At 41.7% G+C, this 144179-nt stretch overlaps 1 protein-coding gene across 1 annotated transcript; it reads left to right on the top strand.

Annotated features, from left to right (window-relative positions):
* The first annotated feature begins 44857 nt into the window (after positions 1 to 44857).
* LOC147614964 (uncharacterized) lies at positions 44858 to 75803 on the top strand. Its single transcript, XM_086780260.1, has 5 exons — positions 44858 to 45081; positions 45779 to 45880; positions 46598 to 46736; positions 46818 to 46852; positions 75280 to 75803. The coding sequence occupies exons 1-5, from the start codon at positions 44989 to 44991 to the stop codon at positions 75508 to 75510; spliced, it is 600 nt and encodes a 199-aa protein (XP_086636386.1). The 5' UTR covers positions 44858 to 44988; the 3' UTR covers positions 75511 to 75803.
* Positions 75804 to 144179: the final 68376 nt, after the last annotated feature.

Raw genomic sequence — 144179 nt, 5'->3', positions numbered from 1 at the left:
AGAGTTAATTAGGGTTACATGTGGGAGACATACACAGAGAAGCAGGGAGAGAGAGAGAAAGAGAGTTGTGGGGATAAGTCAACTCATCAAGTGTGAGTGTGTGACTCCCCTATCACACATGTATATTGCACTAGTACACATAGTGCACTTAGTACATTAAAAGTACGAAGTGTACTATGTACTATAACTTATGGGCTTGTACACACTACAAGGGTGGGCATAGTGCCTTTACCCCAACAACCTCCCACTTAAAGGCAAAGTGCCCTTAAGTAAAGGAAAAGAAAAAATCAGCATGTACATGATAATATACAAGGCCATATCAAGGCTGAAACTGGCCTCATCCAAGTGTCTGCAATGAGCAAACCGCTCCGGAGGTAAACTCTTTGTCAACAGATCAGCCGGGTTGTCATCCGTATGAATTTTAACAAGCTGAATTTGCTTGTTCTCTATCACCTCTCTGATGAAGTGATACTTCACATCCACATGCTTTGTCTTTGCATGAAAGACAGGGTTCTTTGCCAATTGGATGGCAAGCTATGCACTTTTGCATCCTGGATATCCATGACACAGCACCTCCTGTGAATGTAAACACATAACCGGTAGTAGACTTCCAGTTATCTGGATGACCGGCATAATCCGAATCCGTGTAACCATGCACTAATGCATCCTGTTTGCCAAAACAAATGCACATATCCTGTGTGCCCTTCAGGTATCTCATGACACCTTTCACTGCTTCCCAATGCTTCTTGCCAGGGTTGGCCATGTATCTAGAAACCACTCCCACTGCAAATGCAATGTCCGGCCTAGTAGCAACCATGGCATACATGAGACTACCACAAGCTGAAGCATACGGAATCTTGGCCATATCAGCCCTGACTGTGGGCTATCCATAGCACTGAGTTTCACATGGAGGCAAAGGAGTACTAGTCTTCTTCCCCCCATCCATATTGAACCTCTGCAAAACTTTGCCAATGTATTCCTTCTGAGACAAATACAACACATGCTGATTTCTGTCCCGAAGTATCCGCATACCCAAAATGTGATTTGCATCACCCAAATCCTTCATATCAAAGGTCTGATGCAGCCTCTTCTTCAAGGCATCCATCTCTTTACAAGATTTCCCAGCAATCAACATATCATCAACATACAAGATGAGGATCAATAGACTACCATCCAAAGCTTTCTTGGTGTATAAGCAGTGATCTATGTCACTTCTTCTGAAATCGTGGGATTTCATGAATGTATCAAATTTATGATACCATTCCCTTGGTGCCTGTTTGAGCCCATAAAGACTCTTTTTCAGCTTGCATACAAGCTTCTCCTTTCCACTCACTGCATAACCCTCTGGTTGTTGCATATATATCTCCTCATGGAGATCACCGTGAAGAAAAGCTGTCTTCACATCCATCTGAATCAAATCCAGATCACCATGAGCAACCAAAGCCAACACAGCTCTAAGTGTGGTCATTTTGACCACTGGAGAGAAGATTTCATCAAAGTCCACACCATATTCCTGCTTGAAGCCCTTAGCCACTAACCTGGCTTTGTATCATCAGGTGTAACTTTGAGCCTGTAAACCCACTTGCATGGCAAAACCTTCTTGCCTGCAGGCAAATGCACCAACTTCCATGTTCTATTTTTGTGCAGAGAATCCATCTCTGACTTCATGGCACGCTCCCAAAGAGCCTTGTCTGCCCTCTGTAAAGCCTCCTTGTAACATGAGGGCTCCCCACAGTCAGTGAGCATCAAGTAGTCAACCCCTGGAACAAACCTATCAGGGGTTCTCGAGGGTCTTGTGGACCTCCGTACCCAATGACCATCATTTGCAGGTTTCTATCCAGCCTGCATATCATTTATTGGTGGCTCCTGTTCCATGCCATAAGGCTGAAATATCATGCCCGATATCTCCTCTAACTGTGGCATATCCATAGGGATATCTTCTGCCATCTCTAGCTGTCCATTTGGACCATTTTCAGCACCATTTAAGGGCTAGTTTTGCTGCTGTAATGGCTGATTTACAGCCCTTGGTTGTTGTCCATGATGTCCATCATCATCAAAGATGACTCTTCCAGGCTCTTCTTGCCTTGCAGGCTCCTTATACATGCATGTTTCATCAAAAATGACATCATTGCTGCGTATAATCTTTCTATTCACGGGATCCCAAAGTCTATACCCCATTTCACCTCTGTCACCATATCCTAGGAATATGCATTTGTGAGACTTAGGATCAAGTTTGGTGTGCATTTCCCTGCGTATGTGCACGTACGCAATGCAACCAAACACTCTCAAGTGCTTGTATGATGGAGGCTTCCCTGTCAATACTTCCTCTGGCACTTTCCCACCAAGCCTCGTATTAGGTGACCTGTTTATAAGATGAACGGCTGTCATAACAGCTTCAGCCCAAAAACCATGAGGTAATGTAGCATGTGACAACATAGAACGGACCTTCTCCTGAATGGTCCTGTTCATCCTCTCTGCTGTCCCGTTTTGTGGAGGATCATAAGGAGTAGAGAGCTCCCTCTTGATGCCTTTAGCATCACAAAAGTCCTGAAACTGTTTGGACATATACTCTCCACCATTGTCGGAACGCAAAGCCTTCAGTGTTTTGCTAGTTTGATTCTCAACAAGAGCAACAAACTTCTCAAACACTAAGAATGTATCACTCTTCAAACGAAGAGGATAAACCCACACCTTGCGTGTGGCATCATCAATAAAAGACACAAAATATTTTGCCCCTCCCAAAGAAAGCTGAGGCATCTCATATACATCCGTATGCACAAGCTCTAACTGAGCATCTTTCTGTCCAAGAGCTTTCTTGTGGGGGCACTGGAGTTGCCTGCCATATATACAATGCTCACAAAACTGAAAACTTGAAAACTTTAGAGAAGGCAAGTAACCAAAACGAGACAATTGTTCCATTCCTTTGACACTCATGTGTCAAACGAGACAATTGCTCCATTCCTTTGACACTCATGTGTCCCAACCGGCTATGCCACATAGAGATTTCCTTCAGCTTGATTGCATTTACATTAGCATGGTGACAAACACCTGCATGCATGAAGTAAAGAGTGTCCACCTTAGAGCCTCTAGCAACAACCAGTGAGCCCTTACTAATTTTCCACTTTCCACGACCAAATGTGGTGACATAATCAGCATCATCAAGCTGTCCAGTAGAAAGCAGATTCTTCTTGATCTCAGGCACATGCCTGACATCATGGAGCATAAGCTGTGAGCCATCTGAAAACACAAGCCTCACATCACCTCTACCAAGAATCTTGCATGCATGGTTATCACCCAAATAAACTACTCCTTCATTGCCAGCAGTATACCTGACAAACAAGTCTCTGCAACCTGTGACATGAAAGGAGGCACCTGAATCAATGATCCATGAGTGCATACCATGTCCATCTCTTGCAAGTAGTGAATGGGCATCAAGTGAAGACGTGAATAGGACCTCATCCTCATTGTCACCTGCATGTGACACATTGATTTCTTCAATCTTGACTCCACTTTTGCTCTTTGGCTTTACATCTTTGTCTTTGTCTTTGCCTTTTCCCATTTCCTTTTGATCAATTTTTCATTTGTAGCATTGCTTTTTGATGTGTCCCTTCTTACCACAATAATGGCATTCCAAGTCCTTTTTGGAGCGGGACTTGCTCCTTCCCCGTTCTTGGCTTTTACCCCTTTGTTGGGATCTCCCACGTGCATTCATTGCATTGGACTTTCCAACAGAGTTGTTTTTCCTGTTCATCTCTTCTTGAAGAAGAGCACCCTCAACATCTACATATGATAGCATAGCATTCGAATTGCTAGTGGCTGTCCTGAATGTGTCCCAGCTCTCTGGCAAAGTGCATAAGAGAAAGGTGGCTTTGAACTCATTGTCCATTGCCAACTTTTGATTTATAACTTGGCTGACAATACCATTAAACTCATTGAGATGGGCTGTCATAGACGCCCCTTCCTTCATCTGAAGACCTTTGAGTTTCTTCAACCAATACACTTTGCTTGAGGCACTTTGCTAGGCATACAAGTCCTGCAATCTTTTCGACATTCCCCAAGCTGTCTTCTCTTCACGAATGCTGAAAAGTAAAGAGTCTAACATAGACAACATGATAGTAGATCTTGCCAACTCATCCATATCTTCCCACTCTTCAGCAGTAAGAGAAGCGGGCTTTACACCCCTTTCTATGATGGGCTTGTGCTGCTTCTTCTGGAGCAACACATTATAGCACTGGGTTTGCCAAATATCATAGTTATGTGAGCCTTCAAGCTTCTTGATGTGAAGCAATGAAGAGCTCTCACCTGTGGTTGCCATAGCAATATGCAACCTGTCAATGCCTGACTCCTTGCAAAATGTGCAAACACTGCACCAAAAGCACACAAAGTGCTCACAGTTGTTCTCCCAAAGTTTATCTCCCACTGCGGAAGCACAAATGCAACTCTACTCCCACTGTATGTGATGAAATCACCAAAATCTGGTTGCTGCAGATTTAGGCCAGCACCTTAAATGTGCTCTGTTGCCCTTCCAAAGTATTGTACATCAGTACTAAGTGCTCACCTGTGATGCACCAAACCTGTATCGGCAAGTACAGTAGTTGAAAATGAACCTATCAATGTGTAGCCATGCCAAAACTTGTACAAAGCTATACCAAATCTGTACCAGTAGGTACAGTAGCAATAAATGCTCTCCTGGCTATCCAAATGAGTGAAAATTAGACTTTTACAGTCCCGAACACTGCATACAACCGTCCCAAACAAAAATTGGGCAAAAGCCCCTTCACTGCAAGCTGATTTCTGAGGATTCAAGGCATAAAAGTCTTGCCTGCTGCTTTGCCAAGCTTAACAAACATAAAATCTTGAAAAGCCCCTTGATTTAAGATCAATTGCTGATCATACATGGTACATTGACGCACATGAAGGCATCCACAGAGTCTTCACAGTGCTTCCCCCTGGCCACATATACATCCAATACATGAAAGTCCCTTGATTTATAGGCACATTGAGTGCTTGACAGGCATCAACACATTGCCCAAAGTATCAAATACGAGTGCCTGCATGCAAATCAATCCAATCGGCACAAAAGCCCCTTGATTTACATCGAATTTGCTGTAATTTTGCCCGAATGTGCGATTTCTCACATCATACACCATGTATGAATGCTTAATTGCACAATTACATCAAAAACCCCAAATTTCGACATCCAATTTCTTGCAAATTGATCCTGATTGTGACCAATGTCACCCAATTTTGCCAATTTTGCTCAAAAATTGAGCAATTCGGCACCTGACCTGCTCAATTGATGATTGTACATGCTCAATTGCAAATGGGACATGCAAATTCCAAAAATTGCAAATTGGACATGCAAATACCTCAGGTAATTTTTTGATTTTTTGTTGCAGGAAAGGGGGGTTTGCTGATGCTGCTGAATCGGATGATGCTGCTGCTGAAAAAGGGTGAGCTTCTTCTGTCGTATTGAACAATGAAGGCACCAAAACCGTGGAAATGGAGGAGGCGCCCGTGGGTTTCTGCCCGTTTGCAAGGATTCGACGGTTCGATTTGACCGGAACCTCTCCCATACGGCGCCCGACTCCTCCAGCTGTGCGTGCTGGCCTTCTCGCTACCCCAGCTTCTGCAGGTTACTACAGTGCTTACGCTCCTTATCGCTACCAGCCATCCTATGCTGTCGACCGACGGAGCTCTTACGCCTTGCCTGCACCGGGGAACCGCACGCTAGGGTTCCGGTAGACCCTTATGTTGGCTATGGCGCTCCTATCGCGTATCAGCCCGAGCTTCTTTCTCGTCCCAGATATGCCACCACGGACTCTGCGCCTGCGGCAACACCGGCCTTCCGGCCCCGCCAACGAGCAAGCTCTAAGAAGAAGCCCACGCCTGGGCAAAACCTCGGGCCTAAGAAAAAGGCCGTACAGAAGAAGTCTTTGCAAGGGGGAAGAGGGAGAGGATCAAGATAGCTCTGATACCAGTTGAATGGGAGAGTCAATTAGGGTTACATGTGGGAGACATACACAGAGAAGCAGGGAGAGAGAGAGAAAGAGAGTTGTGGGGATAAGTCAACTCATCAAGTGTGAGTGTGTGACTCCCCTATCACACATGTATATTGCACTAGTACACATAGTGCACTTAGTACATTAAAAGTACTAAGTGTACTATGTACTATAACTTATGGGCTTGTACACACTACAAGGGTGGGCATAGTGCCTTTACCCCAACATGCCACGCCCATACCAACCTCTTGCCACCCACGGTTGTGTCCTTCTGAAAACTATATATATGGGCCCCACCCTCTCATTTCCTCACTTTTTGCTTTAAGCCTACCCGAAATGTTATCAAATTTTTTATCTCGAGCTTTCCCTTTTTTACCATCCTCCATCACCATGGTCGACACATCTGGAGGTCTTCAAGCACACTACTATCAAGAAGCACCTGGTGGGGGGATGCTTCAAGGAGTATGGCCGCCACCCAACCCAATTATCACACCTGGGGGAGCAAGTTATGAAGTAAGTCAGCGGTCACACAGTCGACGTCTTTATGAAAAAAAATTATAAAGTGGAGTATAAACTATTATATTTCACTGGACCGTGCTATAGGACCATTGCTAGTAATCCAGCCATCTCGCAGCCTGCTGCTTGGAGCATCTTGGGGCTGGAGGCCTACCCAGTATGGAGCCCTAGGGATCTCACCTGTACAACTGCCTATAGTTTACAGAGACTTATGATGCAAAATAGGGGACAAGTCAAGCGTTGGACAATGAAGGACAACTGCAGACAGTCCATCTCAGTGTTGACCTGATCCCAAGAAGCTCTCCACCTCCCCAGACTAGACCAACCATACGTGTGGCTCACCAATTCCCCACGGTTGACTAAGGGAACTTTTAGGGGAAGCACCACCAATGAGACGGAGTAGAGTGGAACAATATCACTCATGAGCAACTCGTGATGTGCAAGCCCGTGCACTATCTTTTTTATTGACCACATGGTGGACAGACTGCTTTAGCAGATGCAACCTATCGACATTAGCCAAAGTCCACCAGGGAACACCCATCAACTGGGCTGAATATTTGCATAAGGACCTGCATATTTGCATAAGGAGCTGCATGCAGTTTGTTTAAACCCCCACCAATGCAAGTTGTGTGGTTGCCACCCTCCTCACAAAAGTCATCTACCATGCCGCTAGGACAGGAGGAGCTTCCTAGGGCGGTGCGGCTCAATCCTCTCCCAATTCACCACCACCAAAGCATCATCAACCACACCCCAAAGTGAAAGAGCCCATTCCCCCCCCCCCAATCTAGGGCCCCACCCCCAAAGAGTAGGAAGCCGAAGAAGCCAAACATAAGGCTACTGAGGAGGAGGCACAAAGGCACACCTTTTTGAAACAGAATCTTTATGATACACCACCACCCCTGCAGGATATTCTCCTTACAACTCTCATCAGTTAGAAGCCATCCCCTCATCTCTTCAATCATCCCACCTCAATATCGTGGAAATCCTCCGTTGGTCAGGCACTCGCAGCTTTAAATCTAGCAAAGCTTATGCAGAAAGTGTCCATGCATCACATGGGGAAGTACCAAACTTTCCCAAGGCTTCTCACACATGGCCCACGAGCTAATCACACAAATGATGGATTGCATCTACTGCCAATAGGAGATTACTTCATTGGCACATCATTTCTTGCAAAGGCTCAGGAGGAGCAGTAAAATGCAGAGGTCATGTACACATCTACCCTCAACAACATCCATCTAGAGCAGGTCCTTGAGACAAAAAGGAGAAGTAGTTGGTCAATGCCCTCTCCTCTATTTTAGAACTTCAACACCAGCTCCAAGCAGCACAGGAGGCCACACAACGGGCTACCCACAACCTATCTCTCGCCCAAGCTGCAGCCAAGGACTTCCAGCCAAGAGCCATAACCACGGAAGAGGACCTGAATAGAACAAATCTAAACTTCCAACGCTACCATGATATAATAAAGGAGATGCTCTACCAAAAAGAGGTGCAACTAACAGAAGAAAAAGCTGCACATCCACCACCAACACCCTCTAGCCCCTCCTCCAGTGCCATCGAGAAGAAGGTGGACCTTAATGGACATTTCAACCAAACTCCCTATCTTGGCCATCCCTCTTGAGAGCTTGTACCAGCTCCTTGACCTCCATTTCGAGACCATCCACCTCGATTTGCTGCAACACAACATCTTCATCGACAAACCCCTCTCTCAAATCACATATTCATATATCCTCACTAGGCTCCCACTCCACACAGCATCGCCCTCCTAGCTCAGTTCTATTTGTAGGGCCTCATTTCCTTCACTCACAACACATCTTCTTTGACCTTCCTACCCACCCTCTCTAGGAAAACCTTATCAGCCAACAGCTGGTTGCACCTCCTCCGCTTCGGAATGCCCAGGGACTTGACCGATGTCATTGACCTCTCTGTCCCAAATGGGCTCTATCCTTACCCATACCTCCAGCGCCCTCCGCTACCTCCACCGCAAAGGATGGGAGATTGTACATGCAGCTTACCGCTCCCTCATGCGAGATGAGCTCCTGCTAGTAGCTGGCCTCTTGATTCGTTATTACTGATGTCATATCCAGATGGAGTTCATGAAATCCATGGGCATCATGCAATTTGATGACTCACATGTGGCATTTCCAATGGATTTTACCCCCAGGGAAGTTGTGGAGGCCAAAGTCTTCTTCAGAGCCCACGGCCCCAAATACTTAGATGAACAAGACAACGATGATGACAAAAACCACGAGGGTGGTGGTGTTGAAGCCCCAGGAGACCAACCCCCTCAACCACCACCACCCTCATTTCCCCCTATCAAACTCCACCCCCCATCTCCTCTCACCCAAGCACAATGACACACCCACCTCCACCCCCTCCTAGAACCACAACACTCCCCCTCTTCTCCTCACAATCCTCTACACCCATCCATTTTCCCACTCCACCTCCCTCACCAACCTCCCCTCACCTTCCACCTTAACAATGAGCTTAGGTCTTTCCAACGCCCTTACAACATTACCCTCAATAAACCCCCCGAGAAGAAACCCCTCCCCCACCCTTTGGAGTAAGGCGAGATCCCACCGCTGCCACCACGTGAGCACGAGGAAGTCGACCCTCAACGCCCTTAATTGGTGTGATCGGTTAGATTGAATGGCGTTTGAGCAAACAATTCGGATCCTGCTTCGTCGACAACTCTAAGTGGAGCCGCTCACCAAGGTCATGGATCCCATGGACATCCATGTCCTGTGTCCCTACATGGTTGCAAAGCATCGCGAAAGAGCTGGAAGCACGAGCATCCCCCTCGACAATGTGGCAACTACCATCGACCTCCTGCTATTGCTCGTCCCATCATGTTTGATCTCATGGTTGAGCATAAGGCCTAGCGGTGACCTTTCTAGCTCGAATATAGTATCTATGATAAATTTTCAAGCTAACTCATAATGTTCTTGAGATGCCTAGCTACAGTCTTGCGCCTCTTCTTGCTAAGTGGAAGGGTCCCCGACAATATGGCATTGACGACACAATCTGGGTCCTTCTCACCAATACTCTCCGCAAATGCAGTGTGTGTGTGAGCACTTTAGAATTATAACCACCTTGGAAGGTAGCATACGTTGCAGCCTTGTTGATGAGCACTATCTTGTCAGCGTTTCTTGGAATCGTACAAGCATAGGACCTTGCTAAGTACTTTGAGGGCTAACACGTAGAAGCTTACCATGGAGCTGAATGCATTTTGCACCACAACAAGGTGTTAAGTTGCAATACGACCCATGTAATGGGCCAACGTAGCATCTCTTCCAAAACCCTTACATGTGCCACCTTTACGCGCTGAGCCCAAGCATCCACAGAGACTATATGCTACACACAAGAACGATGATTAGTGGAATTCTAGTAATATTATCAATTATATTTATTAGATTCATACATAATTTATCTTATCGTGTGTTTGAAGTCAGAGCTAACCACCTCAGGCTTGCAAATGTCAATGGAGGATTTGTGTTTCTCCAATGACACTAATGTAGCGTCGTCAGACTCTCTGGTCGGCAACAATTGTTCCTGAGCTTTTCTAAACTCCTCCTCAGTCACCACAAGGCTTTGATCAGCCTCTGTAATTGCTGATTTTAGGATCATCACTGACTCATGCACACCACCCTGCACCAGAACAAGCCCTTATTGCAAAGCCTCCGCCCTTGTTGTTGTCGATGGGAAATTCATCATTCGCAGAGCTAACAAGGAGAGGCACTCGGCTTGGTTGAGCTTGTAGACCTTTTCTAGGTCATGTAAAAAGAGGAATTCCTCCCCTTCAATCACCACAAAGCTGAGCTTACTAAGATCAAGCTCTGGCATCTCATGTTTAGCCTCCTTTCCCTTGCCCACATCTGGTACATCTAGGGTACCCTCTATAGGACCCTCCCCCACCTCTTCTCCACCCTCTGTTGTGGCTGAGGCACTTGTCTCTCCAGAGTATGGCACCAATGCCTTTGACGAGGATGCTTCACCAGATTGAGGTGCCTCAATTTGGAGGAGGAGATCTTTGGCCATAACAGCCTCAACAAGCTGGTTGAGGACCTCAGGTTTAGGATCCTCCTCCTTGCCTTGTACCATGCCTCCAATTGAGACATCCTCCACCTCTACCTCTTCATCAGAGTCTTGCTCACCACCAAAAAGGTATATGAAGGTGGCAACCCAAGAGAGGAAATCAAGGCCAATCTTCCCCCTCTGAAGTGCAAGCATCTCCTCCTTGGTGATCTCCTTGTAGTGACCATCAAGGAGCACAATATCTTGGAATTTTTGCAACCTCCTGGGGGCATTCGTGTCATTCTTGTTGATATATCATAGGAGATCGCATGGCACCCGATCACCATCCTCTTGTGGTAGCTTGACAGTCTAGGGCTTCATGTACTCCTCCATGTAGTCAAGAGTACCTCTGTAGTCCTCTTCTGCCAAGAGGATGGTTGTTCCAAAGTCATCGAACTCGAGAAACCTCTTGTATGCTATGTTTGGGTCCATGCTGGAAGGGAGTGACGAATGCTAGAAATGGAGAGATGAGTGGTGAAAGAGAGAGGAACTTCAAAACAAAAAGTTAGAAAATGAGAGAGGTCCTATATTTATAGACCTCAAAATTAAACATTGAGCATTTCAGACTATAATATAAGTGACCAGTAATATAACCCCAAATTTATGTAAAAATATAAATTAAATCGACAAGACATAACACAAGTGGTCATTCACAAGGAACCATCATTTTATAATAGGTTTGATACAAAACCATCTAATTTTTTTTTAAAAAAAGACAAATAGCCAATTGACGACTTGCGACACCAATTTTGAAGTTGAAATTTGCATCCATTGTTACTCCAGTCTTTGCAAACCGTTAAGCTCTTCTCCAAACGTCTTCCAATCTAAACAAGGAAATTCAAGTGTAATAAATAAAACAACATATTTAAAAAACACAAAGCAATGCAAATTTACAAATATCAAAGCTCACCTTTCGTCGACCAACCTTGATGCTTGCTTCTTGGACATCTTGAAATCCTAGAATCAGCAAATGCTCTCGAACATCTCCTAAGCTCCATTCATTGCTTGCATTCACCACCTCAATTAAACCATCAGGAAGAGTCACAGATAAATCTATGGGTGTATCCACACCCTCACTTGATTGTGAGGAAACCCACTCGCCATTCTGATTGTGAGGAAACCCACTCCCCATTCTTCTTCATCCATCGTTCATAGAAAAATCAAATAAATAAGCTCTGGCGAGTCTTCAAGTATCGAAAGGTCACACTTGAAGAAGGCACCACTTTACACGAGTAGATGTCCCCTTTGTGAAACCCCTCCACAATATTCCATCCAATTCCCAAGACATTGTTAATTTGTTCAATTTGCAATTTCTTGCAAATGAACATTGTTGGGGGGTGGGTTGTGGAGAAAGCTTAGAGAACATAAATACAAATAGATGGATTGGGGCAAACCATCCAAGCCCCACAGACTTAGAGGCCTTAGAGAATTTTAAGGAGGAGTATGTCAGAATACATCTTGTTTTTAAAAGCATTAACACTCCACCTATCCGGAACTGGCCACTTTACACTATGTAAAGAGTCCATAGAGATCTCCTCAAGGCTACCATATTCTATAGGCCGAGAAGGGACTTTGTAAGAGTGTGTAAAAGAATATATTTTTGTTGAAGAGGGCTCTATGATTCTCACCTCGAAACATAAGCTCACCTATTGTACTATGAAAATCACTAAACACACCAATGAGGCTTCTCAAAGGTTGTTCTTCAATATAGCTTGATGGAAAAATGTCTGTAACCCACATACCATAATTAGTAAAACAAAACAAGCCATTTCCAAAAAAAATTACGACATACTTACAGTTGCAAGGGAGCCTATTCCTCTCCATGGAAGGAGGAAGTTACATGTCTACAGCTATGTAGACATGTTGTATTATTGCCTTGATTTCTCCATTCTTATCCTTCTTGAAATGAAGAATCCTTCCCTTCCAATGGTGTTCCAAAACACCACGGTTAAAACTCGATGTGGACCTATGGCACTTGGTTACATATAAACCCAATCTTTCACCCTAAATGGATGCCTGATCCACTCACCTTTATCATATGTAGTATTGTAGAGAAGGTATTCAAAGATGAAATCACTTGGTCTCTTACTAGAGGTAGGCATAATGAGATGTATGGGTGAAGAAGAGTGAGGAAAAGAGAGGGCACAACAGCTTAATAAATGATTAAAGAAATAGAAGATTAAAGTTTGGTATGGGTGAACAAGAGAAAGCAAGATGAGACTAGGGAGAGTACAGTAGCTTTAGAGATGATAATGCAATAATAGAAGATTAAAAAAGCTTGTGGACGAGGATTCAAGAGAGATTAAGAGCTTAGAGAGCTGAAATGAGCTTGAAAAATGGGTTTCCCACCATAGAATATGATTAGATAGTCTTTTTTGAGGTAAAAACGCCTTTTTGGAGGGAAAACCAAAATTTTACTTTTTTAGGGTTTTTTTTGGCCGAGCTGCACTTTTTTATTTAAAAATGTTGGCCCATGTCATTTCAAAAAGGAGATTTGACCCTTGCCTTGAACTTTGGTGTGACCTCTAGAGAGGGGTGAAAGATAGGGGGACAAGGCTAAGAAATGTAATAACTACCCTATATTTTATAGCTAAAGCTAGTGGATAGAATGTGCACTTCCCCCCCCCTTCCCATTAGTGGATATCTTGATTAGCACTAATTTTTTTGATTAATAAAGGGCCCATTTTATAGTCCATTTTCTCCCTAATGGTTTAGCTTAACAGGCCTTCGTATGCTACTTCTCCACCCCAAATTAAATTTTGAATTTGAATTTCAAAATACAACTTCTTTTTCCCATCACCTAAAGTCTATCTTGCCTACATCTTGAGCCTCATTGTTGCAAGCACGTGATCATCATCATAACCGGCATGTAGAATGGACTAGGGGCCATGCTAGAATGACTCCTAGGGCTATTGTTAACATTCTAAAGCATGTTAGAATGGCCCTAGGACCATTCTTGATGCTTCATTATTCCTACCCATCTCACTTAAATCCTTCCTATGCTATGTCTCCACCCCAAATCAAACTTTGAATTTGAATTTCGAAATACAACTTTTCTTGTTCATCTCACCTAACATCTATTCTACATAATGTTTCAACCTCAAATTAAATTTCTAATTTGAGATCCAAATCACTCCTAACAGCTTCATCCTTATTGCAAGCACATGATCATCATTGTGATGGAATTGTGTAAATGGTAGAATGGGCCTAGGTCCATTCTAGACCCCTTGTGCTAGACTAGAAAAACATTTTGCATGGTAGAATGGTCCTGGAGGAATTCTTTACTTCTTGAGATATACTAGAAAAACATTGTGCATGATAAAATGGCCCGAGGGCCATTCTAAACCCCTTGTGCAAAACTAAAACATTTGAATGCTGGTGATAATTTTTCAATCTTACGCATTGGCATAATGACGATTGTGACAATTTTTCATGATAATTCTAAAAATTATGGAGGTTCAACTTGGAGAAAAGGTATTGATGATTCTAGCAAGTGAATGTGTTGGTATTGGCTAAGTTTGTAGAACAGACCCAAATTCTTAGTGTAGTGGTTCATAGATTGGGCAAGGAAATGTGTATGTGTTGGTGGAGGAGTGTGTGGATGATTTGGGCCTTCCTTTCCCTATAATGGATACAAAAGAGCTTAGAAGTGCAATCTAGAGTACCATCCTTGGATCCTCGCGTTAGATGTAATGCCGATAGCATCTTTGGAGATTGACATCCACATTAGAGCATAATGGAATAACAAAGTGGTTCTCTTATCGGATGAGAGAAGGTTGCTGATAGTCAATGAGGGGTTGGTCTTGTATGTGTTTCCATATGAATCTATGAACTTTGAGCAACTTGGTGATGATTGCATAGGCATAGCTATTAAAAGAACACATGAGACCACATCAAGTTAAAATATGTCCCAGGTTGATAGCATCAACTTAGTGAAGTGGCCCATTAAATAGATGAGAATTCTAGATAGGATCCCATTGCAATGCTATGTTCCCTCTAAAAAGGACATGCATGGCAATGAAGAATAGATAAAGAATGAGGTTTCAAAGGTTGTTAATGATAGCCCAACTTCACAAAAAAGGAGCTACACTTTCTTACCTAGGATTCTAAAGTCGAGAGCACCACCAACTTCCAATCTCTATGTGTTCAAAGAGTTTCTAGTGAATCTCTATGTGTCACTTGAATCAGTGCAAAGGGTTTGTAGTGATTATCATGCAAAACTTTGTTGTCATCTTGTTGATCATAAGATAGCAACAAAGATACGCTCGGATTTTTAGGGTCAGCCTCAAGAATCTCGTACAAATTATGTATATGATGTGCTTCTGTATATATTGGCATCATGAATCAAGTCACAAGATGCGACATGATTTTAGGCTATGTGGGACCATTTTCTATTGTAGATCATGGTATGAGGTGCATGGAATCCCAAACAAATCATTGTGCATATACTAGGAGGCTAATCCACCCTAGGCATGTGAGCATGGGAGCATGGGAATATGCTCTAGTAGGATAAGGGTTAGACCTAACCTTGGGTTGGGGTTAGGGTCAAGCAACCAAGAGTCACATATGAAAATGGAAAATCATGAAAATGAAGATTTTTTTAAAGGCTTTGATTTAAAGCTTTTAAAACTAAATTTACAGAAATGTAGGGGGGCATAGACTGCCGCCGGCTAGAAAAAGAAAGTCCCCCCCTCCCCCTGGGTTATGCGCAATTCGGTGAGGGAGAGGGGAGAAGCATAAGCTTCTCTTTCTATTCCCCTTCTCCGCCTCAACAACCTCCTCCACCACTTCTCTCATCTCCTTCTTCTCTTCCACTGTTAATCAGGGCTATTAACTATTAATCATGTTATTAATGATTGATTAATCCCACCTACATAAGGGGTGTTCTCATGCGCAAGAGTTAGAAAATATGCCGCGCACATGGGAGAGAACCTGATGCATTAACATGCTATTGCCACTGATTTTTAGTAGTAGAAAATCGACAAAAATTCGCTAACACACCCACGGGAAACGCACAAAATGCATTAAAAATGCCTATTTTACCATATAAATGCTCTAAAAAAGTCATAAATAATACGAAAATTTTCCTAAAAATTATAGAGATGTAGGAAATCCTTTCTACCAAAAAATACATGTAATAGCATGTGTGGTATTTTGGTAAAAAAATCTATAAAATGCTTATTTTAACCATAAAATTAGAGAAAAAATAGCATTTTCACTCACGAAATTTCCTCGCATCTTCAATACGTCCATCCAAGTCGAGTAGCATTACGTTCTCACCATATTGATGTTGCCAATGCATAAGACACCGAAACAAACCAAAAAATAACATTGTTTTGCTTAGTAAACGTTAAACATTATTTTAAAAATGCTAAAATTTTGGTATAATAAGAGAATTAAGAGGAGACAACATCAAAAATTAACTAGAGACCACTTTAATACCACTGTTAAAACCATATATATATCTCTAGCTAATCACTATGAATAAACACACATAATCCAGGCATACTCATCCACCCGACCACCCCAAGCCCAAAGGTGCACACATCAAAGTAATGAAGAGCCACATACCTAACTTTGGTTTCCCATACCACCAACTAGCACATAGCTCTAGTATGAAATGGTAAGAGAGTGGATACTATGCTCTACACAAGAGAACCTTCCTTGAGAGTGCCCCATGCCCTTATCATATAGAAGAGCTCTCAAGTGACTCTTGACTGTCCATTTCCATGTGTGACCCTAACCCCAACCCAAGGTTAGGTCTAACCCTTATCCCACTAGAGCATGTTCCCATGCTCACATGCCTAGGGTGGGTTAGCCTTCTAGTATATGCACATAATATGATGTGCAAATAACAGGATGTCTAACAAGAGTAGAAATATGTTGGATGGTTTAAGGGAGACTCAGCCTTGGTGATTCCAGAAACATATAAACAAGTGGACATATTAGATGAGATCAATATAACACTTGATCAATTGGGATATGAGAAAAAGCTATTTGTGTCTTTTTTGGGAGCATTTGGAATAAGGAGTACCCACATGTGGCCTTGATGAAAACAAGCGAGTTCTCCAAGTGCAGCGTATGTAGTTCACTCAAGGCTAGTCTTGAATTCAAGAAGCTGAGTCTAAAAGAAAGAAAAAGGATCAACGCACAAAGGAAAATTCGCATGGATCATCAAAGTTGTAGAAACTTATACTATGCATGGGACACATTTTTAGAACTACCACCACAGAAATATTTATGTATCATCAACAATGACAAGATGATGGACCAAAAGAAGACAGCTATTCCTAGACTTGCGGATGGAAATTATAAGTGAAGTTGGTCGGTATGATCACTCATATAAACACCTTATATTGAATGGTTTATGGCCATCTAACCCTAATCTCACAATTTTCTCCATTGCAAGTTGTTTACGTAACTTGGAGAGGAGGGATAAGCATGCTTTTGGTGATCTAGCAACATATAGGCTTCCAAGGAGCAACATTTCACTTCTTCGTACTTTGAACTCAAGAGAAGATTTAAACCACCACAATATCTGTGATGGCAAAGAGCCTATTATTAAACAAGTGTCATGTGATAACGCTCCTTATACTTTCAACACAGGGCTAGTAGGTGGCCAACTATCTACAAATGAAGATGCCATGGCGACCTCATCATTCCGCTCTACATGTTTTCGAAAAACTCCACGAGGGTGAGATTCATAAACTTCTTCCTAAAAGTCACCATTCATAAAACCACTTTTGACATCCAACTGATGTAAATTCCAACCTCTATGCACACCCAATGCAACAAGAGTGTGTATAGTCATCATACATGAAGTAGAACAAACATCTCATCATAGCCAATGTGAACGTTCTCTTTGAGCATACCCTTTGGTGACTAAATGAGCCTTATGACAATCAATGGAGCCATCAAGCTTCCACTTCAGTTTATACACTCACTTTGGGCCGATAGCATGCTTGTCGGCAAGCAAGTCACGTAACTCCCATGTAGCATTTTTTTCAATGGAGTCCAACTCCAAATGCATGGTTGAAGCCCAATTTTCATCCTCCAATGCATCAAAATGAGAAAGCGCTTCCTCATTACATGTGGTAGCAACAAGGGCTGTGTCAAGAAAATGAGATACATGTCAAGAGGCAACTCTTGTCTAACTTGGCATAAGTGGAGTCAGCTTGTTGTCATGCAAGGTGGCATGGAGCCAATGAGAAACTCTCTGTGAGTAACGATTAGCTACATCCTCTTCAACGAGAAACTCTCTATGAGTAACGATTAGCTACATCCTCTTCAACTAATGCATCACCCAAGGCATTTAGTTCAAAGTGTGGCTGATTGGAGCAATATGGGGAATGTCAGATTACTGAATTTGTTGATTGTCAGTAGTAGTAGAAGGTGAATTCAAAGCCAAAGCAAGATCAGTTGATTCAGCACCTGTATCAAATAATGGCAATAATGTATCAAAAACGTATGGGGAATCAATTAGTGATGGCTATAGCTGACATGAAAGCATAGGTTGGGATGTGTATTCATCAAAGATGACACTTCTAGATACAATAAGCTACCGAGTGGATGGAACATAGATCATGTATCCCTTTGTTTCACTGCTATATCCCACAAAAATACATTTCATTGCCTTTTGCTTCAACTTTATGTATGTGTTGTGTTGGTACATGCACATAAGATAGACATCCGAAAACACACATATGAGTGTTGGGATTCTACCATTCCAAGCCTCATAAGCTATCATAGATTTCAAAATTTTAATCGGATAATAGTTCAACACATAGTTGGCGCACATGACCACTTCAAGCCAAAATCTAGAAGATTTTTTTTCTTTTAAGCATATATCTCACCATTTCCATAAGTGTTTGATTTTGGCGTTAAGCCACACCATTTTGCTGTGGTGTATAGGGAGTAGTACACTTGTGAGAAATGCCATGGGACTACAAAAAAGCTGTAAGTTCATTGTGAATTTGTAATGTCCATACCTTATATTAAAGGCGATCTTTGGAATATCTTTCTCCTAATATGATAATACCCATATTTGTGATCAATATTTGTGAATATCTAAGCACCAAAAAGACAATCCAAAATCTCTTCTATCATAGGAATTGGATACTTTTTTTAAATTACTAGGTTGATTTAATCCTAGATCATCAATACATAACCTTAAGGTACCATTGTTCTTCTATCCTAGGAATTAAATACTTATTTTTAATTGATTTGGGAGCTCCAGAAGATCTATAAAAGGATGTACTTGGATTAATTCTAATACAAGATGATTATTTTGTCATTTGTCTTCAATTAATTTGTTGTTAATTACATCATTTATCAAGCCTTCTAATTCTCTTAATCACTTAACTATGGGGTTAATTAGTTTTGATCCTCCATAGCCTAGCCTAGATCCATGTTTTTCAATATGACATCAGAGCCATGGTGGCTAGGATGTGGTGGATCTACTAGTTTAGTCTCTATGATAGTTTAGGGAATGCTTTGCTTAGATATTGAGAGAGAACTCTTGTGAGAAAGTTAACAATACATGAGTCTAGCTTGTTGTGTGAGATACTATTTCAAGGCAAAAGATAAGAAGAAGATAAAGAAGTTGTGGGGTTAACCACTAGGGTGAACTAGCAACAGTGCTATAGCATTTTGACCAGGCTCTCATTTAACATGGGTAGAAAAGAGAGAAAAAGTATAATTGTAGTGCTCCTTGTGTAGGAAACATACTCCTCAGGCTGGCATCCACACAAGAAACATCTTGGCATGCTCATCATGGTGGTGAAGAATAAAAGTTTATTTTGTAAACTCTGTTAAAGCCCTTAGTACAAAAAAAACAACTAGTGTAAAGAGTACTAAGGGTTGAAACCCTTAGTACATAAAAATGATGTGGGCTTTATCAAGGGAGTCATCACCAAGATTGGTAACAAAGTCATCAAGAAAGTCTTCATCATCAAATTGGTAAAAACTTGGCTTTCTACAACATCATCAATAAATATTTTCATCAAAAATTTGTGACTTTTTAAATGCCGCCAATATGAGTGGGCAAAGCCTCAACCATGAGCCAAAAAAGGATGTAATCTAATGCAACCAAATGAGTAGGCATACAGTAAGTGTGTGTATGTTAGAGCAAAGAAAGAGTTCTCAGGAAAAGCTAAGATCATAGCCACACTAATTCATTTGCAAACAAGAAAACCAAGCACAAAGCCTCTGAGTCTAAGTAAAGAATAAGCTAATTAACCTAGGAATTGAAATTTTATAAAGGTAGTGAAGAGCATGAGTAACATGGCTTCTCACCCTTGGTTAAAACCCCATCCTCCCATATATAAACTGTCAAGTCAAGTCCAACATTGTAGCCCACATATAGGGCAAGCTGCGCGACAGACTACTCCGGCATATGACTAGGAGTGTAGGTCTAGTGTAGCATGTTAGGCACATTAAGGGCAAGTGTTGAAGTAGCAATGTGTGAGGGCGCAACAAGTGTAGAGAAAGGGGGAGAGCATGCACATTAAAAAGGGAAGAAGAAAGACAGACCACTCCAGCATATGACTAGGAGAGTAGGTCTAGGGTAGCATGTTAGGCACATTAAGGGTGAGTGTTGACATAGCAATGTGTGAGGGTGCAACAAGTGTAGAGAAAGGGGAGAGCATGCACATTAAAAAGGGAAGAATAAAGACTAAAAGATCATATCAGGGAGTTTCAAAAAATCCCATTATTTTGGAAATTTCTTTTCAATCTACTTTTTGGTGTATCTTTAGCATACTAATTCTAAATTTCTCGGAGAATGTGGATTTAGAACCTACTCTTCACAGGAGCTTTCCAATGATATTTCCCATGATATGTTGGTACATGAGGGGGTTTTCACAAAATCTTAAAAGGATTTAACATGCCCCCCATTTTTTGATCTTGCAAAATGGGAATTGGGATTTTCCCAAACTCCATAATATGGTCTTCTAAGGGTCCTAGCTCAAAGGTTGATTTATGCACATTTTTATGGTCAATTATAAAAGGGAAAATCAATGGTCAAAAAGATAGCACATGGAAAGTGCATGGAGGCACACATGTAGTGTGAGCATTTATGGATGGCACAAGTGTACACATAGCTTATTATTTGGGAGCTCCATAAGAGCTATAAAAGGATGTACTTGGATCAATTCTAATGCAAGCTAATTATTATATCTTTTGCCTTTAGTTAATTCATTGTTAATAATATCATTTATTATAAAGACTTCTAGTTCTCTTAATCACTTAACTAAGACATTAATTAGTTTTGATCCTCCATAGCCTAGCCTAAATCCACGTTTTCCAACATACATAACCTTAACGTACCATATTTCTTATTCACTAAAAAGCATAGGAGAACCCCAAGGAAATACACTGGGTTGGTGTTCCAAGGTTTGCCTCCATTGTTCCTTAAGATCAATGGCTTCTAAAAGAACAAACATCTTGTAGGCCCTCTTTGTAGTAGGTTGCGCTCCTAGTATCAACTCAATTTTGTGATCCATTTCATGAATTAGGGGCATTTCTATCAAATCCTCTGAAAAATATATTAACATATTCATTCAATCACTTATGCTCTTTAGAATTAGACTCTTTGCCAATTAGATTAAGCTTGAGAATGTAATTTTTTTTCTTCTTTTTCAAGCCCTTAGGCATTCTATGTGCCTTCACAAGTTGTAAGGTAAAAGCTCTAGTCACTCTGATCCCTTGCACCTTGTTCTAGTGGATATCCATAAAGGTAATGATCCCTTTGTGGCAAATATCAGCCTAATTTTGGTTGAGCCAATCCATTCCTAGAATGCCATCATATAATCCAAGAGGCAATACTTAAAATCTATATTCGATTACATTCCCATGTTTAAAGAACCACAGGGTGTCAAATGCATCACATTTTACTGGAAGTATGCTAAAGGTACCAACAACTAGAGAGGAGTGTAGCAATGCGTCTGGGAAGCTCCTTCGCCACCATTACTGCTCAGTTCCAGCAATGTGCATTGCTACATGCACTTGCTACATCTATTATGTAATGCCCTCCGACGAGACGACGAGCAGATTAATGATACACATCGACACCCATCAACATAATGTACGTGCAGGCACATCAAAGGCACTAACTGATTGGACTAGGAAAATGGTGTCCAGGGTGCCAGGGGTGGATCGCAATGCTGGGGCAAGGAAGGTTCAAATGTATGTGGCAAAAGAAATTGTCATGGCAGTACTAGTGCAAGAAGGTGGTTCCTCTCATTTCATTGGGGAACAAGAGTTCATCAACATTGCAGAGGAGATGGGACCACTAGTGGAAGACAACTGGTAGGCTAATCTGGTTGGTAAATTTGGTAGGTGTTAAATAGTTATTAAAATCTTGATAAGATGCATTGTAATATTTGAAAATTTTATTTTTTAGGTTTCGGAGGTCAGCCCGGCAAGGCCCTTCAAAGGAGAGTTTTGTCTTGGATGCAATTTTGAAGCTAAAGTGAGAGTGCACTTACGACTTCTTCCATGGAAACAGGTTCCCAGGTCTTGGTGCTCAGGTGAGAAGTGCTATGTTTTCAAGATGTCCACCATTGGACCCGCTTCAAGGTTGGATTTGGTGAATAGAATGCCATGGACCTGCTCTAGCAACCTGCGACATGCGTGGATACAGCTCGATCACACTCGACGAACATCAAATTGGGTGACCATGGTTTTCATGTATATTATCCAAGGCAGAAAATTACCAATGTATAGTATTTAGGTGGTTAGAGCAAGCTAATTGTATAACCTCTTAAATGACTATCATTTTCATGCAGCATGTAGGATCTTCTCACCATTGAGACATGTGAAATGAAAGAGGAGGATATGGATGCCCAATGTCTGTTCTGGGAATGCATTAATGAAGTGATGGACAACCATGGTTGTGAGAGGGAAGATTTCTATGGTTTCATGGGGGCAAACGAGGCTTAGGCAAACTAGAATGCAGTTTTGACATGTGTTCAATGGTGGAAAAAACGACGTCTTAACAGATAGGGAGAGGTCTTGCCTATTTCATTAGCAGTAAAGCATGGTTTCCCACACAACAAAGTATGTGTGTGTTACGTCTCAAGAAGAGCACAAAGCAATGTGTGAGAAGTGGCGCATGGCTCCTACTACTAGTGAAGCTGCATCAGTGGAGGCTTGATTGTGATACGTCAATGGTGGCGCAATGGTCATGTGGATGGACAAGAATTTATTAACAATGGACTCTTGGTTGAGCTCGTGGGAAGTGCACATAGCACATTGGGGTTTAGTCATGACAATGATAGAAGTAATGATGGTTCGAATACCCCAAGAACAAACCTAGCAGAAAGCAAGCATGGAAGTTGGTTGGCAGGGGAAGGATATAGACACAAGATGTATGTTTACGATGCATGTACTACTAATATGGCAAATGCAATTTTGCAAAAAGCACAAAGATAGTCTCTTACACTCAAGGCAAGCACATAGGGAGAGGCCCAAGCTTGGAGAAACTAAAGAAGGTGCTCTACAAGCCCTGCCCGTGGTCTGAATAATTAATCAGGCAACTGAAGGAACACCCATGTACATGGTGCTTGCCACTCTCACTGGTGACAAAGAGAGTGCATGTCACAAGAGACCGTCAAAGGTGGTAATTAATATTGATGATAAGGCCACGTATATCGACTAGAGCACAACACAAATGTAAGAGACCACAAGTATTCTGGGAGGCCACGGAAGATTAATTTCAAAGAACATGATACAAGAAAAACTCAAGAAAGAACTATAAAAGTCACAGAGGGCAATGTCATTGAGCGCAAGGTGAATGAAGCAATGTGGGCAATCCAAAGGACATGCATTGCCAGCAAGCTCACATGTAGCGAAATGCCTCATGGGGGTAAGAGGTGTGGGCAACACATAGTCAAATCTATTAAGGGTGTGCCTGCACCTTCCTTTGAAGGCTATCTGCAAGCACCCGAATGGTCTCATTATACAATGGATGTGGTTCTGCCCTGACCACGTGCTTCATTGCTATATAGTGGACAACAACATAAACCCAAAGCCTAGTACACCACCCAAGATATGGCTAGTTGCTAGTTGCTCACAAATGAGGAGGTATATTCATTGTGGGAAGGTGGATACAAGGTGAAGTTCAAGAATGTAGAAGGTGTTGTGCCCACCCCATCATGTAGCAGTGGGGCTTCAAGGTTCTTTATTACAACTACAACTTCAAAAGATCTGCCACCCATATGGGTCCACTACTAACATAGAGGTTGGTGGGGTCAAGCATCCGAAATGGCATAAGAGTCAAGTACCGCACGTCAATATCAGAGGAAGCAGCCAAGAAAATAAAGCCTACTTTGAAAATGAAAGCTATGGTGGTAGAAGAAGTGCAGAGAGTGGAGCACAAGTATGAAGTTTTCAAGATTGAATCGCATGGGGATGATGCACACGTGAGAAAATATGATGTGCATGTGAAAGATGAATCGTCTTGTACATGTCCAAATTTTATAGATAGAGATGCCAAGAAGAAGCCATACCTTGCACGCAAGCACTGGTACTTCATTTATTTACATGTGCTAGGCTTAAGCTAGAGTGAATATATTCATCCACCAACCTATTCTATCTGACCTTCAGCTTTACAATGCCTTGTCTCATAGGAGAGCATACCCTAATTTAGAAATTTTAATGCAAGGATAATCAGTTGAGCTTAACCTTGGTGGATGTCACCTCATTGTAGAGGGTTCTATTATGCAATGTCTATCTCCTTCAAATACATACTCGCTCTTTCCCAAACAAGTTCAAAATATGAATTTTTTATTTTGGTACAAAATTTGAGAAAATAAACCTTTATAAATAACATTAAAAAAATAAATATAGTTTTTAATTTTGAGTGTTGAACCTCTCCCACTACTATAAATATAGAGGCAAGCTCCGAAGAAATTTGTTATACAGCATTGCCACCAAGCCTTGTTAAAAGAGAAAAACAACCTAAACCCTCCTTCTTTTTATTTGTGATGGCCTCATCAAATGTTAGCATTGAAGTTGTTGTTGTTGCACGTATCGATAGGGAGGCCACCGATGTGGAGATCAAGCACAAGACCATAGATGGTGCATAAGCATGGAAAGGTCTCACATCCTTTCCACTTCTTGAAAATGATGAAAAAATTTCTCAAGTTAAGGACAAAGTGGTGGGCTTAATTGCAATTTGGCGAGTCCATGAATCGTCTAAGCATGTCTTGCTAGAGTAAGTATGGAAGGGTACGAACACCATTCGCTCACTTTGTGCCTACACCCCGGAGAACAAGCGAGGCCCATAGTAGTAAAGATGTTGGTTTTCGCATTTCTGTATTTAGAAGGTGTAAGTGAATGAACTTGGTTTTATTTTTAGTTTGAACCAATAACCCCAATGTAGAGGATGTGATGTTGGTTTTTACATTTTTGTATTTGGAAGGTGTACATGAATGAACTTGGTTTGTAGAGGATGTGATGTTGACAAGTGTTTATGTGTTTACTCCCGTGCCAAAGTAATTATGTCATGTTGCTCTCTCTAACTTGCTTCGCCCTTCTCTCTTCATGGAGGGGGGCTTGGAATTTCTGTAATTGGAAGATGTACATGGTTTTATTCTCAGTTCAAACCGATAACCTCAATTATAGGCCCTCGTCTTGGGGGAGGGGGAATCTTTTTGGAGTCCGCTCGCCCGATTCCCAAAAACTGCTCGCTCAAAAATGATCGCCAAAAAAATATCCCCCTCCCAATCTTTTCATGGTATCAAAGCCAAGTTTTGGCTCTGAGCGATAAGAAAAGGAAGCTACAAAGGCTGAAGCGATACGTAGTAAGAGCATCATAATTTCTTCCCTTTCTTGTTTTGGTACAATACCCCCTTTTAGTAGCTCTAAGAGCTACATGTCTTCGATTGAGGAGCTATCTTTGCCAAGGTAGGTGTAGAGGTACCTATATTGTGCTAAATATTGCACTATAATTATTTGGCTGCATTTTCCTTTCAAGCGCATTTTGACCTCGATGTATTTGGGTACTTTTGGTTTTGTTTTGGATTATCTCTGTCTGAACTCTGGTTATCGCAGTGTAGCAGTGCATTTTGGGTGTGCAAATAGTGAAATCTTACACATGTATTGTTGATTGTAGGTGTAGATATGTGTACTATGGTCACGTGTTGTGACATATAGATGATGTAGAAGTATCACTAGAGGAGTTACAACATATACTGGTTGTATAAAAAAATTATTTGTTTGTTGCAAGCAAAGATGTCTAACAACATTAACTAGATTGTCAATGAGAAGCTTGCCAAGAACAACTTCCATGTATGGAAGTTTAGAATGATCAATTTCCAGATTAGGAAAAGGATTTTGGGACAGATGACATGAGAAGCCTCCAGAATTTACTGAATAGAATGCTACTTTAGCAGATTCAAAGATCGGAACCAAGGTGAAGAGAATGTTGAAGGAGATTGGAATCAATTTCTAGGTTAGAAAAAGGATTTTAGGACTATTTTGATGGAGACAATGAGAAGCCTTTAGAATTTACTGAAGAGAATGCTACTCGAGTAGAGATAAAGGCATTTAAAGATTGGAACCAAGGTGCAAGGAAAATCATGTATTGGATAGGGAATATATAAGATGTCAACACTCCAACAGAAGTTGCATGCAAAACACTTCAAACTACCTAAACAATGGCTTCATTGACATACTCCAAGGAAGGCAATGTTAGAGGTTTGTGGCTTTGACCAACCAGTGTGAGGATCATAATTATGCTCCATGGAGTCCATTCCTGGGTATGTTCCCATGGTCGGTGGGAACTCAAATGCAATATCACCATTGTAATGTCTAGGAATCTCCACGGCCTTGATAACATCTTTGACATTTAGCAAAATATTTGTTAATGTGTTTCCCTTATTCATGCTAAAAAGGTATTCTAAAATGCTCTTACCTTGTCCTCTTACAACACTGGATGAGCCTGATGCATCGGTATCCTTGTTATCTTGAAAGGGACTGCATAAATCTATCACATTCTTCACATTTGGAAAACCAATGGGTGGGCTGTCTAAGATGGCTATTGGTTCTGGGTTTGACTTCAATGAAGAATCAACTATTACCGAGAGTAATTGGCTGATAGAGAGTCCTCAAGTATGTAGAACTCCTCTCCCTCGTGATTAGAGGTTGCGTCAAGAGAGGAATATGCAACTCTTGGGTCCCAATACTTACTAAGGCTTGCAATCCCCACAAAATGAGCACGAAGCTACTTGCTCATGTAAAAACTTTGCACTCACCACAACCTGTCCATTGATGAAACTCAGTTCTTTCTTAGAAGATGGGAATGTGGTTGTGCAACTCATTGTAAAGAGGAGCAAAAATGAAGTACACAAGAATAAAAAAGAATGGTATGGAGTACACAAGTACTGAATGGTGATTAAGACCCTTAAGCAAGTTGGCCATTTTTAATTAAATCGTTATAATTTAATTATATTTTTATTATTTTAAAAAATAATTTTTTAAAAAAATCTAAAAATAAATATATATTAACTTCTTCTTTTTTTCGAAATTAGCATCCACTCATCTCTCTCCCTCATCTCTCTCCTATTTCTCTCCGTACTCTCCTTCAACATGGTTTATAAGATGAACATCAAAAAACAAAACCATCTAAAAAACTCGACAAATACATTAAAGAAGCTAGCACTATAAAGTTGCATTATGAAGTTTCTACATCAAAGGAACCTCCTGGCCACTTGCATCCTCTAGAATATAGGTGTTATTTTTGAACTTTTGCTTTATCCTGAAGGGGCCTTCCCAGCATCAAAGAAGCTTCTTATCTAGCTGTTTCTCCACACGGCCATCATACCTCATGTGACTAAGCTTCCTTGCTTGAGTTCTGGCTTCTTCTTCTTCTTCGTGAGAGTGTCGTGCCTTGCCTTGCACTGTTGTTGTGTAGCCTCCAAATTTTGAAGTGCTTGAAGTCACCTCTCATCCAAGGTCTCCAGTTGTACTAGGCGTTGGGCATGTGTTTCTTCTTCATTATTCAAGCGTGCAAAAGATGTCCGAAGGCTTGTGATTTCCAATTCTATTGGCAAAATAGCCTCCATTCCATAAACTAACTGAAAAGGTGTGAAACCAAGAGAGAGTTTGTGAGTTGTCCTATAGGCCCATAGGGCCTCTGGCAAATGCACATCCCACTTTCTCTTCATAGTATCCACTAGCTTAGACAAAGATCCACAAAGCAGTCCATTAGTTTTTTCTACTGCACATCCCACTTTCTCTTCATAGTATCCACTAGCTTACATTGGGGATAATAGGGAGTTGACATAGCATGCTTTATTTTTAATTTTTGCACCAAATCTTCAATCAAGTCATTCCTGAAAGACCTCCCCCCATCCGTAAGGATTTCTAATGGGCACCCAAATCGGGCACATATGTATTCCCTGAGAAAGGATGCCACAGCCACTACTTTATTATTGACCATGGCCTTTGCTTCTGCCCACCTTGTCGCATAATCTGTGGCCACTAATATGTAGTACATTCCATGTGAGGAACGAGGAAGTGGGCCCACAAAATCTAATCCCCACCTTCCAAATGGACCATATGCTGGGATAGGGTTTAAGGGTCCGGGAACCAATTGCTTATGCCCATATGCCTGGCATGCTTCACAACTTCTGCACCACTCATAGACATCCTTGCTGAGTCGAGGCCAATAATAACTTGTGTTAAGGATCCTCCGGGTTGTGCTAACTGAGGCAAAGTGACCTAAACATTCATGACATAATTCCATAATCCTTTTAGATTCTTCCAGGCTCTCTGTATCTAAATAGTGTTGAACATCTTGGAGCTCAGGCCAACCTGTATCCATTAATGCAAGAATAGCTACTTTGAAAGAAGCCAAAGTTTTAGTAGCCAATTCATCAGCCTTTTAATTATCCTTCCTATTAACATGCACAAATTTACAAAACTCAAAAGCTTCTTTTAACTCCATTGCCCTTTTATACAATTCTTGGAGATTAGGACTCCTTGCCTTATATTCTCCTTTCATTTGTTGGATGACCAATTGCGAATCCCCTTTAACCTCTACCTCTTTAATTCCATCTTTTATGCAATCTTCTAATCCCCAAATTAATGCATTGTACTCAACCACATTATTTGATATAGCCTTTGGAAATTCCCTACCCTTGGCCCATACCTCTTTTCCTTCTGGATCAAATAAAACGAATGAAGCATTGAAAAGTTGCTGGTGCATTGGTCAAACCAAATGGCATCACCCTATAGGCATACACTCCCCACGTTGTGAGATAAATGAGGTTTTCCTTTGATCTTCTTCACAAATCCGGATTTGAAAGTATCCAGAGTATCCATCACACACTGAATACAACTCATGACCTGCAACTTGATCCAAAATCTCATCCTGAAAGGGTAGAGGATAATAATCTCTCTTTGTGCATGCATTCAGAGGGCGAAAGTCCACACACACACACATGCCATTTTCCACCCTTTTTGGGAGTGACTACAACTGGGAAAATCCACTTTGAATTCTCTACTGGAAAAATAAATCCAGCTTTAAGCAAATTAGTTACCTCATTCTTAAGCACCTCCGCTTGCACTACTTCCAAATGCCTTAGCCGCTGTACCACTGGCTTACTTTGGGGCTTGAGATCAATCTTGTGCTGTACTAGGGTAACTTAGCGTACTTGTGAGTAGCTATTTGTAAAAAGGTTAGGAAATCCATCCAACATTTTTAAGTAATTCTCCCTTTCAATACCTGCTTATGGACTTATCAAGAAGAAGTTCATTCTGTTGGTGAAGACTAGTGAGGTCCACATCTCCTTTCTTGAACATGGTTAAAGAAGCTTCCCCGATGGAATCCTCGGAGCTACCACTTGTCTCCTCTTCATCGGATGACTCTGACTCTGAACTTTCAGAAGTTAAAGGTTCACCTCATACCACTTTCTTGCGACGACTCTTGATGTTGTAGTGGACCTTCTTATTCTCACCTTGTAGAATAAGATCACCTATCTCCCACTTTTGAATTGCCTTCACTTGGCGAAGCCATGGCCTACCCAATATCAATGGATAAGCCCTAGCATCAGGATTTGTAGGAATGACCTGGAAAGTTGTAGGCACAAAAATACCACATACATCCACTCCCAAATTCATGACAATTCTTAAGGTTTTCACCCTAGTATTATCAGCAAGTTTGATGCGATAGGGAGAGTTAGTAGAAGACAACTTTAAATCAACATCTTTCATTGTTTTTTCACTCATGACATTGATTGACACACCTCCATCAATGTATGCATTAGAAATTGTTTGCCCCTCAATGATGACATCAATCCTCACAGGCACATCATCTTCTACATCAATATCCACCTTTTGAGCCATAAGAGTCCCACTCTCCCTCTTCTTCTTTTTCTTAGATTCCCTTGTGCTAGCCAGCTTACCCCATTCCTTTCTGAGCTTTGGAGAGAGTGCCAAAACTGCCCAAAATATGATTTGTGCCGTTTTCTCCCTAAGATCTATTAAGATGTCATAACTAAGAGATCCTTGTCCAAGAGGAAATTCAGATTGTCCAATTTTTCTCCTAGACGACTTCCTCTTCTTCTTATTTTTCTCCTCTTCTTCAGATTTATCTTCTTGTTCTTCTTCTTCTTGGCTTCTAGTTTTACGACCCCTTTTTGCCATTAATGGCATCAATGTTTCCTCTTCTTCTTCTGAGCATGTTTCCTCTAAAAGTGCTAAACTTTTATCCTCTCTTTTCCTCAATTTTGGACACTCAGTGCGATAGTGCCCCTTCTCTTGACATTCATAGCATGTGACACTACTTCTATCCCTAGGTTTATCCTCAACTCGTGGAACCCTAGGTGGCCTTGCACTGACTAAGTGTAACTTCAAATCAGCAAATTCTGCCATAAGTTGTGCAATGTTATGATCCAAGGATGGAGCTTGTACCTGAGATGTTGAGGCTATCTCTACTTGTGGTGGGGTCGGCACACTCGGAGAAGATTGGAATGTGGACTCAATATGAAGAGTGGCCTCCTTCTTCAAAGCAATACGAAGAGCCTCTTTAAAATTAGTGGGATCTTTGCTAAGAACTTTTCCATGCAAGCGGGGATCCAAAGCCATGATAAACTTACTCATCTTAAGGTGCTCCATTGCTAAAGAACTCTTTGAATCTCCCATAGAAGGTGAAAAAGAAGAAGCAACAACATGTAAAGCAACTTGTTGATATGAACAAGGCTTCAAACCTCATTGAAAAGGCAAAAATTGACTCTCCTTCCTTTTGGAAAATCTGATCCAATTGCAATAGTAAAGCATTTGGTGACTCCACTGTCCCAAATCTCTCCTTCATTGCTTTGGTCAACCTTTCCCAATCATTCTTGGACTCCTCTGGCAAAGCCTCATACCAAGTTAAGGCCACACCCTCCAAGAAATCTGGAAGTATTTTTGCCCTCTCCTTCATAGACCAACCTGTCAAGTGGCATGCTCGGTTAAACTCTCAGGGATAACTCTCTGGGTCTTCTCTTTCTGATCCTTGGAACACCGGAATGTTGAACATCTTGCACCAAAAGATGAGTAGCAACAAGGGAAACTTACTTATTTCAAAATAACTTTTCTTTAATCATGCAGGACCTTGAGGTTAAAATAGAATAATTCTAAGTAAAACCTGCCCGCCAACTCCACCAAAAGATGTGACACAAAGTTGGGGTTTTGACTTCGGTCATTTCTTAGAATCAAAACACACTTGTATGAAACCTCACAACCTACTCACCTCTCTTTCTCTCCCTAGGTTAAGATAAAGATAAACACATCAAAGGTGAGATCATAATTCATGGAAGGAAAGATGAAAGGCTCAGGAGAAGCAAGAATTTCTACCAGTCTTGTAGCTCCAAACAAGAGGGCAATTCTTTGTTGTTGGAAGAAAATCTTTCGACTCAGGATTATGTGAACGAAAACATATACGGGGAATGTTGGTAAGGTTCATCCGTTCGAATTGGGCGATTTGGATAGAACATCTTAAAGTAAACGAATATAGCAATCACTTACAAGAGGATAAGATACATGGGATTTGCTTTTTAATAAGAGATTAAGAGAAATTAATCATTATTAAGAAGAAATAATGGCCAAAAGTCTATAAAAATAGAGATACACAGAGAATTACAGTTTTAAATCCATATAGACTGTACAAAAGAGGATTATATAGGTACGTAGAGCTTTAAGAGAGTTTCGCGCCTATATAACGGGTGACCGAGCGAAAAGTTATGAGCATTTTACTACCAGACTACTATAAAACTGCCAAAATTTGCCTAAAAGTTAGCAACTTTGGGAGAAATTCTGATCATCAATGAAGTAAAGGATTAAGAAATTAGTTACATGAGTGGAAAGAGCATATAAAGAGCTTCCTAGCCATATGATCAATTTTAGAAACCAATACCCGAATGATGAGTAATTACCGGTTGAAATTTGGGTATTAGACCACAAAAACTGCACTTCCCTCTCTTTGCATGAAACCTCAATTTTCACATAGCCTCTTGCCTTTCATTTCCTTCATGATTCAAGCTAGAGGGTAAGGGTTAACATTGCTCAACAGACAATCATAAAGATTTACCTATGGTCCCCAAAGTCTTTCCACATGTTCATTACCGTTGAAACCATTGGTACCTCCAAAGGAGGGTGGCCATAAGGCAAGGGCTACCTTGAGAAGTCACAGGCCCACCAAGATAATAACTCCTTATCCCACTTATCATGAATCATCAAAGAGGTCTAAAATTGGGTTAAGCATGAGGAGCTAATGCTAAATGAGACATTCACATGTAAAGAGAGTGTTTGAATAAGGGTTTGAAGATAAGAGAATGGCAATGCCACAAAATGCTCAATTGAGGAGGCTTCATTCATTGATTTGAAAGGGAGAGGAGGGATCCTTTTATAGGTGGAGAATCGCCCTCTCTTCCATTGTTACAAATTACAACATAAAAATCTTCAACCCTTCAGTGACATAAGGGTAGATGTCACCATCAATTGTCCTCTTAGGCTAAGTCTTCTATTGATTATTAAATTGAAGACTTTTTGACTTTGAAAGTGTGATGAGATAATAGCCAAGTCTAAGTGGCATGTAGGTGGAGATCCCACTTACACATGGCAGAATTCTCCTCTTCCATGTAGGCGTTCTAGAAGAATCTTTCCCAATTATGCACCTACACACACTCCTCCACATGCCTTCCACACTCCCCAACTTGTAGCCTTATGGTGATTACTATATTAATAATACAATTAAAATCCATGTGAGGCCAACTGCAGATCCATCTCACTCCTCATCTAGGTGAGAGGGTTTGAGAGGCAAAATAGAATCCCCAAAAAGCTTTTATGGGTCATTCTAAATGGAAAAGTAGATGATTGGTTTGACATCATTAGCAAGGATATCGAAACATACATGAAGAACCATAAGCAAGTTGTTCATACATTATAGATGACATGCTCCGCATCAAACTACAGAGCCATCTCACTTCTCATCTAGGTGAGAGGGTTTGAGAGGCAAAATAGGATCCCCAAAAAGATTTTTTGGGTCATTCTAAATGGAGAAGTATATGATTGGTTGGCTATCATTAGCAAGGAGATCGAATCATACATGAAGAACCACAAGCAAGTTGTTCATATCCCATACATCCTCAACAACCTATTGGTCATAGCAATAACTCTCCTTGATATAGCTCATCAAAATGTGGATTTAGTCTTGGTGTTGGAAACACCGTCCTTGGTAGCCTTGCCACCACCACCTGCTGTCAACCTCACTCCCCCTCTTCATCAAAATCCTTAACACTTCCAACGATAATTTCCACACCACCCTCCTCCTCAACCGCACCTACCACTACTCTGTCTAGTTCTACTATCTTGCCCTTACCTATCTCTTCTACCACCCATTCCCCACAACCCACATCTTCTACCATTCCATCTCCTCCCACCACAAAGGCACTTGTCCGAAAGAGAAGGTGGCCAAAATTCAGCTCTACAGAGGAGGAACCTTAGCTGGACATGCCTATCCTTAAGTTACACAAGCTATATTCCCCCATGCCCCACAAAGAATCTCTTTCCCAATTGAGAAGAAATCTTCTAGTTAGGAATCCACTTTTACTTTAAAGCCTGAAGACTCACTACCTATGGAAGAAAGTGTGGCATTATCATATGCCTTGATGAGGTACAGCCTCTCTAAGCTTCAAAACCACATTAGAGGATCCATGGGAAACTTAGATTTGTAAAGGTAGAATGAGGGCCAAAAATAGTGCCAACACCCTACAAAGAAATCCAAACAAGATGAAGGAAGCAACTAGCAGATCAAGAAGGTTTGCTAACTCACATGGGGATTGAGAAGGATTACTTGAAAGATGAGCTAGTGAAAACTCAACAGGATCTAGAGGACAAAGAAAGGATATACCAAGATAAAATCAAAAGGGTAATAAAAAGGGCTGATAAGAAACTACAAAAAGTAGAAGAAAAATATTAGGAGTTTGAAAGGAGGTCATTCATTTAGCAAAATGCAAGGTACAATCTGCCACAAGTGATTGAGGAAATAGACAAGTGCAAAACAACATGTAACAAACTAGAAAAAGTGTTAGGAGTTTGAAAGGAGGTCATTCATTTAGCACACCATAAAATGCAAGGCACAATCCGCCACAACTGATTGAGGAAATAGACAAGTGCAAAACAACATGTGACAAACTAGAAAAAGAGAACACAAAGCTCAAGTAAGGGTGACCTGAAGAAACAACATACCAAATACAAAATAGGTAGATGGGAGATCTAGCAATAGCTGATATCCGCATAATGCAGCCCCTCTTCCAGAATTGGTCTCTAGTCCTTGTACCACCCCAACCACCTCTTGGATGATTATGATCTTAGCTTTGTGACTATCTCTCATCCAATAGAAGGTTGATCGCCAAAACATAGTTTCTTTCTACCATCTTGAAAGACTAACCAATGTGCTGACTCGGTATGCTCACCCTACCTTGATTTATGGGTGTCCTACATGATGATATAGTCTTGGAAATCCCACAAGATTTGGTGCAAACCTTGATCATAGTGCTAAATTTATGAGCATGGTCTCTACTCCTTATTATGAAGTCAAAGGTATTGTCAGATGATGAAGAAATGCATGAGCTCATAGTGCTCGATGAAGAAATGCATGAGCTCATAGTGCTCGATGCACTAAATGAAGCGGTGGACTACCCTCAATGCACATTACAAAATAGTTTACTGTGGATGTTGACATGAGGACTCTAAAAGGAGCAAGCAACATACCATAATCTTGTCTCAGGTCATTCACCACCATATACTCCATTTTGAATTCTAAAGCTTCACTCCATTATCATTCTGCATCTACTACACCTAGCATAAGGCTCGGGATCCAAGGAACACTTCACTAAAGAACATGTCAATTATCCATAAGTCACAAAAGAAGAGGAAGAACATTGGAAAACCTATCTCTTAAGACAACCCCATGAATGGCCAAAAGATTGGGACATGATCAAGTTACAAAACAAGTTAAATCAATTCACTTATCCTTATCAAACTTGGCTTTTAGTGTTTCATAAGGCACTGAAGAAGGATGTAGAGGATCTCTATAAAAATTATAAGATGATGAATATTACCAAGGTGAGGATGATGGAACTGATGATACTTGGGAGGACACTCATGATGTTCTTACACCATTGCTTTTAGTGCCAGATCCCCTATTTGTAGAAGTAGAGCTTGAACCCTTGAGCCACAAAAACATATGGAAAAGGTGAAAATCAGTGCTTTGTCACAATAATGATGATATCTTTGATAACATCAAATCTTGGAAATATGACTTCATCATCAAGGGTGATATCCACCAATGACCAGATCTTTTTTACATGTATGTAAAGAAAATTCTCTTGTTTAATCCCCAAACCAAACACATTTTGCCAAATGATGATGTCCAGCGAGGACATATACTACCGACTTATGCACCATGATCTACAAACTCCAAAACAAGGACCCCAACAAAATTTACAACTTTTCACACTTCCAATCACTCCTCTTTCAAGGATTTCTATGCTTACATACTCTCACTACTTCTTTTGTGGAGGAAAGATATATTCGACCCGAATTTTGTTTTTGCAATCTAGGTGCTTTCTTAACCTCACCATCATCCTGATGCACTTTAGCTCGCCTATAGCATGGGGGAACTCAGACTTCATTGTTTATCTCAATGAAGGCCTCGACATAGATCATATCATCTTCTACTATTATCATTTGTAGTACCTACCAGGACACTATCATACCATGTTTGAAGATATGATCCAAACACACTTTTGGCAAACACCCCAGCAAACACCCCAGCACCTACATATCATCGCCATACTCATATCTTTAGTCGACGGTAGTGTTTGGTAAATAACCAAAAATCATTCTTACCACCATAGCCAAATCCCATATAGAATCCACTCAAATCCCAAAAAAAGTGGAGAGCTATTTGTTCCATTATCTAATTTTTTCTTTTGTTGTCCGAATTGTGTGTGCTGGAGAGACGCATAAGAGTCTAAGTCAAGTTACTTGTGTCAGATGGGAAAGCATAAAATATCAGAAATCATCTTTGTCAAGAGGAGGTCAAAGATCATTATTGGAACTCGTTTTTCATCATGCTACATACCTCACACACCGTGCACTCAACAATAAACACTTTAGCTAGAGCCTCAACATTAAAAACCCTCCCCTGCAAATACTCTTACTTTCACTGCATGCTTTTCTATTTTTGAAAGCATATAAGTAGGTAGGTGCTTGCACAAATTAGGCACCCTTACTTGTTTTTTCCATGCACATGCATTTTCACTGATATCTGTATCCTCAACATTGCACACCAGCGACTTGCCTTTGCCAACACACATGTTTTGTACCTTCACTATCACAAACCTCTCAAGCTAATTTCCTCTCAAGCCTTGCCAAACCAACATTCATTACCTAGGCCCAAGGATGGACCTGGGGGATCCTACCTCAAGGTTAACACGAACCACCAACATGCATCAATAATGCACACACCTAAATCTATAACAAGCTTACACCCTTATTACGGAAGTGTGCATTGGTCATAAGAAGTGAAGATGGGCCATCTACAACAAGATTACACCCTTATTATGGAAGTGTGCATTGGTCATAAGAAGTGAAGATGGGCCATCTACAACAAGCCAAGAGCATGCATAAGCAGTGCAAAGTCACTAAAGGATGTACACACATGATGGACGTAGTGCCTTAAAGATCCTTGACCACCCTCACTTATGTGTTGTGAGTGTGTTATCCACTCAAGCGAGAATTAATAACTTATTCCAGTCATTATATTTCCCATATAATTGTACTTAATGATGTACTCAAGGGATTATGAAGCCAAGTGAAAGAGCCGACATCCACCCAATGTGTGATGAGACTAGCCTATATAAGGTTAGTAGTTATTAGGTGTGGATGCCTAAGCTTATAACTCCCTTGTATATAAGTGAATTTCTCTATGAGAAAGGGACATTCCTTTGAGTGTTGATAGAGAGTGTGCTCTTGCTCCTCCTTGTGCTTTAGCTCTCTACCCTATCCACTTGCACTCTCTTAGTAGTGCTTGTGTTAGAGTGTGTGTGTGTGAGAGAGACTTCCCCTCTTGCCCTCTTGGTCTTGCCACTATGACTTGCTAGTGAGTGTATGCATGTGTGTGTGTGTGTGTGTGTGTGTGTGAGAGAGAGAGAGAGAGAGAGAGAGAGCATTATTTTCTTTGCATAGTGGAGCATGGTCTTAGAATAGTGGGCCAAGCTTTATGTAGACAACTCTTCTCGTGACAATGGGAGGTGAGTCTTCTTACGTGCTAGCTAGCATTTGTGCGGTTGCGCGGTTGCCTCTTCTCGTGACAATGGGAGGTGAGTCTTCTTACGTGCTAGCTAGCATTTGTGCAGTTGCCTCTTCTATGCGATGGCGGGTAAGCAATCAAGTTTTCGACCACATGTGAAAGGTGAGCTCTCTTCACTTGGTTAGCTTTGTACTAGTGAGTGCGGTGAGTTTGGGCTTTCCACCTACGTAGAGGTACCCCACTAAAGTTTTGAAGACTATCACTCCTTATGAGACTTGGTTCAATAAAAAACCTAAGGTTGAACACATGCGTGTTTTTGGTTAAACACATAAAATCATAAACCTAAGGTTGAATAAATGTGTGTTTTTGGTTGTTTGACATATGCACATGTGCCAGCACAAATCAAAACTAAGCTTGATAAAAAGGTGGTGAAATGCTTTTTTTTTGTTATAGTGCTGAAAGCAAAGGTTATCATCTCTACAATCCTCTCACAAAAAACATTATTGTCAATGTGCTAGTCAACAGATTTTTCCTAGTGATCCTTGTTTTTACAAGGAAGAATGCTCAAGGAGTTTGATGCAACAACTTTAGATTAGCTGGACGATGAGTGGATGATGCAGTAAATTCTAAAAGATCAACAATCAATGAATCTATACTTATGTCTAGATGGGTTAGAAGCACCTTGCATGATAGCAAATTGTTTGCTCCTTTGTAGAGTAGAACCCCAAATCCACTCTCAAACCTCTTCTTCAGCATATATTGTTGAGTTTGCATTTCTTAGTTCTCTACATAATGTAGATGAACCTAAGTCTTTTGAAGAGGCTAAAGAAGATCCAAATTGGGTGAAATCATACAAGACAAAATCCATTTAGAAAAATGGTACTTGGGATTTAGTGGATATACTACTTAGCAAAGCTATATGATACTAAGTGGGTTTTCAAAATCAAGAGAAAGACAGATGGATTTGTTGATATATTCGAGGTCAAACTTGTTGCAAAAGGTTATGCCTAGCAAAAAGGGATTGATTATGATGAAAATTTTCTCCTAGTTTTCATATAACCACTATCCGATTTTGGCAACCCATCATGGATGGAAAGGGCACCAATTGGACATCAAACAATGTTCTTGAATGGTGACTTACAAGAAGAAGTTTATGTGAGTTAACCAAATGGATTTACCCAACCAGGTCAAGAACAAAAGATATGCAAGCTTAATAAAGCTTTATATGGTTTAAAACAAGCTCTAGAGCTTGGTACCAGAAGATTCATGCCTTTTTTGACTAGACAAGGATTTCAAAACACTCTTACAAAACCACTTAGGACTTGAGATCGGTGCTTGTACTTTTCTATAATAGACAATCAAGATTAATCACTCAATTTCACCTTTTCTATCATGCAATTCTTCTTTTCCAATTGTTTGATCAATGATTTTATAATTAGCCAATCGTACTTCTCTAATCGTCTATTTTAGCAAACAATCGTATGATTTCACCTTCTCCAATCAGTGATCCAAGAGTCTAATTGGCGATCCCTGCTTGATTTCTCTTGTAGGGCAATTCTTCATCTCTAATTGTCCGATCAGAAACTCCAATCACGATCCGACTGATAATTTCTAGTAGCTTGGCAAAGTGTTCAATAATAGTCTGCTAATATGAGGTCAAGCTTTCTTTTAGCATCTCTTCTCACAGTTAAGTATGGCCAACAACTCGTCAAATTATTTTTTGGTATTCTTTGCAAAGAGGATAAATTAGATGGGTCAAATTACTCCCTATGGTGTTTTATGGTCAAAAAATGTCCTTGTTACAAAGGTCTTATGGAGTCATGTTAGTGGTTGACGAGCCTTGGCACAATTTCTCATGCCACTCCTCAAAGGAGTCATGGTGGCCAATAGATCTAACATCAAACTCCTCAAATTAATGATGACCAAAGAAAATGGGATTCATGTGTGATGCTCAAGCTTAGTTCTCTACAGGATGTAAATGAACTTTTGCCTTTTGAAGAGGCTCAAGAATATCCAAATTGGGTGAAAGCCATGCAAGATGAAATTTATCCAATTTAGAAAGCCATGCAAGATGAAATTCATCCCAAGTACCATTTAGAAAAATGGTACTTGGAATTTCGTGGATCTATTACTTAGCAAGAAAGCTATTGGTACTAAGTGGTAATTGGGATTTAGTAGATCTATTACTTGGCATAAGAAAACTATTAGTAGTAAGTGGGTTTTCAAAATCAAGAGAAAGGAAAATGGATCTATTGAGAAATTCAAGGCCAAACTTGCTGCAAAAGGTTATGCCTAGTAGAAAGAGATTGTTTAATGAAACTTTTACTCCCACTTCCCATATTCTTGAATAGTGACTTACATGAAGAAGTCATGTAAGTCAACCACCTAGATTTTCCCAACCTGGTCAAAAACATAAGGTATGCAAGTTTAATAAAGCTTTATATGGTTTGAAGCAAGCTCCTAGAGCTTGGTACCAAAAGATTGCTCAAGCTCGGTTGAGCTAGCCAAGCTCCACGATACCACATGTTTCAGCGATGAAGAGAAATCCACTCTTAAAATTTTGTTAACATATGTTTGTTGGGATAGCCAGTAAGCTTCATTTCCCAAGCCCGGTGTTAATTAGTGGAATTTCTAAAACACATAGTTTAAAGTCCCTAGTGGTGTCTTAATTGACTTGAAATAAAGGTTCTTTTTCTTTGTTTTAGGAGCCATTTAAAGAGTGACTAATCAAAGAAAATAAAACATTTTGCTTTAAGAAAAAGTTTTTTAGTGTGATTATATTCTTGGAAGGTGGTTAGGCTACCACATCATGTAGGAAATGTGCATTGAATCTTCCCTAGGAGGTGATGCCTCTAAAGGGGATGAAATGCAGTCATTGCCAATCACCTCAAAGAAATTATTAAAGGCCAAATTTTTCCTCCCATTGAGTCCTCTCTCACTGCATCTAGAAATGGGGGATATGGTTAAATTGGTTCAAGAGGTAAAAGCTCCAAAATTAGCTCTTTCTGAGGCCCATGTTTGATGAAAGCCTTTGGGAGGATTTAAGGTTCCCTTATTAGTTCTATGATTGGCTTTGATATAGGGTCTAGGATATGCTCAAGCAGGGCCAATGGTTTGTACTCAGCCACTTGCTCAAGGATAAGCTCTAGTTTAGAATGCACCTTCCTTACAAGCTCTTGGGATTTCTTCATTTGAGCTCCTTCTCCAACATGGGGTTAGGGTACTCTTTAAGATTCTTGGGAAGGTTATCATAGTCAATGGGATTCTTTTCTTTGTGAAGAGTTGGTTTGAGTAGGAGATCCTGCAAGGGAGGTAGCTTCAAAGCTCTCTCTGAAACAGTTTTAATGGTTACATCATTATCTTTAATAAATGATCGTGTTTTATGGTTCTATATGGTGCTTTTTGATGTTTTTGTTGAGAAAATGCATAATATGAGATGGCTATGGAATGCGTGAGAATTGCAAGAGAGAGCTATGTTGGATAATAGATGAAAGAAGACATCACTAGAGTATGATATTAACACTAATTGAGATGATTAAGGTATGAGGAAAGACTAATCAAAGCATCACATTTTTGCATTAAGAGAATGAGTTTGTTGCATCCATTTATAGCTCTCATCCACATGCGCCATGCACCATTAATGTGTTCATAAATGCCCACATGCCTTGTGCACCCTTGCACTTTCCGTGTGCCTACTTTTTGACCATTGACCATCTTTCACATTCGTCCATTCATATCCTTTAATAACCTTAGCCTTCATCCATTCCAATTCATATCATCCCAAGCTTCATCTACCTTACTCCCACATACATGTGCCCCATACATAACATGACGGGCATGATATTTCAACACCCCCCCTTGGTGCCCAAATGGGTCTCATCCCAAGAAGGTAATGTGAAATACATAGACATGACATTTGCCCCCCCTTAATGGATACACATACATACATCACTTAGCCTACATCATCGGTGGCTAGAGGTGATTACATCATCATAACTGCCCATTTCCAACTTGTCTCACTTACATTGAGCTCAGAGGTTGGCATAACATAAATGACATCATCATAGGACATGACATAAAACATCATCACATCCTCATACATATGGGCACATCTTGACTAAGGGTTGCCCAATCCCAAGGTTGATCATACATTGGCAGAAACATTGTTAACATCCATCGTAGCATCATGGCATCAACATCCTTTTGTGACACCACCATCATCTACATAGACATATACACAGCCTACATCTTGGCATAGGCTTTTATGGAAACATACATTGGAGCATTACATACATTGCTTCACCATAACATAGGGAACTATCATCCTTGAACCATATGAGCATTGTATAACCTCTTCATCCATGGCTTCATTGGAAAGCATCCATTGAGCATAGCACAAAATTGAGGCACAACATCCATAAGGTAGGCATACCATAAGCATAGAAATCATCGTGTTGGAGTAGAACATTGGGTTTTCATCATCATTATATCCCCCATCTTCATTAGTCTTCATGGCATCACCATTGTTAAGGCAACATCCACAGATTTCATATAACATTCTTCATCGGCATACATAGTTCCCCATCATCACATGAAATGGGCATAGCATCAACATTCTCATGACCACTATCCTCATCATGCTTTGACATAGCATCACCATCATTCCATAGCATGACAAGTGGGATACATGAACCCCTTGATCATTACATCATAACATATTGTGGCATTGCATTTAGAGGCCATAGCATACATGAGATTTGAGGTTCTTATTGAGATTTCACAACGTCTAAATCCAATCATAAGATGCTCATAATAACTCTGATAATTAGCACTAATCAAGGTATTAGTGATACTAATTTCCTGTTAATTATATAGAAAATTAGACAGCCTTGTATGATAATTTTGAATAGATTTGGCAATGAATAAGCAAGAAAAACTTTATAGTCCTCAATAGCAGTGAGTATGCTTGAGATTTAAGCCCATAAACACATGATTAACCATTTTAATTAAGCCTTAATCATTGCATTACCAAAGTTGCTTTTGGTAGAAGGCAACGGTTTTAGCTCAATCTGAAGCTACAAATCGATTTGCAAATGTCGAAAACCTCTAGGGCTCAACGGATTCGGTCTAATTTTGTCTAATTTTTGCGCGAGCTTGCTTATTTTTCATTTTTTTCCCAAAAAATCAAGCATTGGTTACAACCCCTCCTATTCGCAAACAACACCGAATTGAGCTGATTCCTTCAGGTTACGTGGTCATCCAAAGCTTCTCTACATCGTCCTAAAGGGGCTTGGCAAATGCTTAAGGGAGTGAGAAGATCCAAGCACTTCAATGGTAGCCACTTAGTTATGCAGAGGATAAAGTTAATTAAAAATAATGTTAAAAGCACTAATTATAGTTAATGTGGCTTCTAATTAGTGCTAATACAAGATTCTAAATAAAGAATGGTGACTAGGCCCTGATACCATGTTGAGAAAATGCATAATATGAGATGTCTATGGAGTGTGTGAGAGTTGCAAGAGAGAACTATGGTGGATAATAGATAAAAGAAGACATCATTAGAGTATGATATCAACACTAATTGAGATGATTAAGGTATGAGGCAAGACTAATCAAAGCATCACGATTTTTGCATTAAGAGAATGAGTTTTTTACATCCATTTATAGCTCTTATCCACATGCTCTCCATGTACCCCTTGTGCCATCCATGTGTTTATAAATGCCCACATGCCTTGTGCACCCTTGCACTTTCCATGTGCCTACTTTTTGACCATTGACCACCTTTTACATTCATCCATTCACATCCTCTAATAACCTTAGCCTTCATTTATTCTATTTTCATATCATCTTAGGTTTCGTCTACCTTACTTCCATAGACATGCGCCCCATACATAACATGACAAGCACCATATTTCAATAGTTTTGTTCTTTTGGACCACTAGTTCCAATCCACCAACCCTTTCAGGGCCTACTTTAGCCTTTTGGGCTTGTGCCTTAGACCCTTTATTTTCTTGCTTCAAGGTTGAAAGCTTGAGCTTTCTACTTATTAGTAGCCTTGGATGTTCCCTTGGTTGGTGCCCTCATCTTGGCTTAGATCCTTGTGATGGCATTAAGAGGGACTATATGAGTAAGTCCTCTTTGTACATTCAACAAGTTAAGGTTGGTCAAAGTGGCTGATGCTTCCACTGGGGTGAGTGTTAAAAGGATCGTGATGATGAGGATACACTACTATATGGTGTAGGCCTTTACATCAGAAGCATTGCATCGGTTCCCTACGTACCATATTGTTGAGGTCTTTTGCTCTTTGTTGCACCATGGCTTTGAACAAGGAGGCATAGTCTATCATGTTGGAGCGTGTACTAGGTATCCATTGTAAGGGGATGGTTGCGCAAAACTAGATGTCTCTAGTTTTAGAGTTTTGTGTCCCATCTAGTTAGGGGCTGTGCAATTTTCCAATGGTACTAGTCCTTATGCCTTCATGGCTCTGAGGTTATAGGCTTTTGAGATGATTGAGGCCACATTTGTGGATTGCCCTTGTGGAACACCTGAGTTTGGACCCTATAACTAGTTCTTTACCTTTCCCATATTCCATGTTCCTCGTCTAAAGAACGGAGAGGAATTGGAACATGGTTCCATGGTGAAGAAGCCCAAATGGGCTCCTTTATGATGAGGTGGTACATCCTCTCACTATGCAAAGTTGACATGAATGATTCTCATATACATAAGTTGTGGGCCCTGCTTAGATGGTGAATGACTCTCATATGCATAAGTTGTGGGCTTGCTTAGATGGTGATGATATGCCGAAACACATGAAGATAAGATTTAATTCTCGATATATACCTAGTATAATTCTCATAGACATAAGCTGTGGGGTTGCTCAAATGGTGATGTTATACTGAAACACATGAAGATAAGATTTAATTCTCTATATATAACTAGTATAACTGTAAGTAATTATCGATATATAGCTCGTATAATTCTCTATATATTAACGTGTATAATTGTAAGTAATTTGTTATAACTAGTTTAATGACTGCATTCACTAAAATATGGCTTCATCATTCACAAATACCAACCAATGGCATAAGGCCAATGCAAGCCAATATGAAACATAATCATGTTTGTTTTGAGAAAAACAACCTTATGTTGGTGTTTTGTGAGTTTTAATGCTAGTGGTGGATCTCCTTGACCCTATTCCCACTATTTTGCCCACAGCTAAAAGCATGTAGACGAGAATAGCCGATCGGTAGTGTTGACCCATGGAGGTGTGCTCACCAAATGGTGGGTGCTATCTTGGTTCACATTTTTCTGTATTTATTTATTGTGTTGTGGTCATCCTTGCCTTTTAGATGTTGATAATAAGCTAAAGTTGATTCATCCCTTATATAATATATAGTAGAATAATAAACAATAAATGGGAATATAACTGGATTAATAACTTCATAACCTCAAACTGCCTCTTTCCCTTGGTTTCCTCGATCAGTTCACTGTCTTCTGTTTCTACATCACCCGCCCCGCCCTGCCCTGCCCTGCCCCGCCCTCTTCTTCTTCTCTCTCTTTCGTGTGGGTGAGAGAGTAAAGCAAGGGGAGGCAGCCATGGGGAAAAACCAGGGCTACAAGGCTATGCAGAGGGCGAAGATGGCCACCCAGTCGGCTGCAGGAGGTGTGGAAGAAGTCGAAGATGGAATGGTACGCCTCCTTCTCTGCAAGTCTGCAGGATTTTATTTAATCCTCCCTCTGCCTTTCTCTCTCTGATTTCCGTGGTGACATGTTTTTTTAAAGGTTTTCACTAGTGTTTTTTAAAAAAGTAAGTATTTATCTTCCCTTTTGGGGTTTTCAGTCAAGTAAATTTTGATTGAAATTATGGATAATTAATCTCAGTCATCAATTTTGTTTTTGTTTGTTTGTTCTTTTTAAAGGGGGTGTGTGTTTTTAGTGAAGTAAAATTTCTGTGTGTCTGATCAGAATTATGAGCAATTAATCATGTTATATCTGGGGAATTATCCATAATCATTAAATATCTGATGTATGTGGTATAAGATCTTCAAGGTTTTCTGTCATCCATTAATGGGATTAATATAAAAAATGGGGTAAAATAATCAAGCATGTACCTATGGTTCAATGTCTGGGAAAGATGCTTAGGTTTTGAAGTAAGCTTCATTGTTAAATGGAAGCTGGATATGTTGTTTTATGGATTAATAAAGTTTTATGTCTTAGGAGGTTGTCTAGGGTGTGATGTCGGGGCTCTAAGGTGTCCGATAACAATAAAGTGGTTCCTCTTAAGTTTTTCCTTTCAAGCTTATGGTTGAAGTGCTTGCTTTAAACATGAAGATTAGGAGTGTAGTGTGCGCGTTTCATGAACCGTTTTTAACAAGGCCCATCACAGATGGATGGATCTTTTCATTCACCAGAGTGGCATGCAGCTCGGTTGGCCAGCCTTCAAACATCTCATACTATCACATGGGAGGAGTACAAAAGGAGACAAAAGGCAAGTTCTCTCTCTCTCTCTCTCTCTCTCTCTCTCTCTCTCTCCGTAAAGAAAAAAAAAACACGAGAGAAATCTTGAGGGCAGATTAAGAGCATGACACATTAAAATGGGGTATTTTACGCAATGTTAGAGTAAGTGTATGATGCATTAATATGGGTATTCTACTACTAAGTGTATCAGCATTGTTTCCTTGATATGGGTAGTTTACACAAGGTCAGACCAAGTGTATGATGCCTTCAAATGGGCATTGTACATAAGGTTAGTGTATGATGCCTTCATATGGGCATTCTATGTAAGGTTAGTGTATGATGTATTAATATGCATGATCTACACAAGGTTAGCGTAAGTGCATGACGCCTTGAATGGTATTGTACAGTGTACACAAGGTTGGACTAAGTGTATGATTACTTAATATGGGTATTCTTCACAAGGTTTGTTACTTTACACACGGACATACTAAGTGTGTAATGCCTTGAGAATGGTGTTTTACGCAAGGATATATTGAGTTTTAATATGGGTATTTTAAACAAGGGTTAGATCAAGTGAATGATGCACTCTACACAAGGATAGACTAAGAGGATGACCCTATGATATGGTATTTAGACTAAGTGTGTGATTCATTGATATGGTATTGTACACAAGGTTAGTGAATGTGTACAATGCATTCATATGGGTATTTTACACATTTTAAAGCATGAATGTGATGTTTCATGGCAGGATGAAGCCAAGAGGAAAGAGGAAGAAGAAGATGGTGAAGTTCGCCTTATGAAGGAATATAGAGCACAGCTTGATGCAGAGCGGGCACGCAAGCTTGCCCGCGGCATCAATCATGTTGATAAAAAACTACCTTCTAAAGGTCAACGAGATGAGATGAAATTTTGATAGTTTTTTCTCACTTGTTGGTTTCAAAGGTGCTTACTATTTCACAAATTGGCAGGAAAGAAGGACAAGGATAAACATAAGAAAAAAAAGGTACCAGGGTCTTTCGATTCTTCTATGCTGTCATTGGAGACTTTTTGTGCTGCAATAAATTGTTTGATTTGAATGATTGATGCCTTGGTGATTTGGTTTTGACTGTGCATGAAGAATAGTGTTTTTGTTTATTTGCATCTACCTAGTTTTAATAAATGCTACAAATTGTAGGATATGGCACCTACTTGTAAGGTAAATAATCTATGAAAATTCATTTTGCATTTTAATGTTCCAAACTTTCCACGGATGTATGTATGCAAGTGAGTTTGAAGTTTTCTTGGAAATGGAAAATGTTTGAACTGTTTATTCATGTATTCATTGATGAGGTTCTCAGCTTAACGATGAAGCAAAGTAGCTTTGGATCTTTTCCTAGAGTGAAAAGATTTTCCCCCGACACATCACGTCAGGTGTAGGCGATAGTTTTGTTGGTCAATGGCAGAGAAGACCTTACGTGGCTCCAAGTGAAGGACCATAAACCCGGAGTGCACGCAAAACAAAAGTAAAAGGATGCCCCAAGAGAGCTTTTCCCAAGGGTTTGATAGAGTGTGCACAGAGCAGAAGCAAAGGGAGCACTAGAATGTGTTGAATTGAGAGTGCAAGAGAGAGAGAGAGATATGAATCCCAAAGGCTGAATATACTGCAGTGAATACAATGCCGAGCAAGAGACCTAATAGTCTCATAAGTGAGGGACACAAAAGGGAGCAAGTGTGTCAACACAACTCAAGAAGATATAGAATGGGAGAGGCAAGCCCACCTATTTATAGGTAAGGAGCTGGCCGGCCGACTGGACATGAGCACCCGACTGGGAAAAATGCCAAGAAAAATAGGAGAAAAATAAGGGTGGCCAGCCCACAATCAAGGGCCATAAAAGGGAACAAATATGGGCAACATATGGGGATGAAATGCTAACACCCTCTCTCAGCACTGGATGCTAAACAAACTTCAAGAAGCCGAAAATGAGGAGCCAAGGAAGCTTGAGACGCCGGCTTGGTGAACAAATGTGCTGCATTCTCTGTTGAAGGACAATACTCTAAACACAAATCTCTAGCAAGAACCCATTCATGAACTTGTCCGAGTTGCGGCCAGTTGATATTGTGCTTATTCTTTCTATCTTTAGCGGTGCATTTGCCCTATCAACTACTTATTTGCTACACTCATTCTTTCTATTTGCTACTTCCCTTAGTGCTAGGCTTCATTATGGCTGAGTCTGCCCTGCATCTCCGGAGGTTTGACAGAAACTTAGTACGAATGGCTTTGTGTGAATATATGCTCTTGTGTGTGTGTGTGTGTGTGTGTGTGTGTGTGTGTGTGTGTGTGTGTGTTGAGTGCGTGTGTGAGAGCATATCTTGATACATAGTTCTACACCCACTATTGGGCACTGATGACGTTAGTGGGGATGTCGTAGTATCTAGTCCATACTATGCATAATGGAGTTGATAGTTATATAGTCTTGTGGGTTGACTACCATGAGTATTTAACATGCACGTTCCTAAAAGGTGAATTTGGGCATGTTCTTGGATTCATCTAGGTATATATATAGTGATACTAGATCTCAGTGTGTTTAGTACGAGCATGAAACACATGGATCTCGGCGATGGTGATGCAACTCTGATTGTCACACCAAAGAAGAGTAGATCCGGTAGAAGGAAAGCCAACTTCTCCCAATAATCTTTGCAACCAAATTGCCTCACATGTAGCACTATAAGCTGCCCGAGACTCCGTATCTAAAGAGGAAAGCACAACACTAGGCTGCTTTTTACTGCCCCATGAAATGGCTCTCGACTTAGTGAGAAAACACAACAAGTGGTCAAACGCCGAGTATGGTGATCTCTAGCCTAATCTGAATCAGTCCATCCAAGAAGAGTGCACCCTTGGCCATAAAAGATGCCAAAGTTCAAAGTACCACTCAAGTAGCAAAGCACCCTGAGAGCACACTGCCAATGTTGTTGACGGGGCTTGGATGTTAAAGAACTCAATAAGCTGACTGTGAAACAAATGTCTAATCAAGAGTAGGTCAACCACACCAAACAACTGACGAGAACCCAATACTATCCCAAATCAATCCTTGGAGAAGCATTGAGAAGAGAGAGCTTCTCACTAGTATCCATAGGAGAAGATACTGGTCTGCACCTAGTCATTTGAAACCTGTCAAGAATCTCTTGTGTGTATTGCTGTTAAGAAAAGAAAATTCCCTGAGGGGTCTCCCAAATCTCAAAGCCTAGAAAGTAATGGAGAAGGCCAAGAACTGTCATCTTGAACTCTTTCTCCAAACCATCCATAATTGAACGGATCCTCACAAAATAAGAACCTGCAAAAATGAGGTCATCAACGTAGACCACAATTATGACAACTAAACCCTCTCAAGGAGGATATAAAGGTTTGAATATGCATGAGAGCGGTGCACGCCAAGCTTCTGAAAGAACTCATCAATCCACTGGTACCAAGCCCAAGGAGCTTGCTTCATACCAGACAAGGCTTTCTTCAGCCGATACACCTGGTCCTGTTTGCCATGAATCTCAAATGTCCATGGCTGATCAACATACACTTCTTGTGTAAGCTCTCCATTCAGGAAAGCTGACTTGACGTCCATCTGGAATACTGGCCATCTATGATGTTGTGCAAGATTATGAGCGGTGTGAATGGTAGTAATCTGAGCTGTCGGAGTGAAGGTCCCATCGAAGTCGACCCCAGGGCGCTAAACATAGCCCTTCGCAACCAACCTCGCCTTTTACTTGTCTAAGGTGCCATCAGCTTTGTACTTTGTTTTGAAGATCCACCGCTTACCAATAACCTTATGTTGTTGTGGCCTAGGCACCAAAATCCAAGTGCCATTCCGTTCTACAACATTCATCTCTGCTTGCATAGTAGGACGCTAGGGCTCATGTGAAAGAGCCTTGTACACAGAAGTGGGATCAGAAGGACCATGAATAATAGAGGACATAAGAGCATAGTTAACAAAAACGTTGTCCTTATAAATTTGTTTTCTTGTAACTCTGGAAGATCGCTTGAGAGTACCAAGCGGAGGAGCAAAAGGAAAGCTCTCTCAACCCAGAATCACGAATTGTTTGATAATACCATTCAGGTACTCGCTTGCTTGAGCTCGCTGGAGGAGGAGCAAAATCATCATCATCATCCGAATGAGAATCCATAGCTGGAGGTGTAACAGAAGCAGGAGGAGGAGGAGGAGGAGGTGGCGGAGGAAGAGCAGCTCACAACTCCCCTTTGAAGATGTAGGAGTCTCGTCGAACACCACATCGCGGCTTACAACTCCTTTGCCAGCTTGCTGATCATAAAGACGTGTTAGAACTAGTGCATCTCAGTGTATTTGGGCAATATCTATTTTTGGGTATTATATGTATTTTTTCCTTGTGGTCGGCCTGTACTAAAGGCAGTCGGCGAGGTCACATCCTCACTATATAAGGCTGGTCCTCAGATTCACTTTCTCATCCATTCCTTTGCACAAGTTCAACATCTCTTGCTGGCTAATTGCCATTGTAAAGCTTATTGCTAATATAAAAGGTGATCTTGTCCACAAGCTCTCTCTACTCTCTCTCGTCTCTTCTTGGTTGCGTTTTCTTCTACAGAGGCAAGCTGTTCTTCTACAGAGGCAAGCGTTGGAGTTTTGGCTGCATTTTCTGCTCTTGCATCGGTTGATTGGTGAGCTTCTTGCATGTGGTGTTGCTGCCAGACAAGTGGCACTACTTTTCTACGTCCTCCACGAGTCCCTGCCCTTACGGTAGGAGGTTCCTGGTGGTTTCTCGGACTGTTTTGCTGCTGTCCAGCCTACTTCTCTCTCAGGTTTGAGAGGGGGCTGATTGTTCTTGGTGCCTTGCTTCGTTGGACAGCCACTCGAGAAGGTTTTTTTTCTTGGAGAGCTGAGATTTGTGTACTTTGTTGCTATGGATATGGGTTCCCTCTTGGAGGAGGCATCTATCCTTGTTTCTCAAGAGCAGGTAAGGTTCCCTCCTAGTGGACAAGATCAGGTACTTGTTACAGTGCAACAGACAGGATGGTGTCATTGCTCCTCCCTTGGACAACATGCTCATTTGGCCAAGGATTGCAAACCCAAAGGTATAGCAAGACCAAGTTTTCAAATACGGGCAATGATCATATACAAGATAATGATATAGATTCTTCTAGTACCACTTCTAGAGCTCCTAGGGCACTTCCGGCTCAGGAGGACCCAAATGGTGTACTTCTCTAGTATACATGCAGTTGCCCCCATGTGATTCTAGCCAGAGGGTGGGAGATGGAGCTGATTACAGCTCCACTTACGGGTGCATGGGAACCATGATTCGGAGTTCCAAGCATTAGACATCTGGCAGGACATGGTTATGTTTTGTGTGGTAGAGATTATGAGCTTGATCTGTTCCGAGTTCATTGTTCGAGGCTTTTGGGACATGATGTGTTTTCCGTCCACTGTTGGGGATTATGGATGTGGTGTATCCATCAGCTCATCATCTAATCTTGGAGTTCACCACACACTTGTGTGGGAATTTGTAGCCAAGCAAAGTTCCTTGCTGTTCGTGGTGGCGTTTTGTTTCGAGGAAACAAGTTGGCGGGTGCTCTCTTCGAGGTGATTCCAGTATTTGCGGTGCTGGAGGCATAGTCACATGGGACGGGAAACGGGGACGGGGAACGGCAAAAGGCAGGGAACGGGGACGGGGACGGCATATGGAATATGTAATTTATTGACTACAAAGCACACTAAATAAAAGAACATTTATGTTTTTACACTTTGAACTTTCAAGGCATCACTTTAAATGTACAATACGTGGTGCAAACACTGAACAGGCGCTAATAAGTACACCGACAAAGTTCAAACCAATATATAAGCATGGAATAATGATCACTATCAAATAACAAAAGACTAGTGTCTACAATGCACATAAAGTGCTGAGTCAAGACTCAAAAGTAAAAACAATGAAACATAGCTAAATGATAAATCATAGAGCCTGCAATGCTCAATTGGAGGCTGGAGCGTGAGAAGTATTGGTGTCATGATCATGGCTGCCTACATGACCAGTCTGAAAGGTAGTGGCATCGTCCTCTGGGCTCTGTTGTTTCGCCACTTACTCATTTCCCTCCTCCTGCTCCATCTCCCACTAGGTAAAGGGATCTGCCTTTGCAGGCGCACCCTTGCAAAGCATTCGCAAGTTTGCGCTTACAAAGACAAGATCATTGGCCTTTTCTACACCAAGGCGGTGTCAGAATATGCAGCGGAGATGATGACCAAATCTGGGAACACAAGAGCAAAAACAAAAACACAGGCAGAAAAACAGCACAAGAGAGAGACAGATGTAGGCGTGTAACTCTGCTCTATATACACAAGAAGATCCTGAGGAATGATACAAATAAGGCATGGGGGCTGGGGTCCTATATATGTTAGAAGTCATCTCCTGTCTATTTGTATACACCAGGGCCTCTGTTGTGGGTGTGCCCGCCCGTATATCATTTTTCCACACTCCTTGTATTTTTTCCCTATTTTTCCCATTTTTTTCTAGTGGCTGGAGGGCTGCCAGTTGATGCCAGGAGCACTCTGAACCTGGCCGACTGCATTTGTATCAGTCGTGGGCTGTAGGAGTGCTGGCCGACTTGTTCTGTCCAGGCGTGGGGCATCAGATGCTGGCCGACTGCTATATTCAGCAGTCGTGGGATTTTGTCCAGTCGTGGGCCTCTTTTAGAGCTGGCCGACTGCCCTCATGGGCTTGTATATATTGCCCCCCATCCTCCTCCACTTTCTCATTCAGTATCTTCGGGATCTTGTGTATAGAGAAGAGTTTACACACATCTCTCTGTGTTTCTTGTGCTGATTATTTTCTGCAGTCTACTTGCTCTTGTCTACCCAAGTTTGGATATCATTTCCGCTGCATATTCTGACATGGTATCAGAGCCCTAGGCTCTAGGAGATCTTGGGCGTTTTTTTGAGCAAGAGGGGGAGCAACAGGTTGCTGATCGGTGGACTGTTTCGGGCTGAACGGGAAGTGAAGGTGCAAGAGGAAGGCGGGCAAAGGGGCTGGACAGCCACTTGCATATATTCTGATTTTCAGATTTTTCCCACCCACCCACCCACCCTTTCAGGTTACTCTCCGAGATGGCAGATTTACTCGAGATGGCTGAGAAGCATGTGAAGATTCCGACTCTCCCCACGTTCCCAGTGGATTGGCAGTTGGACGGGTCCAATTACGGCATCTGGAAGGTCATGATGGAGTCAGTTTTGGAGTCATATGATCTTGCTGATTTTATTATCAAAGGGGTGCCAAGGCCGGAAGCTGAGGAAGGGGAGTTATTATCGACGAGGAAGGACCGAGAGGCACAGGCACAAATGTGGGACCGTGTCAACGCCAGGGTCCGGTCATTTATATTCCTCAATTGCACACCACAGGTGATCAACCATGTGAAGCACATGACGCTGGCGAGAGGCATATGGGAGCACTTGGCTTCTTTGTACAACAGGGTGTCACCCATGAAGCGGATATCCTTGGAAGTGCAGATGCGGGTTATGAACCCTGCAAGGTCTTCGACGATGCGGGAACACATTAACAAGCTGCAGGCCCTTCAGCAGGAAGTCCTTCAAGCTGGGAAAGAGATATCATCTGAAGATATGGCCATCACGTTACTTTCCCACTTGCCTGGCCAGTATTCCGCTTTCTATTCCTCGTTGATCACTAGTGGCAGGCTCAGCACCATTACTTGGGAGGAGCTTGTGCCAATGGTCCTGGACCAGGAGGAACGTTTCACGAACCCTCCTCACGGCGGAGGTTCGGAGGCCTTAACTGGCCAACGGTCGAAAGGCCGTAATACCAACAAGGGCAAAGGGAAGGCTTCACCAGATAAGTCTTCCGAGAAGAAGCTTGATCCAGAACGAGAGAAGCTGAAGGCCGAAAGATCGTGTAATGATTGTGGCGAGAAAGGCCACTACTGGAGGAAGTGCCCTAAGCGGACAGGGAAGAGTGCTGAGTCCTCAGCCTCAGCTGCGAAGACTCCGGCATTTGTGCACTTGGAGATGGTGGACTCCGATGATTCATCGTCTTCGAGCGAGGAGGCAGTTGGCTTCACCGCAAAGGATACTCGGGAATGGATTCTCGACAGTGGTGCTTCCAGGCACATGACTCCATCCCGTGACTTCTTCCTGGATCTGAAACGGCAGTCAGGTCGTATCTTTATTGGCGATAACTCCACTATTCCGATTCATAGTGAGGGCCGGATGGAGATCATTCCCGACGGCAAGGGGGGCAAGCATGCTTCCCGTGTTCTTTATGTCCCTGCTCTGGGCTTTCATCTTTTGTAAGTGCATGAGGTATGCAAGACTGGCTTTCGGGTGGAATTTGAGGAGCATTCAGTTGCTCTAAGGGACCGTGAGACAGGCAAAGTTGTTTGGGAAGGCGGTGTGGAGAACGGCATCTACAAGCTCTCTGCACTCTCCTCACTGACAGGCTCTCAGGTCGGAGATTTGTGGCACTTTCGTTTTGGCCACTTAAATGTGGATGCTTTGCGGCGCGCCTTCCGGGACCAGATGGTGGTTGGCTTGCCAGATGTTGGTAGTAGGCAAGGACGTTGCAGTTCTTGCATACGTGGTAAGCAGCACAGGGAATCCTTTCCGAAGCAGGCTTCCAGGCGGGCTTCGAAACCTTTGGAGTTGATTCACACTGACTTGTGTGGACCACAGCAGATACCATCCTTGGGAGGATCTCTCTACTTCATGCTGCTTGTTGATGATTGTACCAGATTCACGTGGGTCTACTTTCTTTCACAGAAGGACCAGGCTTTTGCTCGGTTCAAGGATTGGCACGTGATGGTGGAGAAAGAGTCTGGATTTCAGGTCAAGACTCTCAGGGCTGACAAAGGAGGGGAATTCTCCTCGACTGTATTCTTTCGGTTTTGTGCAGATCATGGCATCAAGAGGGAATTGGCCAATACCGGATCGCCTTTGGAGAATGGAGTTGTTGAACGTAAGAACAGGACTGTGGTTGAGATGGCGAGGACCATGCTGGAGCATCGAGATCTTCCTCGTCCACTTTGGGGTGAGGCTGTGGCAACAGCTGTCCATACCATAAACCGCTCTCCGACGTCTTCTGTACCCCATATGACTCCATTTGAGGCATATTTTGGCAGGAAACCCGATGTCTCGCACTTCCGTGTCTCTGGGAGTGACGCGTATGTACATATTCCGAAGAAGCAGAGGGGGAAGCTTGACTCCAAGTCCCGCAAGCTGGTATTTGTGGGGTATAACTCTCTTTCCAAGGGATACAGGTTGTATGATCCAGAGAGGAACGAGATTATTGTCAGCCGGGATGTGGTCTTTGACGAGCATGTTCCAGCATCCACTGTCGATGAGCCGCCACTTCTTGGAGATCCAGAGTCTGATGATGATTCCCAGTCTACCACTCCAGTTGATCCACCTCAGTCATCACAGGAGGTTGAGCCCCCGCGACCACAGGAGGCTCCACGATCTGTTCGAGTACCTAGGTGGTTGATGGACACCCTTCGGGAGTCAGGTGTCACGGAGCTACCCTCCGAGTGGACCACAGAGGACGGCCCTCGAAGATCACATCGAGTTCGAGATAAAAGCAACACGGCGGAGCTTCTTCAGGTGAACTATGCTCTTATGTCTCGTATCGCGGGATAAAGAGCCCACTTCCGTAAAGGAAGCCCTTTCACAGGATACTTGGAGGGAAGCCATGCAGGTGGAACTTGACGCCATCGAGAAGAACGACACTTGGGAGTTGGTACCGAGGCCGTCGAAGCGGTCAGTCATTGGTGTCAAATGGGTCTTTAAGACCAAGTACGCGGCTGATGGGTCGGTGGACAAACACAAAGCCAGGCTCGTGGCTAAGGGTTATGCTCAGCGGCCAGGCATCGACTACGAGGATACCTTTTTGCACCGACAGCGCGGATGACCACGATTCAGACCGTTCTTGCCCTTGCTTCTTCGCAGAGGTGGCCCGTGTACCAGATGGATGTAAAATCGGCGTTCCTTAATGGTGACCTGCAGGAGGAGGTGTACGTTGAGCAGCCTCCAGGCTTCATTGTTCCAGGATCGGAAGGGATGGTTTACAGGTTATGTAAGGCCTTGTATGGTCTTAAGCAGGCTCCGCGGGCTTGGAATCAGAAGATTGATTCCTTCTTTATTCGGACTGGATTCCAGAGATCGGTTGCAGATCCGAACCTGTATCTCTTTCGGGAACGCGGCATGGTCACACTCATCATCCTTTATGTGGATGATCTCATCCTCACCGGCGGTCATGTGGAGCACATTGGAGTGACGAAGGTTGCCTTGTCAAAGGAGTTTGAGATGACCGACTTAGGCTTACTCCACTTCTTCTTGGGATTGGAGATCTGGCAGACCCAGAGGGGGTTTTTCGTCTCTCAGAAGCGGTATGTTCATGAGTTGCTTGAGGCCTTTGGGATGGAGAACTGCAAGCCTATTACTTCGCCGATGGACCCGAACACAAAGTTAACCGTTACAGATCCTTGTGAGCCAGTTGATGCCTCGCAGTACCGGAAGCTGGTTGGTTCATTGATCTGGTTGCTGAACACCAGATTGGACTTGAGCTTCTCCGTGGGGCTGTTGAGCTCTTTTATGCAGACGCCATTGAAGACTCATTGGGACGCAGGATTGCGGATCTTGCGGTATCTGCAGAGTACGAAGGATCTGGGACTCTTTTACACAGGAGGGAATGGAGTCAAGCTCCAAGGTTGGAGTGACTCAGATTGGGGAGGAGATCCAGACACGAGGAGATCTACTTCAGGATACACTTTTACCCTCGGCTCAGGAGCGGTTTCTTGGAGCAGCAAGAAGCAGCCAACTATTGCCCTTTCTTCGACAGAGGCAGAGTATCGGGCTGCTTGTGGTGCTGCTTGTGAGGTTGTATGGCTGCGGAGGCTGCTAGGCGAGATGGGGTTTCCACAGAGGGAGCCCACAGTCATCCAGTGTGATAACCAGAGTTGTATAGCTATTGCTCGGAACCCGGTTTTCCATGCCCGGACCAAGCATATAGAGATACAGTATCACTTTGTTCGTGAGAAGATCTTGGCGGGTGACATCTTGCTACTTTATTGTTCGACGGAGGACAATGCGGCGGACCTCTTCACGAAGTCTCTACCTCAGGCTACGCTCAGGCGGCACTCCAGCTCCCTGGGGTTGGTTACACAGCCAGGAGCTGAGAGGGGGTGTTAGAAGTCATCTCCTGTCTATTTGTATACACCAGGGCCTCTGTTTTGTGGGTGTGCCCGCCCGTATATCATTTTTCCACACTCCCCGTATTTTTTCCCTATTTTTTCCATTTTTTTCTAGTGGCTGGAGGGCTGCAAGTTAATGCCAGGAGCACTCTGAAGCTGGCCGACTACATCTGTATCAGTCGTGGGCTGTAGGAGTGCTGGCCGACTTGTTCTGTCCAGGCGTGGGGCATCAGATGCTGGCCGACTGCTATATTCAGCAGTCGTGGGATTTTGTCCAGTCGTGGGCCTCTTTTAGAGCTGGCCGACTGCCCTCATGGGCTTGTATATATTGCCCCCCATCCTCCTCCAGTTTCTCATTCAGTATCTTCGGGATCTTGTGTATAGAGAAGAGTTTACACACATCTCTCTGTGTTTCTTGTGCTGATTATTTTCTGCAGTCTACTTGCTCTTGTCTACCCAAGTTTGGATATCATTTCCGCTGCATATTCTGACAATATATACCCCCCTAGAGGGCAGTCGGCCAGCATCAAGAGTGCCCACGACTGATAAAAAAGACCCACGACTGCATAAATGCAGTCGGCCAGCAAAACAGGTGCCCACGACTGATCAAATCGAGTCGGCCAGCAGCCCTGAAGCCCACGACTGATGTAGATCCAGTCGGCCAGCAATAGGGTGCTCCTGGCATCACCTGGCAGCCCTCCCAAGCCTCATAAAAATGGGAAAAAATAGGGGAAAAATACGGAGAGTGGGAAAAAATGGGAAAACACCTCATAAGGGCGGGCACACCCACAACAAAGGCCCTGGTGTATAAAACTGGACAGGAGATGACTTCTAACACCCCCTCTCAGCTCCTGGCTGTGTAACCAACCACTGGGAGCTGGGGTGCCGCATGAGCAAATCCTGAGAGCGACTTCGTGAAGAGGTCCACCGTACTGTCCTCCGTCGAACAGAACTCCAGCAAGATGTCATCAGCAACGATTTGTTCACGAACAAAGTGCCTCGGGATGACCATGGGTTCCTCCAGTGGAAGCCCAAACCTGCAATGTAACCTCCTCCTGCTCCGTAAAACTGCTCCTGGGCCATAAGTAGATCTCCTCGTGTCCGGATCTCCTCCCCAAACCGAGTCACTCCAACCGCGGAGTCGAACTCCATCCAACAACCCCCCTCCTGTGTACAAGAGTCCATGATCCTTCGCATGCCGCAGAAACCACAGGAAACGCAATCCTGCCTCCCAAAGAGACATCTGCAACTAAGAGCTCAACTGCCTCATCAGGAAGCTCTCGTCCAATCTGGTGTCCATCAACCAGATCAATGAACCATACAGCTTCTGAGTCACAGAGACATCACACTGCTCACAAGGATCAACACCTGTTACGGTGCACAAGCAAGTCCTGGAAACCTGATGAAACCTGTCAACCACCCCCTCGGAATCCGGAACCACAAAGCCTGGAGAAACCACCTCCTTCTGCAAGTAAGCACCTGTCACCTGCCTGGCTTTCCGAAAGGTCCCCGTGGAAAGAACATCCTCAACTACTGGAAGTTCTATGTCCCGAACACGATGAGACATCAGAGCATAAGTGACCTGTTCAGCTTCCTCTGACTCACGAACACAAGAACTACCAACCTCAGTACTGGAAAGTTCCTGCCAACTGCTGCCAACTACTGGTAAGCTATCCACCATCTGGTCTCGGAAAGCCTGTACCTGCAGCGTATCCACACTTGAGTAGCCATTACCAGACTGCCACTCATCACAGTCCTGAGGACCTGGGAGAGAGAGTGCTGAAAGCCTGTAAACTCCATTCTCCACTCCGCCTTCCCAAACCACTTGGCCTGTTGCTTTGTCCCGGAGAGCAACAAATTGCTCATCAAACTCCACCCGTACGCCAGTCTTGCAAACCTGATGCACTGACAACAGATGAAAACCAAGTGCCGGAACATACAACACCTGGGAGGAATGCTTCCCCCCTCTGCCATCGGGAACTATCTCCATCCTGCCCTCACTGTGAACTGGGATAGTGGACGTATCCCCAGTAAGAATATGACCAGAAAGCCTGCAGAGATCCTGTAAACCGGAACGGGAAGGAGTCATGTGCCTGGAAGCACCACTATCGAGAATCCACTCCCGAGTATCCGTTGCGGAGAATCCTCCAATCTCCTCCCTGCCTGAAGAAAATGGAACATCGGTGTCCATCACCTCCAGGTGCACAAAAGCCGGAGTCTTCATGATTGCTGAGGAGTCTTCACCCTTCTCGGTCTTCCGCTTGGGACACTGTCTCTAGTAGTGGCCTTTCTCGCCACAATCATTACAGGTCCTCTCTGCCTTCAGTTTCTCGCGGTCACTAACGGACATCTTCTCAGAAGACTTCTCCGACGAAGCCTTCCCCTTGCCCGTGTTACGGCCTTTCGACCGTTGGCCAGTTAAGGCCTCCGAACCTCCACCCTGAGGAGGGTTCGTAAATCGTTCCTCCTGGTCCAAGACCATAGGCACAAGCTCCTCCCACGTGATGGTGCTGAGCCTGCCCCACTGGTAATCAACGACGAGTAAAATGCTGAGTACGAAGAGGGCAAATGTGACAGCAACGTTATGGCCATGTCCTCTGACGATATCTCCTTCCCAGCCTGAAGAACTTCCTGCTGAAGAGCCTGCAGCTTGTTAATATGCTCCCGCATCGTCGATGACTTTGCAGGGCTCATAACCCGCATCTGTACTTCCAAGGAAATCCTCTTCATGGGCGATATCCTGTTGTAAAGTGAGGCCAAATGTTGCCATATACCTTTGGCCAGCGTCATGTGCTTTACATGATTAATTACCTGTGGTGTGCAATTGAGGAAAATAAACGAACGGACCCTGGCGTTGACGCGATCCCACATCTGCGTCTGGGCCTCCCGGTCCTTTCGGGTTGACGGTAACTCCCCTTCCTCTACTTCCGGCCGTGGAACACCAACAACGACGAAATCGGCGAGGTCGTAAGACTCCAAAACGGATTCCATCATCACCTTCTATATGCCGTAGTTGCTCCCATCCAACTGACGGTCCACCGGGACCGTGGGGAGTCAGCCCCAACCTTCAACCTATCCTCATGTGCATCCGCACAACCGAAAGCACCACGAAAGGACTTGTATGCAACAAGCTGGTCTCTGATTTTGCGCCTAGACGATCCAAGATGCGCCTCCAGTCATTACTGACCTCTCTGTCACTCTTTTGTTCATTACCTTGAAACTCAAGGTCTACCATATATGCAGTTGCATGTAAGGCAGAGGCATAGGAGTTCCACCTTGTCACACATAAGGAACGAATCTCCTCGTATCTGTCCTCATTGGGCTCTAACTCTTGCAACTTCTCTATCATTCTATCCATCGCCTCATATACACCTTCCCGATGCATGGTTGCATAGCATCTAAGCCTCAACAAGTGGACGATAGGCCTCACCATAGCATCAATGCGTTTCACATCCTCCCAAAAGGAAGTGCTCTCTGCATAATATGCCTATGGCTGTCGAAGCCAATGTAGAAGTGGTGAACTAGTCGTTGATGAAGAGCTGCCTCAATGTACCACTGCACTCCCTCAAGAGGGACATCATCAAGAAGTTGAAGGCAAATCGGGTGTGAGTATTTGAGAAGTGAGAGCCTTGATTTCTTGGAGAACTCGTGGCGGAGGAACTGATGGTTGAAGACAAAAGTTACCATTTGATTGGCCTCCTGAACGATAAGCTCAATCCATGACATCGTTCCAATATTCTTTAAAAGATTGTTCAAACAATGTGCCATACAATATGACACAGTCATGTGTGGATACATGCCCTCAATAATAGCTCCAGCTGTCCTATTTGGAGCCTCACTATCTGCAACAAAACCCACCACACATTCCGGACCCATGAGCTCAATGCCACTTGCCCACTCTACTGCAAGCACGTCTGCACTCTTCCTTGTCCCTGAGGCATAACGTGAAGCAATAAAGTACATCTCGCCACGGGAATATGCAATGAAACCATGGATGGACCGCTTTCGTGTGTCACTCCATCCATCTGCAATGAGTGACTCCATTCTTTGCCCATACCCTGTTCTCTATAGCTTGCTCGACAAGGCGCTTCTCCTTGTCGAGCAATGATGATGGAGGAGTGTAGTTTGGACCATACTCCCCAATCCTCTTCACCATAGCCTTGAAGTACTCGGATGTGATTACAAAAAGAAACAAGTGAACTTTCAAGAATGAAACTTAGAAAAATCATGTCAAGAGGGAAGAGTCAAGGCTTACCTAGCAGTATGGAAAGCAATATGGTCATGGAAGAAGAAGCGAGCCATAACTATACCAACCTCTTTCTGCTTCTTAGGATCCCAACTTCCCTCAAGTGTACTCTGTTGCCGCGCGGGTGTGGGCATCATAAAGGAACCTACACCATGTGGCCGTGGTGTAGATGCACCCCCTGACCCTGAAACAGACCCCTCGAGTGGTGTCACAAATGCTGCAGGAACCACAACCACACGTGCCGGCCTTGCAGCCCTCAAAGCCTCATACCCGGCAATGCACTCAAGAAGCTTCCTTCTCTTCTTCGATGTGATTCCCGTGCAAAATCGAACCTCGTGTCCGAACTCATGCATAAGGTGGATTCTCACTTGTCCGCCTATAGGAGTAAAGCTTGCAAGACCACGGGTGTGAACCTCCTCCACTTCTAGGGCGGTTGGTAATAACCTCTTTCCACCATGACCAACTGTTGGTTCTTCTAGCACCACCACGACGTGCGGAGCCGAAGGCTGCTTGTGAAGAAGATGCCATGAGAGAGAGAGAGAGAGAGAGAGAGAGAGAGAGAGAGAGAGAGGGGATTGGGAGAGAGGGAGAGAGAGCGCTTACTGCTTAAGCCTTATAGGGCCTAGGCGGCTGACCAAGAGTGAGAGAGTGGGGGAGAGAGAGAGGAGGGAGCTCAAGCCTTATAGGCGGCTCTAAGCACAGTCCCCACAAGTGTCGGCAGGCCACAATATCAGACAAATGCCAACGGGTAGTGCCAACGTGAGAAAACGGGCCGAAAAAAAGCGAAAAAAGCGATGAATGAAAATGTTTTATGTGTTTATTTTACAGAAATTTTTACATAGCTCCACTGCTATTACCGATAATTCTCAATTTAATTGAAAGAATGAAGTTTAATATTATTGATATGATTAGAATGACCACTAATTGGATCATTATCCAGTTATGGATTGATTCATAATTTCTCTATGAAATAAATATCATAAAAGCATTAAAAAGGTATTATTTTGGCCTTCAATTAGACAAGCATAGAAATTACTTTTGGATTAGAGAAATGCTTCATGAGAAGCTTCATTTGGATTGAGAATAGATCATAGGAATGACCTTTCTTTGGGGGGAGAGAGAGAAATGCTTAAAAACCATTAAAATTAAGCATAAATGAAAATTTATGTGTTTCTTTATTACAATTCATAAAAGAACTTCAATAGTAATCAAAAGCCATTCAAATTAAAGCTTCTCAAGCTTGAGAGGGGTTGAGAAGAGAAGCATTTGGAGTTTTAATAAGAAAAAGACAATAATCCACACTTTACCTTCTAATTTACTTTATTCTTTGATCACAGTAGAGGTCCCCAACCAATCAATTGGTTTGGTATGTTGTAAGAGTCACCAAGGAACATTGAAGAGAGAGAGAAGCTCCAATCTCTTTAATTTTGTAGAGGTTTTTAGAGGATAATAGAAATTAAGCTTAGTTTAGAGTAATACCGGCATAGTTTAATTCACAGATAATAATACAAAGGAATGAGGGTCTATTTATAGGAGAGGGAAGCCACTAACTGAGTCCAACTGAGTTCTAGAATTTTTCAGCTTCAGTTTGGCTGAATTTGGACAAGATTTGGACCAGTTTGGCTCCCTTTTTGATTTGGTTTGATCTAGGAGAGAGGAGAGATAAAAATATCCTATTATTTTTGAGTTTTAAACTCATCCAAGCATGTGAAGTAGGCGCCTCCTTGAAGGTCTCTCTTTTCCTTACACGTGTCAAAAATGAATGATTACTCCAAAATATCTCATTTTTTTATTAATACTTCATAATTTTTAACTAATAAACCTAGTACTTGGTCAACTCTTCATCTTATGTGGGCATTTACTCATTTTTTGGTATTTTCTTTTATTCTTTGGATTTATCTTGTCCCAATACTTGGATTAATCTTATTGGTCCATAGGAACCTTAATTGGACCATAATCAATTTTTTTTCGAAAATCTGGACCCTTAGGCTAAGGTCTTTTGAATCAATTTTAATTGATTTCAATTGCACCTTGAAAAATCTATTTTGATTTTCCGTTTCAGGAAAATATTTTTTTGATATTTGTAGAATTTATTTATCCAAAAATATCCCAATATTGATTTACCACTCCCTAGAAGTTTTTATCTCACTAGGCAAAACAAGAAAAAATGATATTTTCTTGTATTCAGAAACATAGAATGATTACAAGGGATTGAAGTAGAGGCTTATTTGATATTCAGGCTGAGCGGGAATCTTACAACCTCATTGGACCACCTCTCAAGTGGCCACACCTCTTCCGTAAGTGGGAAGGGTGCCAAAGTAGGTGCTAGGTGCCCACACAAGTGTCTGTCAGAATATGCAGCGGAAATGATAACAAAACTTGGGTAGACAAGAGCAAGTAGACTGCAGAAAATAAACAGCACAAGAAACACAGAGAGATAGGTGTGTAAACTCTTCTCTATACACAAGATCCCGAGAAAACTGAATCAATGAGTGGTGGGGGCAAGGGGCCTATATATACACCCCTGGAAGAGCAGTCGGTCAGCATAAAAAGTGCCCAACCACGACTGCTGAAAATGTGTCCACGATTGCATAAATGCAGTCGGTCAGCAAAGAAGTGCCCACGACTGAGAAACTGCAGTCGGCCAACAGTCCAGTAGCCCACGACTCATGTGTATGCAGTCGGCCAGCACTGGAGTGCTCCTGGCATCCTCTGGCAACCCTCCCCACCACTAGAAAAAATGGAAAAAAATAGGAAAAAATACGAGGAGTGTGGAAAAATGATAAAACACCTTATACAGGCGAGCACACCCACAACAGAGGCTGTGGTGTATAAATATAGACAGGAGATGACTTCTAACACCCCCTCTTAGCTCCTGGCTGTGAAACCAACCCAAGGGAGCTGGAGTGCCGCCTGAGCGTAGCCTGAGGTAGAGACTTCGTGAAGAGGTCCGTCGCATTGTCCTCCGTCGAACAATAAAGTAGCAAGATGTCACCAGCCAAGATCTTCTCACGTACAAAGTGAAACTGTATCTCTATATGCTTGGTCCGGGCATGGAAAACCGGGTTCCGAGCAATAGCTATACAACTCTGGTTATCGCACTGGATGACTGTGGGCTTCCTCTGTGGAAACCCCATCTCGCCTAGCAGCCTCCGCAGCCATACAACCTCACAAGCAGCACCACAAGCAGCCCTATACTCTGCCTCTGTCGAAGAAAGGGCAATAGTTGGCTGCCTCTTGCTGCTCCAAGAAACTGCTCCTGAGCCGAGGGTAAAACTATATCCTGAAGTAGATCTCCTCGTGTCTGGATCTCCTCCCCAATCTGAGTCACTCCAACCTTGGAGCTTGACTCCATTCCCTCCTGTGTAAAAGAGTCCCAGATCCTTCGTACTCTACAGATACCGCAAGATCCGCAATCCTGCGTCCCAATGAGACTTCAATGGCGTCTGCATAAAAGAGCTCAACAGTCCCACGGAGAAGCTCAAGTACAATCTGGTGTTCAGCAACCAGATCAATGAACCAACCAACTTCCGGTACTGCGAGGCATCAACTGGCTCACAAGGATCTGTAACGGTTAACTTTGTGTTCGGGTCCATCGGTGAAGTAATAGGCTTGCAGTTCTCCATCCCAAAGGCCTCAAGCAACTCATGAACATACCGCTGCTGAGAGACGAAAAACCCCCTTTGGGTCTGCCAGGTCTCCAATCCCAAGAAGAAGTGGAGTAAGCCTAAGTCGGTCATCTCAAACTCCTTTGACAAGGCAGCCTTCGTCACTCCAATGTGCTCCACATGACCGCCGGTGAGAATGAGATCATCCACATAAAGGATGATAAGTGTGACCATGCCGCGTTCCCGAAAGAGATACAGGTTCAGATCTGCAACCGATCTCTGAAATCCAGTCCGAATAAAGAAGGAATCAATCTTCTGATTCCAAGCCCTGGGAGCGTGCTTAAGACCATACAAGGCCTTACGTAACCTGGAAACCATTCCTTTCGATCCTGGAACAATAAAGCCTGGAGGCTGCTCAACGTACACCTCCTCCTGCAGGTCACCATTAAGGAACGCAGATTTTACATCCATTTGATACACGGGCCACCTTTGAGAAGAAGCAAGGGCAAGAACGGTCCGAATCGTGGACATCCGCGCTGTCGGTGCAATGTATCCTCGTAGTCGATGCCTGGCCGCTGAGCATAATCTTTAGCCACAAGCCTGGCTTTGTGTTTGTCCACCAACCCATCAGACGCGTATTTGGTCTTAAAGACCCATTTGACACCAATGACTGACCGCTTCGGCGGCCTCGGTACCAACTCCCAAGTGTTGTTCTTCTTGATGGCATCAAGTTTCACCTGCATGGCTTTCCTCCAAGTATCCTGTGAAAGGGCTTCCTTTACGGAAGTGGGCTCTTTATCCCGCATGATACGAGACATCAAAGCATAGTTCACCTGAAGAAGCTCCGCTGTGTTGCTTTTATCTCGGACTCTATGTGATCTTCGAGGACCGTCCTCTGTGGTCCACTCGGAGGGTAGCTCCGCGACACCTGACTCCCGAAGGGTGTCTAACAACCACCTAGGTACTCGAACAGATTGTGGAGCCTCTTGTGGTCGCGGGGGCTCTACTCCAGCTGCGGGCTCAACCTCCTGTGATGACTGAGGTGGATCAACTGGAATAATAGACTGGGAATCATCATTAGACTCCTCTGGATCTCCAAGAAGTGGCGGCTCCTCGACAGTGGATGCTGGAACATGCTCGTCAAAGACCACATCCCGGCTGACAACAATCTCATTCCTATCTGGATCATACAACCTGTATCCCTTGGAAAGAGAGTTATACCCCACAAATACCAGCTTGCGGGACTTGGAGTCAAGCTTCTCCCTCTACTTCTTCGGAATATGTACATACGCATCACTCCCATAGACACGGAAGTGCGAGACATCGGGTTTCCTGCCAAAATATGCCTCAAATGGAGTCATATGGGGTACTGAAGTCGTCGGAGAGCGGTTGATGGTATGGACAGCCGTTGCCACAGCCTCACCCCAAAGTGGACGAAGAAGATCACGATGCTCCAACATGGTCCTCGCCATTTTCACCACAGTCTTGTTCTTGCGTTCAACAACTCCATTCTCCGAAGGCGATCCGGTATTGGCCAATTCCCTTTTGATGCCATGATCTGCACAAAACTTGAAAAATACAGTCGAGGAGAATTCACCTCCTTTATCAGCCCTGAGAGTCTTAACCTGATATCCAGACTCTTTCTTCACCATCACGTGCCAATCCTTGAACCGAGCAAAAGCTTGGTCCATCTGGGAAAGAAAGTAGACCCACGTGAATCTGGTACAATCATCAACAAGCAGCATGAAATAGAGAGATCCTCCCAAGGATAGTATCTGCTGTGGTCCACACAAGTCAGTGTGAATCAACTCCAATGGTTTCGAAGCCTGCCTGGAAGCCTGCTTCGGAAAGGATTCCCTGTGCTGCTTACCACGTATGCAAGAACTGCAGCGTCCTTGCCTACTACCAACATCTGGCAAGCCAACCACCATCTGGTCCTGGAAGGCGTGCCTCAAAGCATCCACATTTAAGTGGCCAAAACGAAAGTGCCACAGATCTCTGACCTGAGAACCTGTCAATGAGGAGAGTGCAGAGAGCTTGTAGATGCCATTCTCCACACCGCCTTCCCAAACAACTTGGCCAATCTCACGGTCCCTTAGAGCAACTGAATGCTCCTCAAATTCCACCCGAAAGCCAGTCTTGCATACCTCATGCACTGACAGAAGATGAAAACCCAGAGCAGGGACATAAAGAACACGGGAAGCATGCTTGCCCCCCTTGCCGTCGGGAATAATCTCCATCCGGCCCTCACTATGTATCGGAATAGTGGAGTTATCGCCAATAAAGATACGACCTGACTGCCGTTTCAGATCCAGAAAGAAGTCACGGGATGGAGTCATGTGCTTGGAAGCACCACTGTCGAGAATCCATTCCCGGGTATCCTTTGCGGTAAAGCCAACTGCCTCCTCGCTCGAAGATGATGAAGCATTGGAGTCCACCATCTCTAAGTGCACAAATGCCGGAGTCTTTGCAGTTGAGGCTGAGGTATCAGCACTCTTCCCTGTCCGCTTAGGGCACTTCCTCCAGTAGTGGCCTTTCTCGCCACAGTCATTACAAGATCTTTCGGCATTCAGCTTCTCTCGTTCTGGTTCAGGCTTCTTCTCAGAAGACTTCTCCGGTGAAGCCTTCCCTTTGCCCTTGTTGTTATTCCGGCCTTTCGACCGTTGGCCAGTTAAGGCTTCCGAACCTCCGCCGTGAGGAGGGTTCGTGAAACGTTCCTCCTGGTCCAAGACCATTGGCACAAGCTCCTCCCAAGTAATGGTGCTGAGCCTGCCACTCGTGATCACGAGGAATAGAAAGCAGAATACTGACCAGGCAAGTGGGAAAGCAAAGTGATGGCCATATCTTCAGATGATATCTCTTTCCCAGCTTGAAGGACTTCCTACTGAAGGGCCTGCAGCTTGTTGATGTGTTCCCGCATCGTCGAAGACTTTGCAGGGTTCATAACCCGCATCTGCACTTCCAAGGAGATCCTTTTCATGGGGGATACCCTATTATACAAAGAAGCCAAGTGCTCCCATATGCCTCTCGCCAGCGTCATGTGCTTCACATGATTGATCACTTGTGGTGTGCAATTGAGGAAAATAAACGACCGGACCCTGGCGTTGACACGATCCCACATGTGTGCCTGTGCCTCGCGGTCCTTCCTCGTCGACAGTAGCTCCCCTTCCTCAGCTTCCGGCCGTGGAACCCCGACGATGATAAAATCAGCAAGGTCATATGACTCCAGCACCGACTCCATCATGACCGTAATTGGACCCGTCCAACTGACGATCCCACTGGGAACGTGGGGAGAGTCGGAATCTTCACGTGCTGCTCAGCCATCTCTAGTAAATCTGCCATGGCGGAGAGTAACCTGAAAGGGTAGGTGGGTGGGAAAAAAATCTGAAAACCTGCAAGTGGCTGACCAGCACCTTAGCCCGCCTTCCTCTTGCACCTTCTCTTCCCGTTCAGCCCAAAACAGTCCACCAATCAGCAGCCTAACGCTCCCCCTCTTGCTCAGAAAAAACTCCCAAGATCTATCTCGAGCCTAGGGCTCTGATACCATGTCAGAATATGCAGCGGAAATGATAACCAAACTTGGGTAGACAAGAGCAAGTAGACTGCAGAAAATAAACAGCACAAGAAACACAGAGAGATAGGTGTGTAAACTCTTCTCTATACACAAGATCCCGAGAAAATTGAATGAATGAGTGGTGGGGGCAAGGGGCCTATATATACACCCCTGGGAGAGCAGTCGGCCAGCATAAAAAGTGCCCACGACTGCTGAAAATGTGTCCACGACTGCATAAATGCAGTCGGCCAGCAGAGAAGTGCCCACGATTGAGAAACTGCAGTCGGCCAGCAGTCCAGTAGCCCACGACTCATGTGTATGCAGTCGGCCAGCACTGGAGTGCTCCTGGCATCCTCTGGCAACCCTCCCCACCACTAGAAAAAATGGGAAAAAATAGGGAAAAATACGGGGAGTGTGGAAAAATGATAAAACACCTTATACAGGGCGGGCACACCCACAACAGAGGCCCTGGTGTATAAATATAGATAGGAGATGACTTCTAATAGTGTCCATGCACACATTCATTAAAAAGGGACGCTTGAATTCTTGCGTGACTGACCGGAGTCCCAAACTCTCTAATAATTGTTCACCCACAGTTTAATAAAGTGGGAGTCAAAGTGACTTATAACTTGTTTGCCCAGATTTTAATGAAGTGTGAACGTGCAAAAAATAAAAATAAGCCACAACTCTTGTATGCATAAACAAAGATTTTAGAGGCACACTTACCTCTTGTCTACAGACCACAAGCAAGGTCAGAATATAGATTCACGTGCACCGTTTATGGGAGGGTGTCCCTTGCCATAAACAAAGATTTTAGAGGCACACTTACCTCTATGCATAAACAAAGATTTGAGGCACGCTTACCTCTTGTCTACAGACCACAAGCAAGGTTAGAATATAGATTCACGTGCACCGTTTATGGGAGGGCGTCCCCTGCCCGTAAACTACACATACACATCTTTGTAGGTAGTAAAATAGATTGCATGAAAACAGTTTCCAGGCATGCACACATGTATTCCTTAGTCATGCTCATGGAGGAGCAGATGGCAGATTTCACACATATGCTGTTGGAGCGGATAGAATTGAACAACGCCTTGCTCTGCGAAGTAAAAAGTAGAGCAGTTGGCAGCACTCTGACACGAGGTAAATGCTTGGGGGCAAGTATTATAGTCCACTGGAATAGTTCCAAGGCAAGTACGCAATGCCAATGGGTGAAGCTCGCAGATTGCGGGGGAGTCATATTGGAAGTTCATAACATGAGGGAATTTTGCAAGATTCCATGCCATTGTCGTGAATTTTTTTCCATGCGTTGTCATGACTGCCATTGTTCTCCAAAATGGTTTCCCAAGTTCAGAATTATATTCGGTAGCAGCATTGCTGTCATGGCCCTGTGAAAATGGAACAGTACAAGTGTGGGCATGGTGGTTGCAGAGTCAGAATATTTTATGATTCACATGGAGGGTGCCCGGACAGAGTTTAGACATCCCTAGGTGTGAAGGGGGGAACTAGAAACATTAAACTTTAATGTTTATTAAAGTTTGCCCCTAGGCCTTAGTGGCCCTAGGGAACTTTTAAAGTTTGGGGCCCTAGGGATTATTTTGGGGAGGAGGGCCACTTTTGGAGTGTTTCTCTCTCCTCTCTCTCTCTCTCTCTTCCCTTTTGGGAGTCGTGGAGCAAAAGTGGTACACATGCGTGGAAAAGCACAGAAAGAAGGAGGCGGCTGCTGTATCTGTGCTGTAGCTGCTGTTTTCTGTGAGCTGTGTGCTGAAGAAGGCCGTACAACAGCCGTACAACCCTGTACAACCACAGGTATTGCTGTGGACAGAGAGGCGCAGAGCTGTGGGACAGAGATAGGCGGCTGCGTCTGCTGAATCCAGGCTGTACAGTGCTGTACGATTGCAAGTACAGCTCTGTACTTTCTGCAGGTACACTGTACGGCCAGTTCTGGGGCAAGTACAAGTGCTGGACAATACTGTAGCAGACAGCGCAGGCGACCAGTAGCAGAATTCAGCAGGCGGCTACTCCTGGTTCTCTGCAGAAACAGCCTGTACCGTCAAGTACAAGCAAGTACCGTCAAGTACAAGCAAGTACAATTAAGTACAGTGCTGTTTTTCAGATCTGTTCTTTCAAAGACAGCATAGAAGTGAACACCAGGAGGAGGGTACAGACAAGTACAAGCACGTGTGAAGCAGGGTTGTGGATACAAGTGCCTGCAAGTACAGATTGGTACCGTTGCTTCCTCCAGTGCTGTTTCACGAGCTGAATTTGGTAAGCTCCGTTTCTGTTCATCTATCTCTCTTTCTACTGCTTGATGTCTGTTGCAGAAATGAGAAATGGTCCCTTGTGAGAGGAGGGGTATGGCAGATTGACAAGGGTTGAGACAGAGTTTGGACAACATATGTATGTATGAGCTGAGATGATGTATCATGCACTTGAGTTATGCCAGATGTATGCTCATGGCTGCCCTGCTTATTGGTCTTGGCTGATCAGAGGGAGGCACAGTGTGTTATTTGGAGACACAGATCTGTGTGCATAGATCCTCTGTGCTAAGAAGGATTTGTGGGCCGTCAGATTGGACATACAGGTGTAATCTCTTGGCTGATTTTTGTTGTACTCAGCCATTCATATTATTTTAATTGAATAAAGAAATACCGCAAGGGGCGCCAAGCTTTGGGGCCAACAGGTGTCGCTTTGTTTTCAGATTTGGGCACTCTAGCTCCAATCTGCTTTGTTTTCTCATCTAGACTACAAGTGGACGGGTGACTGCTAGTCTACCGCACTCTGGTTTCTATCAGAGGCCGGTTTCAATTGCTATGACTATGGTCTAGAGAGGTGTTCCTAGAGTAAACGTCGCCATGACTATTGGGAGGAATGTCACAAGAGCAGACATTGTCATTCTTGGGACATCCATCACCAACCCCATAGGGGCAAGGATATTTCCATGCAAGGAGTGTTACGACCCTGTGTTTCAGGTGGGCACAGGCATGGGATGGACAGTGTGAACAAGCATCAGTTGGATATGAAAAGGAAAACCCATGTGTGTGTGGCCAGCCCAAGTGTGAAAGGGGACAAAAGGGACTTTAAAATTTATAAGGTTTTTGAACATTTGATTATTTAAAAGCATTATTATTTTTGAGGCATGCGTTTTTGCCATCTGCTTTTGGCGTTTTTGAGAAAAGCGAATCGTATCTTTATAAGGTGAAGGGTGGCGCATGGAATATACAGGGCGCTTCCCCTTGAGGTGGTCGCCGTGTGGGGTCGGGTGCTGCTGTGTGTATGGCTTGTTGTAGCTCCATTGTCTGGTTCCAAAACTGGTTCTTTATCTGCTGCCCTTCAGGAAATAGCTGTTGTAGCTCCATTGTCTGATTCCACAGTCTTCCTGCCTAGCTGTTGTAGCTCCATTGTCTGGTTCCAAAACTGGTTCTTTATCTGCTGCCCTTCAGGAAATAGCCCTGGGAATGAGCCTGCACATGTCTTGCACATGACATGAAGCTGTCGGCCAGCTTTTATGGAGGCATATCTGTGTCAGCTGCAGCAAGTGGGGGATTTGTCCCAAGGGACCTGGCCGACAGCAGGTCGGCCAGCCCACAAGTTTTTTCGGCCTAGCTGCTGTAGCTCCAGAGTCTAACCTGCTGGGCCAAGTACTTGAAGAAGGTAATGGGCCATGGCACAGGGTGCATTTCTTGGAGTATGTTCCATAGAAGGGTGCCCATTGGGAGGATCAAGTGTACATATAACACGGAGTTAGTGGACATTGGTCTTAGTGTACAAGGCCAAGGAGGTGTTAAAATATTGCATCTTATTATGCTGTTGTGGAGGTCTTGTCGGCCTGTTTCTACAGCCGACCTAGTTCATGCACAAGTATATAAGAGTTGCTCTCTTTTATTCATTAAATCATCTTACACTGCCCTATTTGCTGGCTCTTGTACTCTGTAACCTCAAGCTAATAAAGCTCTTGTTTTTGCTTGCAATCTTTCTCTCTCTCATGTTTATTTGCTTCCGCTTGTGCACATTCTTTCATGGTATCATACGCTTAGGCTCTGGCTGTTGCACAATCTGCTTCTCTCGGTTTTCTGCTTCCCTAGATTCTCCAAGCTGTAGATCCTTCAAAGAGTGGCTGCGTTTTCTTCCTTAGCTGCGTTTTTTGAACTACAAGCCCTCCTACTGCTGTCGGCCAGCCCCTAGGCTGTTTTTTCTTCTAAAGAGGCAAGTGGAGGAGTTCTAGTTGCAAATTCAGTAAGTGCATCAGACAAGTGGCACATCAGCTCTTCTCCCTCCAAGATCCCCTCCCCCTTCCGGTAGGAGGTTCCCGGTGGTGTCCAGCCTGCATCTTCAAAGGGGGCTACTAGTCCCTAGTTGGATCCTGTGGAAAGGTGCTTTTGAGAGAGCACGTGGATTGCTTAGCTACAGAGGTTGTTTGAGACATAGCTTCTTTGAGGCAGACATGGGTCCCCCTTGCACGAACAAGGAGGACAAGCTCAGTGGTTCAAACTATGATCACTGGAAACTACAGATGAAGGTCTGGTTCACACACAAGGGACTCTGGGAGATTGTTTAGGGCCACGAACGAAAGCCCGAACGCCCTACCAGCTCTAGGAAGTGGACTCAGGACCAGGAGGATGCCTTTCTCGCAGAACTTTCAGCTTAGGAGAATCAAGACTCAAAAGCTCACTCTGCACTTGTACGAGCCATCTCACCCGAGGTCTCCCCCGCCGTGCAAACATTGGAATGTGCTGCTTCTGTTTGGAGAAAGCTGACAGATCTATATGCACAGGACTCTACAATGTGGTCTGTCAACCTATTGGGTCAGCTCTTTTCTCTGGAGTTTACAGCAGGGACTTCCATGCAGTCGTTTGTGATGAAGGTTAAGGTAATCCATGACCAATTAGTGGCAATGGGCACTGACCTCTTCTCAGTTAGTTGCTCTCCTCCTCATCAGGCTTCCTGCAGATTATGACAGTTTCCCGAGCTTTGCGGGTTTAGATCACAACACGTTCCCTCGAGTTTGGTGATCTGTGTACTCTCCTCTTGGAAGAGGAATCCATCCTAGTTTCACAGGGGAAATTGAAAGCTTCATCGTCTATTGGACGTGATCAGGCACTTGCGACGGTGTAGAAGAAAGTTTGGAGTCGGTGTTACAAGTGTGGGAAGAAAGGCCACCTGTCAAAGGATTGTCAGTCAAAGGACAAAGGCAAAGCGAAGGACAAGGGCAAGTCTTCAAAGAAGGGCAAAGACAAGTCACAGGACATTGACACAGACTCGTCTAGGTGATAACCCCAGCTCTTCCAAGGCCTTACAGACTGGAGAGAACATGACTGGTGTCCTGCTCTGATCCTAAGGGCATCCCCCCGCATGTTGTCTTCCAGAAACGGCTTGTGGGCAGGAGAGGGGGCTTTCAAAAGCTCTCTTATATTAAATCTGGAGCATGGGACCCGTATGTTGGAGTTTGTGTGTTGATGGAATAAGTGAATGGGCTTAGATTGGGGTTTTAAGTGGGGGTGCCCTCCTAAGCAAGAAGTGAGAGTGGTGCTAACGACTCAACCACAAATCCTCTCACCAGCAGTCAAGCATGGGCTGATGAATGCAGCATCAGTTGAGCTTCAACTGGAAGAAATGTCTACAAGAGTGTTAATGTGATATGAAAGGCCCAGGAAGTGGCTTTAGTTGGAGTATCTGTGGATAGAACTCTCATTCCTTTTTGGTTAGTCATGCAAGGCAACTCGTCTTTTGAGTTGCTAGGCTATGTTGGAGAAATAATCGAGGTGCTTTGCTTGTGGCTAGCCATGGAGGAGAGTCGAGACCTTGCATGATTTGCTGAATGACAATGCATTGTGAGAAAGTATGAGGTTCAGCTTGCTCATTGCTTCATAGCAGACACAGAAACATGCATGGTGATTGTTTGAACCTTCTTATCCTAATTATATGGCATATAGATTGATGCACAAGTACACATGGATGGTGGTATGTGATTGACCATGGCGATGACTGTACATAGACTGATGAGGTCTCTTTGACTAAATTGCCTTTTCGGACCAGATTAGACCAATTTTCACAAAAGTTGACCGGTGTTGACCAGCATTACCCTGCACTTTTCTCTTCATCCACAATCTTCTTGACTTTGCTAAGTGGAAGGGGCACATTGGGGGAGCGTGACCAGGGTGGCCAGCCTTTGAGTTGGGTTGGACTCTGGTGGAATGGTCTATCCACATTTGACCATCAAGGACGTTGTTTTTGACTATTTTGGGGACTACTCTTGAGCTAAAGACACCAATGATCAAAACAATGGTGAGAGGAGTTATACCCTAGATTATTTTACAAAGAAAAAAGAATGCAGTGGTGCTTTTCAAGAAGTGCAAGATGTACTTTTGTGAGAACCAAATTGAAGAGTTAATTCTTCTTGGATTTGATTGATTGATTGGACTGGCCATCTGTGTGACTTGGTACCTGTGTGCAGTCTTTGCCTGGTCACTCTTGGGTCAAGCAGAGGTGTCAAAACAAAGGGAGGAGACTTGCCTTGCTTTCTGGCCCATGACATGTTGTACATGTGTCCTTGGACAATACATTCCTGACAGGCCCACAACAATACATTAACTGATACCAAAACTGATTATCCCCGGTAGTCATGATTCCCTCATGACACATGCATGCCTGTCTGGAGATGAGCACATGACATCCTACATCATGATAAGAGTTCCAATCTTACATTGCCGCAATCTGGCAGTTTTGATTTGCAGATATGAAGGCATAGGACTTCTGTTGGTCCTTTGTTCCCGCTGTAACTGGAAAGTCTCCCTCAAATCTTTCATTTACTAACCAAGCTTCACTTGTCTCCATGCAGAAGTCGAAGAAGAGGAAGCATGCCAGCGAGAGCGAATCTGAATCAGACTTCTCGACCGAGGATGAGAAGCATAGGTCAAGAAGAAAAGAAAGGGAGAAGTTCAAGAGGGACAAAAAGGAGAGGGGGCATAAATCATACAGGAAAGCATCTGGATCAGCCAGTGAGACTTCCAGTGATGAGGAGTATGGTCCCCTGCCTCTATCTTCTTTTTTTGAAGGTTGTAAGTCATAGTTTCAAGCAAAGCCTGCTGGACAAAGCAATTCCGTGCAGGTGAGAGATTTCAGAAAAAGCTTGTCATTGGCATACACGCTAATCACCAGTCCTTGCGCTCTGATCCTTTGAAAAATTTGTATCCTAGGTTTCTTTCTCAACAGATTCCATAGCCATATCATTCTTGGGAAAATTGTAGGTGGTTTTCTCATGTACATTTCTGCAAATTGGTTGGGTTTCTCATTAATACAGAGATTTGTGTGAGGGATGGTTGAGCTTTTCATGACACAATACATTCTCTTTGGTTGGTATTATGTGGTTTTGTTGTCTATGGAGATTGTTGCAAAACAGATGCGTTTCTTAGCTCACCTGTTGGTATGTTATTTAATATATCCTTTGACCAGAAGTTTGGTCAAGCATTTGCCATGGGAATGGAAGCTTTGTGTTTCAGGCCCACTGGCATAGTAATCTGGCATATAGCAAGCAGTCTCTGGCCTCTAGCATATGACCTGCATATGGATGCCCAAGGCCAAAGGTGCCTTTATTATCAAGTGATAAATTCTTTGATCATATTCTAAATAAGGCTGCAGTTCCATGGCTAGTTTACACTGATATGAATGGATTTTTTTTTGTATAATAAAGCAGGACCTATTTCCATTGGTGTCTTGAGATAATCAAGGCCAATTCTTTTTAAATCTTTTGTTAAAGTCTTGAATGATTTCATGCAAGTTGTGTATTAAACAATTATCATGCTATCTCAGAAGTCCTTGGATGCTGGCATTAAGAATGCTTCATGCCCTCTCTCTTGCTACCCTTCTTAAAGACATCCACCACCATCCCCTCTAACAATGGTTAGGCAACCACAGGCACACGATAGCCAACACTGTTGGTTCCCAAGCAAACACTAAAAGTTCAAGGCTTCTATGATAGCAACGGATCATCTAGTTTTCAAGCACAAAACCCATTCATTACACACACGTCATACGAATGTGCCCCATCAACTCAGCTAGTATGGTGACCAAAAAAGATTCAAGCAAACCATAAGAACCTCCTCTTGTAAGGGAGACACGAGAGCCTACTGTGACCAAAAAAGATTCAAGCAAACCATAAGAACCTCCTCTTGTAAGGGAGACACGAGAGCCTACTGTGATTTGCAAGGCAAAATACAAATGTATCCTTTACTTCTAAAAGTGGAGCACATCTCTACAAAAAGCTCTCACCACCCCTTACACGAGTGGAACCACAAGAACCTGCCCTAAACACAAGTTCTAGCGCCACAAGAATCCATTTTTTGCATGAGGGCTGCATTTCAGCCTTCCCTGTGACCAAATTTGTTGTGCGTACCCATCAAAAGAGCTTTGAGGTACATCAATGGTTGCAATGCAAGAGGCATGGAACTCCTCGGTATATCTCAGTGACCTATGGAGGACATTAAAGGTAGTCTCTCAAGCTTCAATGAGGCCACACAACTCTCATGGCCATCAACACTAGAGTACCAAAGCTATAACACATCAAGGCTTGGCCACATAATTTTTTTAGACTCCTAGACACAACAACTAAGCACATGGCCTCAAATGTGAAAGCAAGTAAATGCTAAAGAAATTAGGAGTGTTTGAGGAAATATAGAAAGCCAAAGTGCCAGGAGTAAAAGCCTAAACATTAGTCTAAACCTCTTGACAGTAAACCCAATACTCTTTGTCCAAAAAGAGCAGCACCACCAAAGATTTCCTGAGCCCAGAATTATCTCACAACATCATCATAAAACAAGGTTCAATTGACCATGATCCTTATTGCATGGTGGCTTCTCTTAACACCGAGTCCCTACTCGTTCACAAAAAGGTAGTATGGTTCAAAATGTTAATTTGCTCTTCCATTCATCTTTAAATAAAAACCTTGTGTGTCAATCGTTATCATGGGTGTGACAACCCTAGTAACCTCCTCCTTCAAATCTATCACCATGTGATATGGTACCATTCACCCTGAGTATCATTTGGTAATCTCTACTACAAAGTCAGTAGCCTAAGCTCACACTTTGAGCAGTCATCCTAGTCTATTTACCATTGTTGCTTCACCACAGGATCCTCACCACTCGACAACCAACAAAAAATCCACCTCATGCAACAAATCCTTTCATCAACTTGAACGCTACCTAATGCAACAACACCCAAGTGAAGAGAGGAGCATACACTTCAATATGCTGGTAGTATCCTTGTTTCTTTGGACCCCTGTCTCACTAGAGATTCGTTTTCTAGTTAGTTCCAAGAGCTTGTTTTTGTGCTTGATCACATTGTTGGTCGAATATGGGTAAGAATCTTCGTAAACCTATCAACCCACAAAAGTGAGAATGAGAAAAGGAAAAGGAACTATAAAGTTATTACCTCACATTGTGCTTAAATGCTTGAATTGGAAGTCACTTGACTTTGTTGTATTTCAAAAAAGGAGCCAGTAGTTCTATTTTAATGAAACCAGAGAGTTTCGGTTATATTCTAGTGTCCTTGATATAATAGATAGCACCTGAATCACACGAGCCACAATGAAAGAAGTTGTCAATGTGTAAATGCCACTTGTACATAAATCAATAAAGAGAGAACGAAGGAATAACAATCTCATAAAGAGCAAAAGATGCTACACATAAGTTATCTTTAACAACCAATATGGAAGCCAATCAATGTCATTATCTTTGATACCCCCAATGAGGTAAGTTTGTGAGATCTCTTTCTCTCACTTTCTACTCTCCCTCTCTCAATCTCTTGTTGCAAGTTGGCCTTGGTTGCATGTGTAACAATGGTGACCCACAAGCATAATAAGTGGTCATGTACATGCTAGTTTAGGTGATAGTATAAGCTTGGGCATGTCAGCGTGAAAGGAGGGCCAAGTATATAAGACAATTATTGGGTCTAATCAAGGGTTAATCATTGCACTGATCATTTACTAATACATCTTTTTGGAGTGCTTATGCAAGCTTGCATGGAACCTTGGTTGTGTAGAAGCAGGCTTTCTTCTATCTTGTGCCCACTTAAGCTCAAATGGGACCTCCTCTCTTGTCTTGGTATTAGAGCTTATGTTGTGATCTTTCTCTTTGCTAAAAAAATTCAAGAACAAGAATTTCTATTTTGTGAAAATTTTTTGAAGTTTTTTCCCCCCAAAAAACCCTAGGGCTGTGATGAGCGCCTCTTGCCTTGTGAGCTATAGTGTGGGAGTTGTGAGTTTGATTAGGTTTCTTTAGAAAACCATTTACAATAAGCAAAGAAACGAGCTCTCATTAGATATCGGGTACCTTGCAACGTGGCACCTCATTCGACCGGCACGTCACCAGTCGCGCCGGTCGCATTGGTGACGTGGCTCTTTTTCAATAAATATGTGTTTAAACATTACTGTTTGCACAATTTGTTCAAATGAGAAAAGCTGTACGGGATGGTTAGCACACTCCCCTTCCAGGGGGTCATGGGTTTAAAACTTGGGTATGCTCACAAGGTTCAAACTTTTGTTTAAACACTAAACATGGTATTTAAACATTGAGTTCAAGGGGCTACCCGTTGGCTGCAGGATGCCACATGTACAGGCACCTCGAGATTTAACGAAAATCAAAGAACAAGAACAAGGTGGCGGCAGTGCAGATCTGAGGCGGCCGGTTGGATAATGCGGATCCGAGGGCTGCCTCAGAGGCCTCCTGAACCAGACCATTTAAGTGTCATTGGAAGCAAGTATAGAGCTTATGCTGGTGCACACAACAGCACGTATATCAGAGGCAGCGTTTTCTTTAAGCTTCCGTTTTCATGCCTGGCTGCGGTAGGGTATCTCAGAGCAGCATTTTCATTATGCACCCACAACCATGGTGAAGGCCATTAATGGCTGGGAATTGGCTACTGTGAGTGCCATGGTGAATGCTTAAGTTTTCTTCTTCCTGGAACTTTCTCATCAAGATTTGAAGTTTTTCTCTTCCATTAGTTGTAAACCCCCCTCATCTTACAAAAATCCTGGTGATGGAGCTTGATTGCAAGCATTGAGAGAGGGCTTTTTGCTTCATTCATCATTTCTTTAGGCGTTCGTGAGGCCTTTTCATTAACCCATGCAAAAGAACACTTGGTTATGTGCAAAAAAGTGTCAATAGCATAAAAGGCAAATGATATCATGTCAAGGATGGAAATCTCAAAACATCTCTCAAATATATATCAATGAGTTGAGATTTCTACCATCTTAGTCATCTCGCATGAACCCACCAACATGGATGAGTGTGGGTTGGCGAAGAATTGACTTTCATTGAGCAAATACATGGAAATAGAATTAAAGGATTGATTTATGGTTAATGGTTACCAAGAGAATTTCCCAACCCAATGGAAGAAAAGGAACACCTTAAGGCAAGTACAAATTTGGTTAAACAAACTTAATTGGAGTTAGAGAGTGTGTTTGGGCCAGTGAAGACACCCAAATCTTGTCCTCCCACACCACTCTTGGTAATATCAGAGATGGATGATGAAGTCTTGATGTCCGAGTTTGGATAAATCAAGACTGAGAAAGAAGCGAGAACGATGAATGAACATCTAACGAAGGACATTGAAGTGCAAAGGAATCTTCCATGTAGAATCACTCTTCAAGAGGAGCAAGAATCCCTTGCGTCAGATTTCCTTGAACAACCTGACCAAGATCTCAACAAGGATCTTTAGCAACATACAATTCCTAGATCTCCTCAAAGATCTAATTTGCCTTCAATCATTGATGCAAACTCTCTTCCAGGATTTTGGAAATATGGATTTGACCTTGATTCCCTTGTCGGATCTTTGGGAACTCTTCCTCAGTATCTTGGAAGTGAGGGTCAGGAAACAGAAAAGAAGTCTAATAATGGCCTCTTTACTCCAAGGTCTATACGTTTTCCTAAAGGCAACTTTGTCCAAAGACAAAATCATCATTCTAGGAATGTAGAATTGTTGTAGACAATCTTGTCTGCAACAATCTTGTCTACTCCAATCATTCTAGGAATGTACAATTGTTGCAGACAATCTTGTCTACTCCAATCACTATTTCTTTAGGCCAACTCTTACAATGTAATCCTGCCTTGCAAAATGATGTACAAAAATGGCTAAGTGGATGCCTTAGGGCTAAGATAGACAAGATGGATGATGAGGACAACGAAAATTCATATTCAGATCGAGAAGGAAGTTCCTATTAATAAATTGGGAGAATGCCAATATTATGAAAGCAAAGACATGAATGCTACACTTCCGATCTCATATAAGGGATACAAAATTCCAGCCATACTTGATGGTAGAGCTGGGGTGAGCATAGCCACTAAAACACGGTGAGAGAAGTGGGGAAAGACAAAACTTGAGCCCACTAGTGTGTGAGTTAAAATGGTGGATGGTTCTCTTGAACGGCCATTTGGCAAGGTTAGTCGAGTACGCATGGAAACATGTGGCATAAATTTTGAGCATAGTTTTGTTATCATGGATTTCCCAAGGCCAACTAACTATGATGTTATTTTAGGAAGGCCATTCATAAGACATTTGTTGATGATTCATGACTAGGGAACTAATAACATTTATATTTGAAAAGAAGAGCAATTGATCAAAGTCAATTTGGCTAATCACAATGCTCATCCAGTCACTAGATCTCTAATAGATATGGATTCTGATATGACTTCTCACTCAAGAGAATCCACTGTAACTAGTGTATGTCTTATGTGCAAAGAAAAGATTAATCGTCCTCGAGAAGAAGATTTATGCTGAAAAAGAACATGTTATAAATGGAGACCTAGATATTAATCTTAACCAAATAACAAAGGAAATCAGTAAACATAACCATGAGATAGCATCTATTCCTAATCTAACTTACTGTGAAAATTGGATGTAATCATTGGCGACTATTGATGTAGTATACCAGAAAATTGGAACCAAATTCTAGAAGGATGAAAACATGGAAGCTAATTTGTTTATGGTGAATCCCATATCAATAAAGGAAATATCTAGTGATGAGGCGTCAAGCAGAAGTGATTGCAATGATATCCTTTATAACAAAATAAGAAAAGCAAAAAAGAAACTGTGTAAAATTAGGAACAAACCTTTGAGGAGTAGGCCAAGCCCTCACCCCGATCTTGAAAGTGAGAATCATTTCTTACAATATGTGGGCGCTATGCAATCCTATGATAAGTTAGTTCAAACTCTTGGAGAAGATTTGAATCGCTAACTCCTATTCAAATCCTTGAGTCAGTCAGAGGAGCCAAAGATAAATCTAAAACATCTTTAGAAGAGATCTTCTTTGAAAAGATGACTCAAAGTGCTAAAAAGAAGAAGAATAAGCTTATGATAGAAGTTGAAAAAAAAGCAAAACAAAAAAGAATCAGAACATATTTAAATAAAGCTGGGCACTAGACACACAATCTCGATGATGATGAGGAGTATGTTGCTCTTGGCCAACTTTGGTTGGGTTCTCCAATACAAAGTAAGTTTTTCCTAGCACTGGGTCTTTTAGATTCAGAAGCTGATAAAAACCTTTTGTCCTACGAAACATGGGAAAGAATGGAAAAACCACAACTTAAATAAATAAATCTTGTTTCGAGTTCATTTAATGGTTATGATTCTAAATGCCTCGGTGTATTAACAACTTCCTACCATGTTGCAAAGTTATGAACGCAGGTGAGATGTCAGAAGAGATCATAATGAGTGGGAACTAGATGGCCAAGTACAAATGCTACCCTAACTGGAAAGATCATACTATGAGCATGATGCTCCCCTCTGGGAGTAAACACTATATATTTGACTAATGACTTGCTGACAGTTTGGTCCAGCTCAGAAGGGAACCAAAGCACTACATGTTAGATATAGAAGGGAACATTATAATAAGCATAGTAGAACCTGAGCCGGATTTGGCCTAAATCTGAAACCTTGCTACAAAACTGATTTTAGGCATGTTTGTTTTGCTTTGCTTAACCCACAAAACTATATTTTTTCATAAATTTTTATGAGTTTAAAGATTCTTTGATTTCTTGATTTTTTTAAGAGGTTCACGTATGTTGACTCACGTCTCTACATCTGTAGGCTTATGTATCCAAGTTCACACCTCTAGACTCATATCTCTGAGCTCATGCATCCAAGCTCACGTATTCAGATTCATGTCTGTAGTAGGCGCACGTGGGCTTAAGTGTCTAGGCTCACATCTTTAGGCCAAATTCATGCTTCTAGACTCACATCTCTAGGCTTACGTGTCCAAGTTCACGTATTGAGGTTCATATATTTAATTTCATGTATTCAAGCTTACATCTTAACATCTTTAGGCTTAGTAATCTATGTTCATGTCTCTAGACTCACGTCTCTAGGTTTACATGTTTAAGTGCACATATTGAGGTTCTCATCTTCAAGCTCCATCTTTTTTGTGTGAACACGGCTCACATAATTTATTTTTATGAAATAGGCTACTTAGGGAATTTCCTAGGCCTACAAAAGGGCTACAATAAGGTTGGTGTGCAATTATTGGATAATAATTATAATTAAATAGGCCTACTTGGAGCATAAAATTTTATGTACTAGGCCTATGAAAGGGCTATGATACAGTTGGTGTGAAAATCACCAATGAACCAAGGTTTTGCCTTTCCAATAGATGAAACTAGAATGCCCTAGTGCAAGTAAACTTCAAATCAAAATCAAATACATAACTAAACACATCCAATGACTCTAAAATCTTTTTTTTTTGAGTTTGGACTGTGACCCCCTAATAAAAAACCGAGCAAAATTGGGTGATCCCAATGGCTTAGAATAGATAGATAAGCATATAAATGGAGCTAAGTCCTAGGCTAGTCTGGCAATGCCAAATAGCTTAGAATAGATAGATAAGCATACAAATGGAGCTAAGTCCTAGGCTAGTCTCTGCTAGCAATGCCAAATATGTTCAAGAGATTACCTTAGCCTTGCTGAAGCTTGTGTCATTAAGTCTTGCCTAAGAGTCGCAAAACTGTAACTTCCCTATGTAGGTGTACTACTTATCATCACATCCTCACTCCGTTGTGACACTAAAATATTCTCTTTTTGCTAAAGGGGTAAAGAGAGCTCTCTATGCCTGTATAGAGGAAACAAGAGATGGTCCTTCATGATGGTTCTCTCTCACAAAAGGAAGGGAAAGAAGAAGCTAATGGAAGAGGAAAACCTACAATTAAACCTTTTCAAACAAGCACCCATCTAGCATGTAAGAATTTAATAGCATGCAAGCAAGAAGAAGAGGGAAGAAGGGGAGCTAACAAGTAAATCCAATAGCATGATAGCAAGAAAGAAGAGGAAAGAAGGGGATATCACAAGTAAACTATTACAGAGGAATGATAATGTATTGCTTATTATTAAAAAATGGCTTATATACAAGTGACTAGTTTTTACATTAGTAGGTCGGTCAAACTTAAAAATGGTACAACCTCTATTACTACTTTTAAGCAAGTATGTACACAAAGACCTTTTAGACTTTCCCTATTTGACATTAAGGACATGGTAAGGCTACTTTAAGCACATGGTAAGGCTACTTTATATGTTCCAATTTGTCCATTCAAGCACATAAGGATACGTATCCATTCGAGCAGGTAAGATGATAAAGCTTCCAAGTGGTTGAATGTTGCCACCCCCCGAAGGAACCTCCTCTCATGGGAAAGCTTTCCTCCTCCCTTCTTCTAGGTTGTCAAGCTAGAGGAGCTTCAATGGGTGTTGGTGCTCCACAAGCCATGCTCCTTGACAAAGTTAAGGCTGTGTGACACACTCTCTCACTCCTCACACTCTCAATGCTAGATTCACTTGCATACACACTCACTATCAAAAGAGGAAAATAAGAGAGCCATTACCTAATCTTACACAAGAGTAATAACATTAACGGGAGTCTTTGTATTATGAGAAAAAATGTCATTTATACATATCGTGGGTGCTCATAATTCACTTAAGTGTGTCCATTTGCAAAGACTAGACATTGACTCTTAATTTACCTCATACACTTACAGGCTAGCTTTCTCATAATATAATGCTTGAAATTCGTTGTTGCTAGAGAATCGCCTATAACTTTGTATAGGTGGCTTGATCACTTATGGATTTGAAGACCACCATTAGATATGCTAGACATAGGTGCCTAAAGCACATTTATTGATACATTGTGACCTTGTTGATGTTGATATGTGAGCCAAATGGACAAAAAAATATTAATAGCTACATTCTTATAATCCCCTTTCTAATTAAGATCACGTCTCTTTATGAAGATGTGATACAAGGGCAATGGTCTGACATTGATGAACAGAGTAGTGGTGATGAAATATTTATCATGATGAAGATTATCATTGAAGAGAGTAGTGGTGATGAAATATTTAACATGGTGACACATGGTAGAAAACATTTCTATTGAAGGTTTCTAGTTCCTCTCAGAGGATGGGAAGACTAGTGAAGAGTAATAATGATTACTCACTAGTGTACTAGCTTATCATCACATGGTAAGGCTACTTTATATGTTCTAATTTGTCCATTCAAGCACATAAGGATACGTATCCATTCGAGTAGGTAAGATGGTAAAGCGTCGTGCACGATAGGTTGGGCAAGTGAAACCATGTTAACCTACGAAATGGTTAAATGTTCCACATGAGACATTTTATAAAAGATACATGCCTATTTAAGCAGGCTAGATGGTAAAGCACCTTGCAAGTAGGTTGGGTAGGTGAAACCATGTTAACCTATCGATTGGTTAATATACATCTAGGTAGGCTTTTTTATATTTTAAGATTTTCATTACCTTCTTAGAGAAGGTACGTTTGAAAAAGAAGATTTTAGCCCTTTGATTTTATACTCAAGCTGGTTTACTTTTCTTTCTCATGATGATTGGGTAAGCCTTGAAAAATCATATTAAAATCACGTGTCTTTAAATTTATCTAGAGTATAATGTAGAAATTGGAGTTAAAACAAAGGTCCACCAAAATTTTAAAGGAAAAATCAATTTTATATTTGAAGAATGATAATTTATAACTTGTTTTATATGCAAGGGTGGATAAGGTGTTCAGAAGGAGAGAAGGTAAATATTGTTAAAAATTGATTATTTTCTTTGATCTCAATGCACGTTATGGAGAAACTAAAGGAGCATTCAGCACGTAATAATATGACAAAAAATGTAACACCCTATCACATGTATAGTGGATGACTTGCATGTACTAGAGATACCATGTGTAAAAAGGTAGTTGAATGAACAACATAGTTGTTTGCAAAATCAAAGTGATAAAAAGGGGTTTTCCCATGCGAACATGTTACACAAACAATAAAGAGAATGTGGGGGAGAGGGAGAGCTTCAAACCCTAGCAAGCAAACACACACACAGAGATCATGACACAAGAGAGAGATGGATAGCTGAATTTTCTTCTATCTTCTTCTTCTCTACTCAACCAACATAACATAAAGATAAGAGTACACACTATATGGGTTAGTACTCAACTACTACAACATACAAGGGTAGGTCCATAATGTGAACCCAACTAAATGAGCTAGCGCTATAACTATGCTAGTCTCTAGTAATTCAAAATGGCTATCACACAGCTTGTCATCCCACTGGCCGCATATCACCCATAATCTCACCAACCATGCCAGTGGTGTAGGTGTGGAAGCTATCACCCAGGTGGGTCATCAATGTCCGCTCGTAGCACTAGTTAAACTTGATATCTCAACACTCCCTCTCAAGCTCAACTCCACACACTGCACTCCAAGTAAGCTCCTAAACTTGTGGAGCTTCTCTGTGCCCAATGCCTTCGTGAAGATGTCAGCTACTTGTTGATCCTCTTTGCTGACATATATCAGATCTACATCTCTTGCTAGAACCTTCTCCCTCACAAAGTGATAATGCACCTCAATGTTCTTCATTCTAGCATGATATACTGGGTTATTGGCCAACTGTATGCTGCTCATGTTATCACAATATATGGCAACTACCCTATCCACGGGCTCTCCCATGTCACCAAGTAGCTTTTGAAACCAAGCTACCTCACAAGATGCCATAGCAACACCCTTGTACTTTGCCTCTGTACTCGACAAGGAAAATGTTGGCTACTTCTTACTACTCCAACTCATAGTAGTACTCCCAAATGAGAACATAAAACCATTGGTAGATCTCTTGTCTGCAATACTACTAGCCCAATCAACATCTGTATACCCATGCAACTGTATCTCTTGTACCAGCCTCATAGAAAAGTCCATAATCAACTATGGACTTTATGTACCTAAGGATCCATCTAGCCACATCCAAGTGTGGCTTCCTAGGGGCCTGCATAAACTAACTCACAAGTCCAACATCATAGCTCAAGTCTGGCCTTGTAATGGTCATGTAGATAAAGCTACCCACTATGCACCTGTATGTAGTGGGGTCCTCCAAAAGCTCACTTGTATCCACGGAAAGCCTTGTGTTATGCTCCAATGGCAGTGAAATAGGCTTACAGCTTGCCATACCATACTTGGACAACATGTCCAAGCCATACTACCTCTGCAATAGCCAAATTCCATGAGGTGATCTCACCAACTCTATGCCCAAGAAATACCACAGCTCACCCAAATCCTTCATCTCAAACTTCTGCTTCAAAAGTATCCTGACATAATGTATGTCTGCATCACTATCACCAGTGATAATCAAGTCATCCACATAGATGACTAATAGCATGATCCCTATATCTATCTTTTTCACATATAGTGAAAAATCTTCATTGGATATCTGAAATCCAATGGTAACAAGATACTCCCCGATCTTGTTTGACCATGCTCTGGGTGCTTGCTCTAAGCCATACAAGGCTTTACGTAACCTACACACAAAATCTAGATGTGCATCACTCTCATAACTTGGTGACTGTATCATGTTTACTTCTTCTTTTACAAATCACCATACACGAAAGCATTTTTTACATCCATTTGATGTAAAGACCAACCCTTCGCTATAGCCATAGCAATGACAGCTCTCACGGTTGCCATTCTTGCAACCAGGTTAAATGTCTCCTCATAGTCTATGCCATAAGTCTGCGCATAGCCCTTGGCAACCAATCTTGCCTTGTACACCTGCTCACTGAACCATCAGCATTGTGCTTGACTTTATACACCCACTTACATCCAATTGCCTTCTTTTTCTTAGGCGAAGGCACTAACTCCCACGTTGCATTTGTATCCAATGCTACCATCTCCTCATCCATGGCATCTTCCCATTTCTTATTTCCAATTGCCTGCTCAAAAAGTGGGCTCAACCTCTTGTATTGCTTTTACCATGTAAGCATAATGATGGGCTGTATATCCATCATATCTCAACCTATCAACAGGGTATCTAACCCTCGTAGACCTGCATACAGCTGGATCACTTCCAGGTGTCCTCAAAACAGCCCTAGTTCTCCTTACACTAGGAGTAACCACAGATGGAATTCCAAGCTCCTCATCAAGGTTTGCTCAAAGCCATTAGAGTCACCATCCACATATGAGTGACCTGCTGACAGATCAGGCACAAAAGTGACCTACTGACAGATCAGGCACAAAATTGACCTACTCACAGATTAGGCACAAAAGTGACATACTGACAGATCAGGCACAAAAGGTTGATCTACCTTTTCCTTCCCTTTCCGTGATACATGTGTACCTGCATCATTTCTCAACCTGCTTATTGACCATGGGCTAACATTGGAACACTCAGCACACCTGTGATTGCTGCTCTACATGTGGTGCAACATCAGCACTTCTTACATCTGCATCTTCTGTTGCCTTCACTACTGGTGCATACCAGCTACCCATCTCATCGAAAGACAACATCTCTGCTTACTCAAATCTCACGAGTGGTAGGGTTATAGCATCTATAACCTTTTTGCTCCATAGCATAACCAATGAAGATGGATTTCTCTACCTTTGGGTCCAACTTTGTTCTCACTTCATCAAGAATGTGTACATATGCAATACACCCAAACACTTTCAAGTGAGACACATCCGGTCTTATGCCTGTAAACTTCTGTTCAGGAGTCATACCATGAACAAGTGCAGTGAGTGTCCTGTTCATAATGTACATATCAGTTTTGCTACTGCTTCTACCCAAAAGTAATGTGGCATATTATTTTCAGACATCAAGGCAGGTGCCACTTTTGCAATGTGCCTTTTTTTCCTTTCTGCAACACCATTCTGTTCCGGAGTGTACCTGCATGTGCAAACTACCTCTCGATTCCCTGCTTTTTCTCAGGAAATTGCTAAACTCATGTTGGAGAAATATTCTCCCCCACCATCTGATCTTAGGCATTTTGTTTGCATGCCTTTTTCCTTCTCGACCAAGGCTTTAAATCTCTGAAAGTGAGCAAACACCTCACTTTTCTCCTTCATGAAATAAACCCACACTTTCCTAGTGTGGTCATCAATGAATGTAACATAGTACCTGCAACCTACAATTGTTGCAGTCTTGGTCGGTCCCCATACATCTAAATGTATGACATCCAATGGCCTTGCACTGACATGCTTTTCATGTGGAAAAGCTTGTTTGGCCTGCTTACCAAGTTGGCATGCTTCACATACCTTATGCATACCGTCAACCTTAAACTTTGGCAAACTTGCAACAATATTTTGGGCCTGTATAGACTTCAATCATTGTATATTCACATGACCAATGCGCTTGTGCCATATGTCAATATCTGCAATGAAACCTGTTTCATGTGCAAACATGGATACCTTTATCTCAGGCATGTTCACATCCAAAGTAAACATTCTGCCATTTTGTTTACCCTTTGCAACCAAGCAACACTTATTTTTGAAGTCTTCCACAAAACATCCTTGAGGATTAAACCTCACTTGCAGACCCTGCTCAACCATCTATCCAACAGAAACCAGGTTCTTTGTAATATTCAAAACATGAAGTACATTAGCCAAGTACTTCATTTTGCCATCCTGCATAGACAATGGTACTTTACCAACATGTGCAATGGATGCGTAGTATCATCACCTGTTTTTACATAACCTGGTTTTTTCATTTTTTGCATATCTCTAAACCACTCGGCATGACTGGCCATGCCGAGTGGTTAGAGGCGCCAGAATCCACATACCATATCTCTAAACCACTGGTCATGACTGGTCATGTGGTTAGAGGTGCCATAATCCACATACCATATATCTTGAGATCCTGACACATCCCCTGTTTTATGGAACTAAGCATGTGCTGTATCACAAACAGCTACTCACTTCTGTCATCACCTTCATGTTTGCTAGATGATGCATAGCTGCCTTACTGCAACTTCCCACTTTTCATGTCATTTTTCTTTTTTGTAGCAGTCCTTTGCCATGTGTCCTGGGGTTTGCCACAGTAATAGCACTCTATGCTGTTTGCATTTTGATTTCTTTGCCAACCACCTCGGCCTCTTTGGCTCCCCTTGCCTCTAGACTGGCCTCTTTCACCTATGTATGATTGCTGCTTGAATCATTGGGTCCAAAATTCTGATTTCCTTGTCGGCCACCACCTTGGCCTCGACCACAGCCTCTACCTGAATTAGAGTAGAAGGCCTATTCCGATGTGTTCTTGCTTTGTGAAGAATAAAGCCTTTTCTTCTATGATCAGCATAGATATCAAGTCCCGAAAGTTGGGAATTTTCTCCCTAACTGCAATGGAGGTCTTGAATGGCTTGTACTCTTTGCCAAGTCCATTCAGACAGACACTCACCAAATCATCATCCTCTACTAATACATTGATAGACCCAAGGGGTTCAACAATGCCCTTGATCTTTAAGGCATATTCATTGATGGACATGCTTTTCTTTTCCATAGTATGCAACTCTTGCTTTAATTGTAACTTCCTTGCCTTTTAGTCTGGAACATTTGAACCAGATTTTGCCATCATGCAACTACTAGAGTGTTTGTATCTTGTATGTGTTTTATCATAGTGTCTGTGACACTAATTGAAAGCCAGTACCTGACTTTTCTTGCACCCTAATTCTAATCCTTAAATGCCTTTATATCTGTAGGAGTGGCATTCTCCTTAGATTACTATGGAGGCTCCTCATTGTCTCCTTCTACATAATCCCGAAATCCTTTACCCATTAGGAAATTGGTCATTCTGAACTTCCAGGCATGGAAGTTATTCGTATCCAGCTTCTCACTAACAATCTGATTAATTCTGTTAGACATGTTTTCCTGTAGCAATCAAATAAGCTGCAAACAAACAACTTCTGTATGCAACCTGTAATATAGCAGTATCTCCTGTAAACTGCTATAAGCAGCGGTACTTCAGCATAGCGTGTGTGTCACCAAATGTGACCAGAGTACATGTACATACACCTAGTATCAACAATACATGTGCAAACCCTCTCTACACTTCCAAAATGCACTACTGCACTACAATAACTAGATTTCGAGTAGAAACAGTTCTCTACTAGAACTTCCAAAAAACTACCGAAAATACCATGTAGTGACAAAACGAGGCCCGTAATAACGCACCCAAAACGCAAATCTGGCAGAAAAATGTTATCTAACAAGACTATATAGCTCCCCTGTAGCTCTGCTCCCATGAAGACAGCTCCTCAATCGGAGATGTATAGCTCCTAGAGCTACTGAGGGGGGTGTTGTACCTAAACCAAGAAGGGGAAAGAGATAATGGTGCTCTTACCTGGGTAGTACCACTTCTTCCTTTCCTTGCTTGTTCTTGCCTCTTGCTTGCCTCTTTATCTCTCACATGAACCAGGCTCTCATACCATAAAGATAATGTGGGGGAGAGGGAGAGCTTCAAACCTTAGCAAGCAAACACACACACACAAGAGAGAGCAAGACACAAGAGAGAGATGGATAGCAGAATTTTCTTCTATCTTCTACTTCTCTACTTAACCAACATAACATAAAGATAAGAGTACACACTATATGGGTTAGTACTCAACTACTACAACATATACAAGGGTTGGTCCATAATGTGAACTCGACTAAATGAGCTGCGCTATAACTATGCCAGTCTCTAGTAATCCAAAATGGCTGTCACATAGCCTGTCATCCCATTGGGGGCCGCATATCACCCATAATCTCACCAACCATGCCAGTGGTGTAGATGCAGAAGCTATCACCCAGGCATGCCATTAATGTCCGCCGGTATAGCACTAGTTGAGCTCGGTATCTTAACACACAACTAGCCCTTTCAGATGTTTTGTATGCCAAAAAATTTAAAAGATATGATTTTAAGTAACCCAACATATTCTTTGGCTCTTGAATTTGACCTAGCCTTGCTTACCATCCAAATGGTATTTTGGGCATTTAATTGTTGTTTTCCTCATTTCTTGCAACTTGGTGTTTTCTCATCATTGGTGGCATGCAACATGATTCAAAGTCTTTTTCTAAATGTCCTCTACTTTGTGGATTCAAGTTATCTCTAGAAATATCCTTCTATTTTTATGATGTACTCTTGTTCTTTCCTTTTAGATTATGAAGCATGTTTTTTCAATTGAAGGATGCTATTAAAAATCAAGTGAGAGATTCAACTAAGGTCATGAGTTGCCTTGATAGATAGCTTTCTATCTTGGTAAAGCTAGGTTTATTCTTTAATTGGTACACTAGTGATGATCTAGTTGCCATTCATAATATTGAGGTTGTGTTCTTGTTTAAAGGCTTTGTTGGGCCACATTTAGCCATTTAAATTGCTTCTCTCTTTTAGTCTAAGGTCTTATCTCTTTTCATTCTTGTCCCACATCCTACGTGGATAGGATATATTGATTAAGATTTTTTTGGGAAATATAAAATCTTGTCCCATATCCTATCCTATGTGGATAGGATATATTGATTAAGAATTTTTTGGGAAATATAAAATCTTGATTCTTTACACAAAAAATCCTATTACAATCATGTGCTAAATGCCATTTCAATGGCATGATGTTAAGAGTTATCTCATATAAAAAGCAAATCAAAAAACTTTATATCAGTTGAAATTCAAAAAAAACTCATTAAATTTTGGCCTTGGTTGTGAATGGAGTAGGTTGCCCATTTTGTCAATTGGGTCAAAGTGTGTGAAAAGAGGGGTGTAGCGTATTTTGCACCTGTGATATCTAAAAAATACTTCCAAATTTTATAGTTAAAGGTTTCAAAATTCCTTGATTTTCAAAGATTTTAGTTGTTAAATTATTCAAAATTAGTAAAGATACCTCCAATTTTGAGAGGTGAAAGATGCCTCTAGTTTTGAGATGAAAGTTCTTGTTATGAGTCTAACAGGTAACACTAAAAGGTAAGACTAGGAAATATTATTTATGTGAAAGGTTGCATATAAAATAAGGTTCAAGGTATTTCAAATAGGAAATACCTAAGCAATGGTTACTATGCATTATTAAAGTTAAGGTAAAAAGGGTAGCAGATGGTGCACAATGGAAGCCCAAGGGACACAGGGGTAGTTGTAGAGGCATTGGACAAGGAAAAGGCAATGTCTAGCCAATGAAAGGTCAAGGGGCTGAATTTGGAAGGTCATGCACCACTTAGGCCTATATAACCATGAGTGAAGGGACTATTTAGGAGATGGTTGGGTGGGGAATCAAAGTTCTAGTCTTACAAGTCCTTAAGCTTATAATGCAAGGAGAATTACATTGGTATCAGAGCTAGCGTTCAATCTCAAGGGACTCCATGTTTCTTATTATTATGAACACAAAGAATGGATAAGTTATCTTTTGCTCTTTTTACTAAGAGGATAAGGTGCTCTCCTTCATCTTTTTGCTATACTATTTTGATTGAAAGCTTGAATAGTCATAGCCATATTTTTGGCAATTATGATATGTTTTCTCTTTGGAAAAACAAAAGAAAGTTTAAAGTTTTGATTATCAAACTTTGAGTAGTCTCTTGGGTAAAAGATGGAAGAAATTTTGCTTTTCAATGGCGATCTCTCTCACGTGCCTTAGCATGTTAAAGGTTTATGCCTTTTAAAACATGGTAACCATGATGCTAGATCCTAGACTCTCTTAATTGCTCTACAATTACTGATTTTACTAATCATGGCATGCATGGAAGTGGATCGATTGTCTTAGGTGGTGATCTCAAGTGATATTTAGTGTGCTTATGTGAGAGGTTGCGCTAGAGGGTATGGCAACATAAATTATAGACATGGAGAAACTTGTAAGGAAATTTGGCCCTTGTAGAGAAAAAAAGAGAGGAGGATGAGGAGGTTGCTTGTGGGCTTTGCTGTCGAGAACAAGATCATATGCATGCTCGGTCACCACTCGCGTGATGTTGCAACATTAGGAACTCAATGGAGTCTTCTTGGGCCCTTTAATTTGGACGTTCACAAAAATAAAAAAAAATAAAAAAAAGGAGATATTCTTAGATCTGGCCACCTAGGTGACTTTAAAGCTTTGTAATGGGCTGTCAGTCAGTAATCATAGCCTGCAGCAACCTTTTCGAACTCCAAACATTCTAAAAATTTGTCACTTTCTTCCCCCCTTTTTTGTGTGTACACCAGATCTCTTTCTCTCTCTAAATCTTCTCTCTAAAATGCCCTGCACTCCTTCTCCATGGAAAAAAGCGTCTTTCTCTACTCCAAAAGCCATAGCTAATAGATCTGTACTCCTAAATGAGCCTTCTCTCTCCAAACCCACAGTAGTAGCCATGGCTTGCAGGGAAGAAGCTTACCATGAGCATTCTCTCTACAGTACTTGGTCCTCTCTCCATAGCTAGCAGGTCTGTACTCCTAAATGAGCCTTCTCTCTCCAAACCCACAGTAGTAGCCATGGCTTGCAAGGAAGAAGCTTACCAGGAGCATTCTTTCTACAATACTTGGTTCTCTCTCCAAACCCACAGTAGTAGCACAGAAGAACCTTTTCATGAAGTATTCTCTCTCTATATTGCTTAGCAGCCATAGCTTGCACTAAAGAAGCTTCCCATGATGCATTGTCTCCTTTGCATTTTCGTCTCACCATTGCCAACCCTCTCTATGTTTCTTTGGCTCCCTTTCTGGCTTCTTTCTCTATCCACAATGCAGCTCTAGAGAAGCAACCCTCATCTCCATTCTTCCCATTATTTTTTGATACCATATCCTGCTCCTTCCACTCCTATTCAACCCAAGCTTACAAGCCTACTTTCTTGTAGATGGCACTACAACCAAGACATCACCAATAAGCCTTCTAAGATCCGCCTTCAGGTTGATTTGGAGACAGAATACGCAACCCTACGCAGTAGGCATGTTGCACCCAATATTTCATACGATCAGCTTCGCGAATGCAAGGAGCAAAGGCCATTGATCTTTGGATTGATGGAAATCTTTATCCACCAGATCCAATATCTGGTGCCCCTCCACCATTCAAAAGCATTACAAGTTTTCTTAAGTTTGTTGGTGATGGTTTCAATGGGCTTCTTGGCTATTGTAGGAGATTACACATGTTGTGGCTAGATGAGGCAGCTGAAAAGAGGCAAACACAATTTGCCTTCGATCAGCTTCAAGCGGCATCGACTAAGCAGATCAATAGTTTGATGCAGAGGATTAAAGAGCTCTCAGAGGAGCTTGAGGTGCAGAAGAATAATCTAGCGGATCGTGTGCGCACAATAAATCAATTTACCGATAATTATGTTCGTCTTCAACACTCCACTCGTAATCTTCGGCGTCGTGTTCACCATTTCACTCACCTTCCCATGGGATATCACGCAAGGCAAAGAAAACGTAAAGCTGTTGGGTTGCTTTCTAAGATAGCAGGCGCATGCAAGAGGCGTAAACAAACAACCAGGTAAAAATTTTTGTAGGAATTATAGCAGCTTTGAGAAGCAATTAATGAATAAAGCATCTCTCATGGGTGACTCTTGCGATTGTAGGGCTTGTGCAACAGCTATACTAGGATGTAACAACGCTGAGGACAATGTTAATGCCTCCCTTCTTCAGCATGTCCTTCAGGAGAAGGATATTATGGAAATGATAACAGGTTCTGGTAATGATAAGCTGTGGGAGATCCTTCGTCAACATTTCTTGAAGGAAATCAAAGAAATTGTCACACCCAAAGAGATGCTTGCTATATGTGACTCAGCAGGTATTAGCCAGAAAGGTTACAGAGCAATGTATAGGTCAATCACTTTAGGGTTGCAAGCAAAGGGAGTTATGCAATCCTTGCTTCCAACACTTTATAGCTTACAGATGGCAAAGAAGTGTGCTAATGTTGATATTGCATCCATGTTCGAGGGTGGGTACAAGTGGGTGGAGGATATTATGCCAATGCCAACAATCAAACCCTTTGAATACAATGCATATAACAATGTCTACATTGACATGGAAGTGCTACAAAAAGCAATGATTCAGTACTATGGCCTCACACTTGAAGAGACAGGTGGAAATGCCGTGTTTGTCTTGAAGCTGGATGAATGTCAAGTGGTTAAAGGTCAAAGACTGGAGCATGTTAGTTTAACCTTGATGAGCCGAGCACTTAGAGGAAAGCCTTCAGAGACCCAAGAGTTGGATGCAACTGAAGACAGCAACAATAGGGGTCAAGGGCATAAGCAAGACTACTACGGCATTCAATTAGAGAAGAACATCTGGTGGCAAGCAGCATGGGTCCTCCCAAAAGAGAACCATGATACCTTGAGGTGGTATTTTGAACGGTCTGGCATTCAACATGTCGTCTCTTGTCAGGTCAATCGTCAGAAGCTTGATGTTCCCGGAATAGGCTGCTTTAACGTTGAATGGCACTTGGGTGGCGATCTAAAAACCTTAAAGTGTATGTTGGGTTGTAAAACAGGTGCGAATACTATATTCTCATGTGTTTACTGTTGTCATTCCAAGACAGCAGTAGACTCAAGAGTAAAAGGGAAACAACCTAGCAAAGGCAAAAGTCAAAAATAGGTGGGTGCAAAAAAAGCAATCGTTTTTGATGCTGAACAGAGGAAAGGATCAAAGGTATGGCATAATGGCATATTAAATTGTGACCAGAGCAAGCCACCTAGTCGTGACCAGGAGGACAATGCTTGGAACCCAATCTTGGAAATTCCACTATGTCAAGTGCATGTGTGCACATTACATACAAGACTCAGGATTTTGGATAAGCTATTGATGCTCCACATAAACTATGTCTGGAACATGGAGCCCGAAGATCAACGAGAAGAGTCAATACGTGCACTAGAGGGTGTACTTTCCTCTATGGGATTACATGCTGGAGCAGTGGTCTTGACAAAAGACAGAAAATCAAACCCTACACAAGACAACCCTAATAAAATTTGCATGGGTGGATCAAAGGCAAGACACTTGCTATCAAACCACTTGGGTTATCATAGCCACACTCACTTTGAAATTTGGAAGAAGATATGTGATGTCACAACATATCGAGGAAATGATGCCAGGCTTGGCCTAAAGCGTGCACATGTATGGGAGGTGTGTAATAAAATGGTCGATCTTCTAGAGCGACCTCACCTGGATGACCATGGTATTGAGGCACTTAAACAAGCCACTTGTAGATTCACAGAAGAAATGGTCGAGGCATGGGGAGAAACACACATTACTCACTACATGGTAATGTTGTATTTCTTGTGTCCTTGTAGTATGTTCTTCATACTGTTTGTTGACTTTTTGTAATTTTCTATGCAGCATATATTGTATGCACATGGGCCATACTTTCTCGATAGATATGGCTCTTTAGCACTTTGGAGCAATCAAGGCATGGAGAAATCACATTACCAAGCAAAGGCCGTGTATTTTAAGGGCACTCGCCATGGTGGTGGCAAAGTCAAGAGTAATGCACTCCATGAAATGTTCAACTGGTTCTATCGTGTTCTGGTTGGCAAAAAAAGCAGAAAAGTCGCGGTAATTTGTCTCTTAGGCGTCAAATAATGAAAACTGTTAATGCAAGAAGAACTGAAGGATACAACAGATCAAATGCTAGGGAGAGACTACGACAGTGGGTAGCAAGCAAGCGTCGGTGTGGTTCCTCATGGGCTTAAACTCTCTGATTATAATCTTTTTGTGTTTTTAAATTTTCTAAAAGTTTTAAAAAATTATATTTATAGACATATTTAAGTCATTTTTCATTTATAGCCACCACATTTCAATTTCTTCTTTGTGCTCTACTCTCTCTTGCCCTCCCACTATCTCTTGCACTCGTACATACCTAGGCCATGCCAGAAGAACAGGAGCAAGACTTGCGGTTTTTCGATCAACTCGGCCCACTACCTGCCTACAGCAAAAAGGACAAGTCTACCTATCGTAACAGAGCAAGAGGCAAAGGAGATGAGAGAAGAAGAGCGCAGGAAGGAGGCCGAAGAAGCGCAACGCAGGAAGGAAGCTGAAGAAGCAGAGCCTAGTAGAGAAGCAGAAGAAGAGCGGCGTCGAAAAGAAGCCGAGGAAGGTCAAGGGCAACCACCGGAGATTGTTATTGAGGCCGACACCCTAGAACAGCTAGAGGTTATCTTACAAAACAGGGAGGTTGAGCTCTTGTCCTACGGCATCACGAAAGATACCATTGACAAAGAGTTTGCTCTTGTGAGGGCAGCTTGGGAGATAGAAATGCAAAAGAGATAGCAGCCCAACGAAGGACGCAAGGAGGGCAAGCCAAGCACAGCCCCACAGGCAGCCCACAACATCCAGACGGCCAGTCAAGAAGTGTGGTAAAAGAATGGAGGACAAGTTTCGGGACCAACAAGAAGAGGAAGAGCGTGCACAAAAGAAAAAGAAGTTCAGGTCTGAACGACCACCGTGGGAGAATCAAAGACCACCACCGCCTCCACCAGTTACAAAGAAGAAGAGAAAATGGAGGCCAGGAACAAAAGCACTACGAGAGATTAGGAAATATCAAAAAAGCACAGATCTTCTCATCCCCAAGGCACCATTCTCTCGACTGGTGAGAGAAACAATGGAAAAATATTCTGACAGGGTTGACCGCATACAGAGCACAGCTCTTGAAGCTCTTCAAGAAGCTGCTGAAGATATTGTAGTTTCTATTTTTGAAGACTCAGTGCTGGCTATAGTACATGCCAAGAGAGTTACTTTGAAGCCTGTAGATATGTCCCTAGTCCTACGTCTACATTTAGAGCGTAGCCTTCTACCTCAATAGGCTAACCCACTTTGTAATTCTCCCTACAAAATTTTGTAATGTTCCCAAATTCCTTTGTAGCTTTTTCACACATTAATGAAAGCTTTGTGAGTTGTGTTACATTCTTTGTTGAGTCCATTTTTTTTGTATGCTCAGTGCCAATAAACATTTCATTTAAAAAATATAAAAGCATTATACACACAGGAAAAAACACACACACACACACACACACACACACACACACACACACACATATATACACACACAAACATATATACACACACATATATATACATATACAAATATATATACATATGCACACACACATATATATATATGTACACACACACACACACACACACATATATGAATATTTATATATACAAAAAATGTAGATCCTATAAAGTCAACTAGAGACCCTTATAGAGTGCCTTATGAGCCTCAAGGCAAAAAAAATAAAAAAAATGCCATGTGCGCTACGGCGCGTTAATCGCTAGTTTGACCAGGTCAAAATGGCGATTTACGCGTCGTAGCGCACATGGTATTTTTTTATTTTTTTTTGATATCTTTGGTCTGGTGAGGCTCATAAGACCCTTTAGGTGCCCTAACAGCCCCAAATCTTATATATTTATATAAGATATTATTTATATTTATATATATCTTATAATAGCCTTAAAATCTTATAATATCTTATGTCTTATGTATATATATCCTATATATCTTTTATATATATATATATATATATATATATATATATATATATATTATATATATCTTTCAATAGCCCCAGAATCTTATATATATATATAGGTGCACACACACACACACATATATATATATACACACACAAACATATATACACACATATATATACATATGCAAATATATATACATATACACATATATATATATGTTTATTTATATATACAAAAAAGGTAGATCCTATAAATGCACCTAGAGACCCTTATAGAGTGCCTTATGAGCCTCAAGGCCAAAAAAATTAAAAAAAATTAAAAAAAATGCCATGTGCGCTACGGCGCGTTAATCGGTACTTTGACCAGGTCAAAATGTCGATTTACGCGCCGTAGCGCACATGGTATTTTTTTATTTTTTTTGATGTCTTTGGTCTGGTGAGGCTCATAAGACCCTTTAGGTGCCCTAACAGCCCCAAAATCTTATATATTTATATAAGATATTATATATATTTATATATATCTTATAATGGCCTTAAAATCTTATAATATCTTATGTCTTATATATATATATATCCTATACATCTTTTATATATATATATATGTATATATATGTATATATATATCATTCAATAGCCCCAGAATCTTATATATATATATAGGTACACACACACACACACATATATATATGTATATATATACATATATGTACATATATATATACATATATGTGAGTGTGTTTACATCTATAAATACAATATTTTTTCATACCGCTCTAACCCAATCTCGATTACTTTTTTTAATCACGATCTCAATTAAAATAAATCCTAAACAATATTTTCTATCAACACATGAACAAAATCTTAAAATTGCGAGGCTTGAAATGGTATATCACAAGTACGCCAGGAAAAATCACAACTTACAATGCACAACAAAAAATTTTTATTAAACTTGGAAGAGAAGTTTGCATTACATCTTTTTAATAAGCTCTTGGAAGAGCTCAGGAGAGAGAGTTCTAGAGGCTGGTTTCTGGCCTAAGCTTTGGAATACATCACTCGGCTCATTGATTCCTTGAGCCTGAGAAAGGGCACAATGGCCTAAAACTGAGCCGCGATGGTTGCCCGTGAAGCAATACAAGGCAGCTTCCCTAGCTACCAAAATACATTTATTTATGTTCAAGGCTAAGGGGTTCTCTGACAAGACTGCACTAAGTGCTTTACATTTTAGGAGCTCGGCATAGGCGATCTCTGCATAGTCTAAATGAAAAACCCGCACTATGTCGGCTCTGAGGGCAGGTATGTAGTGCCAAAGGGATGCATCTCGACCCTCTGACTTTGGCCGCGTTCCTCCTACGCGCATAGCAAACTTGTCCACTTCAAAAGCAGTCTGTCAACATGTCAATATAGAAGTTAGGAAGCGTGAAATGATACAACTAAAAATAATTTGCTTTACAACTAAGAAGTAAGGACATACCTCAGTTGCATCGTCACTTGCAACTAGTTGCTCATTCGTCAAGTTTATGCTTCCTTGGTCTTGAGCATCGCCAGCAACCAAGGGCATGTGTGGTTCAAAGGCAGCTACGCTCTCATAGAATTGCACTTCTTGCTTTATTTCAACGAGCGCTTTGGCCACTACAACTTCCAAGGTACTGCTACCAATATCATATGCAAGCGCTTTTGTGAGGTTGTCATCTTCAAAAGAGATTTTCACTTTTCCTTTGTCTTGACCCCCAGCATTCACGGCAATAATAGAAAGTGCCTCATCCTCACGAAACCCGAGTGTCTTGGCAATGTCATCCAAAAACAAAAACTCTTTCCCATCAATAATGATTGGATGCAAAGACATGATAACAAGGTCTGGGACCTCCTCGAGTACTTCATCGCCCTCTAGAACTAGGTCGTCCGGAACCTCCTCGGGGACATTATCTTGTAGAGCCACCAATGCCATTGAGGCCTCCCATTGTTCTGTAACATTCTCTTCCTCAGCATGGGCCTCTTGGACCTGCTCCATTAGCTTTACTTTGCCCTTTTCTTTTTCCTTGCCACTTTCTTTCGCCACACCCTCTTGTAACAGAAGGACCAAAACCATGTCCCAGCTTAGGAAAGAAGTGCCGATGTTGCCCATTTGTAGATCCAGGAGTAAGTCTTCCTCCTCATTTCTGTAGTCCTTTTCTGTGAGGGATTTTAAAAACCTGGATAGGCGAAATCTAAAATTCTTGTCTTTCCTGATGAGGTCAACTGGAACCCATAAGCCCTCATCACCCTCAAACATGATGGAGTACGTGCTGATGTGTTCATCCATATACTGAATGACATCTATAAAAGCATCCGCGTGTAGATGCATTGTTGCACGTACATCAATTGCTCCCTCAAACATAGGGACGATCTCATCAACCCTATGAAGTAACTCAAGCTTTCCTAGCTGTGCAATAAGTGCGTCAAGTAGAGGTGCCATGTCTATGAGTGATTGGAGGAAATAGAGAGTGTGTGATACAGAAAGGTGTGCGAAATTGAGAGCAAGTGTTAGGAGAGAACGATAATTGTCAATTGATGTAAATGAGTAAAGTATCGTTTATAAATGGGCGACCTTGTTATAAAATTTTTAAAAACTTTTAAAATTTGTAAGTACCAAAAAATTTTAAAAAAATGGTATGCGAAAGCAAGAACGTATCCTTCCATCGCAAGGTCATTTCTAATTTACTAGTGGCTCACGCCACAGATGCTTGTGTGACCAACCTTACACTATCACAAAAAAATAAAACTGCACAAGACAATTGAAAAACCTTAATAAGACAGTGAGGCAAAAAAATTGAAATTGTATTTACTTCAATTCAAGATTACATATCCAGTGGTTATCTAATAGCTACACAGCCAGGGAAAGTAATTTCTCTACAAAGAAAAGATCGTTCCTGCGCCTTTTGCGCACTACTCTACCATTGATTATCAAAGCAAAATCACCACTCAGTGAGAATCGAAGAACTAAGTAGTCACGTAAGTTGGCAAGGGACCAGCCATCATTCACAGTAACATCTTCTACATCCCCACCTTGCATGGATATATGTAGCACACCCTGTTCTGTAGAGGTTGTGTCGGAGTCTAACGCCTCCCATTCTCCATTTGTAAGCTTCCATCGCCTGTAAGGAAACGCAATGGACAACTGTTGCTTGGCAATATGATAGCGCATCACAACCTTCTCAACAATTACTTCGCATCTGCTGATGGTGTCTCCATTGTGTTGAACAACTTTTTTATCCCATGCAGGTGATAAGAAACAAGTCAGAGCTCTCTCCCCCTTTGCAATCCATAAAGTTGGGATACGATGTGTGTCACTTGTACGGAACAGGTACACAAAGAGGTGTAGAGGTATGAAGCAGGTTATGGTTGCTTTGTGAGATCCATATGTGCACTTCATAGCATTTTGCACCTTGCTTTTGATTTGCAAACAAGCCATGGCCACTGAAGCATTGTCTGGAATTGGCCATTCAATAGATGTGAGAGTTGGCGTAGGTTTTGGAACTAATTTTCCAGTACCATTTGCTGTCGTGGGAACCACATATGTATCCTCATAGAAGAAGATGTTTCGTGCAAGAAGTTGTGCAGCTGGACACCCTCCAAAGATTAAACTACCAAGCTCCACATGGTATGCTTCAAAGGTTCCTGAAATTGCCTCCATAGGCTCCCATTCACTATAGTTTGAGGGAAAAATATCTACGCACAGGAACCCAAGAACAATCGAAGCAGTGCTCAGTATACCATTATTAGCACACAATTGATTTAAAAACAAGAATATAAAGTGGTGAAATAACTTACAATTTGCAGGAAATCGTTGACGTTGGTCATGGTCTGCTAGTTTCAGCTCTGTTGCCTTGTAAACATGTTGGACCTTGGCTAGCTTTTTTCCATCACGATCTTGTTTGAGCTCCAATATCCGCCCTTTCCAATGGTGACTTTGTATATCAACGTATCGCTTTGACACCTTGTGGCTTCCTCTTGTACTAGGCTGCATCGTAATCCAATTCCACTTCTCGTACTGTTTGATGTTCCAGTGCCCATCCTCATCTTGACCACTGCTACAAGAGAGAGATTGAATACTGATCGGAGGCCTTCGAGCTCTAGAAGAAGACATCAGATGTATATATTAGAGAGATTATAAACCTTGATGGCAAAGAAAAATAGAATGGTGAGAAAAAAACTTAGACTAGGGAGATGTAAAAAAGAGAAGGAGTTGTAGAGCAAGTTCCAAGGGCTTGGCTGTGCTATTACTGCACTTTGAAAGAGGATATTGGAGGGGGTGAGAGGAGACAATGAGTAAGATTATGAGAGCCAAAGCATTTGCAACTCAAGCTTCCATAGCTTGGCTCCACTGTTACACTCTGTAAAAGGAGGTTGGACAAGGTAGAAGGATGTAAGTGAGGATCAAACTTCCCTAGCTTCTGAGAGGAGGTTGCAGATCAAGCTTCCATAGCTAAGCTCTGCTGTTACACTCTGTAAAAGGAGGTTGGACAAGGAAGATGGATGAAGTAAGGAAATGTAAGTGAGGATCAAACTTCTATAGCCTCTGAGAGGAGGTTGCAGATCAAGCTTCCATAGCTAAGCTCTGCTGTTACACTCTGTAAAAGGAGGTTGGACAAGGAAGAAGGATGAAGGAAGGAAATGTAAGTGAGGATCAAACTTCCATAGCTTCTAAGAGGAGGTTGCAGATCAAGCTTCCATAGCTATAGATCTAGGTTTCTGAGTGAAGAGAGAGGTAGATCAAGAGGTAGATAGCTAAAAGAAGTAGTCTAGAGAGTGAAAAACGCCCTGCTATGAGAAAGGGGGAAGAGAGAGCATTTTGGAGGGAACGTGGGAGAGAGGGATAGTGGAAAGTGAAGGGGAATGTGCATTGAATGCATGGGAACTCGTTTTTGGGCCTCTATCACTTTAGAGACCTTAGTTAATGATGGCTGCTGGCTGCAGCTATCCTTTTCTATATAAAATAGGGAAAAAATGCATATACGTTTTAAATTTTTGAGTTTTAGTTGATTTTGAAAATTTAAAAAGAGCCTATTTAGCCTATTATTCTTAGTTTGACCACTACCTTCTAGGCTCTTATAAACCATTGGTTTCAGTCCACATGTAATCTCCCTATTTGTCTATTTCTTAATCACCTCCATTAGGCAATGGCAAATTAAAGGGCCCAAAAAGACTCCATTGAGTTCCTAATGTGCAGAACACCCATCTTATGTGTGCTTTCATGCTCTACACCAAGGGGCCTAAGATGAATACAGGGTTATTGAAGGAAGGGAAGCCAATACAGTTGACGAAAGGGAAGGAGATAATGATAACCAATGATTACAACAAAAGGGAGTACCATGCATGCAGCAGCCACAACATGCTGTGAATCGAGTGCAACATTGCCACATACATAGCCACCACAACTGCACAACTTCATCATGTATAATAGCAAACCAGAGAGGGTGCATAAAGGCGAGACAAAACTCTAATCCATGATGATGCAATACATCTCAAAGCTTTTATGCATGTGCTTTTGGTGGAACTGGCTCTTCTAGAATGCGAAGATGTGCCAATCTTTATCTCTTTCAAGGTACCAGATGGTTTCCATGCCATGAGTTTTTTTGAGCTTCCTTAAATGTCGTGGATCACACAGGCTTTTTGTTAGCGAAAGATGATGATGATGATGAATATCCTCGATGGGTTGGCCATCAAGATTCCTTTAATCCCGCCACACATCATAAAGGTTTTTTTTAACGCGTAAAAGATGATGATAATGATCCTCCATGGGTTGGCCACCATCCAGCTTCCATCAATGATGCTACCATACATCACATAAGATTTTTATGTGCAAAAGATGACGATGTGGATTCTCCATAGGTTGGGGTCGTCGGCCATGGCGGGGCGGCAGCTACAATGGTAAAAATTTTAATGGATCCAATGACCTGAAGCCATGTGCAAATGATAGTCACAATGATGAATGTAGCTTGCCAAATAAGCATGGCTTTTGTTGGAATGGTTTGCTGAACCCAGATGCATCCCACCGCTATCAATGTATCCCACGTTCGAAGTTGGAGACTGCATAATTATAGAAAAGGTACACTTAGGCATTGGTATAGTCCCAATTACCCATTCTAAGGTTGTTGCGGCATAGCTCACGAACGACCAAGTTGAGAGAGTCAGGATGATTTGTGTGTGTAGGCACATGCAGTGCACTTTATGCTATATGCTTGATGGGTATAGGGAGAATCTTTTTCATCAAAGTCTTCATCATGCGAGAGGGTGGAGTAAAGGTTGGTGCTCATTTTTGTTTGCAAAATATGAATTTGTTCATATGACTTGTGTCATCTTAACATTTATAAGTTTTATACGTCACCAAGAACCATTACGTATAGAAAGTCTTGTACATATTTTACACTTGTGATGTATGTGTTTGGGATGTATGGGTCTAGTGTGTTTCACACTCGATTATTTGAGCTTCTTTCTCTAGTTACTCTGGTATTGGCGACATTTGAGTTTTTGCAAGTGAGCATCTACATAAGCATGTATGTATGGGTCATGCATGAGATTCTAGTTACTTTGGTATTGGCCTTGTGTGGACATTTGAGTTTTTGCAAGTGAGCATCTACATAGGCATGCATGTATGGGTCAAGCATGAGATTGAAGTTTAATATTATGTGCTTTTAGCATGTGATTAGAATCATAGATATGTTTAATTTTTGCATTCTTGCATCAAGTGTATGAAGGATAATTGGTCACATGTTTCAATACAGTTGACTAGTGGGTGTAAGAACACCAGTTAAGTTTGTTTACTAGCAAGGTACTAGTGATAATCAATAATTAATGTTTTTTATGGAGTTAAGGGTGCACTACTGACATAGGACTGAAAAGTTATGGATAAGAAAATTTCCCCTACTCTCAAAGTTTGAACTATTGGAGAGTTAAGTTGAGGACTTGTGTTTCAAGACTTTGATTTATGTCCAAGCAACCCATTTGAGTCATAGTCTATATGTCTTAGTGTAGTACCCTTGCTTACATAGTAAACGAGCTTTTGCACGGTTGAGAAACCAATGCAATTGGGTTTTTCTCGTAAGTTTTAGTTCCACGTGGATGCAAAGGAACATAGAGTTGTTAGCCCTAAAGTTTAACTATTTTTATGCATATCTCCTGTATGTTTGTGTTATGTTATGTTGAGTTCATATCAAATAAGTTAGTTTGTGAATTTGTATCATAAGATCCTATTTTGTCGATCATATTCCTTTGGAAATTGATGGTTGAGGATCTTTCACAATGTTATGTGGCTAACCTTTTGAGCAAACACAGTTTGTGTTTGTTGTTAGTTAGTAATAGACTTCAATATCAAAAGTTATGTGTCATGTGCTCAGTACGAACATATTCCAGTGAGGTCTTACCTTTCTGAAGAAGTTTGTTACCTAAGGGGATATTCCTTTGATCATTGATTTTTCATTGAGTTCAAAAGGTTATCTAAAGATAAATGTTGATGTTTAAGTATTGCATATACAACAACTTTAAGGTGAAATTCCTTTAGTGTTTATGTTGTGTACAAGCGACAATTAAAGCTTGGTAATAACTGTAACATTTGATCTTGATTTAGGTGAGTTGGCTCATAATGGAGTACAATTCACATCTATTATTAGGTAACTTTATTTACAAAGTTTAACCTTAATGAATGGTCATGGTTCCTCAAACTTAATCTTTTTAGATTCATTTAAAGGTATGACTCATCGAAAAGTACCACTTTGGGTCATGAACAAAACATGTTACCAATGTTGATTCGGGACGGTAAAGATAGTTAATGCCTGGTAAAAGCGGTCTCTCTATCTATAAATAAGAGTCTAATTCCTTAAAAAAAGAGGAAAGACTATAAATTATCATGGTGGGTGACATAATAAAGTGATGTTTGCTTCGGCCACATCGTAAAGGTATGAGAACACTGTTTGCGGACAAAATAGGTAATATTTTCTGAAAACGAGAAACATTTGGCATCTTTCAAAGATTCCATCAAAAAATTTCTATTTTTACCTCTTTTTAAAAAGTGGTCTACGCATGCGTACAACATTGCCAAAAAACGATAATATTTTGGGCAGTTTACATGTTTCTTACAAAAATTGATATGAAAAAAAAGACTTTGTTTTGCTTACTTTTTGTGATTATAATTAAAAATCTAACAAAAAGTTTTCAAAAAACATGCCAAAATAAAGACAATGTTTACTATTTCCATCTTCAATCCATTAAAAAAATGATACAACTGTAAAAGAAGCCATTTTCTAAACATATAGCTTATGGCATAGGTATGGTTCCTCATAATCATTGCTACACCATCACTAGTCGATGTGCCTTTCCCTGAGAAGGTAGACGAGGCATCCTCTTCTTCATTATCCACAAATATAATTTTTTTTCTTCTATGTGTACACTTGAAGCTTAGACTCCTTGGGTGATCTGTCATGTTAGCATGATTGAGGATGTGCTACAGAGTGCAACCATAAAAAACTATTTGTATAATTATATTACAAAAACATTATCTTGATACAATTATTATCTTAATTATAAAACCCTATTTTGGCTCCGATGAGAGTAGTATTAAAATCTATTTTGAAGCTCTTGAGTATCATAATTTCTTAATTGATAATATATATATTTTTAAAAAGAGTTCGTTACGTACATATGAATTTTAAAATATCATGAATAAGCTATTTAAAAGTTATCTAATTTTGAAAAATAATTCCACACTCATTTTTAAAGAAGATGTGTCCTTGATGTGACAAAAAAAGGTATAAATGGTAATTTTTGTTATTAAATGAGTTTAGAAAGTATGAAAAATGTCTCTTTAAGAATCAAAAGTTTATACTTTCCAAAATACTTTTTTGTAAAATATCAGATAGAGACTTAGGTTCGAATCCTACTGGTTACTACACATAGTAAGGATGTTTTAGCTATAACATTTATATGCTGAGTAAGAACTTCTCAACTAAGAGTTGATGTTTTCTATCAACTTGATACAAAACATCAACTTTTATGAAAATTTGATATTTTGCATCAAGTTGATGTAAAACATTAACTTTATATTCAAAACATTAACTTTCTATGCAAAAGATCAACTTTTTTATAATACTTGATGTTTTATATCAACATTATACAAAACATCAACTTCCCACAAAACTTGATGTTTTACATCAATTTTGATGCAAAACATTAAGTTTTATGAAAAAGTTGATGTTTTGCATAAAATCAATGTAATACATCAACTTTTTCATAAAACTTAATGTTTTGCATCAGCATAAAATCAATGTAAAACATCAACTTTTTTTTGTAAAACTTGATGTTTTGCATTAACTCGATGCAAAACATCAACTTTTTCACACAACTCGATGTTTTGCATCAAAGTTGATGCAAAACATTAACTTTTTCACACAACTCGATGTTTTGCATCAGAGTTGATGCAAAACATCAACTCTACCACAAAACTTGATGTTTTGCATCAAGTTTCAGATGCTCCGGAGACAAGAAAGTTGGAGGATCGGAGATTGATTTTCACAAACGGCCTGTTTTAGCGATTCCGTCTGTGCTAGCATGCTCAAATAACCTATTCCATAAATTTTGAGTACCAGCATGACTACATTTCAATGCGATTTGCAGATGTCACAAAGCGACTTGCTGATGATGCAGCAAGTCACTTTGTGACGTCTGCAAATCGCACCGAAACATAGTCGTGCTGGTACTCAAAATTTATGGAATAGGTTATTTGTGTATGTTGGCATGAACGAAATCGCTAAAAAAGTTTGTTTGTGAAAATCAACCTCCGATCCTCCAACTGTTTTCTCCGGAGCATCTGAAACTTGATGCAAAACATCAAGTTTTGTGGTAGAGTTGATGTTTTGCATCAACTTTGATGCAAAACATCGAGTTGTGTGAAAAAGTTGATGTTTTGCATCAACTCGATGCACAACATCGAGTTGTGTGGAAAAGTTGATGTTTTGCATCAACTCGATGCACATCGAGTTGTGTGGAAAAATTGATGTTTTGCATCAACTCGATGCAAAATATCAACTTTTAGCCTAAAAGTTGATGTTTTGCGGGGGCGAGTTGATGCAAAACATCAACTTTTCCACCCAACTCGATGTTTTGCATCGAGTTGATGCAAAACATTAAGTTTTATGAAAAAGTTGATGTTTTACATCGATTTTATGCAAAACATCAACTTTTCTATATTGTTTATGCAGAACATAGGTTTATGGCTAAAGACGTGAAAAACACATATGGTCGCAACCTTTGACTACAAATTTGAGAGGAGGTCATTAAAAAAAATGCTTGTCCATGTAACCATGTAACCTTTGTATCATAAATAATATCGCTACATAGTAGATGCCAAAAAATCATGATATAACAGAAGAGCTAGATGAGATAATCCATGATGACCTGTAATCCATTAGTTTTAATCTAAATGTACAAGGTTCCATTGATTTTGAATACCATAAGTCGATTGATACACCAATCCAGGTTTTTGTTCTACAATTCAATTTTAAAGCTGAAGAACTATAAGCAAATACATGTGGTGCGACCATCTATGTCGAGGAGAGGGGTGCATGTGAGCCTGGACTCTACCATGCCTATGTGCAATAGTATGCTCTCCAACATAGGGGACCTTGAATCTACCGTCATCATGAAAGCTCTAAGCTCTTCTCTACCACCATTCCAGAAGACCTAAGCTCCTCTTTTTTCTCTTTGTACACAAAGGCAATGTCGCGAAGAGCAAATATTGCATCTCTTAGCATCCTTTTCATGTCCTCTAAATAATTATAACCAGAGTTCATTCTACACTACCCTTAGACATACTATCTTTGAAAATCCTTCACATGCACTATAAATAATTATAACTAGAGCTCATTCTTACACTACTCTTAGATATACCATCACCTCTGTTCATGATAATGGCTATCTGGATCAAACATCAACATATGCATACTATGAATTTTTGCCACCACCACATATGTACATGATATAGGCTACAATTTCTTTCCGCCACCCTTATCCATATTGTATAACAAAAATTTCCTTCATGAAAATAAATGCCTATGTGGGTTGAAGTTTACACCCATAGGCTATATGATGTCTGCCTCTAAGATTGTCCTACTGAAAAAATATCTCTTTTAACATGCTTAGGTTTACTCAGAGCCTCCATAGTTACCATATTCTACATATATATATGAATAAAAGTCTACCTTTGCACACCTATAAGTTGACCTCTTTAAAATCTTAGCATTAGTTGTATATCATGCCCACTACTGTTTATAAATAATAGAGCAAATAATCATATCATGCAAATTGTCAAGGTAAGTATATACTAAAGGCTTTACTATTTGGATCTAGAAATAGACTCAAGGATGTTTGTAGATTTTTTCATAAATTATGGAGCTTATATTGTTATGTATTCTGATATTTTTTGAGTGCTTATTACATAATGTGCATATTTATGTATAGTGGTAGAATTTGTCCCAAAAAGTCCATTAAAAAAGTGTCTTATATTCATGAAATTTATAAAATAAATTTTTATTTAAAAAAGATTGATATTTCTTTATGTAGACATTTTATAAGTTAAGTTCATTTTTATGTCACAAACAACAGCAGTTTATAAATCTACAAAGGTCACACGTGTTTTCAATCTTGAAAAAAATAGCAAAATTCATGTATTTTTTAAATTTATACATGGAATTCTAGATGTGTTTTCAAAAAACTATGTTTAAAAGCCATTTTTGAGATTTCACACATTTTGGGAGGGAATCTTTTTACGTAACCCTCGTCAGTCACCTATTTTGCTCGCAATAGTGTTTAGAGTATGTGCTTGTAATGAGATGTACTCATTTGTGAAAAGAAAAGTTGACCATATTAAAGAGAGGCACAATTACGAGTGGTTATGCTCGTGGATTCCATAATGGTAGACATGATACAAGGAACCTTATAATTATTTCTTTATATGCATAAAAGTTATCAAGCAAATAAGTTACTTGAAAAATGTCTACCAATAAAAAGAAATGTCTATACGGACATTGTTTCACGTATTGAAGTTAACAAAAAAGAAGTTATTGCCTAGATCCAAATTCAAGGACATCCAAACTTTTGAAAGGAAGGGTCTAGTGTTAATGATCAAGGTGCTTGGGAGCAACTAGGTGGAATGAGACACCTAGCTATGCCAACGTACGAGTAATCAAAAGGAGTTGACCGAGCAAGGTTGAGGTTGTCTCATCCAAAAGAATATCTTGATTGAGTCAATGGTCGAGAAGTAAAAGGAATTGGCCAAGGGAGTAAATAGTTACTTTACTCTTCATTGCTTATGGTATGCAAGGTCCGAGTCAATGACGATGTGCCCAGTTCAAGAAAAATGTACTCAAATCCCCAATCGAATATGAAAGTAAGTTAAGACTTTTGATTTTGATCTAAGGATCAAGTTAAGACTTTTGATTTTGATCTAAGAATCAAGTTAAGGATCAAGTTAAGACTTTTGATTTTGATCTAAGGATCAAGTTAACAGAATTACAGAATTCAAGGAATTCTGTTTGGAATTCAGACCTGGATCTAGAAGTATTGAGATACGGATTCAAGATTATTCATGGTTTTCAAACAAAATCAAAACTGAAAACTTACATAGAAACCCTGTTTTCTTAAAGGACTATCTTACGCCAGAATGCTGGAGAGAGCATTTGGCATATATGTTTATCTAAGGGAAGTTCGGTTGCAACAGCTGGCAGGGAGTATTTGAGGGACAGCTCACGTGGCAAAAACCTACCCAGGTCTTGACCAGCCTAGGTATGGTGAAAAATGGTGTGCTTCTGGTACGATGGGCGTGCACCGACGAAGCGATTCCTGAGTGAAGTACCAGGGCACCTAAGGAGGATCCTGGAGGGTTCTAACCAGGCAATGCACGGACTCGCGCTGCTTAGGACATCCATACGTATGTCGAGAAAGATATATATATGTATGTTAGCGAAATGATTATTGTAATCTGTTACTGGATCTCGTTGCTGTGCTGGTCCCAACGGAGAGTCCAGAGTGGTATTGTTTTTGTGAAACAAGGGATTGAATGGAAATTTTGAGTTATGAAATCTGTGATCATATCTATTTTGTCAATGGATTATTTGTTTATATTAAAGTTTTAAAGAGGAGTGTGTGCGTATCTGTTCTCTAAAGCTAAAGTTAAGAAAGGCATTTCAATTATGGGTGGGTGAGTACTTGTTTGGTTCCACCGATTCGAGTGGTAGGGTGGTGGCTAACTCATGGGCCGGATGGGGTTAGGCTGGAATCAGTGGAGTTTTAATAATCAAGCTGAAAATCCTTAGGATTACGCTAGGATTCGAGTAGTTAGTTAATTCCATGATAATTTTCAATTGAGTGGATCAATGGTTGTGCCTCATCTTGATTAGGAAAAAAGCATTGAAATCGCTCAGATGATCAAATTATATGAGTGATAGTTTCCTTCTATCTCGTTTATTCAGGTGAAGGATAGTTTAGATTTGATCTCGTTAGAAAACTTCGTTAAGAAAATTCAAAAAGGTGGAATCGTCCCCGCTTTTCGGGCATGGGAAATTTTCCTGATTTCGGTTTTCAGAGTGACCACCAGCCTAGTCTCGTGCCCTGATATTCGTGGGCGAGGCCCTGAGTGAGAAACCCTGCCTCGCGCATGAGGGGGCTGCTTCCACTGTCAGCTGTCGGGAGTTCGGTGCATGGAGGGGGTAGAGGGATCTCACAAGGAAGAAAATTCTAATGACAATGAGTGGTAATAAGAACCTAGTGAAGTTCCCATAAGCCCACACCCAAAAGTTGTTTCACAGGTTGGGTTCAATCTTACAATACATCGAGCTATTAAGGTAGTTATACACAGGATAAAGCCAAGGCCATGGAACCTGCAATGGACATAGGACTTAAATCCAATCATGTAGATGGCTTTACTCACAAGTAAGTTACAAAGTAAAGGTCATTACCAACCATTAATAGGAAGGAGAAGAGAAGTGAAGAAGGAGAAGCATGGATTGAGCATCTTGAAGATTATTTTCGAACCTGTAACTTCAGTATAGTGATAAAGCTAAGGCAAAGATAGCAATTTACTTCTTTTTCAAGATAGAACTTTTGAGTGTAAAAATAATCTAGCATCACATGAGGTACGTGAGGGATCAACTAGAGGAGATCAGAAAATAATGCAGAGTATGCAAGAGAATGTACGTGGATTTTCAAGTAATGACAGCACTCGCAGAGCAAGAGGAAACGCTACTGCAACTGTGGTTGAGGAGATTAAAGAATATGCACATGTCAATGCCGCTGTTCAAGTAGGTAAGGCTCAAAGCCAAGCTTCAATTATTAAAATTCCTATCAAGATTACAAATAATGTATTTCAAGTGTTGATTGACTCGAGAAGTACTTATAGTTTTCAATCACCCCATGTGCTAAAATAGTTAAGAATAATTGAATTAAAAGACTAAGAGAATTTAAGGACTGTTTGAATTAAAAGCTTGTTTTATACTTGAAGTTGATGTTGATTGAATTGAATATGCATGCTTTGAAAGATTATGGTCTTGAGATGAGTGTAAGATAATATGTATGACTTCTGATTGCTTCATTTTGGAATGAATGATTGATATGCATGTGTATGTGAGACTCGACATGAGATTTTAAGATTCCGATCGGTCGTCCTTAGACAGGAAATGCCGGTCAGAGAACGATGTTTATGCCCTCTATGAGCCATGTGGTAGAACCCAGAGAGGACAAGATTTAGAAAGAGGCATACCCAGGATAGCCACGATATCCAATGTGGAGGATGGGTGGACGGGCATTGCAAAAATCCCTAGATTGGCTAGATTTTGGTCATTATAACTAACCATGTTGTCAAGCATGGTGATGATGACAAAATATTTGAGAGACACATACATGGTGATTGATTGAGATGATATACTTTAATCGATAGAGATTCCCCTGCCACATTCCAAAGAATGGTTCAGGGAATATTCTATGAATACCTAACCACTTTCATAAGGGTGTTTGTAGATGATTTTAGCGTGTTCTGAAAGAAGGAAGAACACATTACACACCTCACAATGTGTCTAGAAAAGTGTAGGACGGTCAGACTGAGCCTAAACCCAGTAAAATGTGCCTTCGTGGTGGTAACCAATGGAACTCTTTTGGGCCACATAGTGTCAACAAAAGGACTAGTGATGGATCTAGCCAAGGTTTCGGTCATCATGAAGCTACAACCTCCCAAGAATGTTAAAGATCTTACAAGATTTATGGGACCAATAAAGTGGCATAGCAGGTTCATGAGGTTTCTAGCTAATGTAGTATTGCCCTTGCAGGTGAAGGATGCGGGTGAAGGATGTAGAATATGTGTTGTCTGGATCCTCTCAAGAGGCATTCCGAAATCTAAAAAGGATACTATCAACGCACCCATCCTATAGTAGGTGTTCCATGTTAACCACATATTGGTTAACACATTCGTATGACAACTATGTCCGCACACTTATGTAATGGGCGTCATCACTATATATTGTAAATCCCATCATTTGATAAGGGAAACACCCTAAAGATGCTCCCAATTATTGAGCTTCAAGGTAAAGACAAGAGGATCTCGGCGGTCAGTTGGCCAAACCATCGAGAAAAGCCTTACAACTATATTTTGGGCACCCTTGGTCACTTACTCCCAGCAGGTAACCTAGTGGGAAAAGGCTTGAAAGCCAATTTGTCTTGTTTGGAACTCATTCTTCCATTTGTACAATAGAAGTGGAGTGTTCTCTCTCTCCCTCTCTCTTGCAACTCTAATCTAGCATGTGTGGTGTTCTTAAGGTTAGGGTTTGGGAGTGGTTAGTGCTAATCACTTGTTCCCTCTTGCTTCCTCTCTCTCTCTCTCTCTCTCTCTCTCTCTCTCTCTCTCTCTTTCTTGAGTGATTAGGCCAACCAACACGTGTCTCTCTCCCTCTCTCTTGTTGCAACTCTAATCTAGCATGTGTGGTGTTCTTAGGGTTAGGGTGTGGGAGTGGTTAGTGCTAATCACTTGCTCCCTCTTGCTTCATCTCTCTCTCTCTCTTGTTCTTAGGGTTAGGGTGTGGGAGTGGTTAGTGCTAATCACTTGCTCCCTCTTGCTTCATCTCTCTCTCTCTCTCTGTCTTTCTTGAGTGATTAGGCCAACCAACGCGATCCTCTTCCATGGAGATCCCGCATGATCTTTGTGAGAGAGCTTGCATCACCCATAGGATTAGAGCAACCATCTCGGTGTGACAAGTGCAGGAGGACGGGGTGATGAGTGGCTACAGTGGAGCTCTTGAGCTTGCTCAAGCTGTCCATCCATCTCATTTTAAATTTTCTTAGGTGGGGTGCCATTCTTGATGTAAATAGTAGCACTGCATCTCCTTCATCAAAGATCCTGAACCTTGTGTTCCTATCTACCTATAGCTTTCTATGTTTCTATACGATCTCTGTTGTCTAGGCACTGTACAATCTTCTTTCATCAAGCTTCAGGAGCTATTCAATCCTGTCCATCTCTTATTCTTTCGAAGAAATCCTTTTTGGCGCACTACTATCGTGAGACTCTCTGTATGAATGAGGATGTGAAAATGGATGTATGTATGTAGATGTGGATGTATGGATGTGTGTATGTAGATGTGGATGTATGTATGTAAATGTGGATGTATGGATGTGAATGTGAATGAAGAGGTGGATGTGGATGTATGGATGTAGATACGGATGTGGATGTATGTATGTGAATGTGGATGTATGAATGAGGATGTGAAAATGGATGTATGCATGTGAATGTGGATGTATGAATATGAATGTGGATGTGTGGATGTGGAAATGGAGGTATGGATGTATGAATGTGGATGTGGATGTATGCATGTAGATACGTATGTATGAATGTGAAATTGGATGTATGATGTGGACGTACGAACATGGATATGTATGTAGAATAATGAATGGTGTAAGTCATGTTGCATTCTTATAAGCTATCCGGAATGCCCATAATGTCGAGTGCAGTTTAGTGTCCCAATTGTTTCCTATTCTCATTCACTATCTTGATCAAGATTCTCTTCAGGATTTTGTTGGTGGACTTTGCTTGCCCATTGGCTTGTGTGTAGTAGACTTGTATATTATTATGTGCTGCTTTGTCAATTTGCTGATTACTTCAAATGGGTTCCTTGATCACCAACTATATCTATAGGGCATCCAAATCTTGTCATTATGGTTATATAAAGAAATTTCACCACAGATGACACCTTGCAGTCTTTAAGGGCCTTGGCCTCTACCCATTTAATGTAATAATTAGTGGCCACTAGAATGTGCTTGTTTCTTGTCATGTACTCTAGCTGGTTTGAATGGGCCCACAAAGTCCAGACCCCATTTCTAGAATGGCTCGAGCGGCAAGATTGGATTATCTACATCGCTTGCCCCATCCTCTGAAACATGTCATCATCTTTTGAGAACTTATGTGCATCTTTCAATATTGTTGGCCACCACAAACTCACCTGCAATATTTTCCATCCTCTGACCTTGAAAAAATGACCACCGCTTACACCTTGATGTACTTCTATTAATATGGCTTGCTGTTCATACTCAGGGACACACCTCCTGAGAATCTAGTCGATGCATATTTTGTTTAGCTGCCTAGCCACTACCATGAATGACTTACTCTAGAGAGTCACCTTCTTCTATGATCTCTGGACATGTATTATGTAAATGACAGATCAGACATGAATTGTAGCATTTCACCATGCTAGGTAGGTCTTTTTTCTTCTATGAGGAAAAGGTGTGCATCTGGAAAATCATCTTCCACCTTGTCCAGTTCTTCTCCTATTTCCACTTGTGACAAGAAGTCGGCCACTGCATGTTTGTTCTTGGGGTTGTGCCTTATGTTGAACTCAAATTCTTACAATAAGAGCATATATTTGGTCAACTTTCCTGCCAGGTTTGGTTTGTTTATTAAGTACAAGAGAGCTTTATGATCTATATGAAACTCAAACATCTTACCCAGCCAAGTAGTGCATGAACTTTTTGATGGAGTAAATCATAATTTCCTAGTGACTCTTTCTCGATGGTGGTGGAGTAGTTATTTTCTGTTTTATGGCCATTCCATTCCCAAGTGTTGTGGCCATTCCATTCGAGAGCTGCCATGGCCATTCAATTCCAAGTGTCGTGGCCATTCCATTCCCAAGTGCCATGGCCATTCCATTCCAAGTGCCATGGCCATTCCATTCCCAAGTGCCACGGTCGTTCCATCCCAAGTGTCATGGCCATTCCATTCTAAAGCTGCCATGGCCATTCAATTCCAAGTGTCGTGGCCATTCCATTCCCAAGTGCCATGGCCATTCCATTCCAAGTGCCATGGCCATTCCATTCCCAAGTGCCACGGTCGTTCCATCCCAAGTGCCATGGCCATTCATTCCCAAGTGTCGTGGGGCCGTTCATTCCCAAGTGTCATGGCCGTTCCATTCCAAGTGCCATGGCCATTCCATTCCAAGTGTCGTGGCCATTCCATTCCAAAGTGCCATGGTCGTACTGTACCTATGCCCAAAACCGTACTATAACAACCTAAGTGTACGAATGTACCATTCGTGAAAAAAATCAAAATTTCTAAAATTTCCAAATCTTTAGATGTGCCTTTGGTCTACCTCCGCGACTCACTAGGGTTGTTTTTACACGCATAAAATGCCTCAAAAGACCACTTATAATCTTAAGGGTGCGTTCACACCACACAAGGTAAAACTGAGTTGAAACTCCTATTTCGGGTCCGTACACACATCGTTGAAGCTTTTCTAAGCTTCCTCGCACACCATGGACACCTTTCAGTCATGGTCGTATGCCCCCAATGCCACCATTCCATTTGACAGAACCCCGGCCTCAATTGCACATTCACATGTTGTCATCACACCACACATGTTTGGCCGTGCAGGCAAAATGATTTTTGAAGAGCCCTCATCTAGTGAGGCCCCTCCATACCTACGCCTAGTGTGGATAGCCACCCCACTACTCATGTACCTCCTTCTCTATCCACCACGGATCTATTTCCACCTTCCCCTCCTGTGCCCCAACTCGACATTCCAAGCTTGGACCCTCGGCATGACCGTGCTTTTAAAGTAGTGAGATAGGCCTTCATACTTGGCTTTGCACCCTATGGGCCCAAATGGAGCTCCATCATCTAATTGCTCAAATTGGAACAGAGCCCGAGGAAACATTACGCGACTAAATCACACACATTAAGTACCTTGATTCGCATTGCAAAGAGGGAAAATTTGAGTGACAAGTACTTAATGGATCATTTCCTATTAGGGTTGCACAATCCAAGGCTACACGGCCACATATTGTTTAAGGACCCCTCCACCTTTGATCAAGCCTGCAAATGGGTGATCTTTTTTTATGATAACATGCGAGAAAGCCATTCCACGCAATTGGCCACCACACCAATGACCACCCAAAGCTCATTTGTAACATTACCCTCCTCTCCTCCTGGGCACCATGCATTACAGGTGGCACCACCCCCAACTAATTACACACACCTAGTGCCCTCAAGACCTTCTCCAGTACCCATCTTTCCATTCCAATTGTTGCCTCTCCAAGCAAACCCCATTTCTCATGGAAAGATTCAAACCAATTCCATCATTAAACCCCTAGATCCCATGTGCTCTGCCACCTCCGCTGTGCCCATAACACATCATCTTCCTTTGTTGGTGCCTCTCATGGACCCTAAACCACTTGTGCACACTATACGTGCACCCACAAGGAAACCACCTCTTATGTGTTTCCTCCACCAAGGACCTGGCATAGAGTGGCTAAATGCCCTTAAAAGAAAAGCTTGCTAGTGACACCACAATGTCATGGCTCTGGAATCGACCATTACTTCAAAGATTTCCCTTTTCAATTAGTTTCACTCCATAGTCGAAGGCATGCCATCCCTCAACGTGTTGAGCATTCAACATGGGAAGATTTCAACTGTCCCATTGAATGTCATCACATAGATGCAGGCCAAGCTAAAGAAGGCCATATCGCAAAAGAAACAAGGCTCTAACATGTTGGCCACGGAGAAGATCAGGTTAGCATCCACATTGGCTCAACAAAGACCACATCCTCCTCCTCTGAGAGCGATGATCGTACTGAACTACCACTCCCCCATGAAACCTAGCAAAAACTCACCCAACAAGAAAAATGGCTAGCCACTTATCCCAATGCCATCCTTGAGAAAAAACGGGAGGCCCAAGCACTGGTAGACCAATACAAGGCTCTACTTGAAGTGCCACCCATTTTTATAACCTTTAATTCGGTACATAAGTGTGCGCTGTCCCCCATTGAACTTGAACTTTCGTAAGGCAAGAGCCCCTTCAAACACGCAAGGCTATGGAAGATCCATTCGCCAACATGATGTTGACAAACAATGATTTTTCCCCACATGTGGCCCCAAATCCCCCAGTGCCTATTCCACAAACTGCCCAACCCAAATCCCATGTTCACATCAAATAACTCGATGTGAATAGTGACACAGGGTCTGACAATGACTCACGAGGTCTGCACACCAAATTTGCTGAGGTATTTCATCCTCCTACGGGGCCACCAAATCTCGACCTGCACCCCTCTCAAATAAGGACCAAATGGAACTTCCATATACTATTGCTGGTCCACCCTATGATCAAGGCCCTGCCCCTCAAGAGGCTCTACTCATCAAAGCGACCTAGCCTGCCTCTATGCCTTCCTTTCCTCACAAATCCAAATTCCCATTGGAACCTTGTTAAAAGTTAGTCCAAATTTATGGAATGACCTTCGGGATTAGATGGAACGCAAACTATAGGCTTCTATGGAGGAGGGTGCTACCTCAGATTCCTTGGACAAATCTGACCCCCATCATCGAGACTTACTCCATCACTATAACCCACAACCCAAAGGTGCACCCACAACTTGCCTCAATGCATTGGGACAATACTTTGAAGGTGATGACACAAATGCAGCATTACCCACCATTTCCTATAACGGACATGTGGTCAAATGCATCCTAGATGGAGGCGCTAGTGTAAGCATCCTCACATAAACATGGAAAACCTGGTGCCAATCGCGTCGTGATCCCACCACATTGGTGATCAAGCTTGCGGATGGGAAATCTGCAAAACCCCTATGCATAGCACATGTTCGCAAGGTTAAAGTTTGTGACATGACATTCCACCTGACATTTGTCGTCTCATGAACATTCGTAATGCTGCCTATGATGCCATCTTTGGTCAACCCTTCCTGAGATAAACCCAACTGATCCATGATTGGGACATGCATCATGTCTACCTCTGCAAAGGTTCTCAAACGCTTAAGATCAATTTATATACGTGGCACTCACGTCCCATGGCCAAAGCTCCCTTTGTTGAAGACTATGTGGCCACCGCCAGGAGCAATGATCTCTTGGTTTGTGATGCTTGTCATCAAGCCCTTGATGACGCGTGGGTGCCATGCATGGCAGCTTCTGTCAAGAGTGGCAAAGTTGACCATGACTAGCTGAAAATTCTTGCTACACTTGACACCCTCCCAGATCGCAAACTCGGCACACACCTCATGCTCCCAAATGACAAGACCATTCCTGAACCCTACAAAGCCGTTGCCTTGCTTAACACTGTCAATGTAAGTGTAGCTCCCCAACTTGAAACAACCACCCTATAGGTTTGGATAGATTTTCCCTTTGGTATAAATATGCCAAAAAAATGTTTAAAACTGCCCATGCCAAAGTTAAAACTGCCCATGCCAAACATGGGTCTTTCTGGGAAACATGGGTCTTTCTGGGCAAACCATCTCTTAAAACTGCCCATGCCAAAGTTCAATTTTCGGGTGTGGACAATGCATACAAAGCCTTGGGTTCTTTACACAAACTGTCCAAATTTTCTCTAACCCATTGGCTTGTAAGTTCTATGTGGTTCCCAACCACAGGTAATATAAAAGAAGCATTCATCCTTGGAGGAAGCTGGCTCCAAAATGCTACAAGTACAACCAACTTTGGTGACAACAAAACTATCCTAAAGCTCCCCCTTACAACGATCCTTTGGGATAGGGAGTGCCTCGAATCTAATCCTCTACCACCACCAACATCTTCCACAAAGAGTATTCTCACACCCCCCACAATAACTGGTAAGCTTTCGACTGCCCTTGAACTACCACTAGATCTCAACCCATCAAGAAGATGGATTGGACTCTCGACGGAGAATGGCCTCCAATGGTGGCAAGCCCACATCTATCCTATAGTCCATACCAATATCATATTCTTGGAGGTGTGGAAAGCTCTTGGAAAACCCACAGTAACAGAAGACAACAATTATATTCAAATTTTACATGAAATGCATTTAATGAGTGTTGGGAATTTCATTTGTAAAATTTCTATTGACAATAACCAGTTGGAGTGCACATTTCACATCATAGATGCAGGTGCACTCCAAGGCCGGATTATTATTGGAAAAGAGTGGATTGATGCCACTCACTGTCAAATCAATTGGCACAAAGAAACGGCCACCATGAAAATCAACGGCAAAAAGGCCACAGTCCTCTTGTGTCCCCAAGAAGAAATCATACACACCCTCACCCCCGACTACCCTTCCCCCTCATGCCCCCCATCCTCATCACCGGCAGTCTCCCCTATTCCCACACCCCATGCCTCACCAAAGCCGATCCATCAACCATTGTCAACACCATCCACCAATGACAATCAAGCCTTGTCATTGACATTGCCCCTCAACTCTACAACCTTGACCACCCACACTGCAAGAAACTCAACCTCATACCTTTATCATCTCATAATCAATGTTGGGTTCCCAAGAATATTCTAGCCACTCAAGGCTTCTACGATGGCTACATAGAACTACGGATCCCCAAATGGCCATCTCTAAAACCCAAGCGCAAAAAGCTAACTAAGGCAAACAAAACCAACCCCAAGTCAAAGCTTTAATGTTGGCTCGTCCTTGACCGCCTGACGAGCACAAGGCTACTATGAATGTAACACTTGCCTCTGGCTACCTAAGCATGCCTCTTGTGCTCATTCCCCAGAGAAACTCCCTAGGAAGCCACAACAAAAGGCCCCACAACCACGGGTTAGGCAATCCCAAAAAGCACTGCGCAACCAACAACGTTGGGTGCCTAACCAATGTGCTCAAAGCTCATGGATTCCATGAAGTTGACACACACCTGTGGCTCCCAAATCCGCAATCAAAAGCCTCTCCTTCGCGTTGAAAACCACATCATAACTCAAAGCCTCGTTGACAAAAAATCCAGAAGCCTCGACAACCACGGACCTTCATCACTCGGTAATGTTGGTTGCCCAAATGTCTCGTAGAAGCCCAAGGATTCCATGATGGAAATTCCATCATTTGGCTTCCAAGGCATACCCCTCAATAGTTTGCCCAAACCACACCCACCACGCGAGTACCTATCCAATGACACAAAGATAGTTTGGCCACCAATGGGTAGGCAAGTCCCCTCCTAGAAAAAATCCTATAGACTTACCCTCACCCAACCCATGGGCACTCAAAAGCTCAATTTGCCCACCCATTTTCCCCAACGGAACCTCCTTCACAAAGCTCCACCTTGCCCCTCGACTTCATCACCAAACCAAGGGGCAGTGCTATAAATGGTTGAGCTTCTCTAACCACTCAAAGATAGACTCAAAGGTAAGCTCACAAATCTAGCCACATGGAGGGCCACTCAGTACAAAACCCTCTTTAGGGGTGCTGACCAATAAACACATGTCAAAAAAGAAAAAGAAAAAAAAAGAGTCTCTAGGTGATTAGTACCACGGGACCACCTTTTTCCCTCGCCCATGTACAACACCTACAGATGTCACACCGCATAAAGCTTCATCATCAATATCCATCCATGTATAACTCTGGATGGGGGGATCATGGTGGGTGCAAGCCTGGTCAATGGTACGACCCATCACCTAGATCTTCTTAATCACCCCTGCTTCACCCCAATAAATGTGCTTTATGCCTAATCCATCCTACCCAAAACTTCTTCTTTGGCTCAACACCTATGGATCGTCGCCACCATCAACTACCACTCCTATCTCCACATTAAGATCCCAGCGCTTCAATGAGACGACAGAAGAAGACAAAAAGAAAAAGAGAGAACACTGCAATCTGATGACTCAACATCCATGGGAGCTAAGATACATATCACAGTGTCTTGATAAAGATTCTAGAGCATCATGAACATCACCATCGGCATACAACATCTTGAAGCACAACCAGTCTCCATGCGTGTCACCTCCTTGTCCCTCTGGAATTCCCCCCTCGCCACTTTTTTACTAACTCCTCTTTAATCATACCACCTACCACTAGGATACTAGTCATCATTAAGTATTCCATGTTAGTTTACTCATTCAAGTACTCTTACTCCTCTAATGAGGATTTCCCACCATAAAGGAAATTTTTAACAAAAACATTTAAAACATAAAAACAAAATAAAGAGTACTACTGGGCACATCCAACAAAGCAAATTGATAAGAGCCCATCAGCCTAGCTGAATACTAAATTGTCAATACTCCACTAACTTCTTTTCATCATACTCCCCCATCCCCTCTCATTTTCGGAGAGACATGAGAACCGACCAAGTGCGACATTTCCCCACATGCCTCGACAACCCCAAGGATGCAATCGATTTTAGGAAGGGGAGTATGTGAACCACATATTGGTTAACACATTCCTATGACAACTATGTCCGCACACTTATGTAACGTGCACCAACACCATATATTGTAAATCCCATCATTTGATGAGGGAAATGCCTTAAAGACGGTAACTATGTTTTGGGTGCCCAGGGTCACTTACTCCCGAGCAGCCTAGTGGAAAAAGGCTTGGAACTATAAAAGCTAATTTCTCCTATTTGTAACTCATTCTCCCATTTGTGCAATAGAAGTGGAGTGTTCTCTCTCTCCCTCTCTCTTATTACAACTCTAATCTAGCATGTATGGTGGGTTCGAGAGTAATTAGTACTAATCACATGTTCCCTCTTGCTTCTTCTCTCTCTCTCTTTCTTGAGTAATTAGGCTAACCAACGCGATCCTCTTCCATGGAGATCCTGCACAATCTTTGCAAGAAATCTTACATCACCCGTAGGATTAGAGCAACCATCTCGGTGTGATAACGAGTGTGGGAGAATGGCAGTGAGACGAGCGACTACGGTGGAGCTCTTAATCCTTTCTCGAGCTCAACGGATAGGAAACTTCCCACATCATGTTAGGGCAGGGTTTCCTTAACATTCCATGTGTTTGTCGATGCCTTGGATGTGGCCATTCAAAGTGCCTTGGTGTAGGAAGCACAAGAGGGGTGGTACATACTAGTGTACTACCTAAGCAGGATACCCAAGCAGGAGATTGTCTAAACATACAAAATCATCAGGAAATTGGGGACATGAATTTTTGAGCTGGCAAGTCTGGATGGTGAAAAACTCTAAAATTTTAAAATGAGATGGACGGGCCCATACAAAATCATCAGGAAACTGGGGATAAGAATTTTTGATCTGGCAAGTCTGGATAGTGAAAAACTCAGGAAGCTAGTGAATGGATACAAGCAGAAGCCCTACTATGGAAAGATGCTAGAAGAAGGGAGAAAGTGTCTAGAAGAGAATAAGAATCCAAATCCCAAGGCGATTCATGTACCAAGATCCGTGTCTGGCTAGGATCAGGAAGAAGGACAGGATTGCGATTAGGAAGAAGGACAGGATTGCGATTAGGAAGAGGGAGAGGATTCTAGAGATTTTAAAAATGCCAATTCACCATATGTAAATATAATAGCAGTGTGTACAAATACCGAGGAGCTAGGTGGCAGCAATGTGGCACACACGGGAAAGTCAAGGTTATCGCTACAAAAAGGGGAGCATGGATGTGTAAATGCCATTAATGACACTCAAAAAGAGTGTAGAAGTGATCGATGGTTAAAAAACGAGGGAGATCTGGGGCAATCATGGAAAGATGATGCAATTATGGCCGCCTTTGGGAACTCACGGCAACGGCTAAATGCCTCTGTCAAATACCTAATACAAACAAGCCTCGACACCCATATGTGCGACACAAGATGCAAAAACCCAAAAGCAAATTCAATCTCGTCACATGGGTAAACATAATGAAGAACTAACAAACCAATGAAAGTCAGAGAATGAAACAAGTTCTAGTACATCACTAAGTGATGATGAAACAAGTTCTTACTCTTCATTCAGTGCACCATAGAGACCAATCAAGAAACTAGAACCCACCTAACCACCCCAATGGATAATAATAATCACATGACAAATGCAGAATGCAAAAAGCAAGCTCAAGAGAGAACGCTTAGCTTGGTTGAATGTCTTACAGGTTCACCGGTTGTGATTGAGCCTCATAATGCCAAACCTAAAATAGCAACCAAGATACAAAGCCTAGAGGAGTACCACTCTCCCTAGAGGAAGACATACTCTCTATAGAAGAGTCATTTGGGACAAATTGTATGAATTATACGCTTGAGAAATCACGTGAGGAATTCGATAATTCCCTTAAAAGACTAAAACAGTCTCTCAAAACCTCATTCGGAGCTCTTGATAAAGCCAACATCACATCAGCACTTACATCTTTAAGGGCTCAACTTGAGTTATACAAGGACATAAGGAACTCCATAAAACAGGACTGTCAGGATTTGCAAGTTTCTAAACAGCCCTCATTAAGAATTGTCAAAGGGCCAAGTGTGCCACTGTACGCATTGGGTACTCTTAAAAACGCTAAGACCCAAACAGAGGATGAAAGTGAATGGGAGTATGAAACAGAAACAGGATCTAAAGCCGAAACAATAACCGAAACATCCATCGTTCCTTTGGAAGATTCTATCATGGTATGGTTGGATTTCCCTGTTAAGCGCAAACGCGCATTGATTAGCCCTCAAGCTAGTCAATCATAATATCGTGACAATAGACACTTGGGTGTCATTGGGACAACCTAAACTCATCCCTACAAGCAATAGTCTTGCCCAAGGAGCCAAGGGACAAAACATTGAAGTTCTAGGTTACTTTAGATACACTACTCAAACAATCCATGGCGATATGGAATTTACATTCCATGTTACCCTAGATTCCCTTAAATATGATGTCATCCTTGGTGGAACTTGGATAAATGAATCATTGTATTCAATAGATGAATCCATGCAAATAGTCACCTTGAACACTCCTGTAAAGCAATGTAAAATTGCTATACAAGAGGAAGAGACCTTGCAAGAGCTAGAAATATCAACATATCTTACTGAAATGATCCCTAGGATTCTGGTCATCCACACTGCTTCAGCCATGGAGAATGGCTTGGCATTCTTCACTAGGATATTCAAAGGTTCGTTTAGTCCCCGAATGAACCTGGCCCAGTTGTTCTTCATCCAGCGGTGGCGCGAGTACTTGAGGAGGAGAGCGAATGCCTAATGATATTCTTCAATAATTCTACTCCCCTGGGTTAACTCTAAGAATTCGTTCATCTTGGTTTCCAAAAATCTGAGAGGACAGAATCTCTTCCTTAGGTAAATCTTGAGATCATTCCACGTCTGGGTGTTCCGATCCAGATGGTTTATCTCGCAGTGGTTTCTCCATGCCACTCTGACTATTTCCACTATCTTCAGCCTTGCAAGAGCCATTTTACTCTTCTCATTGTACCCAGTGACATCGAAGTATTCTTCCATTGCTTCGATCCACTTCTCCACAGCCTCACCCAAGTTTTCCCCTTCACCCTTGAAAGGTCTAGGCTGCGATCTATGAAGAGTTTTACTAACATCCGGGTCCATCTCTTCCTCATCGAGTTGGGGGTTAACATTCCTACCATGACAACCTCGATCCATGATCCTATCAATACAAAAATTCTTGTTAAATCCCTTTTTCCCAAATTAACCAAGACACTCAGGTCAAAAGACCACTTTATTTATAATTCAAATTCGACTTTAGATCCAACTGATTCTAGGGTTCTTTAGGTTGGTTAGCCCCCCACAGAATCCTAGGATAAAGATCCCTTCTACAAGAAGAACATATAGAACTCATTACCAGAGAATAATTCATTCATATTCTTAACACAATAATGGTCCATCAGATTGAAAATTCCATCTGAATATTCCTCATGGAAATTTCAATTATGCAAGTTCTCAATTTGTCATTCCCTAATTAGATCCACTGGGTCAAAGGTCAAACAGCAACAATCTGTCAGCACAATCCACTAATCTCATAGTGATTTGCTTAAGTCATAATCGTCATTCCAGTTACTAACATCATCACTCAAATTCGTCCCATTCATCCTCATTGTGGCTTTGTTCAACTTATCTTCTTTCAACCAAAATTCAAAAATCATCATCTTTTAATGAGAATCCAAATCAACTCATCAATTCTTAACAAGAATTCTAAAATCATATCAACCAGCATTCGAATTCATCATCTGGATAGCATTTTTGCTGATAATTTCAAGGTCTTAGATTTACTCGTATATATTGTCAGTAAAGAGCTACAGATATACCCATGGTATATATGGGTAGTCATGGTCCTTGGAGTTATAAGGTAAATACTATCATATCTAGGCCTCAAGCAAATCAGGGATTCCATAAAATTGTGGTACTTCCATCTAAATACCTACTTTTAAACTTATGAATCTTCATTCTAAATATCAATTTATATGAATTTCATCACACCATTTTATAATCTTTTACTAGTACTTCAAAAAAATTTGACATTTCTTGCTTCTCGGTTGATCCACTTTAGCCAATTCGCTTTGATACAGCTGAAAGATCTCTGCTCCCTCCGCGCAACGAATTCTGGGGTGCTAGTAGGAGAAGTAGCACTTCTTGTACAAGGCAAAGCCTCTCACTTAGGGCCTCGCCCCCACGGATATCCGAACAAGAGACTAATCCCTCGGTTCTTCCAAAACCGAATCCGGAAAAACTTCCCTCGCTCAGGAGACATAGGTGATTCCTCTAGGATATTTTATTCTAACATAGTCAAAGTCTTAAAGTTAACCAAACTGATCCGATCGAACTCTAAGTCACATGGTCAGATCAAGGAAGAGACTTGCACTTGGATCATAGAAGAGACCAATGCTTTTTTCCTCATCATCAAGAGGCACAACCATTGATTCTTTTCCATAGAACAAGGGTTATCCGGGGTTTACTTCAACTATCGTGTAACTTAATAGAATTGAGTCTCATTTTAGGGATCCATCAGTCCAGCCTAACCCCATCTAATCCCATGGGTTAGCCAACCGCCCAACCACTCTAGTGATAGGATCCATTTAGAAATTTGGTTATGTTTTGCTCCGGGTACCAGGGAAAAGAGTTCATTAGGAATTTTTTGGACCCAAAAAGGGTCTCCTAAGGATTCATACACATTAGTCATACCCCCCTAGTTTCACTTTTTAAAGGGAATATTCTCATACTCTCTCTCTTACTAAATTTTGACTTTTCTCATACTTTCTCTTAATTTTTGAATTTTTTATCTTCACTCTCTATAAATTGAATCTTTCTTGTTAGTTTGAAATCTCCTTTCTCATTAACTCCCACCATATCTCCCTTCCACATCAGCAAAACATTCTCGTATTTAGGTGGGCCCCAAAAAGTAAAAATTTTTATTTTTTTTATTTTTTTACATTTTGAGGTGGAAAAAACACCACCCAACCAATATGTATGAATTTTTTATCTTCACTCTCTACAAATTGAATCTTTCTTATCAGTTTGAAATCTCCTTTCTCATTAACTCCCACCATATCTCCCTTCCACATCAGCAAAACATTCTCGTATTTTTTATTTTTTATACATTTTGAGGTGGTAAAAACACCACCCAACCAATATGTATGATGAAAATAATTTTTTTCCTCCAAAAAGCTTGTAATTCAAGGGTCACGTCAGAAGCCTGCCAGGAGCCAGTACATCCATAACTAACTGTTAGGTCCCCACAACCCCATAAACATAACTAACTGGTCAGGAACCACTACATCCATGAGATCCCTAAATTGTGGGAACCCCAAAAATTATTATTTTTTAATTTTTCTCATAAATGTAATTTATTGATGAAAAACTCCATGTTAGTATATTTGTATATCAAAAATATCATTTTCTACTTAGAAAAATAGATTTATGTTAAACCTCCAATAGCAAAGTTTTAACACACACACTCTCTCTCTCTCTCTCTCTCTCTGAGGATCTCTTTGCTTTAGCTTCTTCCTCTACTTAGCTATGGAGCCTTTGCAAGTTGTGTGTGTAGCCCCTTGTGAAGCTAGAAAACGGAAGGTTGATTTACACATTCGTATTCCTGAAGAGTATGGCAGCTCTAAAAAAATCCATCCTATTGATGCACAATCTGTCCAAGCTTATAGGATAGCTAAGGAGAAAAATGTAGATCTTTGGGTTGATGGGCATCTCTATCCAATTAACCCTCCATTAAGAGCAAACCCTCCTTTCTGCGATTTATCATCTTTTATGCAATTTGTTGGTGAAGGAGAGCTTGGCTTGTTAGGATACTGTAGAAGATTGACTACAAGTGGAGCTTGGCAAACCCATATTCTCTAATCTCAATTGCAAGCATCACAATTCAGCCTTTTACAATGTCAAGAAGGACTTAAAACATCATCAGATAAAATGAAAGAGATCCTTGCAGAGAATGTGGAGAAGGATGCAAGGATCTCAATTGCAAGCATCACAATTCAGCCTTTTACAATGTCAAGAAGGACTTAAAACATCATCAGATAAAATGAAAGAGATCCTTGCAGAGAATGTGGAGAAGGATGCAAAGATTCAAAGGCTAGAGGAACTTATCAAACGACTCAAAGCAACGCCAAATGGTGCTCGTGTGAATGCAATAAGACATTGGCTGGTATAGAATCTCTTGCATTTAAAGGTGGAGCATGGAAGAAAAGGATTCGTACAAAAAAGTAAGTAACATAAACTTTCATTATGCACTCAGTGATTTAAACAAAATAGTCATGATTTGTGTTCTGCTAGGAGTTTTCTACAAGAGGTGTGTGGTTCTAACGAAGAGGGATGGAAGGATTTGGTCAAAGCCATTCTGAATAATACCAAGGATATTCTCTCAATTATTATTGACCCTCATCATCCTAAAATACGCCAAGCTATTGTCAACAATGTAGTGAGCGAGATTACCACCTCCATCGATTCTTCATTAATTCAACATGCTTGTGATGCGGCTGGAATCAGCATGTAAGGGTATCAAGCAATCCGTCAGGTTGTAAAAGATGCATTTCTAATCACTGGCACTTTATTTCCTACACTCAAGGTGATTCACAATGTTAAGCGTATCAATAATGATGATGTGTAGCGAGCTATAGGACAGTTTTATCACGTTGAGGGCACACTAACATTAGACACAAGGTCGAGCAGAAAGAAAATCAAGACAACAAGTACAAAACTTCACTATGATGTTCTTTGTTCATATTGAGAGACTACAACAAGCTATGGTGAAGTTCTATGGTCTTTCACCAGAAGGTGAGAACTTGCAATTGCTACTATTCATGTTTTTCAGTAGAAAATGAAGATGATTATTTTGTTTTGAATATTGTAAATTACCGTTTATTTACCGTTTTGGGGAGCACACTTTCATTTGTGCTCAAGCTAGATGAGTGCCAAATTGTGAAAGGTCGGAAGCTGGAACATATGAGCATTACGCTCATGAGACCATGATATGTGTATGGGAAAAGACTACCAAACCAAGTTTTAGTGTGCAATTCAGAAAGAGGTCTGGTGGTTTGGTGCATTCGACGTACCGAAGGAGACACATGAGGCATTGACATAGATGTTTGAAGGAACTCCCTAGATAACATATGTAATCAAAAAGCAAATTGATGGTGGTCAAGTTTTAGATGTAGAAAACATAGGAAAGTTCAAGGTGGATTGGCATCTTGGGGGAGATTTGAAGACAGTTAAATGCATGATGGGTTGTGCTCAAGGCGTGACATCAAGATGGCCTTGTCCATACTGTAATGCTCAGATTCCTAGAGGCAAAAAAAGACAAATGGAAAAGGTATACAGAAGGTTGGTTCTATTGGGAAGGATGCCTCGGAAGGTCCCAAGAAATGGAAGAAGCAACATGAAGATGCAGTAGATCCAACCGAGTCAACTGATGTTGATGAAGATGAGGAACAACCAAATGCAAGATGGGTGAAAGGTGTCATGTCTCCTGATATGCTACTAGGAGAACCAAATAGGAATTCAAATTGGAGCCCCATCATTAATTTTCCACTAAAGAATATTCACTTTTGCACACTTCATGCATTCATGAGAATCTTCGATCAATTGCTTAAGTGCCATATCCATTATGCATTCACAATGCCTACACAAGAGAGGAAAGTTGCAGCCCTTGGTAAATTAGAGCATTTTTTGAATTCTCTGGGTTGCCATGGCGGAAACGTGAAAATTGAAGTGAATAAGCAGGCCTCTGGTATGTCATACAAGGTTGCTCAAAAGGTCTCCATGACTGGATCAAAGGCAAGGACATTTTTGGAGAAGCCAGCAAACATAGAGAATTCAAATAAGACTTGGGGACTCTAGAGAGACCTATGTGCAATCACTACAAATGTAAATTGTCCAATGCCAGCTCTTGTAAATATGGGCAAATAGCTTTGGATAAATTTCAATAACATGGTTTGCATTATGAATCAAAGTAGCAAAACTACCCAAGAACGAGCATCATTCCAACAACATATCATAGAATTCACCAAGTGCTTGGGGAGAGAGTAAAGTAACACACTATATGGTAAGTTGTACAATATAAAAATAAACTGGTGTTTTAACCTGGACTTTTTCTAATTAAATTCTATTGTCATGTGTACAGCACATAGTTTATGTGCATGGTGCATATTTCATGAACAAGTATGGATCACTCAACATGTGGAGTACCCAAGGGATGGACAAATCACATTATAAAGCAAAAGGGGTTTATTTCAAAAATACAAGACATGGAGGTGGAGCTTCTGTAGGAGGAACACGTACAAACTATCTACAAGAGATGTTCAATTGGTTTTATCGCACAACCTTTGGAAGGGTACTGGTTAGGGAGCGGGCCTAACAATCTAAGCTTGCGCAAGAGGCACGCAAGGTTGCAAAAAGTCATGCTCGGCTTGAATGGTTGCAAACCAATGCTCCCCATAGGCCTGGTGATTGGCATGCACGAATGAGGAGACAAGGGAGGCATTGGGTTGTGCATGCACCAGCATAAATCTAGATGTAATAAGGCTAAGAAAATAAGTTTAGTAAGGTTTTTTTTTCCTTTAAAAAAACTATTAATAGTTCCTTCTCTCACTTCATTTTCATTTCACTTTTTTAGAGAGCTTGAGCTCAAGATCTACGTAGGCACCCACGTAAGGACACCAGCACATCACCACGTTAGCACAATAGGCATAGTCGTACATGGATATGGCACATACCAAGAACACCGCACGTGTTACCATGCCTTCACAAAACACAGTATCCTTGAAGCATTGCAAGAAGCCTCCGAGGCTTACCTTTTTTGGGCTTTTTGAAGACACCAACCTCCTTGCAATACATGCAAAGAGGATTACTATATCTGCCAAGGACATGCAACTAGCTCGGGTGCATTTGAGGCGAGCGAGACACGATCTAGAGATCTTAGATGTTAACCTTCTTTTTGAAGCAACTCTTTTGTTTCAAACCCCCCTTTGTAACAAGCCTATCTAGCTTTCATTTGTAACCTTCTGATAATTAAAATTTTAAGTTTCTCTTACAATGTCTCGGTGTCATCATGTTTGTTTAACATGGAGTGTCTATCATGTGCCAGTTTGTCACACCCAAGGCATCAGAAATGCTCCTAGAGGATTGAGGAAGCTATGCCACAACAGTGCGAATTTGGCCTCTGCAACCGCGATGTAGACTAAAAATTCACACTGTTCTGGCATTTCTCCCCTAGACACTCAGGATCATTTCTGATGCATGTATAATGAAGCTGAGTACACTAATTGTGAGAAATAGTAGTTTACAAGATAAAAACACCTTTAATTATGTGTAAAAATACAGTGTTTATCATCCAATGCATCAGAATTGCTCCTGGAGGACTGGGGAAGCTATGCCAGAACAGTGCAAATTTAGGCTCTGCAGTAGCGATGCAGGCTCAAAATTTGCACTGTTCTGGCACTACTCCCCTAGCCACTCAAGATCATTTCTGATGCATTTATAATGAAGTTGAGTACACTAATTATAAGAAACAATAGTTTATAAGATAAAAACACCTTTAATCATGTGTAAAATTACATTGTTTGTCATCCAATGCATCAGAATTACTCTTGGAGGACTGGGGAAGCTATGTCAAAATAGTGCGAATTTAGGCTCTGCACGGCGGTGCAGGCTCAAAATTTGCACTGTTCTAGCACTTCTTTTCTAGCCACTCAGGATCATTTCTGATGCATGTATAATGAAGTTGAGAACATTCATTATTATAAAAATAGTAATTTACAAGATAAAAATACCTTTAATTATGTGTAAAAATACATTATTTGTCATCCAATGCATCAAAATTGCTCCTGGAGGGTTGGGGAAGCTATGCCAAAATAGTACAAATTTGGGCTCTACAGTAGTGGTGCAGGCTCAAAATTCGCACTGTTCTGGCACTGCTCCCCCAGCCACTCAGAATCATTTCTGATGTAATGAAGTTGAGTACATTGATTATAAAAAATAGTAATTTACAAGATAAAAATACCTTTAATTATGTGTAAAAATACATTATTTGTCATCCAATACATCAAAATTGCTCTTGAAGGGCTGGGGGGGAAGCTGTGCCAAAACAGTGCGAATTTGGACTCTACAGCAGTAGTGGTGCAAGCTCAAAATTTGCACTGTTCTGGTACTGCTTCCCTAGGCTCCTAGGGTCATTTCTGATGTATTTACAAAAACATTGATGGTACAAACTAGAAAAAAAAATGATATACTTGATGAAAATAAGTTTGCAAAAAACTGTATTGTATTCATAATAAGAAGTGATACATCATCTTTACAAAAGCTTTCTTACAATATTGAGCTTCCTTCTCTTGTTATTGGGCAGAGTGTGCTCAGGGAGTGATTGGGCTATTTCTTGAGGATCCTCTATGCCTATGCTTTTGGCTATACCTATACGAGCAAGAAGCTTACCCCTAAATCCAGAACCAAAAACATCGAAGAAGGCAAGGAATTTTTTAGTCAGAACTATACATTTGGTGCTCTTCTGTAAGGTTGTGAATTCCTCTTCTGGAACTAGGGCTTGCTCCGAGGTCTCAACCACAGTTTCCTTGACCAAAGCAACTGTCTCTGCGATAGATTCTCCAAGGGGTAATATAGCACTATCTAGGTGAGGACCGAGGCTGGACGTATCAAGGTCCACCTCACATCGCATGCATATAATGCCCAAGCATTCATCCATTCTCAAGCCAGTTGCCTTTTCAAGGTCATGAAGAAATAAGTATTCTTCATCTTCCACCACAATGGTGCTCAAGAGATTGATCTCAAGCTCTGGCATCACCTTGCTCTCCTCGTGTGGGGAAGATGGCCCCGCATCTTCTACTACAGTGGGCTGTTCAGCTGCAGATTGTGCACCCTCTGAAAAAGTGCTCTGATGCAAGGTGCTCTTCCACACCAGCACTCGTTCCTACTGCCTTCACTTCCTTGTCATCCCTCAAATACCCTGCCAATTGCAATGTAGGCATCTCTACCTCTCATCGGAATCCTCTCGCTAATGAGGAATGCAAAAGTGGCAAGCCACGAGACGAACCTAGTTCTGAAATTGCCCTTCCCCAACCTGTTCACCTCTTGCTTATTGAAGGTACAGTAAGCTCCTGCAGGGATACAGATGTGGATGAAGCGTTCAAGGTGCTGGCGCACTATTACATATTCTCTCTCTAACACACACAAAAATACACACTATTTCACACTCTCTCTCTAACACAAACACTCACACACACTATAACACATGCGGGCAATAAAAAAATCACAGATGTGTTGGTATGATTTGAACTGTGTACCTCTTGCTTTAAACTCAAAAATGTTTCCATTATCAGCCTGGACTTTACCCATAGTGTTCAATTTGGCATTAAGATATTTAAGCAGTCCACTAGAGAGCTCCGTCTCTGTCAGGACATCAGCAAGGTCCAATAGGTCATAGTCGTCGTCGTCATAATCTAAGAGGTCTTCCTCGGTCCCCTCGGCGACGTTAGTATTCATGTCCTCTGGATCATCAGCCAGAAAGGGGTCATCAGCCAATGCGGCCGCTGCGGGCTCGCTGGGTCCTAAGACGGGGTCAATAGACGAGGAGGGCGCTGGCGGATCACGCGTGATCGACGAGCGCACTCCAGACCGAACAACGGTCTAGTTGATGACAAATGTAGCAAGAAAACGTAATATAATACTATTTTAAAAACCTAATTGCATAAAAACGGGCACTGGAACCCACCGGAGCCAAAAAAGTGACTGGGTCGGTGGGCCCGACGACCTTTCCACTGTGTCAATAATACGACAATGGGGGGAGCTTGAGATCTATCCTCAGCCTACGCAATTGGCCAAGAGCCAAGGCAATCATCCTTGCTCTGTTCTCATTGAAAGAGCCCTCTCCTTCTCTTTTAATACCTCCCATCTCTAGCGACGCTGCTGCATAGGCAACCAAGCTACCAAGCCTTTATCTCTTTTCTCCATGCTGCTCGCTCTCCCCCCTGCAAGCTCCTCCTGATTTTTTCTATCCCCTCCTCCAAGAGGTGCGGCAAATTTCTATCTCCCAGTGATGCGGCTACTTGGGCTTGCCCACTTGCCACCTTTGCACTTACTTTAATAAGCACTTGGACCAAATCTTGGAATCCATATCCAATCACATGCTCACCATATTGAGTCTCCAAATGAGCACACCATGAGTATGTATCCATGCTGCCCAACAATAGTCACTTGAACCACGTCATCAATGCATATCTAGTCGGGTAGGATTATACTACTCATAAACTATTCGCAGTTCCTTATGCATTCCATCCATTAGTTTATCTTCATTATTTGGCCTATCCCAATGCATCATCATCCAAAAATTCCAGCAATTGTTCATGAACTCGTGACTCATCTTCATGCATGGATTGATCCAAATTGGCCTGCTCATGAGACCCATGACTTGTCCAAGTCACACCATCAGAAGCTCTCATCGCTTCCCCTCCTCTGGGATTGCTCAAGTCCCATCTGCATGCATCACAAAAAGTCTTCTCACAATGGCTTCATATGAAGGAGTAGTTAACTTTTTTTGTTAGAGACATGAACTAAAGAAAGATAGATCATAATAAGAGGAACAAAGTTCGTGTTTGGACCATTTGGAGTTTTCTCATGATTTGGCCGCTATTCACAAAACGATTCTGACACCACTGTCCAGTGTCCTCTCTATTTTTGTTAAAGAACGTGTTTTTAGAAAAGATTGTTTTCTTTATCTTTTTCATGCATATGGTAATCTAACTAATTACCGTGGGTTATTTTTGGGCTATCTCTTCCAGAGCCTTGATGTGATTCTATGTAGTAAGAGAGAGAGAGAGCCATGATGATAACTGCTGTGAGGTGTCACATCTCCTAAAGGTGGAGGTGTAGGAGATGTAGCACTAACTGGGGCTGATGGATGAGGGGTGAATGTAAAGGCACGTGAAGTGCCTAGCAAGGGACTATGTTGGGATGTGGGCAGGGACCTGATGGTAAAGGGGTGCCTACTGCATATAGGCTGCCAATTGCTCGGGAGTAGGAGTATAGCCAAAGATGCCCTCTACTTCCCTAGCAAACCGTCATCGAGACTTGATGAGAGCCTTAACCTGTGGGTCTGTGGGACAAGAGAATGAGGACCCATGCCACATCTGTACAAACAAAGAAAATATTAAAAAAATATTATGAAATGAAGACTTCCCGGCTCTTTAAGTCAATTGACCCCCCGTGAATCATCTCATTCCTCAAAACATAAAAAATAATCAAATATTAAGAAATTATCAAATGAAGACTTGCTAGCTCTTTAAGTCAATTGACCCCGAGAATCATCTCATCCTCCAAAAGAAAAAAAATAAACAATCCAAGATTTGTTAAAAAAAAATTAAATAACTAGTCTCGGCTCTGTAAGTCAAATGACCCTGGGAATTAATACATAGACAATGCAATAACCACCACCTTAAATAAAATGAGTGTAAAAAGAGGCCTACCTTGGTTATTTGTGATTTTTGAGGTCAAGTATATAAAAATCTGTAAAATAGCCAATCAAAAAAGTGAGCTATCTAAACACTTGATTGTCTATTAACAAAAGAAAAATAGGGTTCGAGAAGAAGAGCAAGAGTAACAGCAAGAGAAAGAGAAAGAAGAAGAACAAGAAGAAAAGAAACAAGAAGAAGAAGAAGAGAAAGAGACTCACAAAAACCAAGGTATGTACATTCAAACTCTTAATCCACATTCCTTTGTAAAGTAGATTTGCAACTTGGTGATGAAGCTTGAGAGGGTGAGAGAGGATTAGAAATAGGGCGAGAAGGTTTTTGCAAGAACTACGTTTTGCACTTTCTGGATACTTTCAAAATGCTCTTGGGTTTAATTTTCAATCTTTTTCATCCCACAGTGCGCGTCTATTTTAGCGTCTAAAAGCGCGTCTAAAATGGGGTCTAAAAGCACGTCTAGAAGGGAGTCTATAAATGTGTCTATTTTGCAGAATAGACGTGTTGATAGATGCATCTATAAATGCGAAACAGAAAAGTATTTACACACACATAGAAAGATGAAAATTATTTTTGCTTGTTTGAATACGCAGGATGTCTTCATCAATCAGTTCTTCTAGTGATGATGAGTCCCTTCGTGTTCAAAATCGGGATCTTTGGTTGCAACAAAAAATAAAATGTATGTGTGATCGTTTTGTCAATCCATGTACACTTGACTATGTAATGGTCATGGCGGTGGAGGTGGTTTGTTTAGTGGATGAGACATTTCCACGGTCAATTCTCACAAGGCAACTACACCTTATGGTTCATTTAATTGATTAGATTGCCATATGTGGCACTGTGCATGCTCAATGGATGTTCTTTCTTGAGCATTTCATGAAGACCTTGAAGGATTTTGTAAGGCAAAATGCAAAGCTAGAAGGTAGAATGGCATAGGGTTGGTTGGTACAAGAATCACTTGTTTATATCTTAGAATACCTTGCCGAAGTGGATCCCTCTCTTCTGAAAAGATGCAGGGGAGAAGAGAGCTTGAGCTTTTGCAAGCACACACACACTCACAAAACCCTAAAAGAGAACACACAAGGTGAGAGGTTGAAAATCTTCTTCTTCTTCACACAACACTCAACACACCATATACAAAGATAAGAGTACACACCATATGAAAAGGTACTCAACCAAATACATACCAGAACTATAGTGTGAACCCAACTAAATGAGCTTGCACTATAACTATGCCACTCTCTAGAATGGCTGTCACATAGCCTATCATCCCACTAGCCGCATATCACCCATGATCTCACCAACCATGCTAGTGGTGTAAGTGTGGGGCCTATCCCCTAGGCGGGTCATCAGTGTTGTCCACCGCCTCACTAGATGAGCTCCATACCTCAACACTCCTCCTCGAGCTTAACTCCATCTCATGTACACCAAGCGAAGCCTTGAATCTGCGGAGCTTCTCTGTACCCAATGCTTTGGTGAAGATGTTAGTGACCTGATCCTGTGTGCTGACATAAACAAGGTCAGCGTCTCTTGCCAAAACCTTCTCTCTGACAAAATGGTAGTGGACCTCTATATGCTTTGTGCAAGCGTGAAAAACTGGGTTCTTGGCCAATTGTATACTGCTAATGTTGTCACAAAAAATGACAACTTGTCTATCCATTGATAGACCCAAATCTACAAGTAGCTTTCTCAACCAAGCTACCTCACATGCTGCCATAGCAGCACCTCTGTACTCGGCCTCTATATTGGATAGAGAAACTGTAGGCTGCTTCTTGCTGCTCCAAGTCACAACAGTACTCCCCAAAGAAAGCATGAAGCCACTAGTAGATCTTCTATCTGAGATACTACTAGCCCAATCAGCATCTGTGTACCCATGTACACATATCTTTGTCCCAGTTTCATAAAATAGTCCACAATGCAAAGTAGACCTCACATACCTCAGTATGCGTCTCACTTCTGAGGAACTTGCATAAATTGACTCACCAACCCAACAGCATAGCTCAAATCTGGCCTGGTGATCATCATATAGATCAAGCTTCCTACTATGCGCCTATACATAGTAGGATCCTCCAAAATCTCTCCTGAATCTGCACTCAACTTGCCATTTTGATCCAATGGCACTGAGATAGGCTTACAACTTGTCATACCATACTTGGACAACATGTCCAAGCCATACTGTCTCTGTAGTAATCCAATACCATGTGGTGACCTAATCACCTCAATGCCCAAGAAATATTTGAGCTCCCCCAGATCCTTCATCTCAAACTTCTGTCTAAGCAAGACCTTTACATCAAAGATCTATGCATCATGGTCCCTCGTAATGATCAGGTCATCTACATAGATGACAACAAGCACAACCCCTCTATCACTGTGTCTTACATACAACGAGAAATTTGCATTGGCTACATGAAAGCCAATAGTGACAAGATATTCAGAAATCTTGTCAGACCATGCTCTTGGTGCTTGTTTTAAGCCATATAAGGCTTTCTTCAACCTGCAAACATGCTTCGGGTGACTCACATCCTCATAACCAGGTGGCTGCAACATATACACCTCTTCCTGCAAATCCCCATGCAAGAATGCATTCTTTACATCCATTTGATGTAAAGACCATTGCTTTGATGCAACCACTGCTATCACAACTCTCACTATTGCCATCTTGGCAACTAGGCTAAAAGTTTCCTCATAATCAGTGCTGTATGTTTGCACATATCCTTTGGCTACCAATCTAGCCTTCTTGTACCTGCTTATGCTTCCATCACTGTTATGTTTTACTTTGTACACCCACTTGCATCCAATGGCTTTCTTGCCTTCAGGCAATTGCACTAAATCCCAACTCTCATTTCCATATAGTGCATCCATCTCCTCATCCATAGCTTTCTCCCAACACACATTTCCAACAGCCTCATCAATGCATGTGGGCTTTACAACCTACACAACTTTTGCCATGTATGCATAGTGATGTGCCACATAACCATCATAGGTAAACCTCTGCACAAGATTCTTCACTCTCCCAGATCTTCGCAGCTTTGCATCATTCATGGCTTCCATAGCCTTCTTTGCACCAGGTGTTCTCATATAGCTGGTATCCCAAGATCCTCATCAAGGCTCATCTCTGAGCCACTAGACTCTCCATCAACATGAGAATGCCTTGCAGAAATGTCAGGCATACTAAGGGGCTCACCACTTTCTCTTTGCCTTTATGTGATGTACTAATCACATTTGTAGGACTGGTATTATGATGCAGCCTGCCACTCCATGGTCTATCAACTGAACCACTAGATGAGGACTCTCCTGGTCCACTCAAAGACTGTGATTGCTGACTTCTGTGCAACCACTCCATGGTCTATCAACTGAACCACTAGATGAGGACTCTCCTGGTCCACTCAAAGACTGTGATTGCTGACTTCTGTGCAACCACATTTCCACTCACATCAGCCTTAACAGCTTCTTTTTTAGCAGCATACCAACTGCTCATCTCATAAAAAACAACATCCCTGCTTACCCTCAACTCACGTGTAGCAGGGTTATAATACCTGTATCCCTTTTGCTCAAGGGAATACCCAAGAAACACACATTTTTCAGTTTTTGGATCTAGCTTAGTTCTCAGCTCATAAACCTCTCCTTTGGAGTTACATCATGTATGGCTGCAGTTTGAGTTCTGTTCATGATGTAAACTACTGTAAAAACAGTCTCAACCCAATAGCTATGCGGCATATTCTTCTCTCCCATCAATGCTCGTGCAATTTTAGCAATGTGCCTGTTTTTCCGCTCATCAACTCCATTTTGTTGCGGAGTGTATCTGCATGTAAAGTGTCTCTGAATACCATTCTTCTTAAAAAATTTAGAGAACTCATTGGAGAAGTACTCTCCCCCTCCATCTGATCTTAGGCACTTAACATGTTTCCCTGTTTTCTTTTCAACCATAACTCTGAAATTTTGAGAATGAGTGAACACCTCACTCTTCTCCTTCATGAAGTATACCCACACTTTCCTTGTGTGGTCATCAATAAATGTCACATAATACCTGTAGCCTTCCATAGACATGGTCTTCGTAGGACCCCATACATCGAAATGCACAACATCTAGTGCATTTTTGCTCACATTTTTGTCACGTGGAAATACATGCTTTGTTTGCTTTCCAAATTGGCATGCTTCACATATTTTCAGCATACCTTCAACTTTAAACTTTGGCAGCCCTGTCATAATTGCTTTAGTCTGCATAGGCTTCATTCTCTGCACATTCACATGTCCAATTCTTTTATGCCAAATGTCTGTGTCTGCAACAATTCTTGAACCATTTGCAAACATCGCAACACTCACTTCAGGCGTATTTACATTCAATGTAAACATTCTACCCACTCTGTTGCCTTTTGCAACCAACCTGCACTTGTCTTTAAAGTCTTCAATACAACAACCATTAGGGTTAAACCGAACCTACAAACCTTGCTCAATCATCTGGCCAACTAAAACTAGATTCTTTGTTATGCTCGGAACATGAAGTACATCTGAAGGTACTTCACTTTGCCATCCTGCATAGACAATGGCACATCTCCAACATGGGCAATTGGATGAGCAGTGTCATCCCATGTTTCCACAAAACCTGGTCTTTCAAGGTTTTTCATCTCCTTGAACCACTCCCACCATGACTTGTCATGTGGTTCGAAGCACTTGAATCAACGTACCATACATCATCTTTATGTGCTACTTCAACATTTTCAGACATGGCATTAATGACATGCTGCATAACAAACAACCTTTCATTATCCTCATTGTTTCTGCTCAAAGATGCATAGTTGTTTTGATGCAATTTTCCATTTTGCATGTGGTTCGAAGCATGCTGCATAACAAACAACCTTTCATTATCCTCATTGTTTCTGCTCAAGGATGCATAGTTGTTTTGATGCAATTTTCCATTTTGCATGTCAGCCTGCTTCTTATAATAATCTGCATGCATATGTCCAGGCTTACCACAATAGAAGCATCCACGTGTATCATTATACTACCTTTGCTAGTTTCCATGACCTCTTGGACTCCCCCTGCCTCTGAATTGGCCTCTTCCACCTGCGTGTTGTTGTTGTTGTGAATTTTGGGAGTGTTGTTGTTGCTGCTAGCCATAATTCTGATTACTTGTTCGGCCACCTCCTTGACTGCGTCCTCTACCTCGTCCTCTTCTTGAACTTGTGTAGAAGGCCCATTGCTCTGAATTGTTTTTGTTTTGTGAAGACTGTTGGTCTTCACCCAAGCTCTTCTCTTCTATAATCAACATAGACACCAAATCTGTGAAATTGGAAATGTTTTCTCCCAAGTCTGAATAGACGTCATGAACGCCTTGCCATTGTGGCCCAAGACCACGTAGACAGACTTCCACCTTATCATCATCATCTACTGAAACACCAATAGATGCAAGGTATTCCACAATACCCTTGATCTTCAATGCATAGTCATTCACAGACATACTCTTTTTCTCCACAGTATGAAGTTCATTCTTCATCTGTATCTTTTGTGCCTTGGTATTCGTTTCATAGAGTTTTACCAAGGTGTCCCATGCCTCCTTGGGGGACTTGGCATCCTCTATGTGCCCAATCATGGTGTCCTGTATATGAAGAGCCAATACATAACTTTTCTGGCTCCTTGGTTCCAAGCCTTGAAGTATTTCACATCTGCAGTAGTCGAATTGATCTCTGGTATCTCCGGTGCCTCTTCATGCTCACCTTCTATGTAGTCCCAGTAACCCTTTCCCATGAGAAAATTTATCAACCTGAACCTCCAAGCATGGAAGTTGTTCTTATCAAGCTTCTCAGCAACAATTTGGTTCATGCCATCATTTGACATCTTGCCAGACACACAAATTTACCACAAACAACACTCCGCTTCCTATGCTTCTCTTGCTTGTAGCTCAGCTCTTAGCAAGAACCAGGCTTTGATGCCATGAAAAGATGCAGGGGAGAAGAGAGCTTGAGCTCTTGCAAGCACACACACACTCATAAAACCCTAAAAGAGAACACACAAGGTGAGAGGCTGAAAATCTTCTTCTTCTTCACACAACACTCAACACACCATATACAAAGATAAGAGTACAGACCACATGAAAAGGTACTCAACCAAATACATACCAGGGTTCTCTATAGTGTGAACCCAACTAAATAAGCTGGTGCTATAACTATGCTAGTCTCAAGAATGGTTGTCACACAGCCTGTCATCCCACTGGCCGCATATCACCCATGTCATCCCACTGTGGCCGCATATCATCTTCCTCGCCTATGGAGCAATGAGGAAGACTTGAGGATGACCTCTCATGTTCCTCAAGGAAAGGGAAAGACCAAAGTCATGGATACAGAGATGCATGGTAAGCATAATACCTTTTGTATGCTTAATAGTGATGTGATGAGAAGATGGGTGGCAAAGTATGAGGATGAAATGGCATATCACATTGGAGGAGTGGGAGTATGCCCGAGGATGCTTCAAAAAATTAAAAAAACATTAGGACTTGTTTGGGGTCTTCTTGGGCCCTTTAATTTGCCCCAAGCCTAATGACAGTCATTAAGGAGTGGTGCAATGGGAGAAGGCCATGTGGAGAAAAATGTTGGGTTTCCCTGCCCCTAATATGTACGGGTCAAACTTGAATCATACCATTTTTTTTAAAGAAATTGGGCTGAAAAATGCAAAATCTTTCAATAAAATCAAATTTCCCACCTTTTTTAATAAAGACAGCTCAAACTGGCATAAATGACCCCACCTCAAAAAGTGGGCTAGGGCCAAAAACGCCCCCCCATCATTATCCCTCATATCAAGCTACTTTTCCCTCTCCCCAATCCCTCTTCCTCTCTCTAAAACTAGCAATTCGGTTTTAAGTCTCTCTCTAACTAAAAGAGTCTTTTTTTGGCCTCCTCCCTCTCCAT

The sequence above is a fragment of the Cibotium barometz genome, chromosome 41, assembly GCF_041138505.1.
Source record: "Cibotium barometz isolate CiBa-2024 chromosome 41, ASM4113850v1, whole genome shotgun sequence".
Lineage (NCBI taxonomy): Eukaryota > Viridiplantae > Streptophyta > Polypodiopsida > Cyatheales > Cibotiaceae > Cibotium > Cibotium barometz.
The sequence above is the reverse complement of the archived record's forward strand: the minus strand, read 5'-3'. Positions and strand labels throughout refer to the sequence as shown.

What these genes read in the sequence shown, in the direction of transcription:
- LOC147614964 (XM_086780260.1), top strand. Translation starts at nt 44,989, where the DNA reads ATGGGGAAAAACCAGGGCTACAAGGCTATGCAGAGGGCGAAGATGGCC. An exon ending in AGTACAAAAGGAGACAAAAG is followed by an intron (nt 45,881 to 46,597) that starts GCAAGTTCTCTC and finishes GTTTCATGGCAG; the next exon opens with GATGAAGCCAAGAGGAAAGA. An exon ending in ATAAACATAAGAAAAAAAAG is followed by an intron (nt 46,853 to 75,279) that starts GTACCAGGGTCT and finishes GTCTCCATGCAG; the next exon opens with AAGTCGAAGAAGAGGAAGCA.